This window comes from Felis catus, chromosome F1, assembly GCF_018350175.1.
Source record: "Felis catus isolate Fca126 chromosome F1, F.catus_Fca126_mat1.0, whole genome shotgun sequence".
Lineage (NCBI taxonomy): Eukaryota > Metazoa > Chordata > Mammalia > Carnivora > Felidae > Felis > Felis catus.
Genome location: NC_058384.1, coordinates 13,396,196 through 13,508,293, shown reverse-complemented (window position 1 = coordinate 13,508,293; position 112,098 = coordinate 13,396,196). Strand labels below are relative to the sequence as shown.

Here is a 112,098-nt window from a genome sequence, read left to right as displayed (position 1 = left end):
AACAGGGGAGGGTCAGAGAAAGAGGGAGACACAGAATCTGAAACAGGGTCCAGGCTCTGGGCTGTCAGCACAGAGCCCAACGCAGGGCTCGAACCCACGGACCACAAGATCATGACCTGAGCCAAAGTCGGCCGCTCAACCAACTGAGCCACCCAGGCGCCCCTGAAATAGCATTTTAATTAGTCTCCTTACTTTCATTTGCTCCCCTATAATCTATTCTCCAGAAAGAAATCTATTCTTTTAAAATCATAAATTAGATCATGTCACTCTAATACACAGAAGCGTTTGCTGAATGTGTGGTTAGGGAGGGTTTTCAAAAAACAGGAATATTATACCATATTTATATATTGTGAAGGATGGTCCAGGAGAGCGAGAGAAAGATCAGCAACTTGGGAGAGAAATTGGACAAATTATGGGAGAGGTCTTCTTGGGTAAGTACAAAAGGATGAAATCAAGAACACTAGCCGGAATTGCCCAGCAGAGCATAGGTAGTCACCCTTGGTGACAGGAAAGAGAGTTTATGGGTACAGTGGCACGTGGGTTAGGAAGTTGGTGGCAGGGAGATCTGATGACGTTCCCCTCGAATTGTTACTATTTTCTCGTCTGACAGTGAACCGAGAAGGAAGTGGTAGAGATTGGGGGTGAGAGGTGATGATATAAAATAGTCATCCAAGAGATCAGATTGGGGAGTGAAGGAATTAGGGAAATCTAGCGGGATTTGGGGGCAGTCGTGTAGGCTTGAACGGAAGAGTGATCCATGAGGTACTACTGAGTGTTCTTCCTCCATCTAAGGTCAAGTGCTCAAGCAGAAGTTTGAAGTAGGTAGAGAGTTGGATTTTGACCAGAATTGCAGTTCTGTCACGCAAATATGAATGAATGAGAGGGGGCAACGAGTTGAGAGCACACACAAATGTGACACCAGAGCATCACGAAGTCAAAGCAGGATGATGAAGGAAATGAGAAAATGAGGGGAGATGGAAAGTGAAAGATGGCAGGATGTTTGGATCGGAAGTCCCAGCAGTTTGAAGAGAATATTGTATTAGTAGGGGTTGGCTGGCAGACCGTGACATGATTGGCAGAGAACGGGATGTTTGTAATTCAGACTGTGGACGGCTGCTCTTGCTGAGAGTGACAAAGCCAAGGCCTGCCCTGGCTAGTACAATAGCCATTCGCCATCTATAGCTGTTGAAGCTGAGGCTTAAATGAACATTAAATAAAATGAAAAATGTAATTCCTTATTGGCACTAGCTGCCTTTCAAGTTTTTAACAGCCACGTGAGGCTAGCGGCTACCATATTGGAGAGTGAAGGTGAAACATTTCTGTGATGGTGGAAAGTTCTTCTCTTGGACAGCACTGGTCTAGAGTGTGAACATAGTAGTGAGTGGCTGAGATAGGTGGAGGGTGTGATCGTTAGAGGTAACCGGGTTAAGGAATAGAGAGAACGTGACCGGGAAGGATCGTACACTTGATTTTGAAATCACTGAGAATTGTGAGAGAAGTAAGGGTGAAGAAAGAGACACTGAGTCAGAGATCTGTTCACGCTTCCACGCAGCTCTGAGCCTGAGGATGCTGGCTCCTCCCCCAGCTCCAGGTGTGGGTCGTTTGGTCAAAGGAGAATCCTGTCCCCGATGCGATGCAGGCCGTGAGGACTTGAGACACGAGGAGAGCTCTGCTGGAGACTTCAGGATACATACCTATTAGTAGTAGTGTGAATGGGAAGCTGACCTAACAGGCTCCTACGCACAGTGGAACGAATAAGACAACATTTTATTTCTCTGTCATGTAACAATCAGACCACTCTAGGCTGGTAAGGCAGCTTTGTTGCCTGGGTCGTGCAGGGAACCTTGTTGCTTCTATGTTGTTACTTAGTCATCTCTGAGGAGTATGGTTGAAGCTGGTTTGCTTCGTGCTCCATTTCCATGGCACCCTCTTGCAGAAAGGAGTGAGGAAGTCCTCAGAGTAAGCAGTTCCCTTGCAAGTAAAGCAGGGATAAATGACACACATCGTTTCCATTCACATTCCGTTTGCAAGAACTTGATCACATGGCCACACTAGCTGCGAGGAAGGCAAGGTGGGCATATGACCTGGAAGAGGAGGGAAGCAGACTCTGTGGATACGAGTTGCCGTCTGCCATTTTCTGCTTCTGGAAGAATTCTGGAAGCGCTTCTCTCCTTTTCTACAGGCGGTAGTCTGGAATTGGAGCCACCATCCCCTTATTGTGCTGAGGATGATGCTGGCCTAGGGATAAGAGTGAATCAGGGAACCATGGAGAGATGGCATTGAAACTCCTGGATTCGGTCCACCCCGAAGCCCATCTCACTGCTGGACTCCGGTTACATGAGCCACAGACTTTCCTTGTTTTGTCAGTTTCAGTTGAGTTTCTGTTTCTTACAGTTGGGATGGTCCACAAATTATGTAACCATTCTGCTACTCTCAGTGCAGTGTCTTTTTGCCGTTGTTGTGAACAATGAGATAACCGTCCTCACGTATGTATCTTTGAACGCACGACTGATTCTACAGGATGGATTCTGAGATGTGTAATTGCTGTCCCAAGGGATATGCACATTTAAAACTTTGGTAAATACTGCCAAGGTGCCTCAAAATGCACTTAATAACATTCTCATTCCACAATCACCATCCTCCTCCTCTGATGTCTTGCGACATCTCCCTTTGCCTTCTTCTGTGTCCTGACTCTATAAAGACCATTTACAGAAGAGCGTTTGGGGACATGCGTTCTCTCCCCTGATGACATTTGCACTCAGCTTCCTTCCACAGCCACATGTTGCCCCTGCTGTTTCTGGCCGGAGCTCTAATTCCAGCCACTCTCTTTATAAAGGCTGCTTGCACTTTCATGGAAACAGATGCCGCAAATAACAACATCGCATATTTCAATAGCATAAATTTTACTTTGTAGGGTAATTTGATCAATTGTCTTATCCTACTGAAACAAGTTGATCATCTCATGTTTTCCCTTTTAGCTTAAACTTGTTAGGTTTGCTTTCAAATGTCTAATCGAGTTCTTTTTTTGTAGAGAAAGAACTAAGTGCAGACTTTTTAAACATCAAAATGTTCTGGAGTTAGGCTATTTACTTTATTAAAACATGTTAAAATGTTTCTTTTTTTTTCTTTTTTTTTTTTTTCTTTTTGAGAGAGGGAAAGAGCGAGCGAGCAAGCCAGCAGGGGAGGAACAGAGAGAGAGGGAGACACAGAATCTGAAGCAGGCTCCAGACTCTGAGCTGTCAGTGCAGAGCCTGATGTGGGGCTTGAACCCACAGCAATGAGAGCCACCCAGGTGCCCCTGAAGTTAGACTTAAATAATGTAAATTATTCTTAAATAACGTATCCTATCTTACTAAGGACAGGACAACTAAGGACAGGACAACCCTGAAGGGTGTTGTTTTTTTTGTTGTCTACGGCTTCCGTGGGAATCTTCCTAAATTGGGAGAGTATTCAATGGAGCATTTTTTCGTTATGTTTCTGTTTTAAGGGTTTTGTACCCAATTCCAAAGTGTGTGGGAGGTTTTTTCCCTACATTGCCACGCAATTCTTGGACACCAGTTGGGTATCCTACAACTGAACTCAATTCTGGTCCTTCCTACCTGGAGACAGCATCTGATTGCACAGGTTAGGGGCTCAGTCCTACGAGGTGCCCCTCTACTTGAGTTGCCTGCCCAGGGTGTCACCCATGCTTCTGATGACCAGCTATAGATGGAGGTTCTGTGACCCCTCCTTCGGTTTGATTAATTTGCTACAGTGGCTCACAGGACTCAGAGAAACATTTTGCTTGCTAGATGATCAGGTTATTATAAGAGGATATAACTCAGGAAAAACTCGATGGGAAGAGATGCATAGGACAAGATATGTGGGAAGGAGGGGTGCCTGAGTGGCTCAGTCAGTTGAACATCCAACTCTTTAATTTTTTTTAAGTTTTTAAAAACTTATTTTGAGAGAGAGAGGACATGGGGTAGGGGCAGAGAGAGAGGGAGAGAGACTTCCAAGGAGGCTCTGTGCTGACATAGTGAAGAGCCCAATGTGGGGCTCAAACTCACAAACCATGAGATCATGACCTGAGCTGAAATCAAGAGTCAGACCTTTAACCGACTGAGCCACCCAGGCGCCTCAAGCATGTGACTTTTTTTTAAAAGACATTTTAATTTTATTTAATTAATTAATTTATTTTCAGAGAGAGCAGAGTGTGGATGGAAGAGGGACAGAGAGGGAGACACAATCCGAAGCAGACTCCAGGCTCTGAGCTATCAGCACAGATCCCGAGGCAGGGCTCAAACCCATGAGCTGTGAGATCATGACCTGAGCTGAAGTCAGATACTCAACCGACTGAGCCATCCAGACGCCTCAAGCATCTGGCTCTTGATTTTGGCTTAGGTCAATCATCTCATGGTTTGTGAGTTTGAGCCCGATGCAGAGCCTGCTTGGGGTTCTCTCTCTCTCTCTCTCTCTCTCTCTCTCTCTCTCTCTCTCTCTCTCTGCCCCTACCCCACTTGTGTGCTCTCTCTCTCTCTCTTTCACAATAAATAAATAAAGACATTGGGAAGGGGTGTAGAGCTTCACGTATTCTCTGAGGACATCACTTCCCCCCAACTTCTCTGTGTTCACCAATCTGGAAGCTCTCTGAACCCCATGGTTTTGGTGTTTTATGGAAATTTCATGGAGGCTGGCTCCTTGCACTGGTGGAGGGGGTATTTTTCTGTGGGGTAGATCTGATCTGTATGGTCACTGTGCCAGCTGGAGCACCCCATTTTGTTGTATAGGGCATTTTAGGGGAATAAGCACTTACAAGCAGGAATATCCCTTTACTTTTATTAAGAAATTATCTTTCAACATAGTGATTTGATGATTACATACGTTGCAAAATGCTCACCATAAACGTAGTTACAGTTACGTCTGTCAGCATACAAAGTTGTTATAATATTACTGACTACAGTCCCATCCTGTACTTTTTACCCCCATGACCTACTTATTTTATAACTGGAGGTTTGTGCCTCTTAATCCCCTTCTCCTATTTTGTCCCTTCCTCCAACCCCCTGTCCCTCTGGCAACCACCTGTATTTATGAGTGAGTCTGTTTCTGGATTTTGTTGCTGTTTTGTTTGTTCTTTATTTTGTCTTTTAGATTCTATATATAAGTGAAATCATATGGTATTTGTTTTTCTCTACCTTTTTTACATTCTTTTAGAAACATTCCAGTGAGTTTGCTGAACCCCCAATTCTTTTATGGTCTTTATGAATAGACACCTCATCCCCTTATCTCTTTCCCCCTACCTTTACCCCAACTTATAAAAAAGAGGTTAAAAGACCACTTGAAACAATCAGTTTTGTTGTTTTTTTTCTTTCTTTTTATTTTTAATCATCTGACATCACAGGATTATTTTAGTACAACCAAATCTTTTATGAAGTAGGGAGTTTTAGTTGAGGCCCGTGAAAATAGTTTATATGAGAAAGATAGAGGAAGGCTCAGAGGGCTGTCTTTAATAGCTCTCTCTTGTAAAATGAACCTGGAACCTTCCAGCAGCCTTCAAAGGCACAGAAATCTTGGTTATCTGCCTCTAGCACTGGAAGCAGGTGGAGCCTCGAGAGGCACAGGAAGACCGGCAGGAGGGGACAGGAAGTGGCTTTCACCACTTGCACATGGCTTATGGCTGTGAATGCAATGTTGTGTCAATGGCAGAACAGAGCACTGTAAATCTACAGTGTGCATCTGACGAGCCATTTGGGTAATCTTTTATTTATAGGAAAATTAGGAAAATGGCCATAAGCAAAGCCAGAAGGCTTAAGAGTTTAAGTAAGCTTGCAAAGGGAGATGGGGATTCTTGTACACTTCGAGTTTTGGTGACTTTGAATGTTCGATCCCACTGGGTCAAGATGGCATTTCTGGCTCCTTCCCATTTCCCCGGGCCGGTCAAGCGGAACTGGTACGGTGTGGATGGGCCGAAGAAGATGGTCAAGCCCAGGCGTGGGTCCGTCAGGAGCATAGACAATAGGTTGGGTTTTGCATTGATGTAGGTCAGGAGTTCATCTATGTATGTGATATAATCTTCTTGTAAAGCTTTGCAGTAACACAAGCCAAACCTTTATAAAAGGAAAATGGGGGATAAAGAGAAAGACACAAAGATAAAATAATGATAACCCAGAGCAAGTCAACATGCCAAAAGTAAACAATGATGCTAGAAAATTTGAAATGTTCTCTTTTGCTTTTCTTTTTTATTTGAGAGAGAGAGAGACAGAGACAGAGAGAGAGAGGAGCCGGGGAGAGGGGCAGAGGGGGGGAGAGAGAGAGAATCCCAAGCAGGCTCCATGCTCAGCACAGAGCCTGATGTGGGGCTCGATGCTATGAACCTGGGATCATGACCTGAGCCGAAATCACGAGTCAGATCTCAACTGATTGAGCCACCTAGGCACCCCTGAAATGGTTTTTGTATTATTCTCTCCAAGCCCATAGCTGTCTAATGGTCTCATTGCATTTTTTTTTTTTTAATACAAGATGAGCTCCTTGACAAGATACTCTATGCATATGGTGCTGCAAATGCTTAAAATGCATCTAGTATTTCTCTGCTTCTTTTGTCAAATATTTAGGAATTTCTAGAAAAAAATTTTATTTACATAATTTCACTATTCCTAAATTTTTCTAAAACTCAGTTATTGCTAGATTTATATAATGTAAAGTCCACAAGAATCAATAAGGTGGAATTTCCTGTAATGCTGGTGTTGGTCCTAAAATCACCAGCTGACCTATGTGACAAGAAGCTTTTCCACTGTGCAGCTCTAATTAATTATCTATGTTATAGCACAATTCCATAATGGAGATCAAATCACATTTCAGGTTGAGGGTGAAAAAGAGGCATCTAAAATGTTTTTTGTTATTTTGGGATTTAGCACTTTGACAAGGATAGCTCAACATAAAGTTTGGAAATATATTTAAATTAGAGAAGTGATAAAAATAATAAAAAAATAAAAATTATTTTTTAATGTTTATTTTTGAGAAAGACAGAGTCAGACCATGACTGGGGGAGGAGCAGAAAGAGAGGAAGACACAGATTCCAAAGCAGGTTCTAGGCTCTGAGCCATCAGCACAGAGCCTGAAGCAGGGCTCAAACCCATAGACCATGAGTTGAAGTTGGACGCTCAACCGACTGAGCCACCCATGTGCCCCAGTGATAAAAATGTTTAAATGCAGTGATTTATTTATTATTATTTTTTAATTTTTTTTAATGTTTATTTATTTTTGAGACAGAGAGAGACTGAGCATGAATGGGGGAGGGTCAGAGAGAGAGGGAGACACAGAATCTGAAACAGGCTCCAGGCTCTGAGCCATCAGCACAGAGCCTGACGCGGGGCTTGAATTCACGAATCGCGAGATCATGACCCGAGCTGAAGTCGGACACTTAACCGACTGAGCCACCCAGGCGCCCCTAAATGCAGTGATTTAAAAACTTTCTTTTGGTATCAGAAAGCATTTTTCAAGTGATAATTTATATTAAAGCCCAAAACAGACTAACAGTAAACAAAACCAGAGATGTTTTAGTTGGGTTAGGAGTGAGGATGAGAGTCGGTGGGGTTGGGGGCGGGAGGCCAACACTCCTTTCTTTTCTGCTGCTTCCCTTCTGTAATCCCTGGTCCTTGAGTGTGAGCCAGAGAGCAGAGAATAAGTGGAACCTTCTCTAGGGAACAGAGTCAACAAACTTATTCTCGCAAAAGGTCAGATGGTAAGTACTTTAGGCTTTGAGGGCCATGTTATGGTCTCTATTTCAACAACTCAAAAGCAGCTACATGTAAATATGTACATGAATGAGTGTGGTTAGGTTCTCATGAAATTTTATGTATGGCTACTGTGATTTAAATTTCATATGAGGCACCTAGGTGGCTCAGTTGGTTAAGCGTCTGACTTCGGCTCAGGTCATGATCTCATGGTTCATGAGTTCAAGCCCCATGTGGGGCATTGTGCTGACAGTTCAGAGCCTGGAGCCTGCTTTGGATTCTGTGTCTCCCTCTCTCTCTGCCCCTCCCCTGCTCATGCTCACTCTCTCTCTCTCAAAAAATAAGTAAACAAAAAATTTTAAAACAATAAATTTCATATAATTTTCACATATCACAAAATATTCTTTTATTCCAACTCTTAAAAAACATAAAAGTTCAAGTGGTCGGCAGATTTGACCTGCAGGACATAGTTTGCAGAATCCTGACTAGAGTAGAATCTAAAGAAAACAATAGAGTTGAATATAGATTGGTTGAATGAATGAATAAACAGACCCTTCTAGCATCAGAGGGGATAAACACAACTCTTTGCCTGCTGATTATGAAAAAGGCGTGGAATAATGTATCCGGTAGATGGGAGTTAATTGTATTTGGTTTAGAATCCAGACTCCATGTGGCGCTAGATAATTATGGTCTGAAGTGACGATTTTGGGACCTTTAAACTTTTCAGTTCCCCTTCTCCCCACTCTCCTTAACAGGCTATGCTAGTTCCCCCCCCCCCCCAATCTCAGGCGCTGCCTCATGTCTCTCTGCTATTTTGCCAATTTGAGTCATGATTCAAAAAGATGCATAAGGAGTTAACTAAGTTAACTTACCCACTGGGTTTGTTTTCTTTTCTTGCATTGACTTCCTCAATCATGACACTTTGCGGTGGTAACTTATTTATACCTGTGAAACAAACAAAAAAGGCAATTTAACTTCAGGCCTGCTTGCTTAGTGGGTGAAGATGTTTTATTACTGCTTATCTTTATTCCTGGTACCCAGCAACTCATCTGTTCTCCTCCTAAAAATATTAGCTGCCTACAGGGTTGATGGTAAGTTTTTGGTAATAATGCTACCAGCTGAAAAGTTATAAGCATCTGGTCATCTCACTAGTTATCTGATACAACATAACCTCAGAACTGAATTCTGTCACTTGATTGAAGTTTTATACTTTAATTGAACCAGTTAATTCAGTGAAAACAACAGATAGACACAACTTGTATTTTTTTGACCCCCAATTTATCTTTTGTGCTGGTAATGGCTCAAATTCATTCTGATAGTGTAATTCCATGAAGAATAGAATGAATCCTGCTTTTAAAGATTCTGTTGTTTGAGATAGGAGCTGGGGATGCTCTCAAAATTTCTAGTATCCAAAATAACATAGTAAACAGAAAACATATCCTCCGAAATTTCTCACGCATGTACCTTTTAGGACTCGAACAACCCATCGTGCTTGGGTTTCTCCAGTGGGTATGATGGAGCCCAAAGGTTTGATGAGGCCAATAACAGCCAGGGTTGGCTTTGGCAGATGTGCAGGGAAGATGTACTTGTACAGTGATGCCTGGCCATTTTCGACTTTCACTACGGACTCATCAAGGAAGGGGAAAGCAAAGGTGTATCCAGTGGCAAAGACAATGATATCAATGGGCTCTTCCTTTGGGGTGTTGTTAAATATGACAGAGTTTTCCTTCACCTCTTTTATGCTTGGCTTGATGAGCACTTTCCCAGTGATGATACAGCCTGGGAGTTCATCATTTAGCACAGGCTCTCTCAGCTGTGTCCTAAAGAGAAACACGGGCAGGGAAGAGATGTGCCGGTGACCAGTGTGTCTGGCCCTTCCACCTCCTTCCCTTCCCTTCCTCATTCTGGGGCTCTCCCCTTGGCCAGGCAGGAGGTGCCAGTCTTGGGAGAAGTGGCACTCGGTAGGGAGCTGTGTGCCCTCAGTGGTGGCTTGGGTACACCTGATCCACGTTGGTCCAGAGTGGAACCTGGAGGAAGATCAGACGAGATCTCTGGGCTACGATGCCAACCCCGGGAATGGAGTATCCTTGTACCGACTCAATGAGAAAGTAAAACCGTCTATTCTTAATGGGATAAATTGTAGGCTGTAACTCAGATACAGACTGAGTTAAGTACAGACTGAGGTCAAGGTCATCTTGACAAGGGCAAGAAGGCACTGCTGCTGGAGAGATGGGCAGGGGCCACTACAACATTTGATTCTTCCCACACAGAGAAACAAGCCAAGCGTGTTGCTTCTACCAAAAGAGTCGTAGACAAGTCATTGTCTTTCGAGCGCTGCAGCTGAGGGCCACGTAACTTGCCTAGGTCATAGAGCTCACTTATCACTACATGAGCTTGGGCAAGTGGCTGAACTTCGCCAAGCCTCGGTTCGCCCACAGTAAAAAGAAGATTAAGTAAGACTTTAAAAAAGGGTTGTTGACAAGATGCAATACCTAGTTTCACTTACCAAGAACTCAAAATAGCTAGCTATTAGGAAATACACTGGGATGAAGTTTTCCTTCACGTTCGGTCGATATGATGTGTTGTTGCCTGGTTTGGAGGTGCCAGTGCAGGCACAGAGCCTCCTCCTTCCTCACAGCCCTCAGCAGATACCCTCCGTTTACCTGTCTTCCGGTACCACGCCGTAATTTGCATGATGGAACCAGCTGTTCATCTTTCTTGCCAGCAGCCAGTTCACAATTGGAGTTGGGAGAGAATTTCTCAACATGTTCTGAAACCGAGTCGTGAACACCATGTCCCACGGGTACCCTGAGTCGAAGACTCGACTGATCACCCATGCCCCGCCGGTGGTGCTGAGGAACACCTGGAAGCAGTCAAAGAAGCCACTCAGTTTGACACGGTGAGCCCGGCTGGCTTCGCCAGAGAGTCAAGAGGTCTCATTGTTGGAATAGCGCCTGAAAGTCTCCCTCCCTCAAAATATATCCTCCACAAGATGGTTTTGGCTCCTCCGGCTCCCGCTGTAAAGTTATTCATTTGAGATAACGGTTTGGGCACTTAGAGCATTAAAGTGCCTTCGAATGTATAACTGAGCCCTTATTATCTGCGAGATACATTGCCAGACACCTCAGTGAGTGAGCTACTGTGGCAACCCAGAGCGAGCTCAAAGTCTCGTGTGAAAAAGCAGCGAGTGGGTGGGTACAGTTTTGCATGCTAGTAATTGTAGGGCATAAGAACAAGGTGTGGCAGCAGGTGAATCTTGTCTATAAAGGGTTTCAATAGAAACCGCTGTTTGAACTGACAATAAATTTCAGTAACACAGTTGGTTTTGGTGAATTCCTTAAAAAACACTTTTTTTTTTTTTTTAACAGGTTAGCTGTTTGAGTTCACCAGCTGACTGAGTTTGAAATTTCCACATGATAAGAGAGATAGAAATAATATGAATGGAAATAGAATACGCTACCCACATGTCTCCTGTGGGGGTCGGAGTGGATGGGACTGTTAATTTTTATTTCAGGACCTCCTTTCTCTTCTCTCAGGATGTCTCCACCAAACTGCGAAGTCTCTCCAAATCAATCAACCAGTCAATCCTTTTTTTGAAAGTTCCCGAAGGGAATATCAAAATCACATTCCCAATCCTTTTCCTTCATAGCTATTTTTGCTCTTGCAATTATTATTTTTAAAGATTTTATTTTTAAGTAATCTCTGTATCCAACATGCATCTTGAGCCTACGACCCCCAGATCAAGAGTTGCATGCTCTACTGACTGAGCCGGCCAGGCACTCCTCACTCTTGCATTCATTCATTCATTCATTCATTCATTCATTTATAGAGCAAGAACAAGAGAGAGAGAGAGAGAGAGAGAGTGCACAACCCAAGTGTGAGCACAAGCGGTAGAGGGGCAGAGAAAGAGGGAGGGAAAGAGACAGAATCCTAAGCAGGGTCTGCACTGTCAGTGTTAAGCCCGACATGGGGCTTGAACTCACAAACCATGAGATCGTGACCCGAGTTGAAATCAAGAGTTGGACACTTAACCGATTGAGCCATCCAGGTATCCATGACCTAATTATTTATACTTATTTAGTTGGCATCTGTGTCCGCCTCAACTCTATGCTCCATTATGGCAGAAATCTTGCTTTTTTTTTTTTTTTTGAGAGAGAGGGCTCAAGTGAGTGAGGGGCAGAGAGAGAGGAAAAGAGAGAGGGAGAGAGGGAGGGAGAGAGAGAGAGAGAGAGAGAAGTGGGACTCTTACCCGATGCGGGACTCAAACTCAGGAACCTTGAGATCATGAACTGAGCAAGTCAGATGTTTAATTGACTGAGCCGCCCAGGTGCCCAGAAATCTTGTTTTTATTGTATTTTTCCATGATTCCCCCTGTGCCTGGCACAACGTTTGGCACATCAGAAACCAACAACTAATATGTATTTGTTTTTAACAAGTGCCAGCTGAGGAATGTTAATTACAATTATTACATAAACTTTACTAGGGAGAGATCACTGTGTTGGGGCAACATAGCTGGGGAGGTACAAGTGGATTGTAATAAAGGGGAAAAGAGCACCGAAGGGAGGGGTGTGGTATGAGCAAAGGGGAAAAACACAGGAATTGGAAAAGGCTCAGAGTAGTGGGAGATAAAGTTGAAATGGCACATTTGAACCAGATTAGGGAGAACTCTATAAAGCAGGGCTAATCCATCTGCAATTTATTTATTATTATTATTTTCGCTTTTGTTGCTTTTATTTTATTTTACTTTATTATTTTCGTGAAAAGAGTTTCCCTGTACATTTTGGCAGGATTAAGGAGCCAGAATAGCTTTTCTAGCTTCTGTTGTTTCACAAAGTGATTAAACGTGGCCTGTGCTTTCTCAGATCTGCCTCCTCTGCTAACAGCACAGAGACTCTCTCTCCCTCTCTCTCTGCCCCTCCCCTGCTCTCTCTCTCTCTCTCAAACAAACGAACAAACATTAAAAAAAAAATTAAAAAATCTGTTTTTTTTTGTATGTATGTGTATTTTAGGCATTTTTATTTCTTTCATCTTTTGTCACTGTTTGCCTGAGGCATGCATCTTAAGCTACAGTTTTTCATTAGGTAACATCAGGGTACCTTTTCTGCCAGGTGGCTGGCCTCCACAGCAATGTCTGTGCCCGAATTCCCCATTCCAACCACAAGGACTCTCTTGTCCTTAAATATATTTGGGTATTTATACTGTCGGCTATGAAAGTACTGGCCTTTAAAGGTATTTATACCTATAGAAAAAAAAAAAAGTCAAATGAAGAATTTTATAGGATCAGTAAACGAAACATATGTATTGCTCCATTAATAATATCCCTTTGATTGGGGCGCCTGGGTGGCTCAGTCGGTTGAGCATTTGACTTTGGCTGAGGTCATGATCTCACTGTTCGTGGGTTCGAGCCCCACGTTAGGCTCTGTGCTGACTGCTCAGAGCCTGGAGCCTCCTTCAGATTCTGTGTCTCCCTCTCTTTCTGCCCCTCCCCTACTCATGCTCTGTCTCTGTCTCTCTCTCAAAAATAAATAAACGTAAAAAATTAAAAAAAAATATCCTTTTGATGGATTATTTTGGTTGTTTTTAATAGCATGCTTAATTTTAAGAAAATCCAAAATGTGAATACATGACTTTGTAAGACACAGAAATGAGTGATTATTTAATGGAGGTAATTATTCCATCTCACTAGATAGGTCTCTGGGTTTATTTGCTACTAAGTTGAAATATCATGGCATAAAGATTAATTAAGCCATTATTACCAATTTTATTTATTTATTTATTTTTTAAAAATTTATTTTTTTTTATTAAAAAAATTTTTTTTTTCAACGTTTATTTATTTTTGGAACAGAGAGAGACAGAGCATGAACGGGGGAGGGCCAGAGAGAGAGGGAGACACAGAATCGGAAACAGGCTCCAGGCTCTGAGCCATCAGCCCAGAGCCCGACGCGGGGCTCGAACTCACGGACCGAGAGATCGTGACCTGGCTGAAGTTGGACGCTTAACCGACTGCGCCACCCAGGCGCCCCTAAAAATTTATTTTTAAGACAGAGAGAGACAGAGCATGAGCAGGGGAGGGGCAGAGAGAGAGGAGACACAGAATCCAAAGCAGGCTCCAGGCTCTGAGCCATCAGCACAGAGCCTGACACGGGGCTTGAACTCATGAACTGTGAGATCATGACCTGAGCTGAAGTCAGAGGCTTAACCAACTGAGCCACCCAGGCACCCCCATTTATTTTTTTAATTTAATTTTTTATTTTTTTAAATTTACATCCAAATTAGTGTATAGTGCAACAGTGATTTCAGGAGTACATTCCTTAGTGCCCCTTACCCACTTAGCCCATCCCCCCTCCCACAACCCCTCCAGTAACCCTCTGTTTGTTCTCCATATTTATGAGTCTCTTCTGTCTTGTCCCCCTCCCTGTTTTTGTATTATTTTTGTTTCCCTTCCCTTATGTTCATCTGTTTTGTCTCTTAAAGTCCTCATATGAGAGAAGTCATATGACTTTTGTCTTTCTCTGACTGAGTAATTTCACTTAGCATAATCCCCTCCAGTTCCATCCATGTAGTTGCAAATGGCAAGATTTCATTCTTTTTGATTGTCGAGGAATCCTCCATTGTGTGTGTGTGTGTGTGTGTGTGTGTGTGTGTGTGTGTGTGTATTATACACATATTCTTTATCCATTCATCCACCGATGGACATTTGGGCTCTTTCCATACTTTGGCTATTACTGATAGTGCTGCTATAAACATGGGGGTGCATGTGTCCCTTCGAAACAGCACACCTGTATTCCGTGGATAAATGCCTAGCAGTGCCATTGCTGGGTCGTAGGGTAGTTCTATTTTTAGTTTTTTGAGGAACCTCCATATTGTTTTCCAGAGTGGCTGCACCAGCTTGCATTCCCAAGCCATCATTACCAATTTTAAAGTTGATGGAAATCAGTGATAGAATTAGTTTGTTCTATTTACTAATATTTGACTATCTAGAGCTTCTCCCAAGCAAGGAGCAAGAGCAGAGAAGTTCAAGGGAACTATGAGTCAGCGCGTCCACTCTTTTCAGCAAACTGTTTTTGGCATCTATGTGCTTGGACCTGGGCTAAGTTGATATTAGAGAAATAAGATAAACAAAATGTGGTTCCTATTCGAAAAGATCCATGTTGGCTGGGGAAGTTCACTGATAGCTCACCTTGGTGACCGACTATAATGCAGACTGAGTTTGCTGAGGCAGCAAGAGTTGGCTCTGAGAAAAAGGGATCATGTTCACCACGCTGGGTTTAGCTCTACTGTTCTAACCAGAAAGGATATCTCAGGTGGTTGATGCCAAATGTCTCACTGAAACATTAAATGTGAATGGAGAGTTTTGGAAAATACTCTCAGGGTTGCATAACACAAAAGTTAAGAGGTGCTGTACAAAGAACCTTTCTTTTTTTTTCCAGGAAAAGTGATAAGACACCTAGATTCTCAGGGGATAAATATCGATGCTTGTGGCAAATAGCCTTATCAAGGTTTGGTTCACCCTTAGTTCACCTTGAAACATTAGAAATCTGACATGAATCTCAGTTAAAACCCACCACAATCTCGAGCACTTAGAATTTAATAATCATGCAGCCAAGTTCAAATATTAATTCAGACAGGACTCATCACAGATCAGAGAATGGCTGACAAGGGAGAGCTAGGCAAGTTTAAGGAGAATCATAGAATTATTATCCCTGGATGCTAAATTACCTTAGATTTTTCTCCAGATCAGGGTCTTTTGGATCAGAAATGAACAAAAATGAGACTGTGTCTGAGCCACCTATCACACTAATATTTTCCCCCGTTTTATCACAGGAGGATAGAGCAGGCACTTTTTTTAGGTGAATGTGGTTGTGTTAAGTAAACACACCAGAGTGTATATATCTGAATGATTGATTACAAGTAGTTATTTTGGGAAGTTGTACATTTATTCTGTGAAGTTATGCATTTATTCTGTGATACCTATTATTTTTACTAAGACTTTTTGGAACATCTTTGGAATTGACTCCAGACAATGTGCCTCCAGGGGTGCCTCAGTGGCTCAGTCTGTTGAGCGTCTGACTCTTGATTTTGGCTCAGGTCATGATCTCATGGTTTGCGGGATCAAGTCCCCCGTCAGGTTCTGCGCTGGTGGCGTGGAGCCTGCTTGGGATTCTCTCTCTCTCACTGCCCCTTCCCTGTTTGTGCTCTCACTCTCTCTCAAAACAAACAAAGAAACAAAAAAGAACAATGTACCTCCAGACACATGTTTTCAAATGTCTTCAGTAAATCTGAATTTTTCTAATAGTTAATGATGACCCCAGGAATTACGTACAGACTAAGTAAGTCTGTTGTGAGGCAGAGAGAGAGTTTGTGAGATTTCGAGGACTCTTTTTCAAATCTAAAGTCACAAAACCTTAGAACTCAAAAGCTCCTTAATGGTTACCTATCCAGGGATTTCAAATGGCCAATTGGTAGTAGCCGGTGAGATATTGAAAAGGTCTGCAAGTCCCATAGAGCTCTGTTTGCTTGATTTGTGATGTATGCTGTTGGATAAGGTGGTCAATTTATGGGCAAAACCCCAGAGGCTTAGAAAGGTTAACCGGAAGGCCCAAGGTTGTATAGCTTGTTAGCTGTGCAGCCTAGAATCTGTACCTCCTGGGTCTCAAGCCCATCCTATTCAAATTGAGGACACTGGTTCAGTTGCTTTCTGGGTACACCTTATCCTAATCTGACCTGACTTGAATGACGTCTGGAGGGCAGACCCAGCACCAATGGATGTACGTGAGTTGTTGTAAAATAAGCATTTGTATCATTTGCAGGTCATGTGTAGACTGTGATTCCTCTGCTGGACTCCTATAAAACTCTTTTCATTCCTTCCAGACAGGCTACATGTTGTCATATCCACCCCTGTATTTTTAGCACTTTGTGTAATTTGGCACTGTTGGTGCCAAATAAATTCAGCGTATTCTCTATGTCGTGGAACTTTCTGGATTCTTAGGGTGATCTAGTACCAGGCACTCCTTCCTAGGAGTTTGGAGGGGCTTGCCTACTTAGGGATTTTCTCTGTGGACAAGAGCTGAGAAAGGATTGGGTTGTCTTGTGGGGTGGCTATTGATCCTCTCTCAGGGATGTTGGAGAATAGTTCCTTATATCGTGGACTTGGGGCTTTTTGATTCAAGATTCAATTCCACGGCAGTTTTCAGGATGTGCTTCATCCTAACTTGGCCGGACTTGCATAAGCTCTTGGGGCATGGGAGGTGTGTGAGTTTATTGTAAGACGAGACTTGAGATCACTCCAAGTCATATTTAGATGATGAAGAGAAAAATTTCCTAAAGTTTTAACTTCTTGAAAACTTACTGTGGATAAAATAAACCAAATCATTGTGTTTTTTATTCCCTCTGCATTGTAATCCAATGGAAATTTGACATAGATTAACATGAATCATGTTTGCAAAAACCAGATAAGGAAACTGGGACTCAAAGATGACTTAACTTGCCTTCTAAGATTCTTTTCTCTGTTGACTACTGACCCAGTGCTATAAATGTCTGATCTAGCTAAACCTCTATGGAACAAACGAACAAAAATCGCACTACTTTTTAAAAAATTTATTCACTGATCGACCTTTGTGGCCTCTAAACTCAGCTTTGGCTGTGTGCCACTGCTGAGGCCAACAACTTTGTAAGCATCCAGTGTCTTAGAAGACTTTCTGAGTGTTGCCCATCGCTTAAGGAGGGACATTGAACCCCAGTGAAGCATAAAACTGCTTGCAAGTAATTTTTTCTACTCTTTGGCACTTATAAATTGTTTGGAACAAATGAAAGTCAAAAATTGGCCAGAAATGCTGGTTAGAAAAAATCCCCGTTACCTTACAACTTTAACTATTTAACGGAAGAACCATAGAAATTCATTCTCGGACCAAGCCAGGATCAGGACGGCTCCCACGAGACGAATTAAGGTCAGTTTCAGAAAACCATACCTGGGAAAGAGTCCAGTGGCAAGTATGGGTCAGTAAGAAAACCAGTGCAGACCATGACGGCATCAAAGATGGCAGACTCTTGCTTTCCTTCATGCTGAGTGACCACCTCCCATTGGCCAGTGACAGTAAAATCTGGGCATTTTGTTACACTGCAGACTTTAGTCTGAAAAAAAGAGTCACAGTCACAGTTACTTGTTGTCAAGCTTCTAGTGAGGGCTTGCTGGCCAAGGTACCAGTTGACACTTCAAATGTTCTAGAGCATAGGCTAAACATAATCAATAAGCATAAACTTAGAAATAGAATCAAGTTATCAGATTAACCATAATTTTCTGGATGGATGTATTCTTTTTTAAAAATATTTATTTTTGAGAGAGAGAGATTGAGAGAGGGAGAGAGAGAGGGAGAGAATATGAGTGGGGGAGGGGCAGAGAGAAAGGGGGACAGAGGACCCAAAGCGGGCTCCACCCTGACAGCAGCGAGCTGGATGTGGGGCTTGAATTCACCAACCGTGAGATCACGGCGTGAGCTGAAGTTGGATGCTCAACTGACTGAGCCACTCAGGCACCCCTGGATGGATGTATTCTAAGGGTTGTAGAGGGTTACTTAAGAGAAGTGATGCGATCCAAAAATTTTGAGTGATTTGTTCAAATTCTCATAGTTAGTGATAGAACCAAGTATCGCGGTCTTCTGAAGTCTTTTTCATTTTTTTTTTCTGTTACGTCTATCTTTCATAAAGCTGTGCTTTAATAAAAACATGGATGATATAAATTGGAAATATGAATTTGGTCCCAAGTATCTTACCTTATGAAAGGTCCTGTAGAATATGTTGTTGACGTTTTCCCAGATCTTGATAGCTATTGATAAGTACTAACTTGATGGCCTGAATGATAAGTACTAACTTGATGGCCTGATAAGTACTAACTTGGTGGCCTGAATGTACTAACTTGATGGACCATGGGAGTGGTCCACATGTCAGTCTATTTTTTGTTTCAATAGAGTATGTATATGTTTATGCATGCTAGGTTCTGATTCAGAAAATATATAAAATAAATTTATAAGACAAATTTATTAAATTACTTATTTATTTATAGTTTATTTACTTTGAGAGACTCAGACAGAGGCAGTGTGCGCAGGGGAGGGGCAGAAAGAGAGGGAGAGAGAATCCCAAGCAAGCTCCGTGCTGTCTGTGCAGAGCCTGATGTGGGGCTTGATTTCACAAACCATAAGGTCATGATCTGAGCCGAAATCAAGAGTCAGATGCTTAACCACCTTAGCCACCCAGCGGCCCCCCAAGTCAGGTTTAAAAGCATAAATGCTCCACTGGCCAAGAGACTTTGCTGCTTTTCTTTCCTTTTAAGTTTTCAGAGAAGACAGGTGTCTCAAGTCTTACCTCATGGGTTCACAATTTGGTTTATAATATTTGAAGTGCTTATTGGATTTCAACATTTGTATTAGTAACTCTTCCTTTTTTTAAATATAAATTTTCAGTTAATTAAAAATTAATTTCAAAGTAGAATTTACTTTCAACTTAAAAATAAGAAATGTTTATAATTAAAAACTTGGAATGCACAGAGAGGAAAGAAATCTCTTATAAATAGCTGCTTGTGTGTACTCTCTTAAAACTTTGGTGAACATCTAGCTTTAAAGTTTTTTTTTCAAGGTGGGCCTGGGTGGCTCAGCCAGTTAAGTCAGCATCCAACTTCGGCTCAGGTCATGATCTCGCAATTCGTGAGTTCAAACCCTGCGTCAGGCTCTGGGCTCACAGCTCAGAGCCTGGAGCCTGCTTTGGATTCTGTGTCTCCCTGTCTCTCTGCCCCTCCTCTTCTTGTTCTCTCTCTCTCTCTCTCTCTCTCTCTCTCTCTCTCTCTCTCTCTCTCTCTTTCTCTCTTAAAAATAAATAATAAAACGTTAAAATTTTTTTTTCAACTATTTTAAAGCAGGCTTGGAGCAGCACCTAGTAAAGAAAATGCTTCAGATTCAGGAGCTCTGATGCATTAAAACTACTTCTGTGGATTATGCCCATTCACTATGGTACTGTTTCAATTTTACTGTGTCCCTTGAAAGATATGGGAGTGGGGTAAAATACTCTTTAGAAGTTTTTTAAAAATTTTTATCCAGTTTTTTGAGATATAATTGGCATATAACATTGTATAAGTTTAAGGTATACGACATAATGATCTGATATATGTATATACTGCAAAATAATTATAATAAACAATAAGTTTAGCTCACATCCATCACCTCACATAGTTATAATTTTTTGTCTTGTGATGACAACTTGTAAGATCTACTCTCTTAGCAACTTACAAATATACAACACAATAGAGTTAACTATATTCAGCATGCTGTGCATTATATTCCCAGAATGGATTTACCTTACAACTGGAAGTCTGTACCTTTAGAGCACCTTAACCCATTTCCACAGTCCCTACTCTTCACCCCTGGTAACCACCAATCTGTTCTGTTTATATGAGTTGCTTTTTTTTTTTTTTTTTAAGATTTCACATACAAGTGAGATCCTACAGTCTGTGTCTTTGTCTGACTTATTTCACTTAGTATAATACCCTATAGGTCCACCCATGTTGTTGCAAATGGCAGGATTTCCTTCTTTTTTATGGCTGAATAACATTCCAGTATGTGTGTATGTGTGTGCCACATTTTCCTTATGCGTTCTTTATGCATGTGCCCATCGATGGACACTTAGGTTGTTTCCATGTCTTGACTATTGAAAATAATGCTGCAGTGAACATGGTGGTGTAGATATCTCTTCAAGATAGTGGTCTCATTTTTATCATTGCTTTTAAGGTTGTGAATATGAATCTTATTTGCTACTAGTGTTGGTCATTCATGTTGTTTTCAATTCCCTAGGAATGCCTTACTATCCCCATCTGTAGTAGGGAGAGGGGAAGAGAGGAGAAAGAAAACATGTGGATTTTTCATGTTTCTTGGAGAGGGGAAAAAAAGAAGATATATTTGTCCCCATCCTTCTACCTTCTTCCTGTCTCTGCTCTTGGAAATGGGAAGGGAGGTGGTAGGGCCTCTATAAAGAACAATATTCAAAGATCTTTCTATTCCCAAGGATATCTAGAAAAGATTTCCTTCAGATCGTGGGGTTCTCTTATGTGTGGGCCCCTGCACATGCTTATTCCTGTAGAGGGATAGTCTAGAGGAGAGTGCCTAGGTATGGGTAGAAGTCATCAGAGTCACTATGTGCATTTGTTCCGAGCCGAGAATGTGGCCTGATATTTTTAGGTCCCTTTGGGTACTTGGGTGAAATTATTGCAAACTAAAAATTTATTCATGTGAATCCTTACTGAAAGTATCCATTTCCACCTCCAGATTTACTTAAGGCGGCGGGGGTGGGTGGGTATGAGTACAAGGGGAAAAGGAATCCAGCCAGCTGTCAACAATCTTGCCAGTTCATGATCTCATCTGCAGAGCCAAGGGCTAGGCTATGGAGAGAAATAGGAAATTGGTAGGACATACTTCCTGACTACTAACTCATGTTTTGTGTCTTACCTTGAACTGAATGTGTTTCAGAAGGTTGAACCGGTTTGCATACATTTTGAGATATTCCAGAAATTGAGAATTTGGCACATAGTTTGGACAATCTTCTGGGAAAGGAAAGTCTGAGTAACAAGACATCTCCTTGCAGCTGTTGGAAACCACAGACCTGTAGAGGCTGGCTCTTCCTTCTTCAACATGTTCCTGTACAAACGGTACACGCACATGAGTGTGTCTGCATTTGTGCATGTGTGTGCACACACATGAAACGGATATTGATTTTTAGACATTTCAAACATTGATAAAGATTAAGGTTACCCTTTATCTTTTTATTTCCTTTTCTTTCTTTCTTTCTTTCTTTCTTTCTTTCTTTCTTTCTTTCTTTCTTTCTTTCTTTCTTTCTTTCTTCTTTCTTTCTTTCTTTCTTTCTTTCTTTCTTTCTTTCTTTCTTTCTTTCTTTCTTTCTTTCTTTCTTTCTTTCTTTCTTTCTTTCTTTCTTTCTTTCTTTCTTTCTTTCTTTCTTTCTTTCTTTCTTTCTTCTTTTTTCTTTAATTTAAAGCATGGAGCTTGAACTCATGACCCTGAGATCAGGACCTGAGCTGAGATCAAGAGTAGGATGCTTAACCAACTGAGCCACCCAGGCACTCCAAGATTACCATTTCTTTTTTTGTTTGTTTTTAAGTTTATTTATTTATTTTGAGATGGGAAGAGGGGCAGAGAGAGGAGAGAGGGAGAGACAGAATCTCAAGCAGGTTCTGTGCTGTCAGCACAGAGCCTGAGGTGGGGCTGGAACTCATGAACCATGAGATCAGGACCTGAGCCGAAATTGAGGGTCGGTCGCTTAACCGACTGAGCCCTCCCAGGAGTCCCCCAAGGTAACCCTTCCTAATGGGATTTGTTACCCTGCACTTGAGATAGGGTGAACACTGAATACTTAATTTTATGATCAGAATTACTATTTCATTCACTACATGTTAACAAATAAACCCAGGATGAACTCCCTTGTCCAGATTGATATGGCATCACTTCAAAATGTAGGAAAATATGGAAATAGACCAGAGCCAAGAAGTACTATCTGGATGATGGACAATCGCTAGGTAGTTTGGTTTCCCAGGGTATTGTTGAAAGAATCACGGAGAAGAGAGTTCAGATTATTGAAGGACTCTGCATCTAAAGTTAAGGAATTTGCATTTTATAGGAAGGTTATGGCAGTCTTCTGAGTTTTTATGTGGAAGTGATTCATATTAAATTTTGGAAAGATAATTCCAGTTCCACAAAAGAAATAGGAAGTCTGGAAAAGAAGGAAGGAGGCCAGTGAAGAGCCTAAAACACAAATCCACTTGATTGCTAATGGCAGCCCGAGCAGAGGCAATGGCGGTTGCCACAGAGAGGCGAGATTTGTGAGGTAGCAGTAAGTCAGAATGCGCAGCATAGGGAAGCTGTTTGGATTTAGGACTTGGGAGAAGAAGCACGTCAAAGGTTTTCAGAATGGACAACTGTGCACTTAGTGAAACACTAATTTCCCACTCCTAGTTTTGACATGAATAACTAGCACATGTCAGTGTCTCAGACAACTACAACCAGGTTGAGTAATAAGCACTTTTGGTATATTTAGTCTTTAATATACATTGCCTCTGTGTTTTGAATGTATTATGGAGGATTGTTCTGATTTTAATGGGAATGTGGTCCTTAGTATTTTAATATTATTTACCATTTTGGATATCTACGGTTTTTTTTTTTTTTTTTGTCCTCTGTGAAGCAAAAATTATTTTGTTTGTGTGAGCAAGTGGAAAGACGAATGTAAGCCTCACCTATGGAGAAGGGCTCACTTCGTTCCCTCAAAGGGAAAGGTATAGTGAGCACAGAGAATAAACTTATAAACATGTCTTTGTGGTTTGAATTAATGTTACTGATCTCATCAACTAAGGAGCAAGCTGTATCTTGTTTGTCTGGGGCCTCACCTCTGCCAGTCTCATTTATACAGCATAAATCTAGAAACCTGGAATCTAAAGGCTTCTGAGAAAAATGACTATTTAAATCCTGATCTTTTATTCTGCAGGCAGATCTAAAGCACTGTTACTGGGGCGCCTGGGTGGCACAGTCGGTTAAGCGTCCGACTTCAGCTCAGGTCACGATCTCGCGGTCCGTGAGTTCGAGCCCCGCGTCGGGCTCTGGGCTGATGGCTCAGGGCCTGGGGCCTGTTTCCGATTCTGTGTCTCCCTCTCTCTCTGCCCCTCCCCCGTTCATGCTCTGTCTCTCTCTGTCCCAAAAATAAAAAAAATAAACGTTGAAAAAAAAATTTTTAAAGCACTGTTAGTCAAAGACGTATTGCTCGGCGAGCAATATGGAACTGGATTCTTTTTGATCCTCTATGACAAGTACAGAAATTGAGAGTAAGCATCTGGAAACTTTACTAGCAATACTTCACCATTGCTCAATATCCAAGCACGTGGACTTCTATGTGTTGAATGGGACTTAGATCAGTCTCAGTGTTGCCTTAACTCATGTGATGAGTGGCCTGGGGTTCGAACTGTGTGCGAGTCATGGATCGCTGATGTTTTAAGGTTAGTTTGAAAACTGTTAGCCAGAAATGCATAAAATTTGTCATTATTTTCTTTCATTGAAAGATAACTGGGGGCACCTGGGTGGCTCAGTTGGTTAAGTGCCCGACTCGTGATTTTGGCTCAGGTCATGATCTCATGGCTTGTGAGAGCCTGCTTGGGATTCTCTGTCTCTTCCTCTTCTCCCCCTCTCTCTTTCTCTCTCAAAATAAATAAATAAACATTAAAAAAAAAAAAAAGAATCACCTGGGGAATCTTATTCGCATGTAGATGCTGATTCAGTAGGTCTGGGTGAACTTGAGATTGTTTATTTCTAACAAATTCCCCTGCAGATGCTGTTGGGCACAGACCATACTTTGAGTAACAACACTTTGGAGCAGTCCTACCAAAGTGGAATTTGGTGGAGGCCACTTATACTCTTTAAAATTTTCTGGCAGTCATATTTAAAAAGGTAGAAAGAGCCAGGTGAAATTAATTTTAACAGTATATTTTAACTCAACATATGTCAAATTTTATACTTTCAACACGTAATCACTATAAATATTACTAATGAAGTAGATTACATTCTTATAGCAAGTCTTTCAAATATCAGTGTATATTTTATATTTTATTCATTTGTTTAAAAATTTATTTTTCTCTTTTTAAAGAATTCATTTAAAAGATTTGTTTTATTTTGAGAGAGAGAGAGAGAGAGAGAGAGAGAGCATGAGCAGGGGAGAGAGGCCATGGGAGGGAGAGGGAGAGAGAGAGAGAGAGGGAGGGAGGGAGGGAGAGAGAGGGAGAGAGAGAGAGAGAGAGAGAGAGAGAGAGAGGGGGAGGGAGAGGGAGAGAGGGAGAGGGAGAGAGAACGAACCACAAGCAGGCTCCAAGCTCAGTGTGGAGCTCTCTATGCAGGACTCATTCCCACGACCCTGGGATCACGACCTGAGCTAAAATCAAGAGTCAGATGCTCAACTCACCTGAGCCGCCCAGGTGCCCCTTAGTGTATATTTTATACTTCTCAATTCAAATGCCAAATTTTTATTGGAAAAAGGGGATTCACATACCCAAACTGTTAGCAAATATGCTTAAAAACACTCCAGTAACTGAACTGAGTATTGGTTTTAAAATTAAAATTAATTACAATTAAGTGAAATAAAAAATTCAAGTTTTTAGTCATATGAACCAATTCCATAGTTACATGCAGACAGTGGCTACTTTATTGAATAGTAGAGCTTTAAAGTTGAAGCCAGCTATTAGAACAAAATTTAGTGTTGGTTTTATTTAGTTAAAAGTGATGCTTCCTCTGGGTTACAGGAAAAAAAGAGAATAGGAACAGCTATAAAGAGATGTAATGTGGAGCAGTGAGAGCAAACAGCAGGGGAAGAAGCTATAGTATAATAAGAGAAACATCAGTTATGAATGTTTTGGGGTCAATTAGGCCAAAGCTCCCTCACGTTTCTCTATTGTCTGAAAACATCACATAGTGAATCATACTTGGTTAATACTGGCAATTTCTAGTTAATAATAAAAGGGTAAGTTAGAAATATATACTGTTTTAATAGGGGAAGAGATGTGCATAATACATGTTGTAAAGATTTCCATAAAAATGGCTCAAAATTTTTTTCTGTATGTTGGAATGGCACATTTAAACAGCAGAGAGTAATGGGGCTCAGTGGAGTTGCATAAGCCAGGAACCATGTATTAATGGGACCTTAGAACAGATGAACAAAGAAATATAAATAGAAAAAAATGCTGTTTTGTAAAACTCTGGGAGATAATTGTAAAGGCAGGGAGAAGAGAATCTTCCCGGAAAACCTGAGGCCTATCTTGAAACAATGTATCACAGATGTTAGCCAAGGAGGCGCTATAGTTTAGAAGGAAACTTAGCCCTTAGGGCGGAATCCAAGACCAACTCTTTGCTCTTTTCTTTCTTCCCACTGATTGTTCCTCCTAGAAAGATACAGAGAGTACTTCTGTATGTGGCTCCTGCCGTCTGCCCTCCTGTGTTTGCCCCAGTGATTCCCAGGTCCTATTGGGACCTCCAGCTGTAGACACTCTTGGCATCGTCCCTGCGTGGGTCTGCCAATTGCCCTGGTGCTCCAAGTCACATGCCTCACGAATTGGTGGGGCCGTGTAGGGGAAAGGTTTTTGTTTTGAAGGGAAAAGTGGGAGGGGAGGAGGGATGGATGGGGACAGAGAGCAAAGTCTAAGAGCATGCACTGAGCGGTTCTGGCTTCCCGGTCTACTTTGGTCCTGCAATGTAATGAATGGAAAGGTCACAGTCATCTGCTAAGACACTTGGGTGGGATTCCCTGAACTGTCCAGAATTTACATGCTCTCATTCTTGAGCCAGACGCTGGAAATGCATGAAGTACAGTTCTCGACAGCACAGACCCAGACCCAGACTGCCTAGGTTCATCTTCAAGCTCTACAGTTTTATCTGGGCAATCTTGGGAATTTTCTTTTTTAAAGTTTATTTATTTTTGAGAAAGAGAGAGAGAAAGACAGAAAGAGAGAGAAAGCATGCACAGAAGCAGGGGAAGGGCAGAGAGAGATGGAGAAAGAGAATCCTAAGCAGGCTCCCCACTGTCAGTGCAGAACCGGGAGGAGTGGGGGGGCTCAAACTGAAACTCACAAACCTTGAGATCATGACTTATGCTGAAATCGAGTCAGTTTCCTCAGCTATAAATAGGTATTATAATAATAGTGTATATCCGCTAGGATAAACTGAAACGATAGCTGTAATGTGTTTAGGATAGTGTCTGCTAAGCTCTCAATAAATGTTAACTGTTACTCATACTATTCCTCCATGATTATTATGGAGATTTACTTTCCGAAGCTTTGTGTCCTTCAGAGAGGATAATAGGTGATGGGAAGAAAGCTTTGACAGTTCAGATGTCTCTCCTGTCTCATATTAAAAATAAATGTAAAATGATAATAAAAGTCACTCCTAAATAGAGACATTCTCTCTGTACAGGACATTCATACCTCTTGCTCTCCAAGAACAATTACTGCCTTCTTTTCCTCTCCTTTGAGCAGCCAGAATCCGTTTTTCTTTGTCTCCTCCTCTCCCTAGCGAGAGTTGGAGTCTCACTGGAGGCCAGAACTTCATTCTGGGAGGGTTAGGCCCTGCAATATGTTTCAGGGATGTGAAGGATGAAGCCGAATGTGTTTCTACCAGTATAGTATAATTTCCTCTAGATAATGTCAGTGTGGTTCTATAGGAAGGCTATCCCTTAAGATCCCTTCCTATACTAAAATTCTCTGAGTAAAATTCATTTTGAGTGATGGGACAATTCCTCACATTTTATTTCAATGTTACTTTATAATTGAAGTAATCAACCTATGGTGTTACTGCCCTAAGCCTCCCTTCCCTCTTAGGAGCCTAAGAGAATTGGTTGTAACATAGACTTTCCATACATCTCGCTTGCCCCCACTTGAGTTAGTGGACAGAAGTGGGCTCTTTACCAACGTATCCCAATTATTACCAATTTATTTCTTACTAAAGATCACCACCTCTCTCCCACCCCAAGGAATGATGCCATTTCTTTTCCATTGCAACCTTTGTTTCCTCTTTGCTTGAGGCTATGGTAGTTGGAAGAGGCCAGAAAAATGGGTGTCTGAGTGTCAAATTAAGCACAGTGGTTTCTAATCTCTATAATCTTTGGGGGTGTCTCCCTATTTGGCAATGGAGGCAGTCTCCATATGTGTTGTCTTGGGTTTCTGCAGATGGCTTGTCCATTTTTGCCCGGTGATCCCCGATGCCCAGAAGGGGAACTAAGGATCCCTTACGGGCTTTCTGGTAAGCACAGCCCTTGGTCGAGCACTTTATTTTTTTCATTTTAAAATTTTATTTATTTATTTATTTATTTATTCATTCATTCATTCATTCATTCATTCATTCATTCATATTTTAGAGAGACAGAGCAGGGGAGAGGGGCAGAGGAAGAGAGACAAAGAATCCCAAGCAGGCTCCATGCTAAGCGTGGAGCCTGACACGGGGCTCAGTCCCACGACCCTGGGATCCTGACCTGAGCGGAAATCAAGAGTCCAGCACCCTGGAGCAGACACTTTAATCTGCAAGTTTTGAGTTGGCCACTTGCTTTGAGTGCAGAGACAGAGACACCCTGTAACCAAGCCTGTGTGCGGATGTGCACGTGCGCTGAGGTAGGAGGAGAGTGGGATGCCTCTAGAAAGACTCAGAAGGCTCATAGCATGTTGGAGCTGAAAGGTCCCTTTAAGGGCACCTTAGTTTAGGGATTTTCTCTCAGGCTTTTGAGAAATCTCAAGGTGGTACAGTTATCTCAAGAGGCCACTGTGTCAAGAGAGGGCTGCTGAATGAAGGTGGGGTGGTTTTCCTGGCTCCCAGTGCCTGAGCTTTTATCTATATTTCAAATTGGTTCTGTGTTCTCATTGAAGACAGAAAGCAGTGGGGCTGGAAGGACTTGTTACTTGGGCTACTTCTGCTGTATTATCCTCTTGGCCATCCTTTCGATGCCCTATCATGTGCTTCGAGATAGGTTTTCCCGACCTTCTCTATTTTTCTTACTTCCCCCCTCCCTTCCCCACTCCCACTCCTGTATCCTCCACAGAGGCCGTATTTTCCTGATGGGATCGAGGCCTCTCCACCTTTCCGAGGTAAACCCTTCTGCTGGGCCTACAACGACACCCCTTCCCTTGTCTGTAGGATCTTGCTCTAGTTTGGGCTCAAGTAATCAATAGTCCCCCCCCACCCCCCTACCTCCCCTGTCCAGGTAGCTTCTCTTTGCCTGTAAACATGTCTGGGTCTTCCCATCATGCCAACATAAGCAAATCGATACACTAATAAAAAGTACCTCCTTTATTGCGTTCCTCATTATCGATTGCTTTCTAAATAATACCTTGCCAGAAAATTCAGCCACCCTCATCCCCTCCCATTAGTTCTTACGCACGCCACGTACACCAATGAGCTATGTTTATTTTCCAAGCCTGCTCAGTACCTTTTCTTTACTGGTTTCCTCCCTGTAGTCTCCCACTCAGTCGTCTGCCTGTTGAAATCTTTCCATCGCACACCGTCTCCCCCACGAAGCCTTCCCTGACTTTCCTCCAGTGGATGCAATCCTGACCTCATTTAAATACCCACAGCACTGTGTCTAATTTGTAGGATCCTACTCTCTTCTCATTACCCTGGCAGCAGCCTGGGGGTTTGATGTATTCTCATTTCTGCGTCCCCCACGGTGCTCATGCATAGGTATTTGACCTGCCCAAGTCACACGGCCAGTTGGGCACAGCTGGATCTGTAACTCATTTCTCTTGATTCTTAGATCAGTGATTTTTACATGTGAATAATTAAGTGTCTGTGACCTATATAAGGTGCTTTTTTTTTTTTTTTTTTTTTTTTTTTGTCCAGTATCCTCAGGTCTCTGGGCTTTTTTTTCTTTCTGGACTCACCTTTGCTTTGACTGAAATTCTGCTATTTATCCTTTTAACTGGGAACTTTCATCTTGCAAGCCAACTCCCAGCTGTGATAGATTGATCCTATTTATCTTGAGTATGTGTTAAGAAGGATTCTGAGGCTTATCAGGGGAAGTGTATCATGCTTGACTAGCAAGGTCTTCAGTGGGCACAGGAGGGGAGAGGTACAGCAGGGGTGTTAGGTTTCTGCTGTCCTAATGGAAAGTATGCACTTTGAAACATGGGAACAGATGTGCTCTTTCACTTAGTGCCTTTGGAGGAGGTTTCTATGTATCGATGGTCACATTTCAACACCTGCAGTTCTTTATGTGGGCCAAGCGGACCTATGCTAGGAGAACTGCAACTAACCAGCAGCCTTGGCCTCTCGGAAGCTTTGCTCACAGAGTTAGGAAATCCTTTATTCCAGTTCCAAATTCCATTCTTCTAGGGTAGAGGAGTGCCGCATCTTTCTCTTAGCCCCTTATGGGCTCTGAGGCCCGGATGTCTGACACCTTGCTCCTTTTCACTATTCTTTCTCATCAGCATGTTTAAAGCTCTAGAGAAGGAGGGCCAGGAGGAGGCTTGGGAACTCTAATGCAAATGCTTCCCTGCTCAGACACAGGACTTAAAGGGTTTCAGTGGCCCCAGCAGTGCCCCTGCGATCCCCTTTGGCCCAGGCCAGTCAAGGGTGGGCTGTAGAGTCCCCTCTTCTCCTTCCTCACCCCATTCTCCTCTCCAGTCTGGACGGTAGCCCTGCTGAGACTTGAGGGTATTACTTTCTTTGCCTCAGGGAAAAAAGGCTCCTAACTCACATTCTTTACTTCTGGTTGTTCTTGGCATAGATTGGCATTGCTTGGACAGCAGTACCTTGAGTATAGAACTCATCATCCAGCGAGCCCTGCGCTGTTTCACGTCAGGGGCAGCAGGACTGGGGAAAAAAGAAGGTGAGCAGTTCTGCTCAGCAGGTGGAGGCCAGCATCCCTGCGCTGCTGGGTTCATATGCTTGCCCCAAACACTACAGCCTCTGGCCTCACTTCACACCCCCCCCCTCCCCCCCGGCTCCTGCTCCCCTTGTTCTGGGCTTTCCTGGCTCTCCCAGCCACTCCATTCTCTCCCACCCTTTGTGGGCATCTTCCTTCCTCTTGGCTTTAGATAAAGTTTGTAGGGTTGCTTCCACACTCCCCACCCAAGCTCAGGCTGTGTCCTGCTTCTTTCTTTTAACAATTTCATTAACCCTCCTGGCCCCTGTTCAGCAGATGCTTCTAACTCATCCCCCCGCCCCAGAACAGCCTTGGGAGAAATGCTTTCACACCGTCCAGCCTTATCCATTAGACACATCGCACAGCTGCTGAGACCCCTACTTACGGTGAACCTCCACAGCCCCCCGAGGTCGTCACTCCTCTCAAAGCATGTGGGCTCCAGGCCTTCCTCCAGGCAGCACTTGATGGAGGCCAGGCCACTGACCCCGGCTCCCACAATCGCAACTCGCTTGGCCATGTTCCCTGGTGCAGGGGAAAGCAAAACTGAGCCTTTTATTCACAAGTGAAAGCCCCACCCCAGCTTGGCTGCTCTAGCCAACCAGGAAAAAGAACCGGGGAGGTTAAGAAATTTGCTCCATTTGATCCCTCTGTGGCTGGCCTCTGGTGTTGTGAGTGCAAAAAGAGAAATGTTCAGGTCCCCGGTTTAACCCTGTGCTCGTAAGTCCCTGCGCCTACACTCGGAGCTCGTGCCTGATGTGAGCACATTTGTTGCCAAGACTGTGGCTTCTGGCAGAGCGGCTGAAATTAGACCCTCTCGTGGAGAGTTTTGCATTCAGGATGGGGCTGCTGCCTCCGGCCTCCCTTCATGGGTCCCAGGATGGCATAGAGTAGTAGACCAGAAAAAATCACCTGGTCAAACATGTTTTGTTTTTTAAATTTATGTATTTATTTTGAGAGAGAGAGAGAGAGAGAGAGAGAGCATGCAAGCGTGAGCACACAAGCAGGGAAGGGAGAGAGAGAGAGAGAGAATCCCAAGTGTCAGTGCAGAGCCCGATGTGGGGCTCGATCTCACAAATCGTGAGATCATGACCTGAGCTGAAATCGATAGTTGGAAGCTTAACTGACTGGCCACCCAGGTGCCCCTAACATGTTTTTTAAATAAACATATGAAACTGGAGGTCAGATTAGCGTGGTGGCATGAGACAAGGCCACATGGCGGTGGTGGAGCGGAGTTGGGACTAGAAGCCAAGACCTGTGGCCACTGCAGGTGCCACGGCAGCCCTGGGAGAGTCCCAGCCCCTGGCATACCGCAGGGTCCCGGCTCGGTTGCCCATCCTTCTCCTATCTGCGGCCAGTGGATGGCTGCCAGTGGAAGGGTGAGGGTGCGAGGCTTTTTGTGGACATTCATCCCTCCTCTCCCCTTCAGATACTGATGCAGCTCAGGGAACATGGCCCTGTCCCCACTGGCACAGGCGGAGGGTCATCCGTCCCCAGGCCATGGAAGAATGCTGAGAGGCAATATAGTGTATTGGTTAAGCAACCAGGCTCTAGACCAGATTGCCTGGGTTAAAGCTCAGTTCTGCCAGTCACTGCCGTGTGATCTTGGGCAAGTTATTTAACCCCTCTGTGCATCATAAAAATTGAGGAAATAGTGGTAGTTTCCTTGTAGTGTTTGGTGAGAATCAAGGGAGTCAACACGTCAGATGATTTAGAACTGTTCCTGGCATGTAACAAATGCTTAATAAATATAAGCTATTATAACTATAAAACCATTTCCCAAAATTGGTGTCCTCCTCTGCCTTTCCCATTAGTAAGTTTCTGCTCTTTTAATTCCTATACATTTTGGCCAGTTCATCCACATTTAACAGTAAATCATGTGATTTAGAGTTGTTCCCTAATACATTTTTGTGACAATTGTATCTCCTCACGTTAGTGAGTTTTGAAAGCGCATGGGTCCCAGAGTCAATGTAAGAAGTGCCCCCGAAGGCATTGTTTTCCTGAACATTTGCTATTTTCTCGTTGCACAGATGAGCTTTTTCCACAAAACTGGACATACATCTTTCGTTTTTGAGAGAAATAGCTCAACTATAGAGACTTCATCTGCTTTGCTCTCTGCTGGGGCCTCTGTGGCCAGGGAAGTCCTTGGAACAGAATACAACAGGTGCTCAATAAATAGTTCTAGAATGAAATGGAAAGGCCCATTTATTTTCAGGTGTTATGTAAAAGTTTCTTCCCCGAAGCTACTAGCTCTGATTTCCTGGGAGAGAGCTGGTAGGTCCCCTTTAGGGGAAGTCATGCTCTAGATCCTAATGGATACCATAGAAACACAACCTCATACAATTTTCCCTGCCTTGCGTCCTAGAGAAATAAAATGACCCTACATTTAGAGAGACAGCTGATGTAATGAAATGAATATGGGTGTTGGGACCAGACACATCTATTTCAAATCCCTGCTCTATCAGCTTGGCACATAGGAAAATATCCCCTCTGGGCCTCACTTTCCTCATTTGTAAAATGGGACATCATGCTCTTCATTTTTGTGAGACATAGTAGACATTCAATGAAGAATATCCACTTTTTTTTTTAATTTTTTTTTTCTCAACGTTTTTATTTATTTTTGGGACAGAGAGAGACAGAGCATGAACGGAGGAGGGGCAGAGAGAGAGGGAGGCACAGAATCGGAAACAGGCTCCAGGCTCTGAGCCATCAGCCCAGAGCCTGACGCAGGGCTCGAACTCCCGGACCGCGAGATCGTAACCTGGCTGAAGTCGGACGCTTAACCGACTGCGCCACCCAGGCGCCCCTCCACTTTTTTAAAAAAAGATTTTATTTTACTTTATTTTTTCTTTTTCAAGTTTTTATTTAAATTCATTAGTTAGCATACAGTATATTATTAGTTTCAGGTGGTGAATTTAGTGATCCATCACTTAAACACTCAGTGCTCATCACAAGTGCCCTCCTTAATCCTGAGCACCTATTTAACCCATCCCTCACCAACCTCCTCTCTGATTAAACCCATCCTCCACCCACCAGATTTTATTTTTTTATTTGAGAGAGAGAGAGTGCATGTGCACACAAGCGGGGCGGGGGGTGGATGGGGCAGAGGGAGAGAGAGAGAGTCTGAGGCAGGCTCCATGCTTGGCACGGAGCCTGATATGGGGGACTTGATCCCATGAAATGTGAGATCATGACCTGAGCCAAAATCAAGAGTCGGATGCTCAACCAACTGAGCCACTCAGGGAGCCCCAAGAGTATTATGGGAAAAATGACTCTCGGAATGAAGAGAGGAATTGCATATATCACTATGATATCTGCAGCTGTGTGCAGAAGCATGCTGGCTCTGTAAAGACAGCAGGTCTGATTATAACGGGATACTCATGCCCTCAGCAGGGGACCAGGAAACAAAGCAGTTTCCTTTTGGAAGGGGAGAGGGCAGAGCCATTTGCAGTAGCTGGATTGAGAAGGAAGGTGGGGGAAATCTGCCTAGCATTGCTCCACTGAGACTAGAGGTCAGCAGGTGGAGATCGAACTTCTCCGGAGAGAGGCTAGTCAGTGTATATTCTGCCATGTTTCCAGGGTGGTGTCCCATGGAGGAAAAATGGGCTTCTGGGATGGCAAGAACCAGTGTGTATGTTTCCTTGACTAGGATGTTGTAGTTTCAGGTACATGTTGCTGAATGAAAGCACCAAACTGGTTCTATAAGAAGAAAAGGCACCCGTCACGTTATATGTCAATTATATTTCAATAATAAATTTTGGAAGGAGAAGAAAGAGGAGAAGGAGGGGAAAGAAGGAGAAGGAGAAATGCATCCACTCCAGCTGTTAGCCTGGTCAGAGGGAGGGCCAGCCAGGGACCTGGCTCACTGTGAGGTAACTGTGGAGAACTTGGGCAAGGAAATCAACTGCCTTGGGCTCACTTTGCAAAAAAAGGATAACCATATCAACTCTTAGTCCAAGGGCTGGACCCAGTACTGTAAACATTTGCCCCTAAGCATTTGAAGGATCGTTGCAAACAGAAGGATTAGATTTATGGGAAATGGTGGAACTGAAGACGTTACTTACATGAAGGCAAATTTTAGTTCCATATAAGCACTTTACAGCATTTCAGGCTCTGATATTTGTGCAGAGTCTGTAAGATTATTTTTTGGAAATATTGTAAGTAGGAGAGTAGTAGGTAATGTAGAGGGTGGAATCAAATGCCCTTTAGGATTCTGTTAACTCAGATTCCACGATTCATTCATGGATTAGTCTAGCGGTCAAACACTCAATGAGGGGCTTCTGTGATTCGAAGCCCTGGGCGAGGTATTGGGAGTACGAAAGATGAATAAGGTGTGATGCCTTCTTTAGAGTAGCTATCCCTCTGGCGGGGAAGTCAGGATGATAAATAGATCATTGCAGTATTCTGTGTTATGTGCTAAGACAGAGTCGTGTCTTATGTACGCCTTGCAATAAGAGCATGAAGGAAGAGGCTCATACTGTGACTTTGGGGTGATAGGAAAGCAATACTGAGGAATACTAGTTGCTTCAGGTTTTGAAGTTTGAAAAGAACGCCAGTGGGCAGAAGAGGGAAGGAAATGAGCTCTAGAGACAGGGAGCAGCAAAAGTAGCCGCCAGAGATGGTCGACGGACACCTCTACGACTGCCCAGCTCCCCAGTGAGCTTGAAACTTACAGGAAATAGCATGTTCCCCACAAGAGGAGACTATCACGGTGTTGATTCACTGGATCAGGTCTGTTAATCTTCTCTCTGCTCGAGGTTATATGTTTGCCTAAAGTGGAGCATTTCCTTTGACTCATTTCTTATTTTCCCTTTCTCTCTCTCTCTCTTTTTTAAAAGTTTATTTATTTATTTTGAGAGAGAGAGAATGAGTGTGGGAGGGGAAGAGAGAGAGAGAGGGAGAGAGAGAATCCCAAGCAGGCTCCACACCATCAGTACAGAATGTGACATGGGGCTTGAACTCACAAACCCTGAGATCATGACCTGAGCCGAAGTCGGACGCTTAACTGACTGAGCCACCCAGGCACCCCCCTTTGTCTTATTTTCTATAGTGAGTGGCATACTTGGTCAGTACTAGTGGTTGCATAAACACTTGGCAATGAGTTGACTTCCTGATGGGTAAAATGAATGAATTCACCACAGTATATCCTTTTTAATAAAAAAAAAAATTAACTGAGCAAATATTTACTGGGAGCTAATATCAGAACACAAGGCTGGACCTGCCATTCCCCAAATGGTGTGCAGAGGTGCTGTGAATGATTTTAAAATATCCGGGAAAACACATGTATGTTGAATTCTGAGCAAAGCTGATGGGTAGTTGATAGTTTTAATATCAGTTAGGGCTGTGTTATGTTAAATGATGTCATATTTTTGCAAAGATGGGTTTTCGGCAGTTGCAATGTTAAAAAAGCAAGTACTACACAGAAAGTGTTTGGATACCAGCACTGAGTGCACAATGATACAATATCCTTTTCTTAATGTTTATTTTATTTTTGAGAGAGAGAGAGAGAGAACGCGCGTGCAAGTGCGCTTGCACGCGCGCATGAGCGGGGGAGGGGCAGAAAGAGCCCAGGACAGAGGATCCGAAGCTGGCTCTGTGCTGACAGCAGACAGCCCCATGTAGGGCTCAAACAGCCCGATGTGGGGCTCAAACTCATGAAGCATGAGATCATGATGTAAGCTGAAGTCCAACCCTTAACCGACTGAGCCACCCAGGTGCCCCATGATATAATGTCCTTAAGTGGGCTATGCATTTCAAGACTAAGAGACAGTAGATTTAGCTGGATGGATGGCAGTTGGGGGAGGGGTGAAGGTGCCTACTTGGCCCCTGGGAACAAATGAGCACAAGCTGGTAAGAAACTGAGGTCAGAGCAGAGCCGTGCTTTGTGATTCCTGTCTTCCCGCAGCTGTTCCTCGCCTGCTCAAGCCCATTCCTAACCACATAAGAAAAATTCTGCTAGGATTTAAATTTATCTGGTCAGTTACAAGGCCACAGAGTTTCCCTAGGCTGGAGGAGAAATGAAGAAGTAATGAAGGACTGAGACTCAGTGTCACCATCTGTAAATCAGAAGACATTAAACTGGGTAGCTATAAAAGATTTCCAAAACCTTTGAGAGTTATAGTGAATTCATCTGGGAGTGCGGTTAACAAGAGAGATCTGACCATAGAAACTCAAGAAACTTTGTCACAATGCATAGAATGGAGCACTTTTAACAACGGGAAAAGGATGACTCAGATGCCAAAGGGGGGTTACTTATCTTTCCCAACTTGTTGCCAAATGGAAGGTAATTCTGTCCTGAAGCACAATAACAAAACAGAAAAAATCTGGGTCCCACCTCCCTAATTCAAAGAAATCAGAGATTATATCTGGTTACTTACTTTAATGTACCTGGAATTCCCACGGTCCCCACTATAGTTTGGACTCTGGAGCCAGCAGGAATTGAAATGGATGAGCACAAGCCAATGTTGTCCTAGCAGGCCCTGGCTCCGGATGAACTGGGTCTAAGAGATAAGGAATGTTATGCAGAATTTGGGACCTAAGGTTAGTCTTTGCTTACATTTTAACTTGATTAATGGTACAATCATGCTAAGAGAAAAACATTGCCTGGTGGGTGCTATGCCTTTGGACTCACACTTCACCCTGCAGAATAGAAATTAACTTAGTGAGTCACAGCAGCATCTTAACTGTTCATCAACTTCGCTGTTCAAAGGGAGTAAATAAGACAATCATGTCAATAGCTGCTATACCAAAGGTTCACTTTTAAAGTTTTGATCCATTTAACATTGTTTTTATTTATTTGTTTTTTTTTTAATGTTTATTTATTTTCGAGAGAGAGGGAGCAAGTAGGAGAGGGGCAGAGAGAGAGAGAGAGAGAGAGAGAGAGAGAGAGAACCCCAAGCAGGCTCTGTGCTGTCAGCACAGAGCCCAATGAGGGAATGTTGAACCCACAAACCATGAGATCATGACCTGAGCCGAAACCAAGAGTCAGACGCTTAGCTGACAGCCACTTGGGTGCCCTTCACATTATTATTTTTAAACCATACATCACCCACATTGTTAAATTCATTTTTAAAAGACTTTTTAAGTACAGATGATTGCCCAGACATTTGGGAAATGTAACAAACATCTGGGTAGATCATGACTTTTGGAGTCACAAGTCCTGGGTTTGAGTACTCTCTTCACCAGTTATTACCAGAATAATCTTGGGAAAATTATATAACTTTTTAAAGCTTCAGCTTATTCAATTAAAATAAACATAATAATACCTAACTCAGATGGTTGTGGTGGGGATTAGATGGGATAATCCACGCAGAGATTTTTTTACATAGTAAACACTGAGTGGCTGCAATGAAGGTGATAACGATGTCATTGCCAGGACAGATAAGGTGTCTTGGTTATTGACTTGTGGTATTGAAATGACTCCCACAGGCACAGAGAGTAAATGTCAGGACCGATTGGTAAGATTGAAGCAGGGAGAAGGTTCTGGAAGAATAAATCTTTTTCTTGATTTTCATTATGGTATAACCACACCCTTCAGCTCTGTATCTAGATGGCCTTGTGTATCATCCAGTCTGTTGCTGGCTCATTAGGCTTACCCTTTACCTTGCTTCTGGCGAAAGACTTGGCATGGAGACAGTACTGTCAGCTGTGTGGAGTTCAGCTGCCTTCCTGCAGCTATGAGGACAATATTTGAATCATTTCAAAGCTTAGTTTTTACCCAGAAAGGGAGCCCTCAAAAGTGGTATTAGTTCAAGCATGTTTTTAAAAACCAGAGTATCTTTGACGTCAAGTCAGGGACACCTTGAGAACTAGGGCCACAATTAGTGTCCCAAACCCCAGTACTGAGGCATTTACCTCCCCCACCCCAAAGTTTAGTTAAATTCGAGTTAACTAACATATAGTGTAATGTTGGTTTCAGGAGTAGAATTTAGTGATTCATCACTCATATGTAACACCCATCATAACAAGTGCCCTCCTTAATACCCATCACCCATTTAGCCCATCCCCCTCCCACCTCTCTCCATCAATCCTCGGTTTGTTCTCTATTGTTAAGAGTCTCTTATGGTTTGCTTCCCTCTCTTCCCCCCCCCCCCCACTCATATGTTCTTCTGTTTTGTTTCCTAAATTTCACATTTGAGTGAAATCATATGATATTTGTCTAGCTCCATCCGCATCATTGACAATGGCAAGATTTCATTCTTTTTTAAAAAAATGTTTATTCACTTTTGAGGGAGGAGGGGGAGAAGGGGCAGATAGAGGGGGACAGAGGATCCAAAGAGAGCTCTGTGCCGACAGCAGAAAGAGCAAGGCAGGGCTTGAACTCACGAACTGTAAGATCATGACCTGAGTTGAAGTCAGATGCTTCACCAACTGAGCCATCCAGGTGCCCTAAGATTTCACTCTGTTTGATGGCTGAGTAATATTTCATTGGATATATATACCACATCTTCTTTATCCGTTCATCAGTTGATGGACACTTGGCGTAGGCACTTACCTTGATATGTACATTCATCTTTGGCACATGCCTAGTAGTAAGGTCACTAGGCCTTACCAGGCATGCTGCTGACAGAAGTAGAAACAAAGAACTTAAAACGTTGCTCGAGCCTAAACATGATCATTGATCAGATCATCTCATTTTTCTTAATTAGCAAGAGACTTGTAGTAATTAAAAATGAGAAGATTGGCTTTCAGTGACACATTTACTTTCTGCTATTTTTAGGGCTTATTGTAAATTAGCTGTGCTTGAGGCCATGGAATGGAGAAAGCTATCCAGGCCCTTTTTGAGCCCTAGGAAGCCAGATTGGTAGACAATCATGCTTTTTAGGAAGTATTTTGGACTTTCTGCCTTCTGGGTGCATGGTAGGATAGAACTTCTTGGTCTCTTGGTGTTTGGCTGGGAACATGTGACTAGTTCTGGTCGGTGAAATGTGGGCCAAAGTAACATATGTCCTTTCTGGGCTCAGAGCTGTTAATTGCCAGTGTAAGACCAGAAAGCACTTTCTTTTTCTTCACGGTGGCTATAGCTACTTTCAGACTTTCAACCAGGCTGTTCCATTAGCCTGGATGCCTGAGTGACTCTGATGAGCAGAGCCTAGCCTCCAGTGGATACATAACGTGAAAGAGGAAGGATCTTTGTCTTATTTCAAGGTTTTGAGCTTTGGGGATTGGTTGTTAGTGCACCATACCTGGCTTCTATTGATGGATGCACTAGAATGATGTTTCTGGCTCCTTCACTGTATTTCTAAATTATCTTCTGAAGTCTCCCCACCCTCCCTCCCCACCCTGCTCTGATGCGGAGTGGAGTTGAAAGAGAGTGTAGAATTTACTTAGCTTTAGTAAATTAGACCCACCCAGTGCAATTTTTTCTTTCTCCCTCTAAAAATTAAAGACAGCCACAAGTCCCTACCCCTCAGCTCTCCCACTCCCCCAGAAGAAAGCATCAAGAGGCTCCACAGGTGCCTTTCTTGATGATGATTGGTTGACTGATATTCCTAAGAGTGGGTAACTCCCTAAGTCCCTTTCACATTGAGGTTGTTCTTTTTCTTTTTGTGAGAACACACCTGCAGACTAGTAGTACTGAAAGGGCAGGTGGAGAGGGTACCGTGCCTACCGAAGGTCAAATAGTTTACTTGGAATGGGTCCTTTCTCTGCCAACAATGGTGAATCAGTGACTAGTCTTGTTGCTTTTAGGTTTTTTTTTTTCTCTACTCAGAGTCCCCCTTAAAATTTGTGACTGGTTTAGTGGTCACAAACTCCTTTAGTTTTTTCTTTTTCTTTCTTTCTTTTCTTTTCTTTTCTTTCTTTTTTTTTTTTTTTTGGTCTGGGAAACTCTTTCTCTCTCTCTCTCTATTCTGAATGACAGCTTTGCTGGATAAAGAATTATTGGCTGCACATTTTTCCCATTCACCACATTGAATATTCCTGCCATTCATTTCTTGCCTGCCAAGTTTCTGTGGACAGATCTGCAGTGAACCTGATCTATCTTCCCTTGTAGGTTAAGGACTATTTTCCCTTGCTGCTTTCAGGATTCTTTCCTTGTCTGTGTATTTCGTGAATGTGATTAGGATATGCCTTGGTGATGGTTGGGTTTTGTTGACTTTCATGGGAGTTCTCTCTGCTTCTTGGATTTTGATGTCTGTGTCCTTTCCCAGGTTAGGAAAGTTTTAGTGATAATTTGTTTGAATAAACCTTCTGCCCCTTTTTCTCTCTCTTCATCTTCTGGGACTCCTATGATACAAATGTTATTCCATTTAACAAGTTGCCGAGTTCCCTAAGTCTGCCTTCGTGATCCATTACCTTTATTTTCTTCTTCTTTTCAGCTTCAGTATTTTCCATAATTTTATCTTCTATGTCACTGATTCACTCCTCTGTTTTATCCCTCTTCATTTTTATGGCCTCCTTATGGGTTTGCATTTTCAGTTATAGCATTTTTAATTTCAGCCTGACTAGATTTTAGTTCTTTTATCTCTGAAGAGAGGGATTCTCTAGTGTCTTCTATGCTTTTCTCAAGCCCAGTGAATCCTTATAATCATTATTTTAAATTATAGTTCAGACATCTTATATCTGTATTGGTTAAATCTCTGGACATGAGATCTACTTCCTGTTCTTTCTTTTGGGGTGAATTTTCCATCTCATCATTTTGTCCAGGAAAAAAATAAAGGAAGAAAACAAAAACAAAACAAAACAAACAAACACACACACACAAAAAAACAAAGAAAAAAACAAGGAAAAAAAATTAAAAAAACCCCAAAACTAGATCCTGGCTGTGTTTTGGTCTGCTTTTTAAAACAATCTATATTGCCCCCCCCCACCCCCCGAAAGCAAGGCGGAGTCCCAGGAGTGACAGTATGGACTGAGGATCCCCTGGGTCCCAAGAAGAATGGGTGGCTCCAACATGCTGCACTGTTTATTATAGATAAATAAAATGAAATGAAATGAAAACAAACAAAAAATTTAAAAATATATGTATAAATAAAAACTAAAATAAGGAATAGAAAAGAATAAGAAAATAAGTGAAAAAAAATAAAATAAAGAATATAAGTAAAAAGGAAGTGAGATCCTATTTCCCCTAGAGCTGAAGCTTGCAGCACTCTATGATCAGTAGACTTGGTGTGAGTGAGTTGTTTGTGTTGGTCTTCTGGGGGAGGGGAATCCTGGGCTCATTCTCCTGCTGTCGTGTTCAGTGGAAATACCCCTCCAGGGCACAGGGTGGGTGAGGCTTGGTGTAGGTAGCTTAGGCCTCCACTAGGTGGTGCTGATTTGCTCCTTGAAGACTTTCAGCGCTGATGGGTGGGATGAATATGGTAGTGCCACATTCTTTAGCTCTGGAGCTGAAAGTTTGTGCCCCCCACTCTTTGGGGGAACCCTCACAGAAGAACAATCAGTCACCCCTCTTGTGTCCCTGGTTTCTGTCAGGACCCTGCGTTCACCCTGCCTGTGTCCGAGCTTCTTTTATCGCAGGCGTGTGACTGAGTTTCAAAACTCCAAATTTTAGAAACTTTTGCAGCCTGGACCGGTGCTGTTCCTCTGGGGGAGGGTCTTGCCATACTTGTGCAACAGCACAAGTGTTTGCCAGCCCGTGCTAGGAAAGTGATCACATGATCATGCAGTGGTTCAGAGTTTATAGCAAAGTAGAGCAGAAAGCTGGCACCCTGGCTCACTGCCCTCAGCCAGAGACCCTGCTCCTGTGCCTGGGAACAGTGCAGCATGTGGGAGCCACCCATTCTTCTTGCGACCCAGGGGATCCTCAGTCCATACTGTCACTCCTGGGACTCCGCCTTGCTTTGCCACCAGAGTACCTTTAGGTCAGGCACATCCCATGGTAGTGGACTTCTAAAGACTCAGACTTTGTGACCTGCTGCTTATAATACTTTGTGGTAGTCTCCATGAGCAGGGCTCCCTCCCCGCTGGTGTACCCACAGTTATATCTCCCCTGAGTCAACGCTCAGCACTTCCTGCCTTCCGAAAGGTGGTGGCTTTTCTACTTGTAGACCACCAGTTTTTGTTCTCTCAGACGTCTGATTGATTTCTTGGGTGTTCAGCGTGCTTTGATAACTGTCTAGCTATGTTAGAGGGATGAACCAAGCTTAGGGTCCCTCTATTTCTCTGCCATCTTAATTCCTCCTCCAAGAATCTGCACTTCTAGAAGCTCCCTGAGATAGTCTGTGGGTTATAGTTTGGAACAAACTATCCTAGGTGGTTTGTCTGGGATAGTTTCCTGTTTCAGGGTATATAGAGGCAGAAGAATAAACTTGGATGAGTCTTCCTTAGTGAATCTCAGACTCTGGAAATGAACTATTTATGTTTTTAAAAAGATTTCAGAATATTTGGAAAGATTTCAAGAGATCATCCTCTTTCTCAAATTTTCAAGGTTATACATTTAATAATAATTTTGTCCTAATGGAGCTATTTTCCCCACTGATTCAGTATCAACCTGACACTTGTTTCTCAATTCGTTCCACTGTAAAAGTAGGATAATAACCATAGTTACTTCCCTGGTAGTGGTAACGATGAATGAAGCAAGTTATGAAAAATAATTGGGACGACAAAGAAATTGGCAGACTTTCTCCGTAAAGGGCCAGATAGTCAAATATTTTAGGCTTTGTGAGTCCTACTGTTTCTATCACAGCTGCTCAACTCCACCATTGTAGCTTGCAAGCGGCCACAGACCGTCAATGTATGTTGTGACTGTGTTCCAATAAAACTTTATTTATAGAAATAGGTAGTATACTGGATTTAACCTACAGGAAGTAGTTCACCTTCTCTTGCTATACAAGATTGATAAATTCTATTATTATTATTAATGATATAAAGGCTTGCAAATAATCTTTAATAATTAGCAAAATAATCAGTTTTTAATCAAGAAGTATACATACCATCTGCAATTTTTTCAAAGGAAACTGCTTATAGGAGCAATGAAAACAAATGTGGCATTTAAATGGTGGTGTTATTTCAATGGACTCTAAAGAAATAAAGCTTCCACTGATAGCGATTGTCATTACATTGCTCTAGGCACTTCAGAAACAAATCCAGGCCCAAGTAAAGAACAGTGTCCACAAAGGCTTTGGAAAAGTAAGAGGACACATTTGTCTAAATCTCTAATCTCTGACCTTTTCCCTCTTCAGAAGGCCTTGGTCTGGGTTTAGGGCATAGTTTATCTCCCAAAGCACACTTCATGGAAAGAATGGCTGTAGTGGACAGATAAACTGGATGTTTATTATGTTGCTCAAAGCTTACTGACATTGAATTGCTTGTGTCTTTTTTTAGATTTCAGTTCCAAGAAAATGTGTCTCCTAAAAAACTGGTATGCTTCCTTTCATCAGATGACGGAGATTACATATTGTTTTGCCTTTGCTTTGATTATAAAGTTGGAGCTATATACAAGGCTCAATCATTATAATGCTTTTCATCTACTTGGAACGTATACTTCTTCCTTGGTGCTTATTTTTTCAAAATGTCAGTGGCTATTTGAAATGTTCTTGTATAGGTGTCTCGCACTGTTAATCCCTTCAAATGCTTTTTAGATCTAGCTGGACTATAAACCAAATATTATGAATCAATTAATTGGGGGTGCCTGGATAGTTTGGTTGGTTGAATATCTGACTCTTGATTTCAGCTCAGGTCGTGATCTCACAGTCGTGCGATCAAGCCCCACATTGGACTCCACGCGAAGTGTGGAGCTTGCTTAGGACTCTCTCTCCCCTTGTTCCTCTACTCCTCTTCCCCACTCATGTACTCTCTCTCTCTCACTCAAAAAAAAAATTAATTGATCATAATTGCAAGAAGAGTGCTATTATCTGTGTTAAGGTCCTCCCAAAGCAACATATATATGATTATAAAGAAAATAAACTGTTAATAAGTACTTGATCAATAATAAGGGCTTTTGTCAATAAGTAGATTCTGCAGAAAGGTTATGATCTGCAGTTCTAGAGTCAAGCAAAACTAGGTTCAAATCCCAGCTCCACGACAAGGCCAGCTGTATGGTCTTGGGCATGTTACCCAAATGCTCTGAGTCTCACTTCCATCATCTGACAAGTGGGTATGATAGCCACACCCATCTAACAAAATTATCGCAAGAATTAAATGAAGTGAATACTATACTGTGCACTTAGCACAATGTCTGGTCAATGGTAAATACTAAATATGTATATAGCTATTATGGCATGTTTATTTTTATTTTTACAGTGGTTTTATGTCAAAGTATCAGAAATGTGGCTATTGGCTCAGCTTTCAACATGAGGTGCTAGAAGTCTGTCACATCATTGCCATCGTTTTTTGAGTCTATCCTCTCATTGTTATCTCCAGGATTTTTGAGCAATGCCCCACTAAGCAAATGGAGCATGACGTAACACCCAAGGACTTTGTTACCAAATACAGTCTGGGTAAGGGGACTATTAAGAACATCACGCAGGGGATTAGATATTTACTCACGTTGAAATTTTCCAACGTTTTAAGCCATGGGGCCTGCTTTTCATTCTGTGCATTTCTGTTTTTTTCCACACAACTGTGTTATGTAAGGGCTGGCAGCACTATGTACATGGCCATGTTATTTGTCCTTTTGGAGAATCTGGCGAACTTGAGGAAAGGTTGGAATGGCCAAGAAATTTCATGACGCCATTTTGGTGTTTTACACGGACCTAATTCTGCTAATTCTCTACAACCACCTCTCTGTTCCTATCAGCTCTGAAACATAGAATCTAGATTTAATGTTTTTTCTTTTAGCCTTTTTTGTTTTTAAAGAGGAGCTGACAGACACTAAAGTCAAAAGCCTTACTCTGACAGATTAGAACCACTGAAGCTGGAAAAAAAAGGCCATAGAAATAGCAAGAAGCCCCAGGATTTTCAACAGGAAGGAAACTAGGAAATTAGATGAGGTTGTTAGTGCCTGTGTCTTTAAAGGCTTCAGTATCCTCTTTTTCTGAGTGATAATGGCACTTCTGGCTCCCTTCCACTGCCCAGGCCCAGTGAGCCGGTACTGGTAGGAGTTGCAGGGTCCGAAATAGAGCTTCATGGCCAGTTTGGGATCTTTTAGCAGGAGAGACAGGAGGTCTGGCTTCGCACCTATCTCTGAAGCGAGCTCGTCCAAGTAGTCGATATAATCGGTCTGCAGTGTCTGACTCTGACTCTTTCCAAACCTTAATGAAGAACGTAGAGAGGGCAGATTCACAAAATGTTATAAGTCACATAAGAACAGTAGGTGTTCGAGGGCTGTTGAAAGAAAGAAGGGCTGAGTGAATGAATAAATGAGTTTTGAATAAATCGCCAGTGGAAGGTGTGGGCTTATCTCATTAGAAGGCCCAGATCTCAGATTGAGAGTAGGCCGTGAAAGAAACAGTCATGAATTCATGGCAGTTCTGGGAATGTGACAAGGTTTAAAACCAGGATTATTACTTGGTATTTAGTGAGTAGCTTCAATTCTCCAGGCAAGTACAAATTAATCAAGATTGCTGCAAAGATTCATGAGCGAATGCAGATGAAATCCGAGCTCAGTGTCTTGCACAGAAAAGATACTTAATATTTACCTGCTAAATTATGAAAGTACTTGGCACTGTGGCTGGAATGTAATAGATGCTCAGTAAATGTTAGATTAATTAGAATTTAATCATGAGAAAACCCCTATATATGAGGCCCCCAAGTCAACTGTCCAAGGGTGCTTGATCACTACTGAACCCCATTCTACCGTATCACAAAGTATGCTTCTTTGAACTTTCGCTTCACATCAACTCCTTTTATAATTTAGTTTGATAGGACATCCCCCAGCCATCCTTCCAGAGACAGTCAGGCCATTGTCACCATCACTGCCCCATCCAATTTCCTCTCCAACCACAGAGAGCGGGCAGCCTGAGAAGATATGGAATTGAACACAGGCATCACACAAAGCCGGATAAAATTAAGTCCAGGAAAAATGTCCTGATTTGGCAACACTTGTAGCTTTACGTAGTTGGTTCTTAAACTAATATGTATAAGAATCACCTAGGGAGAACATAAAAGTACAGTTTTCTAGTCTCATCTGGAGGTTCTGATTCAGTTGGTCTGGGTTGTGACCCAGGAAATGTTTAAGAAACAGCTAGGTGGTTCTTGTGGGTAGGCAGATCACTATGCTTTGAGAAACACTGCTCTGTGTAAAGAATTAGAAAAAAAAATTCTTACAGATCTATTCTTTTTTCATTCCTCTTGATAGTGTCCGCCATCATAGTCTTCTCTGAGGGCAAGGTACACAAGCCTAGAAATAAAAGGCTGGTTTGAGTAGTGGGTTTGGTTCAGTATCCTTGCTTTATCTAGTACTTGATTCCCACCATTAACCTCTGACCCCTGTTACGCCAGTCAGGGCTGCTGTGTTGTTGAACTTTGGGGTGTGCTGCTCTTCTTGAGTTCTAGGTGATGCTGCCCATAAGGGGAGCATGGGCTACTGTGTGAACTCTGAGGTGGAGGGAGTAAGAGAAGTGGCTGGAGAAGGAAGGTGAGCCTGAAGAGCTGGAAGCCACGCCAGGTGGCTTGAGCTGTATCCTGAAGGTGATAGGAAGCCATGGGAGGATTTTCTGCAGGTGGTGACAAGATCAGATTTGCCTTTTGGAAAGATTCTTCTAGCTGCTGAATTTTGGAAAATGGGCTCCAGGGAAGTGAGTTTAGTGGCAGCGAGACCAGTTAAGAGGCCGTTGAAGTAAGCCTGGTGGAGGTAAGGTCGAGCAGTGGGGACAGAGAAAGTAGATTGATGTAGGAGTTATCACTACATGCTTGTGATTACATCTCTGTCCACAGGTGTTCTCGGGCACGTTGAAATGGTCAGTCTCCCCTGGATATGGCTGGTCATCAGACATACCAGAGTCAACGAGTCCATAACTAAGCGTGTCATTGAAGCCCTCCTGGTCAGACTTACATCTTCTTCCCTCCCTCTTCCCTTCTTCTTCTTCTGTCTTCTCTATTCATAGCTCTGTTGTCCCCCCAGTTCCCATACTAGAGATCTGAAAGTCATCTGTGATTCCTGTCTCTCTCTCTGATTTTCTACATTCAGCTGATCATTATGTCCTGCGGATTTTATCCCTAATTATTTCTCACATTTCTATCACCTTCACTACTTTCTCTCTGCCTGGCTCAGCTGCATCGTGTTTCAGTAGAGACTTGCAGACCAGCCTTCTCACTGGTCTCCAAGACCTCATTCTTTTCTCCTTTCAAATCTATGTTCCACACTAATGCTGAACTAATCTATTGAAAATGTAAATCTGATAATGTCTCTTCTTTGCTTATAACCTCTCATTGGGTCCTCTGGCTGCAAAGCTTTCTAAAATGGAGATTCGAGGTCCTCAAGCCAGACTTAATCAAGGTCCCTAAGGGTCCACCAGATGATTTTTATGTGTAGCCAGATTTGGAAAGCGCTGACCTAAGTTTTGTATTGTAACCTTCTTAGCATGCCTTACAAAGGCTCCTGTGTCTGGAGATTATTCTCCAGAAAGAATAATCTCTCACCCCTCTCTGCCTCATGTGTCAGGTTCTGGGAACAACAGACAGCTTATAATTCTCCACATCCATCATGCCTCTGTGCTTTGGCTCAAGCGATTCCCTTTTTTGCACCTGAGAAACCTGGTCATCTAGGAAGTTTTCCTTGACCACATGCCCTCCTTTACCCCACTCTGCTGCTGCTAAGCATCCTTTCTCTTCTTCCTATACCCTCCATGCATTCTTCTACCAAAGCATTTTTCTTAGTATGTGGAAATGATCTGTTTAAATTTCTCTCTAGGGTTGCCTGGGTGGCTCACTTGAGCATCTGACTCTTCATTTCGGCTCAGTCATGATCCCAGGATCATGGGATCAATGGCCTTCATGCTGAGCACTGAGCCTGCTTAAGATTCTCTCTCCCACTGCCCCTCTCCCCCACTTGTGTGTGCTCTCTCTCTCTCAAATAAAAAAAAATTTTCTCTCTATTCCACCAGGTTCCAGCACAAGGCTAGGTATTCAATGAGTTTTGGTTGAGCTGAATTTGAACCCTGGGGTCAGGGAGGAATGCAAAAGGCTGTACAGATACTTAGAAAACTTTCAATAGCTTTATGACTTTGTAAGGACCTGTGAGGTTGAGTTTCTTAACATATTAAGGGATGGGGCACCTGGGTGGCTCAGTTGGTTGAGCTTCTGACTTCGGTTCAGGTCATGATCTCACGGTTTGTGGTTCGAGCCCCACGTCAGGCTCTGTGCTGACAGCTCAGAGCCTGGAGCCTGCTTTAGATTCTGTGTCTCCCTCTCTCTCTGCCCCTCCCCTGATCATACTCTGTCTCACTCTCTCTCTCAAAAATAAATAAACATTAAAAAAATTAAAAAAAAAAACATACTAAGGGTTAATTTGGAGTTAATGCAGAAAGGCCCTGGGTCTCTGGATTTGCATGTATTCAGAGGAATTTATAAACATCATCTAGGTAAAACTGGGAGTCATAGATCTTTTTTTTCTCAACTATTCTCTCATGATTCCAGGAAAGGATAGTATGTACTTAGCTTTATGACAATTGAAATTCTATGAACTTTCTAATATTTTAAAAGGATGATTGCAGGTATTTAGTATTATTTTATCTCTGTATTTGCTACTTCGAAAATTCTCCACTAACTTTTTAGGATGTTAATCTCACGAGAGCAGCCCAAGTTTGGCCACATTCTTACTGGCAACCTCTGTGTCTAAACTTACTATTGAGCAAGCTCCATCAGTTGTAAAACCCTTAGCCCCTCATTTGGCCCCTCACGTACCTTTGAAAACTCTGGTTGCCCAACGAGCTTGAAGTTCAACAGTTGGGAAAATGGAGCCTAGGGGCTGGATGAAACCAATGCATGCCAGAGTTGACTTCTCCAGGTGAGGAGGGAACATGTACTTATACAGTGAGACCGTATTATCCTTTACTTTAACAAGTGACTCTTCCAGGAAGGGAAAAGAGAAAGTATATCCCGTTGCAAAGACAATGACATCAATATCCTCCTCCACTGTTCCATCTTCAAAGATGGCGGAAGTTTCTGTGAGCTCTATCACTCTTGATTTCACCTTGATGGCTCCATAGAGTATACGACTTGGAAGATCATCATTTATTACAGGTTCTTTCATGAGATGTCTGAAACACCCAGAAGAAAATACTTAGAAGGAACATTTAATAAGGAGTCCTGGAACTCTCTTGATATTTTATGGGGTTGGGCTCTTTGAATGAGGTTTCTCAAATATCCACAAAACTTTCTTTCTTTTTTTTTTTTTTAAAGAGAGAGAGAGAGGAGGGGGAGGAGCAGAGGGAGAGGAAGTGAAAGAATCTGAAGCAGGCGCCACACCCAGCACAGAACCCTATGTGGGTTTGGATCTCACAACTGTGAGATCACCATCTGAGCCAAAATCAAGAGTGAGACGCTCAACTGACTGGGCCACCCAGGTGCCCCTATCCATAAATCTTTCTAACTTAACTAGTTGGTCTACCCCGAACCTTACTATCTTGATAACTTTATTCTTATATCACAAATCTCTCCCTCAACAAAGAAGGGAAGGCATGTAAGTGATGTGGGTAAAAGACATTTCAAAAGAGGAGGCATTCCCAAGGACTTAACCAAAATACCAGGGTCAGTCCCTGAATATTCCAGTCGTGATTATCCCATTGATATTTTCACTATTGTTTTATGTTATCTGCCTTTAATTATCATGCTGTCCCATTTAATCTCTATCTGATCATAAAGTAAGAAAGGAGAATTTAGTTAAATCCCCATTCGTTCTGAAACTTTATTAAGGGATTAGTATTACAATTAATGTATAAACTGAAGTTTGGGAATATTTGTTCATCCCAAATATCCACGGAGTCTCTGTATGTGATAGCATGGGTGATAAAGTCTGGTTGTATTTCTGGAATTCCTTTTTGTAGATTTGAGAAACATTTTTTTAATATAAGAAAATACATGCTACATGTATTAGATATGAGAGCTGAGCAGTCATATGGTGTTTGTTAAAAGATTCTGAAGCTCTTGTGTTTTGTGTATATATATATATTTTTACGTAAGCTTCACACCCAGCATGGAGCCCAAGGCAGGGCTGGAACTCACAACCCTGAGATTAAAATCAGAGCTGAGATCAAGAGCTGGATGTGGGGCACCTGGGTGACTCAGTCGGTTGTGAGTTTGAGCCCCATGTCAGGCTCTCTGCTGTTAGCACAGAACCTGCTTCATATCCTCTGTCCCCCTCCCTATTTGCCCCTCCCCTTCTTGTACTCTCTCTCTGTCTCTCTCAAATAAATAAACTTAAAAAAAAAGAATTGGATACTTAACCAACAGGCACCCTCTGTTTTTGTATTTTTTTTAAAGGGAAGGAGACCGCTATCACTAAAGAAAAACAAACATTCATAATGTTTGCTTGTGTTTATAAGATCAGCGATATATAACTTCGAGCTCAATAGAGATTTATTTTCTGGCAAAGAGATAGTGAATATGTTCTCAAAAGCCACTCATAGGAAGAACCCTTATGGTGTACAGAGTTAGCAAAGCATTAGTTCACATGGAGAATTTGGGACACATGTCCCACTACACCCTTCTGAAAGGAAGGTCACAATCTCTTAGAGAAGCCTTTTCCAAGGCAACTGATGGGATGGGAGAAGATATTTGCAAATGACATATCGGATAAAGGGTTAGTATCCAAAATCTACAAAGAACTTATCAAATTTAACAGCCAAAAACCCAAATAATCCAGTGAAGAAATGGGAAGAAGGCACAGATACTTTTCAAAGAAGGCATCCAAATGGCTAACAAACACATGAAAAGATGTTCAACATCACTCATCATCAGAGAAATACAAATCAAAACCACAATGAGATACCACCTCACACCTGTCAGAATGGCTAAAATTAACAACTCAGGAAACAACAAATGTTGGCAAGGATGTGGAGAAAGAGGAACCCTTTTGCACTGCTGGTGGGAATGCAAACTGGTGCAGCCACTCTGGAAAACAGTTTGGAGTTTCCTCAAAAGATTAAAAATAGAACTACCCTATGATCCAACTACTGAACTGCTAGGTATTTATCCAAAGGATACAAAAACGTTGATTCAAAGGGGCACATGCCCCACAATGTTTATAGCAGTGCTATCAACAATAGCCAAATTATGGAAGGAGCCCAAATGTCCATTGACTTATGAGTGGATAAGGAAGATGTGGTATATATACAGAATGGAATATTACTCAACAATCAGAAAGAATGAAATCTTGCCATTTGCAACAATGTGGATGGAACTAGAATGTATTACGCTAAGTGAAATAAGTCAGCCAGAGAAAGAAAAATATCATATGATTTCACTTATATGTGGAATTTAAGAAAGAAAACAGATGAACATAGGGGAAGGGAAAGAAAAGATAAAAACAGAGAGGGAGGCAAACCATGAGAGACTCTTGGATACAGAGACCAAAGGGAGGATTGCTGTAGGAGCGGTGGGTGGGTGGGAGGATGGGCTCAATGGGAGATGGGCATTAAGGAGGGCACTTGTTGGAATGAGCACTGGGTGTTACATGGAAGAGGTGAATCACTAAAGTTTACTCCTGAAAACAAAAAAAGAAAAAAAAAAGGTAATTAAGGTAAAATGAGATCATAAGGGTGGGGCCCTGATCCAATAGGATTAGAGACCTCATAAGAAGAGGCATAAAAGAACCAGCTCTCTTTCTCTCCCCCTCACTTGAGCACACAGTGAGGAGGCAGCTGTCTGCCAGACAGGAAGAATGCTCTCACCAGAAACCGAATCTGCTGGCACCTTGATCTTCGACTTCCCAGCCACCAGTACTATGAGAAATCAATGTCTGTGGTTCAGACCAAACCAACCAAACAAAAGCCAACAAACAACAACAACAACAAAAGCAGCCTTTTCCAATGTTGGACAGCTCTGGGTATTAGGAAGTTCTTCCTTTGATCCTAGTTCTGCTTTCTGAAGCAGCTCTTAATATTTCCTTTTCTTTTTTAAATTTATTATCCAAGTATAATTAACATACAGTGTTATATTAGTTTCAGATGTGTAATATAGCGATTCAACGATTGTACACATTTCTCAGTGCTCATCAAGATAAGTGTACTCTTAATCTCTTTGGTCTATTACATCCATCCCACCACTCACCTCCCCTCTGGCAACCACCAGTTTGTTCTCTGCATTCAAGAGTCTATTTTTTTTTTTTTTTTTGGTTTTTCTTTCTTAAATTCCACACCTGGGTGAAATCGTATGGTATTTTTCTTTCTCTGACTAACTTATTTCATTTAGCATTATAGTCTCTAGGTCCATCCATGCTGTTGCAAATGCCAAGATTTCATTCTTTTTTATGGCCGAGTAATCCAATTAAAAATTGGCAGAAGACCCGAAAAGATGTTTTTCCAAAAAAAGACATAGATGGCCAACAGCTGCATGAAAAGATGCTCAACATCACTAATCATAAGACAAATTAGAGCCTCAATGAGATATCATTTTATACCTGTCAGAATGACTAAAATAAAAAACACAAGAAATACTAAGTGTTGGCGAGAATGTAGAGAAAAAGGAACCCTAATACAGTGTTGGTGGGAATGCAAATTGGTGCAGCCATGGTGGAAAACAGTATGGAATTTCCTCAAAAAATTAAAAATAAAATTACCATGTGATCCAGTAATTCCACTACTGGGTATTTACCCAAAGAAAATGAAAACACTAATTTGAAAAAAAATATATGCACCCAATGTTCATTGCAGTATTATTCACAATAGCCAAAATATGGAAGCAACCTAATTGTCCATTGACAGATGAATGGATATAAAAGATGTGGTATACGTACACAACGGAATATTACTCAACCATAAAAAAGTTCATAATATTTTCTATTTCATCTCTTTAAGTATTTACTTTTTAAAAGGTATGCAGCACAAATTTGGAATTCAAATCCTGGAATGTCTGTAATACCCATACTGTTAGGTTGTAGTTTGAAATGCTGTGTTAGCAATTTGGCTCTTTACCAAGAGGCACCTCTAACACCCTTGCTTTATCAATGAGTATAACATGAAAAAGCAAAATGTCTTTACTTGTTTTGAGGCTGAAGGCCATAATTTGCATGGTTGAACCACCGATTCATCTGCTGTTCCATCATCCATTTTCGAATTATTTTGAATCGTGACAGGACATTTCGGAGCATGGAGATAAACCGGGTGTGCAACACCATGTCCCAGGGATAGCCGTCTTCGGAGATACGGCTCATGACCCAGGAACCATGTCTGGTGCTGATAAAAACCTGGTAAGCAAAACGGAATGCTGTTGAAATCAGGGCATTGTCCCTTGTGGGAGGAATCTACTGTGTAGGTGATATATCACATATATGGCTCAGAGAAGAAGACTTACTCTGGGTTACATGGCTGATTAATGGCAGGGCTGGGAGGTAAACCTTGGCTTCCTGACTACCAGGTTTTTTTTTTTTTATGATACCGCACTGTAGGAACCAACTAACCAACCAATTAATGAGTAATGGAGCTTTTTGGTTACGTGGCTGGGGTTTTCCAATATGTCCCTCCTCCCTTCCTCCATGGTACAAGATAAGCAGAGAGCATCCCACCTGAGCAGCCTTCTTACTCAGCTCAACGGCAATATCTGAGGCCGAGTTTCCTAGTCCAATCACCAGGATGCGTTTCCCTTCAAATCCCTCTGGATGCTTGTACTGGCGGCTATGGAAATACTGGCCTTTGAACTTCTCAATACCTTCAGGGGAAGAAGAGAGAAATCCATGAACCACGTACATTTCAGTAAAAGTGCATTTTCAGCTTTTCTTTTCTGGGGTCAGTTATTTATTTTACCTCTTCCCCTCTTAGGGGAGTTGCAATGGCAAGACCGATTGGCAGACTCAAAGAATTAAGTATAGAAGAAATGCTAGCATATGGCACAGGACCAAAAGAGTTGATTTCAGAGGCTGCAGCTTATATATTTATTAGAGAATAAACAAATGGCTTCAATGAATACAGCAGAGTCGGATGCTGGCTTCTCACTACCCATTATCCTATTTTTTTGTTTGTTTATTATTTTTTTTTATTTTTGAGAAGGAGAGAGGGAGAAAGAAAGAGCAGGGTAGGGGCAGAGAGAGGGCGACAGAGAATCCCAAGCAGGCTTCGCACTGTCAGTGCAGTCTGATGCAGGGCTCAAATCCATGAACAGTGAGATCATGACCTGAGTCAGAGTCAGACGCTCAGATCGACTGAGCCATCCCTATTTTGGATTGTATAGTGATACTTTAATATCACTTAACACATGTATTCCTTTAAATGTTATTTGACATATTGTGAAGTGCTATTATTGTAGTTGTGTAATAATTGAATAATATTTATCATTCTTATTTTGCAAAAGCAAACAAAAATGAAAATAAACTAAAAACAGGCACCTAGAAATTGAAGGACGCTTCCTACATTGCGGTAAGTCAGTAACTCACTGGACAAACCTTTTTGAAGACAAGCCTCTCTCTGTCTTTCCCAGGAAAATATGACTTTATTAAAGTATTTGTCTTTGATCGTGGGTTGCTTGAAAGAACCTTTAGATCATTAGTTTTCAAAGTGTGGTCCTTTGGCCAGCATCATTAGCTGGAACCTGGAAACTTGTTGGAAATGCAAATTCTCAGCCTCATGACACCGTATCTACTGAGTTGGAAATACCAGAGGTGGAGCCTAGCAAGTTGTGGTTTTAAAAGCCCACCAGGTGATTCTGTTTGCTTTGGGGTAGAAGATCTTATGCCTGGCTGTATATTAAAATCACTTGAGCAACCCTTAATTGATCTAGACCTATCTTATATCATTTGAACTTTTGGGGGTCATTAGGATGTTAGAAACTCCGCAGGTGGTTTGAGTGTGAGGTCTGGACTGTGAACCACTGTATTAGACATTCCCCTGAGGGCCTTGAGAAGGAAGTATACTCTCTGAGAGAAGGGCCTGTGAGGTACCAGGAGAGATGGATGTGGGGTTCCATTGGCTACATCCCTCTCCTTCACTCTCTCTGTGTCCATCAGTGTCCTGTAGGAGCACTTATTGCCAGGAAATCTCCTCAGTATCCCTGTCTGTAGGCATGGCTCTGAGGAAAAGTCTCCAAGGATATAACAGAGTCACAGGGTTTGGTAGGCTAGATAAAGGCCAAGGTAGGCACATGGATATAAGGGCCTTGCCAATGGAGAACCAGTTTGGGTGAAAGTTCTCTGAAATCCCAGGGAAGATTTAGTGACTTTGGAGGAAGTTGGCCGAAGTCCCTGTGTCATGAAGACCCAAAGAGGTCAATGGGAACAAAGATGGCGTGTGGAGCTTTTCATCTTTCTGGCTCTATCCAGATCTTAATATTATGTCCCGTTGCAGTAGCTAATTTTGCCTGTCAATCCAATCTGCATATAAAATACCTGGACACTGTAGGGCAGCCAAATTCATCACCTCAAAATGAGCCTCCTTGGCATGTGAATTATTTTAAGCTAGTAATTTTTAAGGAGCAGAAGCCTCCTTAAAACAGAAAAACCTTTGACTTCCCCCAACTGCCTAAAAGAATTTAGACAGAGGACCTGCTCCTGGGAGGGAGCTGTCACTGTCGATAACTACAGTATAATATGAACTAGGGGAGGTAGACAGGGAGGAACTTAGCAAAGTCTGTTTGTTAAACTTCCTCTCTGTGTCCCATTGTTTCTGGATGGGCCATCAAACAGAAGGCTTTTTCACCTTCCTATGAACTGACTTCCTTCCCTTTGAAGCCCTTAACCCGTGCCCCCTTTTCTTTAGCTCAGAATGGCACACAAACCTCAATTGCCTGACTGCCTGTGGGCCTCATATTCTTACGGAGTCTCTATATGCATAATTAAATTAAACTTTTCCCTCTTAGTCTGTCTTGTCAATTTAACTCTGAGACTAGCCAAAAGAATGTGGAAGGGTCGAGGAAAATTTTTCCTCCCCAACAAGACCTACTCCAAAAAGCTAGGAGTCCCCGCAGGCCTCACCTGGAAAGGAGTCCAGTGGGATGTGAGGGAGGATGTGATGGCCGCTGCAAACCATAACCGCGTCAAAGACGGCGCTTTGCTTCTTGCCGTTGCTCTCAGTAACAACCTCCCATTGGCCAGAGGATGAGAAATCTGGGTGTTTTCTCACACTGAGGACGGTTGTCTTGAACGAACACAGAGAAGGCATCATTGAGCGTTCCTCTGGCATAACAAGGGCTTCATTCAGTAGTACCCTGGGAGTGGGGATGGGCAGACTCCATCTCGGTTCCATTTGAATCCATTTCAACTCACTGAAGAGAGAGACTGCGAAGCATCCCCTTCTCATTCTTATTTGGCAGGGAGCTACCAAGGATATGGTACTTTGTGCAAGAGGCCTGACTCAGCAGTGAGAACCTGTCTGTTAAGGACTGAATAAGGACTTGAGAGAGACAGACAAGTTCTGGGCAAGATACAAAACACATGTTTATTATTCAAGTGATCGCACAGTCAGTATTGATTAAGAAACTTTTATGTGTCCACCTCTGTGCAGAATCTGTGCTAGAGAAGACATCTCGTGTGAAGCACTTTGCATGGTGCCTGGCACATTGTCAGCATCCCATGAATGGTAGCTGTTCATATTAATTATTTTTAAAACAGAGTACATTGTGTTAGCAATATAGTTCATGATCTCATTTGGATGAAATAATTTATGTTCATTAATTTTTTAATAGGAAATCCTTTTTTTAAGTTTATTTTTGAGAGAGAGGAGAGAGAGAATTCCTAGCAGGTTCTGCACTGTCGGCACAGAGCCTGATGTGGGGTTTGAACTTACAGGCCATGAGATCATGACATGAGCCGAAATCAAGAGTCAGATGCTTAACCCAACTGAGCCACTCGGTCACCCCCATTAATTTTTTTTTTTAATGTAGCTCACTGGAGGTCTATGAATTTGTAAATGCACATAAAGGTTATACATCTTTGGTGTTTAAGAAACAATGTCAAGTGGAAACAAAGTTTTTCTTACTTCTAGAGTCATGGCATGCTTCTCTTGCTTACAAGTATTTGAGTCCCATACGCCTGCTTTTCAAATTTTCAGATATTTAAAAAAACGCTGGGTTGGCAATTTTTGAAGCTGTGCCAATTAAGAAAATATATAGACTATTAGTATAAAGTTTGCTAACGTATTATAAAATGTCTGGGCATTGTTGGCTATGAGAAAAGATTTCAGATTTGCAGTTTAAGGTAGTATATTAGCTAAAGCACTGTGGGTTATTGCTACTAAAAATGTGCTTTGGGAACTAACACCGTCAGTGCAACTCAGGAGGCTATTAGAAATGCAACAGAGCTTTTATAGATCGAGTGGAGCCTGAATATCTTATGACTTGTACCAAGAGACTAATAATGGAAATGAGTGTTCCTAACCCCTCTCTAATCTCCAGGAATCCAACAGCAGTAACGCAATAAACAAAAGAAACAGCTCCCTTGCAACTTTAACGTGACCTTTCAAAGAACACATAACACAAACGATATCATAAGAGGGCAATATATCTGTTAAATAAATTGATAGTCAAATGGGCAAAGACCTATTAAAGCTTCTGGTACAAAAATATCTGTTATTCATAGGATGGTTCTGCCAGGCATTGGGGAAAACTACATCAGATACATTTTCATGGTAGTTACAAATAATAGATTTCCACCACAATCAAGCTACTATAAATTAATAGAATGCAAACCTGGAACAAAAATGAAATTACTGAGAAAATGAGATTTTTTTCTTGTGTTACAAGAAAATAAGCTCACTCACAGTTATTTATCCAGAGGTATAATTTAATTTTATTTCCTAAGCACAGTTACTAGTTTTCAGAGTGTAGGTTATTGATAAAAATCCAGCATGTATAGTGAGAATATTGTTCTTGTTGATTATTTGTTTTTGAGGGAGCACAGGAAAGGTGGTTCTAATTGTATCTAAAAATGATCCAACCAGCCTTATGTTGCCAGAGAATGTGCCATGCCTCCCCCCCCCCCCCCGCAAAAGACCAAAAATAGTTTCTACAGGCTTATGAAATGAATGGAGAGCTGTGAGTTTATTTCATACGTATTTCTCAGCAATTCCATTTCTACAGAGAAGATCCAAAAATGAAATAGCAGTTTGATTTTCTTCTTCTATTCTTTCAAGGGAAATGAGGCTAGGAGTCTGCAGGGGTTATAGATATTAGCTTAAGTGCAGTTTCATGGTCAATATCATCATTATTCAAATCCTTAGTTTTAACAGGTGATTTTCCTCTTCTGCTAATGTGCATGTAATCTATAATATCGGGGTTAGGGACACTACCTTTTGGGCTTTCTATCTTGCTCTTATCTTTCAGCAAAGAATTGGATTGAAATGTTTTGTTTTCTTCACTTTTTCTTAGTTACCAGAGTAACTTCTCTATTTAAATGTGAGCTGAACCCATGTGGTGAAAACCATTCCCCCCAAAATACAATACCTGGAACTGAATATATTTTAGAAGATCAAACTTTCTGGCAAAAATCCTGAAATATTCCAGGAGCTTAGAATTGTGCAGGAAGTTTGGAAAGTCTTCAGGCATTGGAAAGTCACTGAAACAGGACATTTCTTTGCTGGTGTTGCTGATGACAGATTGATAGATACTCGCTCGGCCATCTTCAACATTTTCCTAAAGAAGCAAATAAAAAAAAAAAGTGATAATCATGTTGCGTTTAAAACGATCCCTTGGTGTTTTACTCTTTTTCCGAGTCTAACCCTTGGGTTATGTGATCGTCTTTCACTGCTGTAGAGGCACTACAGTGTCTGGGTGCTGAGGTGCGGCTTATGTGTTCCATCATCCCGTGTGAGAGGGCCTCGTTGGGGTCCTCCAGTGTTGTTCACTGGAGGGGCTATTGCCCCTGGTGGATAGGAAGTGGGGACAACCCTCGTTTTGGCACATTGCAGGATACTGGGCACCTCTCTACCTGCTTAATGCCAGCCATTGTGACAATTAGCCCCATTCCGGAACTCCCTCTGGAGAGCCTATCTCCACCTTCCACCTCTTTAGGAACCAACAAACTCTGGGATACTGGTGAGGAAGTATTCTGGAGAATTGTACCTAAGATGAATACTTCTGGGAGCAGGTAGTTTTCACATCTTAGTTTGAATGCCCCACCTTCATTTTATGCTTTATGGAAACCAACCTTCCTCAAGTGCTAAAAGTGAACAGCATTAGCATCCATCACATCTTCGACTGGAATCTAAATCTTAGCCACTATACTTTGGTAAAACCTCAGACAGCACATGCTATGGTTGAGTTTATAGTTTCCTCTAAGCGCTGTGCATACTGATAATGTTCTTTATGTTAAATTATGTAAGAGCTAAGTGTGGTGATTCAGTGTCCCTGAAATCGGCATGTTATCAAAGAGGGTTGCTCAAGAAAATTTAAATGGTGCCACCCAGGAACTCCTCAATTAATGCTTCTGCAGACTAAGGCATAATTCAGGCAAACAGTAGTTGTTATTACGATGCAACGTTAGGGTGCAATGTAATGAAATGGAAAAGTTGCAGGAACTCGTGAATTAATTGGAATAGATTACTCAGTGATACAGAAACAGCACTCTGTCGTTTCCACAGAATAGTAAATAAAGGAAAGTAAATATTGAACTCTAATCCTGCCACCATAATAACTCAGTTGTGCATGTTTCTCTCTCATCATTATTCATGAAGAATTGTTACTTTCCTGCCAAACCTTTAGATCCAGCCTCCTTAAATCTTTGGCAGCACTGAAAGAGGCAGCCTGGACTAGCTGAAGGAATCTGGTTGTTGGAGTTAGACACGGCTTTGAATCCGTCTCTCTTTAGAGTGTGTGGCCCGGACCAGTCAGTGCAGTGAGGTTCAGTCTTCTCATCTATAAAATGGGCAGCTACTGGATGCTCAACAGTGTTGTTATTGTCTGTGTTATTAAGGAAGCTACAAGCTTCAGCAAAGCTGTTGGTTAAAACTCCCCATTCACCGCAGTACATGAAAGGCACTGAGGGTAGCTTTTCTAGCAGCAAGATAACCGACACAGGCACACTCACCATCACACCTGAGTTTTCTGCACAAGAGTTTGGATTTGATTTCAAAGACTTAAAGAAGAGTAAACTGTGGGACCTTTCCTCTTTTATCAGCAAAGCTCTTTATATGCATTGGGCCTCACTGTGTCCTAATTTCAGGATTATCAGTACGAATATGAGTTACCAAAGCTAAAACAATGTTTGTGCTCAGATCATGTCATTTAGGAGTGGTATGTAGAATATTTGCTAACTAAGTCTACGTTTTGAGGATCCATCTCCCTCATGCATTCCTTCTATCTCTCCCCATCCATCCATCCATCCATCCATTCATGCCTACTGTAGGTCAGGAGCCAAATGCCTTTTTGAATGTGAACAATGTGTTTACCTTTACTAGTCTGGAATCAAGGCTCAGATTGTACCATTATTTCAGTTTCAAATGGCTGGATAAAAGCTAGTCAGTTTAGGGTCAGCCAGCTTTCTAGGTGATTACAGTTTGGTGTGATGTTAACTGTAAGTGCTTGAATGTCAAGGGAGTTTGCGTTAGAATATGAAGTGGTTTCTGCCTCATACACAAGGATATAACGACCCTGAACTCTGGTTCAATAAATCATTTTAATTTTCAAACCCTAGCTTCAAATTGTATATGACTAGGGTCAAACTGATATTTCTGGATGTTTCAGCATGGTCAAGTACAATGTCCTTGGTAAGACTAAATGTCTGACTTTCTTATCCAGCCAAATTCTCAAACTTGGAAATGTAGTTGACCCTTGAACAACATAGGTTTGAACTGCATGGCTCCATTTATACGTAGGTGTTTTATAGTACAGTACTTACGATTTTCTTAATATTTTCTTTTCTTTAGCTTGCTTTAGTGTAAGGATATAGTATATAATACATATAACATACAAGATATGTGTTAATCGACTGTTTATGTTATCAGTAAGGCTTCTGGTCAATAGTAGGCTATTAGTAGTTATGTTCTAGGGCAGCCAAAAAATTTGTTTTAAAGTTTATTTATTTATTTTAAGGGAGACTGTGTATACTGGAGGGGCAGAGAGAGGAGACAAGGAGAATCCCGAGTAGGCTCTGCACTGTCAGTGCAAGGAGCCTGATGTGGGGCTTGAACTCAGGAACCCGTGAGATCATAAGCTGAGCCAAAATCAAGAGTGGGATGCTTAACTGACTGAGCCACCTAGGTGCCTCAAAGGAGGAGCCAAAATTTATACACCGATTTTTGACTGTGTGGGAGTCAGTGCCCCAACCCCCATGATGTTCAAGGGTCAACTGTATTTCATGAAGCAAAGAGATACCAATTATTTTTTCCTCAAGATCAGATAATTTCATAAGTGGCACAGAGGAAATGTGAGAGCTCTGAAGTCAAACTGGATTGATGGCCTGATTCTACCACCTTTAATGGCTTTTTAGCCATGGGCAAGTTACGTAAGTCAGTTTCCTCATTTTCTCCTGTAAAATGGGGTTCATTAATAATCCCGACACTGATCAATTGTTATCAGGCTGAGATTAGGTAAAGTGCTTAGCACAATGCCTGTCTCTAAATAAGTGCCCAACACATGTCTGCCTCGATTGTTATTATTATTAGGTCATGAGGATTAGTCTTACTAAACTAGTCATAGTTTGACTAGTTTGACTCTTGAAAAAGCTAAACTAAGATAGTGTAGCCAACATGCTGGTTTTTTCATGTGCCAATACAGTGGCTTTCAAATGTGGTTGGCTCCTCCGTCAGGTCAATTTTAAGGGGCTCTGGAGTCACGAGAAGGACTGCTTGTGATGTCTGAACCGCTACAGAAGTTTCAGAGCCAGGGCAAGACTCTCCTCTGGGAGTTCTACTGGTGTCAGCAATTGTCAGCAATCGATGATGACATCACAAGTTTTTCCCTGAAGATCAAGTAATAATCTTTATTATGGTTGATTGGTATACAGCTGTTAAAAAAAAGCTTTGTTTCTATGTTGGCTTCCTCCTGTGTTGGCTGAAGCAGATGTCTATGTGTTTAGATGAATCTGGGTAAAACCCTTTGCTGATGGTTGAGAAGGGAGAATGATTCTTATTAATAAACAAATACATATCAAGTATCTCTCCTGTCCAGGCCCTGAGCTTTGAGTTAGGGACTAAATGCAAACAGGACACAGAGTTTCTGTCTCCAGGGAGCTTGTTATTACATTGAATAAAAAGGCATTTGGTGGCACAAAAACAGACAATCAGATCAATGGAACAGAATAGAGAACCCAGAAATGGACCCACAAACATATGGCCAACTAATAATCTTGGACAAAGCAGGAAAGAATATCCAATGGAATAAAGACAGTCTCTTCAGCAAGTGGTGCTGGGAAAACTGGACAGCAACATGCAGAAAAATGAACCTGGACCACTTTCTTAAACCATACACAAAAATAAACTCAAAATGGATGAGAGACCTAAACATAAGACAGGAAGCCATCAAAATCCTGGAGGAGAAAGTGGCAAAAACCTCTTTGACCTCTGCCGCAGCAACTTCTTACTCAACACATCTCTGGAGGCAAGGGAAACAAAAGCAAAAATGAACTACGGGGACCTCATCAAAATAAAAAACTTCTGCACAGTGAAGGAAACAATCAGCAAAACTAAAAGGCAACTGACAGAATGGGAGAAGATATTTGCAAATGACGTATTAGATAAAGGGATAGTATCCAAAATCTATAAAGAACTTACCAAACTCAACACCCAAAAAACAAATAATCCAGTGAAGAAATGGGCAAAAGACATGAATAGACACTTCTCCAAAGAAGACATTCAGATGGCCAGCCGACACATGAAAATATGCTCAACTTCACTCATCATCAGGGAAATAGAAATTAAAACCACAATGAGATACCACCTCACACCTGTCAGAGTGGGTAACACGAACAACTCAGGCAATAACAGATGTTGGCGAGGATGCAGAGAAAGAGGATCTCTTTGGCACTGCTGGTGGGAATGCAAACTGGTACAGCCACTATGGAAAACAGTATGGAGGTTCCTCAAAAAACTAAAAATAGAACTACCCTATCACCCAGCAATTGCACTATTAGGTATTTATCCAAAGGACACAGGTGTGCTGTTTTGACGGGGCACATGCACCACAACGTTTATAGCAGTGCTATTGACAATAGCCAAAGTATGGCAAGAGCCCAAGTGTCCATCAACAGATGAATGGATCAGAGCCTGGAGCCTGCTTCCCATTCTGTGTCCCCCTCTCTCTCTGCCCCTCCCCTGTTCATGCTCTGTCTCTCTCTGTCTCAAAAATAAATAAATGTAAAAAAAAATTAAAAAAAAAGAAATCTCCTCAAATCATTGTTGCACTATATGCCAACTAACCTGGATATAAATTAAAAAAAAAGTATATATATATATATATATATATATATATATATATATATATATATGGCTAGCTAGCTAGCTATTTGGGCTCTGAGGATGGAAGAATGGAGACAGAATAAGATGAGAAGCTTTCCTCTCAGCCAAGACAAAGACAGGGAGACACAGCTTTCAAAACATATAAATGTAACTCATATTTATTTAAAATAGAAATAGTACCTAAAAATGATATTTAAGCACAAATACTGATAGTCTGAATTTCCTAGCAGATAGAATTTGCTACGATTTACCTAAGAGAAATGGTCATATGATGAAGTATTTTCCTAATGTAGAATTTTCTGAATGTCAGAAGACTATATAGCAAAATAAAATTAGTTCAGAGAGCACTGATTTAGAACTTATGATATTTTGATCATAGATTAGACTGAAGTTTATCTTCCACTGTGTAAGAATAAAAAGGTTGCAAAAACTAAGTTTGAGGAAGATTATAATGGTAATATTTAACCTACTAAAGGGAGCAAACTTATACAGTGAAAATAGATTCAACTTATTATAAATGTGAGTTACAAACACTTATAAATTAGTCATTTTCATTGTGATACATTAGCATATTGACCTCGACCAGTAAATATTTGTTCTCTTAGCTAGTTGCTCTAAGCAGTTGGAAATAATAAAATTGTATTTCTTAAAAAATTTCTACCACTCTCCAAATTTTCACCCTTTCCGATGGAACTTATAGCTATCTGTTCCGTTGCTTGAAATAAGTACAACTGAAACTATTTTTATGTTCTTGTCCTACAGTTAGGGGAAAAATTGTGGTTCCCAAATGCCATTCATGGATTATTGCATGATAAGATTTCAGGAGAGCTTTGAAAAACATAAACTCTGAGCAGGTCTGGTTTGGGTCCATTCATGTGTATTTAAGACATGCTTCCCCAGCTGGGGTGCCTGGGTGGCTCAGTCCCTTAAGTGTTGGACTCTTGGTTTCTGCTAGGGTCATGACCTCATGGTTTGTGAGTTGGAGCCCCAAATTGGGCTCTGTGCTGACAGCAAGGAGTCTGCTTGGGATTCTCTCCCTCTCTCTCTTCTCCCCTGCTCATGCTCTCTCTCTCCCTCTGTCTCAAAATAAATAAACTTATATAAAAAAAGTGCTCCCCAGCTGATTCTGATGCACATGAATGTTGGGAGCCACCATCTTTATTAGACCGCTACTGCATTCTGCTATCCCTCTATTAGGTTGGTACCTCCCTAGATCTCTGGCTTTGCTCACTGATAGTGACCCCCATTTAAACTCCCTGACTCCAATATTGCCTACTTTCTTTACTGCCTTCACGGTAAAAAGTATACTTGTTGGAATGGGACACACGTTCTTCATGATGAGACCCTGACTATTCTCTCCAGCTTCATCAATTTCTATTCACCCACCTGCCTCCTTTGTTCTAGCTGCATCACGTGACTTTATCTTCTCTAAGCGTGTTAGGTTTCTCAAGCTCCTTTGCACATGCCATTTACTCTGCCTAGAACACTGCCTAGAACACAGGCCTGATCTCTGCTTATTGTCAAGACAAATGAAAGCATCTCGTCGTGTAGGAAGCTTGCCCTATTCTCTACTGCATGAGGTTCTGTGCTTTCCATAACACTTAGAGTAACGGCCCTTATAAAATTGCACTCTGATATGGATTTGCTTTAGTATTTCCTCTTCTGAACTATGAGCCCTTAGCCTGCAGGGACTGTGCATTTGTGCCTGTTTAGTACTGTGAAAATTAGTAACAGTAAACGTCACTAAAATGGAGTTGGGAAGTTTTGGCCCTACCACTCATAGTCAATTGCAGACCCAACAGGAAGAGATGGATTTGACCTTGCATATGGACACTACTTTATTCTTCCATTTGGAGGAAGAGACTCTTTCCTCACCTCCCCCCCCACCCCCCACCCCGTCCTGGACAACAGCTCAGCCAATGAGAAGCCACCATACCTCAAACCCCAAGTTTATTCCAATGGGCTTTTAGTTTATAACAGCCTTCCCAACTTACCGTTTTCTCCTTTAAAAAGCATTCCTTTACTTTGTTCCCTGGATTGCACACAGTTTTGCTACAGCTTGTTTGTCCCAGACTGTGATTCTCTTCTATTCCTCAATAAATCTGTCTTTTGCTGGTAGAATGACTGTCAGTTTTTAAGGTTAACGGTACCTAGTATATGCTGGGGACATGCATGGTGCAAGATGAGCTAATAGGTTTGGTGAAAGAATGAAAGAATATGTAATGTTAACTAGAAGCATTTTACCATCACTGCAAATAGGGCTTAATGATAGTAAAATGGACAGTCAGTGGTATAGTGGGAATGAGTACTTGGTTTTGCTAGTCGTACGCTGTAAACTTTTTTCCTTTCTTCACACGTAAACATTACTTTAAAAATATTGTGGCAAGTTAACCAATATATATCTTGAACTACTGGTGAACAGACTTAATTGAGACCCATCCATAGTATTTTATATTTCACTGCCTGGAGAGTTACAAATATCTAACATGTTAAATTTGGTTATTAAGAAATTTGCATTAATTGGGCAGCAAGGTACAAAAACCTAAGTTATATTGAATTACGCTGCGATAGATTCTTGGGATAAGCTTACCTAAGAGAATGCCTGGAAGTAAAACAAAGGGAAGGCAGTTATCTCTTCTGGAGAGGAAATGGCTGTTCGTTCTAAACCAGCAAAGAGGAGCAGAATTTGCCACCCTCGACTATGTCTGTTTGGCAGGGGGATTATTTTAAACTGGTTATTTTTTAAGAAACAGCAGACATAGGTAGGTCTTGAAAACTGAGTAGAAGTTACCTTTCTGTGAGAGGTATTTACTTGCATAAGGGAAATCTCTTGCTTGCATAAGGGTGTCTCTCTCGCTGTGCCAAGATGAAGGGGATGAGTCAGTCTCTAGAAACTCCTATCAAAGAAGAAGGCAATGGCTTAAATCTACACAACAACCTCACTCTTACTGCTTTTCCTGGGTTACCTCCTGGAACTGACTCCCTACCCTCAACATCGTCTCATGTCTTTAGCTAAAGGTGGTCTTTAAGGTGATGGCCATTTCGGGGAGTTACTCAGTTTTCCTGAGTCTCTCCCAGGTATACAAGATATATACATGTTATTAAATATTTGTTTCTTTTCCCCCTGTTACTCTGTCATATAGCAATTAAATTATTAGACCTGTTACCCTGTCATAGATCAATTAAATTATTAGACCAGCCAAAGAACCTAGAAGGGAAGAAGGGAAAACTTTTCTGCCCCTACATTAGTCTTGTATAATGTTAAACTTCAAGTGCACAGAATGTGCTGTTAAAAAGAATAAGCCAATCGACACAAAAGAGAGTTTGTGGTGCACAGGAAAGATAGGAGTGCAGTATAGAGATAGATGGTGCCACCTGGGAAGTTCCATTTGGTGATGTCCCAAGTGTCTGTTTCATATTTTTAATCTTCCTATTTTTAACATTTAAGTCAAAAACATTGACGGAGACAAATACAGGTCATCAAATTTGCGTATACCCAAAGTAGAGAACCGAAAGAGCTGAGTAAGAATAGACAGAATTGAAATTTCAAATGAATATTTCTTGACCAAAGATAAAACCAACTAAATGCAGTTGGACATGCCCAAATGTGAACTCCTGTAAGTAGAATTAACAATTCAGTTTCAGGGGCACCTGGGTGGCTCAGTTGGTTGTGTGTCTGACTTCGGCTTAGGTCATGACCTCGCGGTTCGTGAGTTCAAGCCCTACGTCGGGCTCTGTGCTGACGGCTCAGAGCCTGGAGTCTGCTTTGGATTCTGTGTCTTCTCCTCTCTCTGCCCCTTTCCACTCATGATCTTTCTCTCTCTCTCTCTCTCAAAAATAAATAAACATAAAAAAAAAGACAATTCAGTTTCATAAGGGTAGAATAATAGTGACCTGGATCATCAGTGCTTCAAATAGAAAAGATCCAGAACTTTGATTGATCCTAAGCTCAGTATAAATGATTGGAGTTATGTGAGACAAAGCATGATGGAGAGCCTATATGTATTTAATCTCAATATTGTGGCTAGTTCTAAGATCTAACACCTACTATTTATTTAGTCACTATGGGAAAGCCACTTACCCTTGGTTTTCTTATATTTAAGTTGAAATTAATAACAAATAATGTAGGAGAGTATTGTGAGTATAAAATGAGATAATCCCTCTCAAAATAATTATATGAGTGATAGCTTTAATTTTGCAAATGCAGAAAAAGCTAATGCAGCATTAAATTGTTTTAGCAAAGGTAGACCGTCCAGGCCTACTGAAACATAAGTCATGCTGGGCAATTGTTAGACCAATTGATTATAAATTCTTCAAGGGGATTTATCCCCATTGTCTAAAGCAGTGCCAAGCACCCCTTTGGTTCTGAAAATATATATATGTTGGAAAAATAAATTGGTTTGGAATATTGGATCTTGTGTGAATCACATTTTAAGAGAGAAACTGGTATTTCAGATTGAATCTAGAGGAAGGATGGAGAGACATTTAGAGAGTATTATATGAAGATTAAAACAATTGAGTATTTGTAGCTGGGAAAAGATCTATTTATAACCAAATGTAAAACAAACAAACAAACAAACAAACAAACAAAAATGCGATATATGTTGGTAACTTTCCTGTGAACGCTGGTATTAGGAACAATGAAGGAGGCAGAGAAGGTTAGTGGCTAAAGGCAGATCATGCTTTCCTCTCTTGACACCTCAGTAAGATTATTAAGTGTGCAGGCTCAGAAATCTTATAGACCTTCATTTTTGTGCCTTTCCCACTACCTATGTTCCCCTGGAGAAATTGTTCATTCCAAAACTCAGCTTCCTCTTGATATGTCCATGAGGATAATCATAATACCTACTGAAGGATCTCAGGACAGACCCTCTTCCCCCCAAAACGTGCCACTTGGGCATGTGGATTATTTTGAACTGAAGGCACTTGAGACCTTATGGGCTCAAGAGAAACTTTTGTCCTCCCTTTACCGTACACAAGAATCTAAACTGAGAGTCTTTCCCAGAATAAGGGTTATTAACAGAGATAAATTTTATGTGAGTGACCCATCTGAATGACAGAGCAGGCATCCATTCTTATTGCCATGTGAAGGACATTCCTTTCCTTTAAAGTCCCAGAACCTACCCACTTCTCCTTATTTTAGAATGACGTATATACCTCATTTTCCCTGTCTTTGGAATTTCTATGTCTATGTGGATTCCTCAGGAACATCTATTAACTTTGATTTTCTCCTGTTAGTTTGTCTTATGTCAATTTGATGCTTAGTCCAGTTAGAAGGACTTTTGAGGGGACAGGAATTCTTGCTCCCTGACACTGCTTTTTAGGAGTATTATGAAGAAAAAAAATAAGATGATGCATGGAAAGTACTTTTCCATTGCTGGAAAAGTGCTAAAAATAGGTTCATGACGCACCCCGCCCATGTTGCAAAGCTGCCACTAAGGGGTGCTGGAGAACCTTCTGGAAAAATCCAGCACCTTCTGAGCAGGGCATGGGGCAATGATTCTTAAATTTTGTTTTAACTTGTCAGCACTAAATATGTTAGGTGATCTTAGAAGGACTATGTGTAAATATAGAAATTAATGAATAAACTATTTTCAAAATTGATTCTTGATGGTAGAGTAGCGAAGAGGTGAAGCTTCCTCGGGAGTGGGTGCGGTAGCTCCCAGCATCTTTTTCGGTGCCTCCTCCCTTTGGCAATCAGTCTGTTGGTAATCAAGACCCTCACGCGGCCTCATTGGCCACTTGGGATATTTTGCATACTGTATATTTAACACTGCAGGGAGATTACTTGTCTTCTTTGGGTTGAGAAAATTGTTTGTTTCTCTATTGGACATAGTTTTGAGAGGTTTGAAATGTGATATTGTGAAAGGTTTCAGGAACTTATATACTTCACCATTTTATATCTAATGAGGTTTAATTAACTCAAATTTTAATCTAATTTTTCTTTTCTAACCCATCGGAAGGTATCTCTAATTCTGAAATGTTAAACACTGGCAACTGGGATTAGGACAGCAGGAAAAGTATTTGGGGGCAGGAAGAAACCTTCCTGGAATTCATCAAGTCATATTTTTGACAGACCACGTAAAAATAACTCTTACGGCTTCTATCACCAAATTGATGATAATCAAATAAGGGACATTTGGCTTTTTAATTTTTTTTTAAGTTTATTTTTTGTTTATTTTGAGAGAAAGAGAGAGAGAGAGAGAGAGAGCAAGCAGGGGAAGGGCAGAAAGAGTGGGAGACAGAATCCAAAGCAGGCTCTGCACCATCGACACAGAACAAGATGCAGGGCTTGAACTCGCGAACCCATGAGATCATTACCTGAGCCAAAGTCAAGAGGCGATCACTTAACCGACTGAGCTGCCCAGGCACCCCTGGACATTTGGCTTTTAGATATTAAGTCCCAAATCAGGTAATAAGACACTGACAAATTTATATTTAATAATAAATTTGTTATAACTTCACATTTATTCTTTAGATTAAAAATCTCCCGGGGCGGGGCACCCAAATGGAACCTAGAGTGAACCTAGAGTCAACAAAAATAATACATCTTTGGTTAAGACAGGAATGACCTCCTTATTATATCACCCTCTCAGGAAAAGCTATAATGTTTCTTTTTTTTTTTTTTCTTTAATCATCTTAGAGATGGGGGGGGGGAAAGCAGCAGAAGGATGGAGAGACAGAATATTAAGCAGGCTCCACGTTCAGCATAGATCTCGACATGGGCCTCAACATGGGGCTCGATCCCATTACCCTGGATCATGACCCTGGGATCATGACCTGAGAAAAATCAAGAGTCCGGCACTCAACCAACTGAGCCAGCTGGGTGCCCCAGGAAAAGCTGTTTCTAATGACCAGTTGTTAGTAAGAAATGAATGTGATTCAAACTGTTTTTCCAGTTTCCTCTCTGCAAGTTACCTGTCCTATATAAGGATCAATATCTCCATCATTAGCTCTGATTATGTTTGCATAGTTGAATGAATAGATTTTTATTTGGTATTTGTGCAATTTGCTGGCCATCATAAGATTCATTGGAGACTCCTGTTAAAAACAGATTCCCCTCCTCAGAAGATTTTGGTTTAATAAGTCTGGGTTGGTGTTAAGTATCTTTAAAAAACCCTCTAGGTATGTCTTATAGTCATACACATTTGAGAAGCCCCAGGTTAAAAAATCCACTTTGGCATAAAATTCAGTTCGAACTTGCAAAGCACATGTGCTAGATGTCTGTGCCTTCCCCCTAATTGGTCAGCTTGTAGGCAGAGCCCTTTTGATGGTCTCTGCTAATGTCAGAGTCTGTTTTTATTAAAAAAAAAATTTAACATTTATTTATTATTGAGAGACAGGGAGAGATGGAGCATGAGCATGGGAGGGGCAGATAGAGGAGGAGACACAGAATCGGAAGCAGGCTCCAGGCTCTGAGCTGTCAGCACAGAGCCCAACGTGGGGCTCGAACTCACAAACCGTGAGATCATGACCTGAGCTGAAGTCGGACACTAAACCTGCTGAGACACCCAGGTGCCCCTATTTTTATTTATTTTTATTTGAGAGAGAGAGAGCAAGCCGGAAAGAGGGGCGGAGAGACAGAGAGAGAGAGAGAGAGAGAGAGAGAGAGAGAGAGAAAGAGAGAGAGAGAGAGAGAGAGAGAGAGAGAGAGAATTTTAAGCAGGCTCCATGCTCAGCATGGAGCCAGATGTGGAGCTTGATCCCATGACCCTGGGATCATGACCTGAGCCAAAATCAAGAGTTGGTCGCTCAACTGACTGAGCCACCCAACTGCACCTTGGAGTCTGCTTTGAGTGTATTCAAACCTTTTGCTTCTGTTTAGAGTGTTCGCAACTGTTCACTCCCTCACTTAGATGCACCTGATACACAATCCTAAAGTTGTTGCACAGGAGTTCTGAGCTAGCACTTCTGTTTAAACTTTCTGAGAAAAAAATGCAAGTTAGGGCATGGTTATAAGTAGGGGGCTAGCCTGTTCAGAAGTCATAGAGACCTGGGTTTGAATGCCAATTCCAGCTATGTGACCATGATCAAGTTACTTAATCTCCCTCAGTTTCTGTTTGGTTGTCTGTAAAATATGTAGCTATTGGAGCTGACATTTATTGTGCTCTAATTTCTTTACATAAATTATCTCCCTTAATCTTCAAAACAGCACTGTGGAGTGATTACACTTTTATATTATTATCCCCATTATACAGCTGAGAAGGGTAAGACACAGGGATGCCAAGAGCTTGCTCAAGATCTCACACTGAGGAGGTGGCAAGCTAGTATTTAAAATCAAAACACTGTGGGAAGGGATAATTATGAATCTCTGCAGTTGTCTATCTATGTATCTGTTTAAATTTTATATAAATTCTGATGAGTGGAGAGCATTATCAATATTTAGGTTTGGCTAATAGAATGAACTCAATGAATGTGTTTAATAATACCTTTAAAGCGTTTCCCAGAAGTTACCCTAGAGTGTCATCAGTAATGCTAAGCAAACAGACACGATTTGTCAGAGAAAAGGAAAGTCAGCACACTCTGAAAAAGCACTTGCTCAGTGTTTGGAATAGACGTGGCCTCTTGAAAAGAATTCCTGTCACTTCTGTTTTGTAAAATGTCCTCCAACATTAGTATGTTGCTTTGAGAATCACTAGAACGTGGGCTGCCAGACAGTTGCAGGATCCATAAGAAAAGGTCCTTTATGTGCCTGGGTTGGCCATCTGGGTTAGGAGAGTCATGACCTGGGAGAGATGACAGCCTATTTCTATAGCTCCTGTGTAGCTGCATGAAATAGGTCTGATCAAAGTCGCTTAGGAGATCCCTCAACAAGGCCCCTCTGCAGCTGTGATTTACTCTGCGAAAGCAGTAGAGTCTGCTCAAGAGAAAGAAAAAAAAAAGATGTCACTTACTTTGAACCTCCACAGCCCTCCAATATCTTCAGTCCGCTCAAAGCAAGTGGGTTCCAGTCCCTCATCCACACAGCACTTCAGTGAGACCAGGCCGCTGACTCCAGCTCCAATCACTGCCACCTTCTTTGCCATGGTCTCCTGTCGAGGAATTGATCAATCAAGGCTGCTTCACTGGTAAGAGAGTCCTTGCAGTGTGGTCAGTAATCAGCTTTCAAGAACGCAGTAGCACTGGCAATATACTAAGCAGCACTAATGGAATAAAATTCCTCATTAGTCAAATCCCAGACTCCTCGTCCCCTTCCTGGTAAGAAACCAAGTTGTTTTCCCAGAATTGGCTACAGAGTTTGTCTAGTATTTAAAAGCAACCCATTTAACAATGCCAAACAATTTAATAATACAGCACTAGGTGTAGGAGCCAAGTTTCATGACATAATTTAGCGTGCTGAACTTTTCCTTTTCAGCTACTATCCCCAGCTGTGATTACCCTTACCTTCGTTTTGCCTTTTGGTGCTGTCTCCTTGACACAATGGTTTTTTTTTTATGTTGGTTGCGGGCTGGGAAGCAGTCAGAAGTGTTCTAGTTGGAGGAGGCTGTGAGGAGTGGGAGGAGCTTCTCACTCCTTCAGCGTTTTGCAACCTGAAACTCTCAGGACTTTGTTAGGAGTTCTGAAATTAAGCAAGAGGCTTATATTTTGAGGTCCAGGGCAATGATCTTCACCGTAACACCATTATATACTTACACATATCATACACATAGTATAAAATTCCTTTTTATAATGGATGTGACCAATGGTCATTAGCAAAGTAGCAAACCTGGATAAATTAAAAGCAGTTAAAATTATCCCTAAGCCCTCTGTATAGAGATAATTATAACCAACGTGGACACTTTGGTGTATCTTTCCAGATATTTGTACGTATACACATATACACACATTCCACAAAAGTGGAATGGCACTCTAAGTATAATTTCCAATTTGATTTTTCACTTTTCAGTATGGCAATACCTTTATACGTATAGCAACATTTTAAAAATATTTATTTATTTATTTATTTATTTATTTATTTATTTACATTCAAGGTAGTTAGCAAATAGTGCAACATTGATTTCAGGAGTAGATTCTAGTGATTCATCCCTTATGTATAACACCCAGTGCTCATCCCAGCAAGTGTCTTCCTTAATGCCCCTTATCCATTTAGCCCTTCCCCCCTCCCACAACCCCTCCAGCAACCTTCTGTTTATTCTCTATATTTATGAGTCTCTTATGTTTTGTCCCCCTCCCTGATTTTATATTATTTTTGCTTCCCTTCCCTTAGAGATCTTCTTAAAAGTGAAGATATGGATTTAATAGCTATGGGATAGGCCTGAAATTATTTTTAACAAGCTTCCAGGTAAGGCCAATGTTGCAAGTCCTTGGATTACATTTGAGTTGCAAGTATCTACTATGTTTTGCCAAGTTGCCTTTCAAGAAGCAGATACACTTGAATAGTCTTTCACCTTTACAAAATGTTTTAATGTGTAAACAACTTTCACACAGATTAATTCATTTTGATTAGTTTAGAACTATAGGCATTAGCATCCATCCTTGTTTTATGGACATGGGAACAGGCTTAGCTTGGCTACTGGGAAGTTTAGGAATAACCAGGATGATAATGAGCATAAAAACTTGTCACATACGGAGCCACTGAAGAAACTTTTGATATTTAACCTAGAGGGTATATGTACATGATAATTGACTGCAAAAGGCTGTTATATGGAAATGTTTATATAAGTCTATTTTGGATGGACATAAAAGTCTATCTAGGACTAAGTATGTGAATGTTACAGAAAAAGTGAATTTGCCCCAGAATAAGGAAGACCTTCTGGCTAACAATGGTGTATAAATATGGACCATACTGTTTTGTAAAATAGCCAATTCCCTATCATGGCAAGTATTCAAACAGAAGTTAGGTAGCCGCTTGTTAGAAGACACTAGGAGGATTCATGAAGGCAGGGCATTAGGGTGAAGTAAGGTCACTAACTGTAATATTCGTGGGTCTGAGATCTGAGATTTTATCTTTATCAATTAGAATTTTATTATAGGTACAAAGTTGTTGAGAAGACTTTATTTTTTTTTTAATTCAAAAAATGTTTTATTTATTTTTGAGAGAGAGAGAGAGAATGCTAGCAGAAGAGGGGCAGAGAGGGGGACAGAGGATCCAAAGCAGACTGTGTGCTGAGAGCAAACAGCCTGATGCAGGGCTTGGATTCACAAACCGTGAGATCATGACCTGAGCTGAAGTTGGAGGTCTAACTGGCTAAACCACCCAGGTGCCCTGAGAAGACTTTAGATTGGATTTGCAAGTATGACTGAGGCTGTTGGCACTATATCATCCATCCACATGGTTTGGGCCTTGCAGTCACTCCCCTCAGACATTGCTAGAAGAGTTCAAGCTCCCTTCATTATGGTTACTCCCATGAAAACAAGGTGTATATCATCTGTGGTATCTCTTCCTCCTTCAATTTTAACTTTCTGTTTTATGTTTTGACTGAAAATTTCTTCTTAAAACCATGCTTCTTAGGCAACACAATAAGCCACCTGGACCTAACAGACATATACGGAACACTCTACCCAACAAAAACAGCATATGTATTCTTTACAAGTGTACATGGGACATTTTCCAGAACAGAGTATGTGTTAGGCACCCATTAAGTCTCAATAGATTTAAGAAGGTAGATACGATACAAAGTATCTTCTCTAACCACAACAGAATGAATTTAGAAATCAATAACAAACAAAAGTGGAAAACTCACAAAAGTGGAAATCAACACAGTTTAAACAATGGCTCAAAGAAGAAATAGCAAGGGAAACTGAATATACTTACAGACAAATGAAAATAAAAACACAATATAACAAAACTTATGGGACAGAGCAGAAGCAGTGCTAAGGGGAAATTTATAGCTATAGATACTAACGTTACCAAACAAGAAAGATTTCGAATCAATAACCTAACTTTACAAATTAAGGAAGTAGAAAAAAGAAGAACAAACTAAAAAAGAACAAACTAAAAAGGAACAAACTAACAAAGTTAGTGGAAGGAAGGAAATAATAAAGATTAAGCAGAGATAAATGAACTATAAATGAAAAATGAGAATATAAAACAACGAGAAAAACCAATGAACACAAAATTTGGTTCTTTGAAAAGATCAACAAAATTAATGGCTAGATAGACTCATAAAGAAAAAGAAAGACACAGAGAGAAAACTCAAATTACTAAAATCAAAAATGAAACTGGGGACATTACTATCTATTCCACAGAAATAGAAAATTGTAAGGTACTACTATGAACAATTGTATGCAAAAAAAAGAGGTAACCTAGATGAAATGGACACATTCCTAGAAATAAAAAAGCTACCAAGACTATATCACAAAGAATAGACAATCCAAATCTAATTCAAGGAGATTAAATAAAAAACTGAAAATGTCTCAACAAAGAAAAGCCTGGAACTTGATGGCTTCATTGGTGAATTCTACCAAACACTTAAAGAACTAATCCAATCCTTCTCAAACTTTCCCAAAAAATTGAAGAGGAGGGAGCACTTCATAATTCATTCTATGAGGCCAGAATTACCCTGATACCAAAGTCAAAGACACTACAAAAAAGAGGAAACTATAGATAAATATCCTTTATGAACATTGATGCAAAGATTCTCAATAAAATACTAGCAAACAGAATTTAGCAGCATATTAAAAGGATTATACTCCATGATTAAGTGGGATTTATTCCTGAAATGCAGGGATGGTTCAACATATGAAAATTGATCAGTGTAATAAACCACATCAAAAAAAGTGAAGGAAAAAACCCTCACATGATCATTTCAGTTGATGCAGAAAGATTATTTGACAAAATTCAACACTGTTTTATGATAAAAACACTCAATGAGATAGGAATAAAATGGAAACTACCCCCACATAAGAAAAGCCATATATGAAAAACCTACAACAAACATAATACTCAACTGTGAAAGACTGAAAGCTTTTCCTCTAAGATCAGGAACAAAGAAAGGATGCCTGTTTTCACCACTACTATTTAATCTAGTACTGGAAGTCCTAGTGAGGGCAATTAGTCAAGAAAAAGAAATAAAAGGTATCTGATAGGAAAAAAGTAAAGTTATTTCTCTTTGCAAATTATATGATCTTACATATAAAAAATCCTAAAGACTCCATAGAGAAGCTGTTAGACCTAATAAATGAATTCAGCAAGTAGCAGGATACAAAGTCAACACACAAGAATAGATTGTATTTCTATATACAGTGAGCCATCTGAAAAGGAAATTACAAAAATAATTTACTTTATAATAGCATCAAAAAGAATAAAATAATGAATTAACCAAGGAGATGAAAAACTTGTACAATGAAAACTATAACACATTGCTGAAAGAAATTAAAGAAGACACAAATAAGTGGAAACACATCCAATGTTCATGGATTGGGAAGATTTATATTGGTAAATTCCAATATTATCCCAAACAATCTGAAGATTTACTTCAATTACTATAAAAATTCCAATAATGTGTTTTTTTCAGAAATAGAAAAATTCATCCTAAAATTTATATGGAATCTCAAGGGATCCTGAATAGCTGAAACAATCTTGAAAAAGAACAAAACTGGAAGACTTACATGTCCTGATTTAAAAACTACTACAAGTCTACAATAATCAAAGCAGCATGGTATTGGCATAAAGACAGACATACAGACCAATGGAATAGAAGAGAGAGTCCAGAAATAAACCGTTGAATATATGATCACATGAATTTTGACAAGGATGTGAAGTCCATTCAATGGGGGAAAGGAAAGTCTTTTCAACAAATGGTGTTGGGAAAACTGGATATCCATATGCAAAAGAATCAGGTTAGATCCTTATCTAACACCATATATAAAAATTAACTCAAAATGGATCGAGGAATTATACATAAGATCTAAAACAATGAAACTCTTAGATGAAAACATAGGACAAAATCTTCACAACATTGGTGTTGGCAATGATTTCTTGGATATGACACCAAAGGCACAGGCAATAAAAGAAAACATAGACAAATTGGACTTCATAAAAATTAAAAATTTTTGCATATCAGGAGATACTGTCTATAGAGTAAAAAGGCAACCCACAGAATGAGAGAAAATATTTGCGAATCTTGTATCTGATAAAGGATTAGTATCCAGAATATATAGAGACTCCTAAAACTCAACAACAAAACACACAAAACCTAATTAAAAAATGGGAAGGACTTCATCAGACACTCCCCCAAAGAAAATCTATGGATGGCCGATAAGCACATTAAAAAAAAGCCCATCATCAGTAATTATTAGGGAAATGCAAGTCAAAACTATGATGAGATACCCCCTCACAACCAGTAGGATGGCTACTATCAAAAAAACCCAGAAAACAGCCAGCGTTGGTGAGGATGTGGAGAAATTGGAACTCTTGTGAACTGTTGGTGGAAATGTAAAATGGTATAGTCATTGTGGAAAACAGTATGGAGCCTCCTCAAAAAATTTAAAATAGAATTACCATACAACCTAGTAACTCTACTTCTAGGTATATAACCTAAAGATTTGAAAGTAGGGTCTCGAAGAGATATTTGTTCACCCATGTTCACAGCAGCATTGTTTACAATAGCTAAAACATGGAAGCAACTCATGTGTCCGTTGGATGATGAATGGATAAGCAAAATGTGATATATATATGTGTGTATATATATATGTATGTACATATATATATATATGGATATAAAGTGTGTATATATATATATAGTGATATAAGGTATATATATAATGCATATATAAAATGGAATATATATTATATTAAACTGGAATATAATATATGTAATATATAATGGAATATTAAAATGGAATATAATATATATATATATAATGGAATATTATCTAGTCTTAATAGGAAAGGAATTCTGCAATTTGCTACAATGTGAAAGAACCTTGAGGACATTATGCTAGGTGAAATAAACCAGTCACAAAAAGACATATATGAGTCCACCTATATGAAGTATTTAGAGCAGTCAAATCATAAAGACAGAAGATAAATGGGGGTTGCTGGGGGCTGGAGGGGAGAGAGAATGAAGAGTTATAGAATTTCAGATTTACAAAGTGAAAAGTGTTATGGATGGTGGTGATGGCCACACGATGTGAGTGTACTTGATAGCACTGAACTGTACGCTTAAAAATAGCTAAGATGGTAAATTTTATGTTATGTTTATTTTAACTCATGAAGCAAAAACAAAGACAAAAACTAAACCATGTCTCACTCTTTGAGGACAGCAATTACTGAGCCAGGAGGACAAGTTCTCTCATTAAGTGACTCTAGACCTTAGGCAAATGACAAGCAAAACTAGTTTTATTGTCCCTTGACTATGACTCAGTTTTTTCTGTCTGAGTGAACACATCTGTGTCTCCTGTGTGATGTATATAGTCCCATCACTTCTATGTGTTCTGTATTTTCTGAGGCAGGTCCAATAAGGAAATGTTCCATGGATCAGATTTTTGTTGTTGTTGTTGTTGTTTTTAAGTTTATTTATTTTTGGGAGAGAGAAAGTGATAATGCATACGCACAATGGGGGAGGGGCAGAGAGACAGGGAGACACAGATTCCGAAGCAGGTTCCAGGCTCCGAGCTGTCAGCACAGAACCCGACATGGGACTCGAACTCACAAACTGTAAGATCACGACCTGGGCCAAAGTCAGATGCTCAACTGACTGAGCTACCCAGGCGCTCCTGGGATCAGATTTTTTAAAAATAGTTTCATATGATATATAACTTAGCCATTTAAAATATGCAAATTAATAGTTTTTAGTATATTCACAGAGTTGTGTAACCATTACCTCGAGCAAATTTAGAACGTTTTTATCAGTCCCCAAAGAACTGTACCCATTAGCAATCACTCAAACACCCTTGGTCACAGGCAACCACTAATTTGTTTTTACTTTCTCTTGCTATAGATTTTCCAACTCTGAACATTCCATAAAAATGGAATCATGTATGTTTTGTGTGTGTGTGTGTGTGTGTGTGTGTGTGTGTGTGTGTGTGTGTGTGTGACTGGCTTCTTTCACTTTAGCATAACATTTTCAAGGTTCATCCATTTTTAGCATGTATCAGTACTTCTTTTTATTGATGAATAATATTTCATTGTATAGTTACCACAGCTTATTTATTTATCCATTCATCTGTTGATGGACATTTAGGTTGCTTTTACTTTTTAGCTATCATGAATATTGCTGCTATATGCATTCATGTGCAAGACTTTGCTTATCTCTGGGCCAGATTTTGATGAAGTTTCTGGAAGGTGGAATTAGGATGGGATCATCTTGATAAGCCAGAGTAGAAGCCATGGCCTAGAACACACAGGAAAAGGATGGAGCAGGGATGGGAGGTATCCTTAACAATGAAGGCTATGAAACCACTATCCTACCTATTATTTATTAATAACCAAGCCTTGTTAAGCAATGCTTCATTGTTACAACAATCTTATGAGTGAATAAATCCTGTTACCTGCATTTTATGAGAGAGAAAGCAGATACACAGAATTAACTAAAATGCTGGAAATCATGCAACAAGGAGGCCTTTGAATCCAGGCCATCTAAGTCCTCTTTCGATCACTGAACCAAACTACAAGCCCTAAACTCTGCTGTTGTCAGTGTGGGGAGTGGAGTAGACTGTGGGACATTGATCAAGGAAATTAATTCAATGAAAGCCTATGTAACAGCTGAGCTGGTTCTTCTTCATGTTTCTACCGATCACCTTCCAGCATTGAGCCTGGGACCAGCGGTATTTGCTTCAGGGTTAATTCTAATTGATGGAGCAAAAATCAAAAGCCTGTTTATTCTCACAGTCTATTGTATCCCAGCACTCTTCCTAGATTTCATTCCCACATAACTTTTTGCCATTTCCTCAAACAGCCTTTTGCAGAGTCCCACAGATATTTCTTCTGAAAAACATACTCTGACATTTTAATTGGAATGCTCTATCTATTTCATTTGATCTATAAGTCTTCCATTTTACCATTTGTATTCTATTTGCCTCACCTATTCTATTTTTCTTTTTGTCCTCTTGTGCTTACTCTCCAATTAATGAAATGTATTTATCCTTCTTCCCCCATTAACTCATTTGTTGTCTTTTGCTATTCTGTTAATAGTTTCCTTAGGGATCACAGTATACATCCTGGGCTTCATAAAGTTCAAAATATATTTGAATTCTTACCGCATCTGAGACAATGAAAGGTCTACATAATACCTAAATTTATTTACTACCCTCATACCTTTTGTAGTACTATTGTCATATATATTTAATTCTTCATATATGTAATACCTCATTAGACATTTTGGTTGTGGCTTCCTGCCATCAATATTCATTTAAACTTACACACATATTTACCTATTCATTCCTTAGTATTTCCATGCTTCAATCTGGGATCATTTTTATTTGCCCAAAGAACTTTGATTTTCCGTTAGTGTGGGTCTGCTGGTAACTGTCTCAGATTCTTTCTCTATTTTTTAATGAATTATTTTACTTTCATTTTTTAAAATTTTATTTAAAATTTTTTTTAAATTTATATCCAAATTAGCATATAGTGCAACAGTGATTTTAGGAGTAGATTCCTTAGTGCCCCTCACCCATTTAGCCCATCCCTCCTCCCACAACCCCTCCAGTAACCCTCTGTTGGTTCTCCATATTTAAGAGTTTCTTACATTTTGTCCCCCTCCCTGTTTTTATATTTATATGCTTTTATATTTTTGTAATATGGAATGTAATATGCAATATATGTTTATGTATTTTTGTTTCCCTTCCCTTATGTTCATCTGTTTTGTCTCTTAAAGTCCTCATATGAGTGAAGTCATATGATTTTTGTCTTTCTCTGACTGACTAATTTCACTTAGCATTATACCCTCCAGTTCCATCCACATAGTTGCAAATGGCAAGATTTCATTCTTTTTGATTGCAGAGTAATACTCCATTGTATATACATACCACATCTTCTTTATCCATTGATCCATCGATGGACATTTGGGCTCTTTCCATACTTTGGCTATTGTTGATAGGCTGCTATAAACATGGGGGTGCATGTGTCCCTTCAAAACAGCACACCTGTATTCCATGGATAAATACCTAATAGTGCAATTTCTGGGTCGTCAGGTAGTTCTATTTTTAGTTTTTTGAGGAACCTCTGTACTGTTTTTCAGAGTGGCTGCACCAGCTTGCATTCCCATATTTTACTTTCGTTTTTGACGGACATTTTCATAAGGTATAGAATTCTGGATTGGCAGTATCAGCATCCTCCCAGCACTTAAAAAATATTATTTTATTGCTTTCTGAATTCCATCATTTTGATTGGGAAGTCTCCTTTTGATTCGCCTGTTGATGATCTTAAAATATTCTATTTGTATTTGGTTTTCATCAGTTTTATTTCCAGGTCCATAGATTATCTCTCTGCGTGCTCTGGAAGGCAGTTAGGCTGGGTTTGGCTCACTAAAATCTTTTGATTAGTCTCAAAGACTCTGGATATTTTCAGTCTCCCTTCCTCTTGGAACTTTAATTTTTACCTCCTTAGCTCCTTGGGGTTTTAAAAAATCCAGCCTCTCATTTCTTTTTATTTTTTTAAAGTTTATTTGTTTATTTATTTTGGGGGGGGGCATAGAGAGGGAGAGAGAATCCTAAGCAGGCTCTGCACTGTCATTGTGGAGACTGATACAGAGTTTGAACTCGTGAACCATGAGATCATCACCTGAGTCAAAACCCAGAGTTGGACGCTCAACCTACTGAGCCACCCGGGTGCCCCCAGCATCTTGGTTTCTACTTTCTAAATGGTACATGCCTCAAACACACAGTGAAGCTGACTGTCTGGCTCACCCTCAGTGAGCTCTCCTTTTTTCCAGGTCTTGGTTTTTGCTGTCTTGGTAGCTCCCTGATACTTTTTAAACAAATATTTAAAAAAAGTTTTATACTGTATTTCTAGTTGTTAGTGGGAAGACTGGCCTAGAATAAGCTAATCAGTCATAGCTGGAAGACTTCAGTGAATTTCAGCTATTTCTGATAGTTTCCCAAGATTTCATATAGGTCCAGAAAAAAAAAATCATTTAGTTTCTTCTGCTCTTTACATCTTGCCAACATTCTGTTGCTGAAGGCCTTGTGAGAGAATGCCTTCTTGGCATAGCTCTTCCTCTTTGCCCAACTTTGTATGTGCCCTCTCTCTGAGACCACTTTGCCCTAAATCCTAAATTGTACTGCAAAGATGGAGATGTAATTTTTTAATGCTGATAAATACATTACAAAATATTTAAGACATATAAAAAGTATAATATGAGTACACTCGTGTACTTACCTCCCAGTTGAAGCCTTCTTTGTGCCCTGCTTGATTTTATCCCTTTCCATGCCTGTCAAAGGTACCCAGGCTCTTGAATTTATTATCTTTTTTTGTGTATTTCTTTATACTTTTGCTATAGATGCATAACTCAAACATTATACTATCAGAAAAATGTATCATGCCATGTAAATGCTTGAGCAACTTGTGTTTCTGCTCAACACTATCTTTGTGAGATCTATGTTTTCTAAATCTAAAAACCTTTATTTAATTCCTTGATATAAATATATTGCAATTCATTTAATTCTTCTCCACTGGTGAATATTTATATTTTTTTCAATTTTTTTCTATGACAAACAATCTCAGAGTCCTTCACCACACTGACTCTTTGCTTAGCTTCTACCAGAGGCTAATCTCAATGTCCAGAACTGGCCACCTCCAAAACCCAGAGAGAAAATCACCACTGCCCAACTCATTTGCTTCCTGAGAATTATCCCTTTCTCAGTACAACTGACAATAAGAACTTAATACTATTCTTGGAAAATTCATGCCCATAAAGAAGGGTATCTTCTATCTTCACGATCTGAACAAACCATAATACTAGAATGACCATATAGTAAATAACAGTAGACTGTTAGAATGGCGGTAGAGCTATCCCAAAGCTGGAGTTATGGAGTTCGACACCATGTGGGCAACCCTGACAGTTGGGGCATATTGTGCCACTGAGACCAGTATCTTTCTATTTTACTCTTTCCTCTCAGGGAAGGACTGCCTGAATGTTCCTTTTTGCTGTATTCTCATTTCTACATTTGTATGCTGGAAACCGAATCATAAATAAACAGAAGGTCACATAATCGCCCAACAACTGGTTGTAAGCCTAGGTTGGTCTAGCTCCAGATTTATGAAAAAATCAAAACAAAGCAAAGCAAACCCCAATGCCAAACATTTCACTAGTTCCAAAGGGTCATAGCTTTGCTAAAACACCCAATTTTTATTTCTAAACAAAACATTTAATCCTACAAATACAGTTGAATAGTAGGTGAAATGATTTGTGTACAAAATTATTCATTGAAGAAGCACGGAAGAACATTGAAAACAATCAAAATGCCCATAGGAGACTGATTCAAGAAATCACATTGAATAGTATGCAGTTTTTAAAAGGTTCTCTGTATACATAGTGCCAAGGTATATTATTAAGTACAAAAACAAGGTATAGAACAGTGTATATATTTTGCTGTACTTTGTCTAAAACAAGGGCAAATAAGAAAGTACATTTTAATTTTCCCATACTTTCATAAATAAACTATGCAAAATTATTCAGGACATTAATAAAAGTGACTACCTGAGGGGACCAGGGAGAGGGTGGGAACTAAAAAGAAGGGAATCGGGACCTGGGAAAATAGAAGTCATGGGTGAAAATAAGATTTTTCACTTTTTATTTTAAAGTTTTTGAACCATGAAAATATATAATTATTATAACAAAATAAGCACACACAAGCACAACACTTGTTATTAGTCCATGATCAACACAACATCTTCATTTGGGTGACTTCCTCCAGGCTTGCCTTAGTAAGGTGTGAACACTTGTCTTGCATGGTCATTGCTGAAACAATAGGGTGATGAAGTAAAAGTCAAAGGGAAGAGAGAGGGAGTGTTTGCCTCAAAAGGCAAATGATAGTCCCCATTCAGGAAGACAGAGGATGATTGTATCTATCAAAATAGTTTTTTCAGTTTCAAAATAGTCCGAGTTGTAGTCTTTGCAGAACACTTGTTACAAATAAATGGTAATGATTGATCACCTCGTTTGGAATGCCCAGCTTCCATTTCCATCTATCAAACTCCTACCCGTCTTTGGGGTCTTCGCTGATCATCCCAGCCAGAGGCTGGAATTTACTGTTGCTACGGTTGAAGTGTAACCTGCACAACCTGATATACAGTACCTGTTACGCTGCTCCTTTACAAAATCACCAACCCCAGCTGTTTCTATCAATTTAGTTTGTCTCAAGCTTGTCCTCTTATCTCCGTTATTCCTGCTACTATCATAAGTTGGATTGTCATCACTTCAAACTGAAAGTCTCGATTGTCTCCCTACTCTCCGTCTTAGCCCATCCCACCAACCACCTTAGCCACCTCCCACCCTTACAGATTCATTCTTCACACTACAGGTGTACTTGAGAAAACTCCAGGCTAAATATGGTGGATTGAAACATATATTTTTTTCTCTCTGCTACCTTTTGAAACCTCACACAAATGAGAATAAAAAATAAAAAAGTCATAAACTTAAAGGATATAGAAAATCAGAGAGGAGATTAAACTAGAGAAGAAATATCAGCACATTTTCTGAAGACAGGAAGTGAGCTGATGAGTCATCAGAAATGAGAGTTAACACTGAGCTTGCAAGGGGGATGCTAACATGTAAAGGTGAATTTACACCAGATGAAGTCAGGGGGTGGTGGTTTAGGGACTGGAGACATCAGGAACTGCAAAGGTATCAGTAAAAAGACACAACATGAGTGGCTGAAAGTTTGTTTATGGAACAGATATTTCTTACTTCCATGTTGCACAACCACCAGACTGACCTTCCTTCATCTTGGATGGATAACTGGAGGTTTGATCTTTGTAGAAATTGAATTGATGAAGTTCCAGACCTGGAAATTTGAAAAGACCCCAAACCAGGCATTTCACCATGAAATTTCAAAACTGCAGGGATTAAAAAGAAAGCCCCATCACCTTCTAGAAAAAGAAATACAAGTCACGCTTAAAGGGCAAAGAATGGAAATGACAATGGGCTTTTATAATACAATAGTAGAAGGCAATGAGGCAATGACTTCAAAAGTCTAAGATAATTTGATTTTAGGCTTGTGATTTTATATCTAGCTGAACTACTTACTAATCAAGTGTGAGGATGACACATGAGAGATATGACATACACTGTTTAATGGCTATCCAAGAGCTTCCAAGTTCATTTTTCCCATTCTGCCTTGGCTGGGAAAGATGATTATTTCAGATGCCCTTGCACTTAGGAGTTACCATGCATTTTCAATTCTGGCCAAGGAGACATAAATAGAACTTTTCCAGTGGATCTCTGGGAAAGGATTTTGTTGTCCGTCCTTCCTTCCTTCCTTCCTTCCTTCCTTCCTTCCTTCCTTCCTTCCTTTCTTCCTTCCTTCTTTCCTTTCTTTTTCCTCTCCTTCCCTCCTTCCTCTCTGTTCCTTCCTTCCTCCCTTCCTTCCTCTTTTTCCCTTCCTTCCCTCCCTCCCTCCCTCCCTCCCTCAATCCCTCCCTCACACCTATCTAGCTATCTACCTATCTGTCCATCTATCTAGACATAGCATAACCTTCATCTTCTTTATTTTTATGATATTGAGATGTCTTATTAGATTCCTCATTTAATGGTGTCCTCTTCTGAAGGAATAGAAAAGTTCAGGTATTTAACAGTTTGCTTGTTTGTTTAATTATGGTAGAGGGGTTAGGAGTCCTCCAAAATTTGTGGTCTTACAGGACTCTCCATTTTACCTTTTATTTTTTTCTTCTTTTTATTTTACAACGGACTTTCCAAAGTGCCTATCTTCTTTTCTTTTCTCCCCTAGAACTATGCATTTCAAGGACTGTCTCATTGACTGCCTTCAGTACGTTTATGCCACGCACCCCCCCCCCCCCCTCATATTGTGCCAATCCTTTTAAATGGTGTCTGGTTCTTCAAACTCCTAGATTTGAAATTCCTTCCCAGTAGTCTGTGCTCTGACCTGCCTTGATGCCTTTTTTTTTTTTAAGTATTTTCTAGTATATGTAGCCCCTTTCGCTAGCTTCCCTGTCTTTTCTTCCATGAGGTTTTTCTTGGCCAACCTCTACCCGATCTTGCAATAGAATGAGGTGGGTGGCCAAGTGAGAGACGATACACTGTAATTTGGTGAGTTTTCTCTTTAATTCCAGTTATTTTGCAGCTTTGGCACTCTGTCTTCAAGTTATACTGAGGAGCATGTTTCAAATCATTTGATGAGGAGATCCAGCAGGATGGGTCACTGTACAGCCATCACTGTCCCCAAGTAGTCTAGAGTTTTTGCTGATATATGTACTTGTGTATATGTATTCATTTAGATAATAAATTCTTGGGAGACAGGATCTAGTTATTTTTTTCCTTCCTAGCACAATGCTCTGCAAGTACTAGTTGCTAAATGGTTCTCTTATTCAAAGTCAATGAAATGGTCTCTTAACTACTAGGATGCCTTAAGAGTTGTTGATATATTCCTACTAGTTTTGAATTTAAGGCAAAGAGGCTGACTAGTAGTTGCCTTTCATTAGTCTCAGTGAAAACTAATGAAAAGTTAGAATAATGATTAATTTCCAAATAAATGCAGTATTATTCCTTCCATAGGTGGCAAGAACCTTGGAGCAGGGATACTTCTTTGCAAAGAGATCATTATTTATAATTGCCATAGTTCTTATTTTTGAGGATTTTGTGTTGCAATAGCACATGATTAGTCTGTTTTCTTAATTAGGGTAAGTGTTCCTCACTGAAAGAGTGTTCACTTTATTCATTTGCTTTTCAAACTTAAAAACGAAAGTCATCATTGGCACAAATCAATGTTAGCTCACACTCTGTGACATTGTGCATTCTACATGGAGATTGAGTGAGATTTATGGAGGACTATTACCTTTATAAAACCTCTCAGAAAAGCAGGTGCTGAATTTCTTTTTGGTGCTCATTCTTTTGGCTGTCCTCACTATCAGGAAGTTCTTTAGTATGTTGAACTGAATCCTTCACGTTAACAACAATACCTCCAATAAGAAAACAAACATACTTGAATTTTTGCTGGTTATCTTTTCTGCAGACACATCCATAACTCTTAATCCCACTATATTTGTGTCACTTAAAGTTATCTAGTTTAACTTTAAAAGTCAAAGATAATTTCTGGCCTGTTCTTAAATATTCTGAGATTATAGCTGGGATTATAGCTTGTACTTTATTCTATGAGAATATTTCATGGGTAGAATACTTAAGAATATTTCATGGGTAGAAATTAAGGTGGGGCATAAAGCTGGTCCACTGGTATAACATCTGAATGAGGAGCTATTTTTAAAAAAATGATTTAAAAAAAATGATATGTCTATTTACTTAGTAAATATTTATTGAGTACAGAGTGTGGACCATGTATTGCACACACTTGTACCATTGGACAAATTGTTGCACAAAGTCTTTCAAGAATGTACTTAAACAAACAAGAAATTGTTTATAATAGCACATTGTCATGGGAATGTGATTGCTTCCAAATATTAAAGCATTTTGTACTTTATAATAGTTAAAGCTGTCTGTTATGATTTTGTTGATAGTATTAAAGTTCATGAAACTCCACTTTTATAGATAAAATAAAGGGACACCTTAGCCATAACTTTTTTGGAATTATCACAACTTCAGAACTGTTGAAAATAGGCCTAGATTTTCACAATGCTTTTTAACTCATCTTTGTATTTCTACTCTTGCCCACTTAGAATAAATTCTCCACCCTGATGCCAGATTATTTTCTCATATTGTTAATTTAATTTATACCACTTCCCTGGTTAAAAGCCCCCACTGGTCTGGCATTAAATTTTTTGAGTCTTCTAATATTTGTTAAACATATTTTAGATCTGGGTCACCTGGGTGGCTTAGTCAGTTGAGCATTCGACTCTTGATTTTGGCTCAGGTCATGATCTCAGGGTCGTGGGATGGAGCCCCACATTGGGCTCTGTGCTGAGCATAGAGCCTGCTTGAGATTCTGTCTGTCTGTCTGTCTGTCTCTCCCTCTGTCCCTTTCTCCCACTTGCATGCACTCTGTCTTAAAAAAAATATTTTAGATCCATTGCATTTTGTCAAGTGTAACATATTTATAGAACAAAGGAATATTATATACATGTAAATGAAACAGTGAATCTAACCAAAAATAAGCCCTGTCACAACCAGATATTTATTTTTTTAATGTTTATATATTTATTTTGAGAGAGAGAGAGAGAGAGCAGGGGAGGGGCAGAAGGAGAGGGAGAGAATCCCAAGCAGGCTCCACACTGTCAGCACAGAGCCCAATGCCAGGGGTGGACGTGGGGGTGGGGAGCTCAAACTCAGGAACCATGAGATCATTAACCTGAGCTGAAATCAAAAGTCAGATGCTTAACTGCCTGAGCCACCCAGGCACCCCCTGTCACAACCAGATATTTAAAAGGAATGCAAACACCTCCATAAGTTATGAGCTTTAAGGTAAACCGAGACCCAGGATTATAACATATCCAGAAAAGAAATGTGGAGAAAACCCCTAAATTTTAGAACAAAATCCAAGCTTAACCATGGTCTTCTTGGCAGTAAGCTTTAGAAAGAAGGAAAAGCGACTACAATTTTCCTCTTTGTTGTGCCATTTCTCTTAGTGGAAAGATGCTTCTTTGGGGGCTCTTTTCACCTTTTGAGACTGCCTTTGATTTCCCCAGACAGGACACAGTTATGAGACGTGTGGAAATGTGCAAAGGTAGTTGCTATGGAGTGATTCACAAACATAGACATTAAGGATCTGGTTATGCTTCTTTTTACACAAGGTAAGGAAGGGTAGTCAGTCTAAGCAGAAGACCGTTGAATGAGTTTGGGCCACTGTAGTTCAATGTAAGAGGTAAACTTTAAATTGCACAAGGATTTCAGTTATCACTTCCTTGTGGCTTTAAAAAACGCTCCCCTTCGTATTTATTGTGCCATCAACTATTTTCTTTTTACTAAAAGCCACATTAGGACATTGCATTCAGTTACGTCTTTGTTGATTTGCAAGGTATCCTATTACCAGGTTGTGGTCTTATCTCTTTAAAGAAATCGGTAGACACATCCCAGCATGTCATGTACATAGGGCTGCTCTTGGTCTCTGTAGCAGCATGCTGGTAACTCGATCTCTTCGTTCCAGATCTTCTACTCAAAGCTCAGATACTTGCTAGATTTCAGAAGGAGAATCTCTCTTCCACTAGAGGGTCCTGTTTTCTTCTCCAGACTCTCCCTTGCCTTTCCCCTCCAACTCCCCCTGAAGTCATGAAGGATTTCTGCCGCTTCTTCAAATGTGCCCTGCTTGTTCATAGCTCCAGAACTTTGCAGACAGGGCTCTCTCAGTAGGGATGATTCCCTTTATTCCCTCCTGTGGCCCTTTTTTTGTTCACTTCCTTTACTGATTTTCTTCTGAGGACTGTATGTTTTCCTGGACCATTTCTTCCGACCCATTAATCTGTGTGTTCATTCATACTCGTAGCACATTCACAATATTGTATCTTTATACTATGTTTAGACACCTGACAAAGCATTTCCCCCCCTACTTTTGTCTTCCTCGAAATTTTCTAGACTCCTTTTTCTCACGAATTCTTACAGATAGATTTTGAAACTGTCATGTTAATGAGCAATTTTTGGGTTTACTAACTCCTTGACACTCCTTTTCCTTGTATTCCAGCATATTATCGTCTCCCGGTTTTCTCTTCCACAGTTCCAGTTATTTCTTTTTTTGGTCTCCTTTTACTTTTCCGGCTGGGGTTCTCTCCTTATTTTCTTTTCATTCTCCTACATCTCCTTCCTAGCTGATTTAATCCATATCTATGGCTCTGTTGACCTTAAAACAGTCAATTTACTAGAAGAATGGGTTTATTCAGAGATAGCAGAGGATCTGCAGTTTGGAACATGCCAAGTATAGCAAAAGCCATAAGGCAAGTCTGCAGAAGGAAGCTGGAGAACATTCCCTTTTAGAGTGAGGGGGGGTGTTGGGAGGAGTTGTTGTAAACAAGAAATCCATTGGAGCAAACTGAGAGTTCCAAGGGTAGTGGCTTTTCATTGGCTGAGTTGTGCGAGTATCTCATTGGCTGGGTTGTTACTGGGGGAGGAGGAAAGCCTTTCTTCCTCCTCCCCTAGTAGCAAAGTAGACTTTTTTTTTTTCTTTTTAAATGTTTTTATTTATTTTTTGAAGGAGAGAGAGAGAGAGACAGAGCATGAGCGGGGGAGGAGCAGAGAGAGAGGGAGACATAGAACCCCAAGTAGGCTCCAGGCTCTGAGCTGTCAGCACAGGGTCCAACGCCGGGCTGGAACTCAGGGGCTGTAAGATCATGACCTGAGCCCAACCAAGTCGGTCGCTTAACCAACTGAGCCACCCAGGCACCCTGCAAAGTAGACTTTTTCCTGTTGGGTCTGTGAAGGACTAGGTCTGTGAAGGGCTGCAATGAGTGGTAGGATGTGAGAGCTCCCTGTTTCAGACTCCACGACTCCATTTTATTTTATTTTATTTTATTTATTTTTTATTTTTTTTTTAAATTTTTTTTTCAACGTTTATTTATTTTTGGGACAGAGAGAGACAGAGCATGAACGGGGGAGGGGCAGAGAGAGAGGGAGACACAGAATCGGAAACAGGCTCCAGGCTCTGAGCCATCAGCCCAGAGCCTGACGCGGGGCTCGAACTCACGGACCGCGAGATCGTGACCTGGCTGAAGCCGGACGCCCAACCGACTGCGCCACCCAGGCGCCCCAATTTTATTTATTTTTTTAATGTTTATTTATTTTTGAGAGAGAGGATGCAAGTGGGGGAGGGGCTGAGAGAGAAGGGGACAGAGGATCTGAAGCAGCTTGTACGTTGACAGCAGAGAGCCCCACGTGTGGCTCAAGGGCAGGAACTGTGAGATCATGACCTGACCTGAAATCGGGACCTGGACACTTAACAGACTGAGCCACCCACTCACCCCGTAGTTTGTCTTTTCATTCTCTTAATGCTGTCTTTTCAAGAATAGAAGTTCTTAATTTTGATAAAGCCTAATTTATACATTTTTTTGGATTTTGCATTTGATATTGTCTAAGACCTCTTTGCCTAACTGAAAGATCTTCTCTTATGTTTTCTTCCAGAAGTTTCATAAGGTTTAGGTTTTTAAAATTTAATTTAGTTTTTACTTTTTACTTTTGGGGGTGGGGAGGGACAGAGGGAGAGGGAAAGAGAGTCTTAAGCAGGCTTTGCACTGAGTGTGGAGGCTCCATCCACACCCCTACATGGGGTTCGATCTCACAACTGTGAGATCATGACCTGAGCCAAAATCAAGAGTCAGATGCTTAACCAACTGAGCCACTTAGGTGCCCGAATAGTTTTAGGTTTTACATTTAGTTCTAGGATCCATTTTGAGTTAATTTTTGTATAAGATGCAAAGTATTGATTGAATTTTTTTCGTATATGTATATATCCAGTTGTTCTAGTACCATCAGTTGAAAATACCATTGTATCTTTATTGAATTCCCTTAGATAAAGTGAACTAATTACTTAGAAGACACATGCTACCAAAGCTCTCTCAAGAAGAAACACATGACCTGAGTAGCCCTATATCTATTAAAGAACTTGAATTTGTAGTTTAAAAACTTTTACACAAAGAACTTTTGGTCAAGATGGCTTCACTGGTGAATTTTACCAAATATTTAAGAAAGCAATAATGCAAATGATAGACAAACTCTTCCAGAAAATGTAAGAGGAAGAATACTCTCCTATTCATTCTATGGGACTGTCATTACATTGATACAAACCAAGACAAAATATTATAAAAAAAAATACAGATAAATATCCATCATGCAAAAATCCTTAACAAATATAATCCCATAGTGTATAAAATGGATAATATATCATGACCAAGTGGGGTTTATTTCAGCAATGCAAGGTTGGTTTAATAGTCAATGTAATTTACCATATTTTAACCCAAACCATCTCAAAAGAAGCAGAAAAAGCATCTAACAAAAGTGAGCATCCATTCCTGATAAAGACTGTCGGCTAATTAGGAATAGAAGGAAGCTTCCTCAACTTAATAAAGGGTATTTATGAAATATCTATAGCTAACATCATACTTAGTGGTAAAAGACTCAATGCTTTATTCCTAAGATCAGGAACAAGGCAAGGATGTCTCATCTCACCACTTCTATTCAATATTATACTGGAGTTTCAGTGCAATAAGTCAAGAAAAAGATAAAAGACATCCAAGTTGAAATTGGAGAAGTAAAGCTATCTTTATTTTTAGACAATGTGATTATTTACGTAGGAAGCATTATGGAATCTACAAAAAAGTTACAGATGATTCAACAAAAGAACAAATGATCGCATTTCTATATGTTAGCAATAAACAACAGGAAATTAAAAAATGTTAAACTACCATTTATCATAACATCCAAAAATATGGAATACCTAGGATAAATCTGACCTAAGATGGGTAAGATCTATATACAAAAAACTACAAAACACTGCTGAGTGCAATTAAAGATCTAAGTAAATGGAAAGATATACCATGTCATGGCTTGAAAGATTCAACATTGTTGTGATTTCATCTCTGCCTATGATGAAACACCCTGAAGAAATTTATTAAACTTTGTTCATCCTGCAAACCTGTGCTCACTCTCCTTCATCCCCCTTCTTCCTCATCTCAAGCATCTCCAAATTTGCCCATTCAGCATGTGAAAAGCCTTTTTAGAGTATAGATTCTCATCAGAAAGGGAAAGCCCGAGTATTTTCCTTTTTTTTTTTTTTTTTTTTTAGCCTTTGAGTCAAATGGGCCAGAATTAATTTTTACATCTGCAGGAAAGCAAAGAACAGCTCTGAGATTTTATGTATGCATATGTGTATATACCTATAATTAAGCTACATACATATCTGAATAATTAAACTTCTAGGCTAAACTCTGAGATGTAAAGGACTTTCTCATTAATAAAATGTAAGCCAAACGGCTAGCAAAAGCACTGGGAATGAAAGAATTCTGACCAAATTATAAAAGTGCTGGGGTCTCTGAGCTTTCCCTACAGCTCTCATCCTGGTTGGCTTTACTGTCCTGTCCCATTGGGTCAGGATGGCATTTCTGGCTCCATCCCACTTCCCTGGTCCCATCAGTCGAAACTGGTATGGGCTGCAGGGACCAAAGTACACCTCCAAGGCCAGCTGGGGGTCAGTCAGGAAGAGCCATGGTATGTTAGGCTTGGCTCCTATGAAGGAGCCCAGCTCGTCCATGTACGTGATGTAATCTGTCTGCAAAGTCTGGCTCTGGCCAAACCTGAGGAAAGAAAAGAACATATGGGAATGAGGGGCACAGTAAATAAAGCACGAATTTCTTATTTTCTAGCTCAGAAAATAGCATTTTAGTCGGCAGCTCCAGGATTATCCCATTCCTCCCTTTTTCCACAACGAGTTTATCATTTGTTCTGTGGCTATAAATGTGTCGATTCATTTTTTTTCCTCCTTCCTAACCTCTATCTAAATTTGATGTCATTTGGTCTTCTGTGGCCTGGAGTGAAAGGACCCCAGGATGCCAAGGTGACGGATCAACTTAGTTTATTCTTTAACACATGACTATTCTTTACATGACCTTGCTTGGGATCTGCCCCAGTGTTAGATTTCTGGGGCATGGCCTCATTTACTTTTGGGAACCCTGAAGAGCAGGCTACCATTTAAGAAATGCGGTTGACTTCGGGGCTTCTCCTTTCTTTGTTTCTTATTCCTATTGGCCTGTAATATAAAGGCTGGTAAGGAGAGTGAGTTGCGTGAATGGTGAATAGGCGCGTCCACTTCGCAGAGCCGCCCTGTGAACTGGATGAAATGCGGGAGAGATTTTGTTGAGTCTGAAGCTTCCACCTCTACTCTCCTCTAGGTCCTTTGCCAGCAACTGTGTGGCAGAACTCAGTGAATGATGTGTTAGAGCTTGAAAGAAGAAAGAATCTTCTTACACAGTCACCTCTTCATCCGAATGGGATTCATTATCTAATTATTCTTCCAACAGATTTTAATATAAAATTGGAAAAGAATTGATTTATATGGAAGTAGCTAACATAAAAAATACATTTAAATACGTGATGACTAGCCATTTGAATGACTTTCTACAAATCCCATTTATGGTGTACTTGAGAACACATGTTTGGATGAATCAGAAAGGAATGTTCTTTTATTTTTTATTTTCTTTTTATTTTTTGAGAGAGAGAGAGCACAAATGGGGGAGGGACACAGAGAGAGAGAGAGATAGACAGACAGACAGAATTCAAAGCAGGATCCAGGCTCCGATGTGTCAGTGCAGAGCCCAATGCGGGGCTTGAACCCATGAACTGTGAGATCATGACCTAAGCCAAAGTCAGATGTCCAACCGACTGAACCACCCAGGTGCTCCAAAATAAATATCTTTTTAGAAGAAAATACTAGGGCAGGTGAACTCATTTTGATTCTTCATTTGGTTTTCTGATTACAGTGCTGCCACTGCTCAGTTCCCAGCTAGTTAACTTGCTGGCAGACATGTGGCTGATGGGAAAGGACTTCTTGGAGACATTTCAGCTGGATAATATTTTTTTTTTAATTTTTTTTTCAACGTTTATTTATTTTTGGGACAGAGAGAGACAGAGCATGAACGGGGGAGGGGCAGAGAGAGAGGGAGACACAGAAATCAGAAACAGGCTCCAGGCTCTGAGCCATCAGCCCAGAGCCCGACGCGGGGCTCGAACTCACGGAGCGCAAGATCGTGACCTGGCTGAAGTCGGACGCTTAACCGACTGCGCCACCCAGGCGCCCCCTGAGCTGGATAATATTTTGTTCAGGAGGCCTGTCCTCTGCATTGTGGGATGCTTTGCGGCATCCTTAGTTTCTACACATTAGATGCCAATAGCATGCCCTCCCCACTTGTGACAACCAAAAATGTCTCTGGACTTTGCCAGATGTTCCCTGGGGATCAAAATCACTCCCATGGGAGAAACTACTCTAGAGTGTAGTTTGTACTATCCTACAGGTGACGTGTAATGACTATTATTTTCCTATCTCATACTGCTTGATCATAGCAAGTGTTCCGAAAATGTGAATTTTGACTAGTAAAAATATTGTAAAATATATCAACATTTTCCTACATATAAAGGAAAATCTTATGGTTTGTTTCATTAGCAAGTACAATCTCTTACCACTTGAGTTTTTTCCCCATTTTCTCATCAATGTCATCCATCATTTCATTTGTAGTTGGCAAGGTGCATGAGTCTAGAAGAGAAATGGGGAAAGAAGTATTAAAAAATATTTAAAAAAATCAGAAATATATAATGACACGTGATGATTTTTTCATAATGTTTTTTAAAATTTCTTTATTTTATTTTTTTAACGTTTTTATTTATTTTTGAGGGAGAGAGAGAGAGTGAGTGGGGGTGGCCAGCAGAGAGAGGGAGACACAGAATCCGAAGCAGGCTCCAGTCTCTGACTGTCAGCACAGAGCCCAATGTGGGGCTTGAACTCACAAGCAGTGAGATCATGACCTGAGCTGAAGTCAGACACCCAACTGACTGAGCCATCCAGGCACCCCTGATTTTTTTGTAGTATTTATGAACTGTATCCCTAAAAGATTTTATATCAAGAGGAGCTGCCTTTGGTATCTTTAGTAGAATAACAATTTATAGAAATAAAGACTTGAGAAGTCAGTGAACCCCCCTCTATGAATAGCAGGGCTGGCCTGCAGTGAGACAGTGGCAACAAAGAAGTTTGTAGCTTCAGATCACCTAATCTCATATTTCTGTGACATCCTGGAGGACCTAATCCCCAACATGCCTTAGATACACTTTATGTATATTAACATCATAACAGCTTCTTCATACTTCTTATTTGCATCCTCTTATTAAGAATTCTCTCCAGAAGTAACCTTCACTCTAAGGTACATGCCTATTAACATGGAACAGTGGAAGGACACATGGGTTTTCCAGCATTAGCCTGCAGCCAGGAAGCATCAGAAAATTTTAGAGCTTTGCAATACGTTATCAGTGGAGGGGTCATCTGATTGCTGACTGTAGCTCTTTTGCCTTTGTCACCATGGCAGAAAGCTATTATGACATTCACAGTGCATGAATACTTCCTAGTCATTGTTAGCACCTTACCTCTCCTGGTACGGTTGTGGTCAGATGTTTGCTAGAATTTTTGTCTGCTTTGATGTTGTGTCCCAAGTGCCAAGATGGAGCCTGGCACATAGTAGTTGCTCAATAAATATTTGCTGAATGAATAAATACCATCTTTTGTTTCCTATACATTTCTTGGGCTTATGAACTGTAGCCATTTTTTTTTTTTTTTTTTGTAAAACCCCAGGTACTTGGCACTGTTGTTCCTTTAAGAGGAAAACACAATGGAAGTATTTTACAGAGGAACAACCTTGTAAAGGATTTCATAACAGGGATTATTTCAATCATCCTTTGTGTACATTTGAAATAGAAGCTTACTTACCCACAACATTTTTAGAAAACATCCATTCTAGGATTGTAACGTTTTCTTCATTACCTGTAAATTTATTACCTAAGTTTTTACGGACAGTATGTTAGGTAAGGTATACCTATGTTGGCCAAGGTTTTCGGACCCTTGAATAAAAAGACACTTTAATAATAATCAATATGACTGAAGTAAATTAAATCTATATATTTGAGACATTGCCTTTCTCCATGTAATCCTCATGTTCTTGATTTCCTTACATAAGCATACTTGTAGACCCTAGGGTCTGGATTGGAGGGGGAGGAGAAGATGATGCATAGAGTAGGAGTGGCCTGCCATTGTTATTCTGACACAGTTTGATGCCAGTCGGGTGCCCGCAACATCCACCAGGGCCCTTCTGACCTTCACAATGTATCTTGACATTGCAGTTATCCACTGCTGTCTTTCTCTTGCTTAAAGCCTTGCAAACTCCCTCCAAGAGTCCCTCCAATTTCCCTATGAGCTCTTTAACACAGCTCTTAAGGCCGTCCGTGTTCTAGTCCATCTCTCTGTTTCTTGCCACTCCCTGCCTCTGATTTATATTCCTGTACAGAACATCCTAAAACTTCCCCTATTTTAGCATCCCCCTGGCTCTATTTTAGGCTATCTAAGGTCACGGAGTGTGTCTTGTTCCCTTTAGATCCTTAGCACCTAGGACAGTACGTGGCATATAGAAGGTGCTCAGTAAACGTTCACTGACTAAATGGGTAAAAGACAGAATGGTCGACCTACTTGCAAACACTTTAGCAGCCCAGCGAGCCTGGAGGTCAGCTGTGGGGATGGCAGCCCCAAGGGACTGGACAAGGCCAATCACAGCCAAGGTTGGCTTCTCCATTAGTGGGGGGAAGATGCCTTTAAACAAGGTGACCTCATTGTTTCTGCTTTTGATGATGGAGTCATCAAGGAAGGGGTAGGCATAATCATAGCCTGTTGCAAAGATGATGGAGTCGATGGCCTCAAACACAGTCCCATCCTCAAACACAGCCGAGGTCTCTGTGAACTCCTTCACATTGGGCTTGATGGACACAGTGCCACACAGGATGCGGGATGGGAGCTCATCGTTGAACACAGGCTCTTTTCGCAGGGAACTGTTCAGAAACAAGAGACAGACTTTCGCTGTAATGCACCAATTCCAAGAAATATCTGCAACAGTCCACAGCACTGGAACCAGATTTGAGGAGCTAAACATTAGCATGAGGACCTCTGAACTCTTCTCTTGTGGCAACTTTGTTTTTACTATTGCCTGCAACAATCCTTAAGAATTCTGTCTGAGCTGCCTCTTTGGGTCCTTTGAAACTTGAAGATTCCCTTATGGGTACTTATACTATTTGGAAATTGGCCAAATAGATGACAATCAAACTAATTCCTAGACATAATCAGTGGTTAAGAATGCAGACTCTGGGAGCCACCTGGGTGGTTCAGTCAGTTAAGTGTCTGACTTCGGCTCAGGTCATGATCTCATGGTTCATGAGTTTGAGCCCTGTGTCGGGCTGCGTGCTGACAGCTTGCTTGGAGCCTGGAGCCTGCTTTGGATTCTGTGTCTCCCTCTCTCTCTTTGTTCTTCCTCCGCTTGCACTCTCTCTCTTTCAAAAATGAATAAAGATAAAAAAATAATAATAGAAAGGTTTGTAATCAATCTCCATCTCTCACTAGTGACTACTCTGTCTTTGTTTCCTTAGGTGGAAAACGGGGATAGCGATAGAATCTACCTCATTCGGTTAGAACTAAACGAACAATTACCCATAAAGCACTTAAAACAGTGCCTCTGCCTCATGCAAGCGTCATTATTATACGTGAACTATTATTATAAGTAAGGTCTTTGATTTGAGCAAATCAAACTGGCTGTGGCGAGCTGTTACACTGTCACGTGTGGCTTCCTTTCCACAGCTGTGGTCCTAAAAGAAAGTGTAACAACTTTAACACTGCACTTGGGTTGCCAAAATTCTGGGAGTGATGTGCTTTGCGACGACATTCTTCATTTTGACTCACGTTTCCTTTCGGGGTGTTTTGGAATGTACTCCAAGTATCTCAAACACTCAGAAAGTTTATAAATCTTAGAATGTGCCTGTATACTTCCATATCTTTCTCTGCCTCTATCATTCTGGAACTTTGTCTCTTACCTTACCAGGTGACAAAAAGTAGGTCTCCGTAAAACCTGTTTTTATTCCCCCCACTCAAGGAAGGAGTGAGAAGGTGTTATCAAAACCTTAGGGTACTTAGAACCCTTTCTGAGAGGGAGCTTCATTCTTAGAATGAATGGATTTCCAAACCTATGTTTCGCTGTCTAAAGGGCAGAGTCAGACTGTGATTTGCAGTTACTCTTACAAGACCAAAAGTCTTCAGCAGCTCAGGCTTTGGAGTGTCTGTTACATTAAACATAAGTTTAAATGCATGAAATCAACGTTTTTTGTTTGTTTGTTGGTTGGTTGGTTGGTTTTATCTTTAAGGATATAGTAGTCTGCCAGACTAAGTAGGATAAATGCTGTGGAGTGAGGGTCTGACTCTTAAACCTGGCATTTCCTGTTTCAATTTACGGTTTCCTCTTACTTTGCCTTACCTGATTCTCTAACACAATGAAACCTTTCTTTGAAACGTTTTTAAGGATTTTATTTTCAAGTAATCTCTATACCCAACACGGGGCTCCCACTCACAACCCCGAGATCAAGAGTAACATGCTCGCTGACTGCACCAGCCAGGCGCCCCCCTACAATGAAACATTTTTGCTAGCATGGGCCAAGATGAAATTTCTTAGTGAGTCCTTTCTTGTCTTAGCCACTCTAATATTTTTCTATGGACGTACTGATTCTTCTACTTAGAGTGCCTTTCTAATTAGCAGATGTCAGGCTCTGTCTCCACAGAAAAATAAATAAACCAAAACTTGTTAATTTTACCGGCTACATCAGTTTTGTGACTCTCCACTGCTTTACATGTTCTGTGCCTCCTGACTGTCCTGCTAACATTCCAGTCTTTCCACGGTGGAAGAGGTGTGTACTTTCATTCTGAGATTTTCTACTTTCTGAGACATGTCGATTAATACCACTTGGTTAATTGCTCCTTACAAGCATATTAGAATATCCGAGACTAGTAAGAACCAATATCTGTAAAGCTTTATAGTTTACAAAATGCCTTATATATTTTTATCTTGCTGCATACCACAGTAATCTTGAGGAATAGGTATTAAAATTGCGATCCCCATTCACTTACAAGCATGGATGAGGTATTTCTCAAAAGAACAATTCATGAGACGGTTCTGCCCTCAAAATTCTATGCTTTAGCTTGGAGCTACCATAAATGAATCTGTCATGTCAGGGGGATCTAGTGCCCCGCTCCTTGGCCTTTTGTATTCTCCCATATTTCTTTCCCCGCCAGAGACATTTCAATAAGATTTTCAACCCATACGTGCTCTCTGGGTATACTGTGCCACTCATGCAGTCCTCAGTTTCATCTCAACAACCTCAGTGAGACAGCTAAAGTAAGATCTAGAGAGAAAGAATTCAACTGAAGCTAGTGCCCCCCCTTTTTAAGTGATAAAATACATGTTACTTGTAGTACCCATTTAAAGGCATCAGGCCGAAGTTCTCATGCTTGAACCACGTGTTCATCTTCTTCACGTATAACCAGTCAGAGACAAAGGAAGGCAGGGCATTCCGGAGAAAGGATGCAAAGCGGGTAACATACACCATGTCCCAAGGGTAGCCATTGTCCCAAACCCGGCTCATGACCCAGGAGCCACTTCTGGTACTGATAACGACCTGGTGGGGAAGGCAGCATAGACTTCAATGTCACACTGTAGGAAACAAGCAGATGTGACACAATGGATATGTTTTATGGACATCTCCGTGCGTTGCCCTCGGTATCCAGGCGGAAGCATTTTTATTTTTTTTTAATATTTTTGGGAGCACCTGGGTGGCTCAATCGGTCAAGTGTCCAACTTTGGCTCAGGTCATGATCTCGTGGTTCGTGAGTTCGAGCCCCGCCTCGGGTTCTGTGCTGACAGCTCAGAGCCTGGAGCCTGCTTCGGATTTTGTGTCTCCCTCTCTCTCTGCCCCTCTCCCACTTGTGCTTTCTCTCTTTCTCAAAAATAAATAAACATTTATTTATTTTTTTTATAAATAAACATTTAAAAAAAGAAATATTTTTAAAGTATATATATATGTGTGTGTGTGTGATATATGTATATTCACACACATACACATACACAAAGAGAGAGACAGAGAGAGAGAAGGCACATAGGGTAGGGACAGAGAGAGAGAGAGAGGGAGAATCCCAAGCAGTCTCCTCACTGTCAGCACAGAGCCCAGCCCCATGAACCTTGAGGTCATGATCTGAGCTGAAACCAAGAGTCAGCTGCTTAACTGACTGAGACTCCTAGCCACCCCTGGAAGAAGCAATTTCAGAGAGTTGGGTCAGGATGAATCGCCTATGACTGAAACTAGGTAGAGATGGAACTACTCTGTCTCTCCACCCAAGAGGGCGAGTGCATAGTTGTTGAAATAATGAGAACCTGACAGCCTGGAACAAAAGAGCTGTGTATTCAGTTGTGACAGGTTTAATCTTCACAGACTCAGAGACATAAATGGTAGGCCTGGTGGGGACCAGCCAATCCAGGGCCTCAGTGGGGGCGGGTGGTTGAGGGTAGTTGCTGGGTTGGGTGGGAGAAATATAGCTAAATCTCTTCCTGAAATTAGGCTGAGGAGATGTCAAGAAGTTAATTCTGTTCTTTGTCTGAAGTTGTCTCTTCCAGTCCTTCTGTGCCCACTTCATGACCTCGTCTGGGCACTCAGACCATGGCAGCTGCCTCAGCCCTGAGAGCTACTTGTCTCTTATGTCACTTTTGTGATAACCCGAGGGAGTTTGACACCAAAAATGTCATTAGGTTTTATTCCGTTTAAGAATTTGTTTACTGAGGACCTATTTCCTTAAAAATAGGTTAGGCTCTTTAAGGTCTGTTGGTCATGGATGATTCAGCATAGAGGCCTCTGGGAAGCCTCCCTTGACTTCATCCAGGCTAAGTTAGGTTCTCTTTTCGTGGTGCGGCCACACCTAATGTCACGGAAGGCTTATTACCTCCGTTCGTGAAGGTCTGTGTACCTGTCCTCCCACCTCCACCCACTGACAGCTGCTGGAAGTCAGAAATAGTCTGACTTATTTCCGTGTTTATTGCTAGTCTGACATAGTTCTGGCATATAACATGTGCCCAGTATTTGTTGAGCACTGGCTATTAAACGGATAGAAGACGGTGGGAACAAAATCTTCCATATCTCAGACCTCCAGAATGATAAGCAAAACACCTTTTGCATGGTAAGAACTATGATAAGAACTACTGCTAAACAAATAAAGGCAGATCCTGACTAGCAACCAGTTTGCTTGGAGGTGAGCAGAACATAAAATTAAAACAAAACAATGCACTCATGTATGTCTACACACGTACCTCTGGTTCCGGTAGAACGCGCTTCCTTGCTAGCATGGGCCACGTTACCTTGCTTCACAGGGACCATGTCTCTAGTCCTCCTCGATTCAATGGGCATATGCCACAGGTGGGTCCCTTGTAGTATGACATGTGAGCACGAGCCTCAGCGCCCAAGCTGTTGATTTAATAGCACACCCGTACCCTAAGTTTGTTTCCCGAAGTGTACCTGTGTAGCCAGACGGCTGAGCTCGACAGCAATGTCAGATCCTGAGTTCCCCAGGCCGATGACAAGGACCCTCTTCCCCTTGAAGGCGTCCGGGTCTTTATAGTCCCTGCTGTGGAGATAGTGGCCTTGAAACTGGTGTAGGCCTAAGTGGAACATGAGGAGGGATTTGAGCTGATTTTCAGAAGACATGGCAAAAACTGACTTTTTCAATTTTTTTTAACTCCTGTTATCAGTCTTAATTTTGAAAAACGGTTTCCTAGTTGAAACGCATTTATCCTTTTTGACACTAACCCCCCAAATAAGTACTTACAGTGCCTTAAAAACCTATGATATGGGAACTTCTATTTTGATAATAATGATAACTAATATTTATTGAGTGCTTACTGTGGGCTAGGATCTATTTGTTTAAACAAACACTTAATCTTGATAACATCTCTGTATGGCAGATATCATTATCTTTTAAAAGATAAGGAAGTCGAGACAAAGAAGTTAAGTGACTTGTCCAAGATCATATGCTAAGGAACTAGTGGAATAAGAGGTTGAGCCCAAGTGTTCTAAGCCTAAATATATTGCCTCTTAACCTTCATGCTTTCCATCTTCTATTCTCCCTGAATCTCTACTTATTCATGTATTTATTTATAAATATTTTCTAGATTTTATTTTAAAGTAATCTCTACACCCAATGTGGGGCTTGAACCCACAACCCCGAGATCAAGAGTCACACATTCCACTGACTGGGCCAGCCAGGTGCCTCTGGGTGCCTCTTTTAATTATCTCAGCCTGTGAACATCATGCCTTGAGATCAGAACTCTAATATTTTAGAGTAGACCTGTGTTCCTATTGTAATGAAGGAGGAAGGAAGGAGAAAGTGAGGTTACCTGTGTATTATATTTATTTGATGTTTGGTGCTTTTGCATACTGATGGAGTATGCCACTATACACACACACACACACACACACACACGCGCGCGCGCGTGCGTGCGCGCGAACACACACACACACACACACACACACACACACACACTCACTGAAATTTCTAAAGTGAATTTGCAAAATGTGGATATAGATGACATTTAAAAACCCTTCCTCCCTAAGGACCTGCATCGTCAACTGATCTCTGACTTGCAGCTTCTTGATTCTTTTAGCATAAGGGTTCAGGAGAACAATGATTTCTGTATTTATCATCAGACTTAAAAATTTGGTTTTGAAATCTTTGGAACCTTAAGAATAATCATTATGGACAATCTATGGAAAGATCTAGCTCAACCCTTGGTGCTTGTGTATAAATGCCCAGACTATTATACGTTTTCCAAACTTACCAGGAAAGGAATCAGTTGGTAGATTGGGGTATACATGATGTCCCGAACAAATCATTATAGCGTCAAAAATAGTAGATTCCTGTTTCCCATCCTTTTCTGAAACAACTTCCCATTGTCCAGTGACTAAGAAGCTGGGACATTTCTTTATGCTAGAAACCAGGGTCTTAAAGAAAACCAGAAAGAAATTCCTTCTATTTACAATTCTGTAGGTTTTAGTTTTCTTGCAGTGTTTCTGCAGAGGAAGTAATTGTTATGAGCTTGCCTGATTATTGAGAAATATAGGGAGGACATTAAAACAAGGAGTCACAGTGAATCTTCAAATCTTCCAAGGAAAATCACTCACTGGGGCCTATTTACTTTTGTGACATCTAGTTAATAGATTTGGGGTAAATTACACTGAATCTTGTGAAAGAGGCCATGTCATTTGCTTCCTGCCATCCTCTACTGAAATTCATGGCCTCTTTCTCTCTGACTTCATTTCCTATCAATTCCATAAATGTGGGAATGTCTCAGGGTTCAATCCGTATTTCTCCGTGGTGACATACCCTCTCCCTTGGAAATATTAGCCACTTCCATAGTATGACTATTTATGTAAATAAGTGTGAAATCATATTAAATTAAACATAATAAAATAATCATAGATAAGTGAAATTGTACTAAATGTAATCACAATTCACAATATGGTTGATTATTTTTCTCACTACATATATGTGCTTTGGATTTCACAGTCATGAACCGAGGTTAAGACCTGTGAGCAAATATGAAGTATTATTGTTACTTCCAGAGAGCGCATCTCTGCCTTAACTGCTGTGTCTCCTCATCTAAGAAACTAAGTGGGTGAAGGATAAGGACAATGGCTGTATTATTCATTCATATTTTACTCTCCTTATAATGGCAGAACTTCTGAAGAATGGCATGTTTTCTTGAACCTCAATTCATCGGCCTTGAACCCACAGAAATCTAAATATGGACTAGACAGTCTGGGATTGTTTCTAACACGTGACAGTGTATGGGGTGGAACATATGCTATGATAGTATAGGCTTCTTCAGTATTTGCGATGATATTCTAAAAGTTCTCGGACACTAGTGGAGGACATTTTTAGGGGGGAGAAAGCATAATGCATGAATACTTTATAATCCGAACCAACATTTGATTGGTGAGCTGTCCAAACATGGAGCTCTGATTTCTGTAACGGAAGTCTGTATCCTTGCTTCCCACCCCTTTCCAACCGATAAACATACTGGTATCAACAGCACAAGGTGTAAGACCCTTACCTCAAACTGTATGTATCTTAAAAGATTCTTCTTTTGAGCAAATGTCTTTATGTATTCCTGGAGTTTGCTGTGGTGCATGTAGTTGGGGTAATCATCAGGATAAGGGAAGTCTGGAAAGCACATCATCTCTTTGGAAGAGTTGGTGAATACCGACTGGTAAATGCTGGCTCTGCCCTCTTCGGCATGGTCCTAGGAAGAGGGAGAAAGCTTAAAAAGGAGGCCAAGGATGATGTTTCCCTCAGTGAAAATTCAAGTTTTGGTCGACTGAAACCGTTTTCATGTGTATAAAAAAAAAGACATGAAAACAATTCACACTTCTCTGTGAGATGCAACAAAGAAAGCCTTTAGCATAGCACCTGGCGCAGAGCTGGGACCCTACACCTTAGTTCTCTTCCTCGAATTACCCCCATGTTACATCTGTGTTTATAGTCCCGTAGCGTTTTCTTCTTTTTTCCAGTCACAGCGCTGGTTCTGATCTCATGGTCATGTTAAAAGAACACAATTAAATGGTCCAAAGGAGGGTGCAGTGTTTAGTCTATTTGATCGGCTGTTTGATTCGAACACTTCACTTGAAGTGGAGGGTTTATTCATTTGGCATAATCAGGCCCCCTTAGATTCCTGCGTGCCACCTCGTTCACCTCCTCCCCGCCCCCCAGGATTTCTGGTTCAGTGTGTCTAGCGGGGAGCCTGAGAATCGGCATTTCCGATAGTTGCAGGCGATGCTGATGCCGCTGGTCCGGGAACTGCACTTTGAGAACTGCTGCTCTCTTGTAGATGAACTCCGTGCTGGCGGACCTCCCTAACCACCAGTTAGTGGCACTTGCTCCTCACCGAAGAGACACAGGAAACCAGGAGCCTCAGAACTTGTATCAAATCTTGCCACTTCATTATGGAGCCGCTATGTGATTGAAAACTGGCTTCTTTTTGAGAAGTAGTTGAAGGCTAAATGGAAAACAAACATTTCCTCTCTGCTGTAAGGGCAGGATAAAAAGTCACACAATGTGCTGCCTTGAAAGTACATTAAAAAGCTGGCAGCCTCCGCTTCCCCCAAACCCAAAGGAACCTTCATGAAATGTGGGAACGGGATGGAATGACATGTTCCTGCTGGATTCAGGACATCTGTCATCCTCCAGCCCCAAACTGACCTCTGGAAGATACAGACCAAAAGTGCTGGAATGGTTGAGAGGCTTGGGTCTGGGGCTGGGGTGGGGGTGGGGGTGGGGACGGGGGCTGCCTGAGGCCCCTGTTTGGCTTTAGGTTGGGACGAAAACTTCCTCTATTCACGGTTGCTGTGTTTTTCATAAATAGCCAGGCTCGGAGATGTTCACGTTCTTAAGCCTCACTTTGAAATTTCTGCGACGATCAGAAAAAGGGTGACAGCTTGTGCCTGGTGGATTTTCAGGTTTGAGTCTTTCCCGTTCACCCACAGCAGTACCTTTGGTTGGTTGTTGTGAGAAGGAGAAGTGAGCAGAAGGAGTGAGGGGAGGGAAGGCAGGCTTCAGGCAGGGGTCTGGTTAAAAAAATGTAAGACTCCGCTCTGGGAAACAGAGTGGATAAGACCTTGGATTATTTCTATCATTAATGAATTTCTGCTCTTTCGCCTCCTGACCCCAGCCGATCATAACAGAGAGAAGAGTATGTACCCGACAGCTCCTTGGAATTTCCCCTGACAGGCTGTTCTACAAACAAAGGAAAACGCTTGTGTTATATAACAACAGACAATTGCTCCAGAGAGCTCGTATTTCCAGTTTCTGCTTGTGGCGTAGTTTAAGTGGCTAGTGAGCAAGTTAAGCTCAGACTCTGCCTCTGGCTGAGAGGGCTTGCCCTAGACCCAGAGATCCGAGCAGCTGCGGTCACGTTGTCACAGCCCGTGTTGGGTTATAACTGCATCTGTGTCTCATCTTTCCCGCTAGAACATAACCAACCGGGGGGCGAGGTCAGAGGCTAACTCGAGAATGTGGTGCACGCATGTCAAGCAGTCTGGCTTGATCTTCTTTCAGACTCTGCCTGTCAATCCCACTTCTGCTTGTCTAAAGATACCCTCAAGGTCCAGCTCCAAAGTTGCCCCCTTCGTCATGCCTTTCCTTGCCTCTCTCTCACCAACCTGAAGTCATCCCTACCTCTACCAAGCTCTGATTGGCTTTACTGCCCTAATCGCATATTCGCATATATTACAGTCATTCTGAGACTTGTTTTCTCTGATTTTAAAAAGCTGGCTGCCTGCTGTACCTCTTATCTGCAGCTGTACCTAACACTGTACCCTATCCATAGTGTACTCTGAATGTATTTGTTGAATAAATGAGTGGATGAGTGGAACAAAAGTCCAGGGAGTTCTGGTTCCATTGTTTTCCCCTTTTGCAATCAAAATAATACCCACCTATTGTACACGGCTTGTTGAACAACTTGTTAATTAATCTTTTGAGGACACAAGGCCTTAATATTGGAGGATATGAAACTAAAACATGCTCACATTCAGCCTGCGAGTGTTTAAGTCTCATTTGGTTTCCGTTTTGCAGAAAAAGCACGTGGTGAAAAGTTCAGAATTATCAGGTGTCTTTCTTCCAAAATACCTTCTGCCTAACAGGACTTGCAAGATAAAAGCTTATGTAACACATTCTTCAAAAATCCCTTTCTAAACATGTATCGAACCCAGTAGGTTTTCTTGGAAAAGAAGAGAAGGGTTCACCTTTTGGCTATAAGGCGAATGGTGCAGATATAATGTCTTCATGCCAAGTATGTATCATCTACATCCAATCACAATGGCCGAGAAATTCAGGACAGAAAGATAGAAGTTTCCCCGACCTGTCTTTCACAATTAGAGTATTTTTATGTATTTACATCCCCACGGGGTCTTTGAGTATAATTCTTATAACTAGTGACCTATGGAAGAAAGATACCCACCTTGTGGATAACCTGGAGACTGATTTTGCATTTTACTCGTCTGTCATATATTGCTTCCTTAAATAAATGTTGTGATCTGGCTGCACTGGTTAACTTACAAATTCCCAGATATACCATGTTCACTGCCTCCCCATGCCTTTCATGCTGGTCCCTTCTACCGAGAAACCTCTCCCACCGGGTACTGGCACGCTGTTGGTGACCGCATGTCCATGGGGTGCCATTCACAGACTACAGTGGAAATGGCACTCTGGAGTTATGTCACATAGTGGTCCTCTACGTTCCTTGTCTGAGAACACCCTTCAAGCCTCAGCCAAGTACTCTCCCTGCAGGAAGTGTCCCTTGACCTGAGAACATTTCAGTAGCCGCCCCCCACCCCATCTCCTAAATCTCAAAGCACTTGTTCATTAAGTTGACCATCACCAAGGGCTGTCTCATTGTTGTAAAGTATTATAATCTCTTATTTGAAATTCATAGGGCCAGATATATTTTGGAATCTGTAGATTTTTGGATTTTTCTCCATAACACTTCTAGTGAGAAGTGGGACAGCACCCTATCATCAGACACAAGAAAATTTCTGCAGTGAAACACAAAGTGGGACAAATAAAGATTATAACTAGCCCAATGTCAATTCAGCTCATGTTTTCTGATCGTATAACTTCAGGAAAGGTTTTGCCATCAAATGAATTTTTGCCAGTCTTTCTATCAAAGGATTGTGGACCTGTGTTATGGCTTGTTTCACCAAATGGATTGGAAACCATTTATGTAAAGTAATTATGCATTTGTCATCCCAGTACCTAGCACAAAACTCTGCCAAAATAGATATTCAAGCAGCATTTAATTGTTGCTAATGAGATCATGGAGAACCATTTCATGATTTAGGCTAAGCTGGTCACATCTCCCTGAGCAAATGTAAATAAAGATAATTGAATCCTTAAAAAAATAACTTTTGGGGTGCCTGGGTGGCTCAGTCTGTTAAGCACCTGACTCGATTTTCGCTCAGGTCATGATTTCACAGTTCTTGTGATCGAGCCCCATATTGGGCTCTGCCCTGATGGTGTGGAAGCTGCTTGGGATTCTCTGTCCCCCTCTCTCTCTGCACCCACCCTCTCAAAAATAAATAAATAAACATCTTTTTTAAAAAATAATTCTTGATCATTTCCTAATGGAGATGATCTTATATCTCATATAATACTTTCAGGATTATAGGACCTCACAAATTAAAAAAAAAAAAAAAGACTCTTGAGATGAATACAAAGATGTCCTAAGTTAGCACTGGTATATTCTACTAGAGCAACCTGTTGTTGTAGGTTGGGCAAGCACTGAGACCAAGACGGAATTTGGCTATAAGGTGAATGGTATGGATATAACGTCTTCATGCCAAATATATATCATCTATATCCAATCACAATGGCTGAGACATTCAGGACAGAAAGGATAGAAGTTTCCCCAATGTGATTTTCAAAATTTAAACATGTTTTGTATAGTGAATATTTACTAATTATATCATTTGTCCAACCATGAGCCTGAATGGCAAAGACAAATCAGTTTTTTCTTTGGTTTTGGAGTTGGTTGGAGTATTCAATAACCACACACATAACACACACAGTCATTGTTTATCATAACTTACAGTGTCTTCCTGATAGACATGCGGTAATTATAGAATCACATCCCGTTACAGTTGGAAGGCATATTAAAGGAAACTTAATTTCCAGCCTCAACATCTGACAAATGAGCATTTGAGGTCCAGAAAGAAAAAAGCGACTTGCCGAAAATTAATCTTTCCGGAAAACCTAAGAGTTGAAACTAACTGAGAACTTCTGATCTTGGTCTACCTTTCTCCTTTTCTTTTTCTTTTCTTTTTTAATCCCCTTTATGTTCCTAGGATTTCTGAGCAATAGGGAACAGGGATAGATTCCATTCATTTACATGGGGGAGGCAGTGGTACATTTTTGTTTTTTTTGTTAGAAATTACCGACATTAGCACCCTTTACAGCCTGGAGATCTGGACTCTGTGACACAGGTAACATTGTTTTATGAGCTGGTATGAAGTAGTTTTGAGTGATTGGACATTAGCATGATGGGAGAGAGAAGATTTTACTTTCCAGATCTGGAGCTTTTGTGACCTTCCTCCCAAGTCTGAATAGAACCGATCAGATTTGGTTTGCAGAGCCACCCATCTCCCTTCTGTTGATATTCCAGGGCTTTCCCACTCACCAAGAATTTCCACAGGCCTCCAATATCATTGCTCCTCTCAAAGCAGGTGGGTTCCAGCCCCTCTTCCAGGCAGCACCGGATGGAGGCCAAGCCACTGACACCAGCTCCGACGATGGCCACTCTCTTCCCCATGATCACCAGGAGGAGGGTCTGGAGATAGCTTCTTCAGAAGAGTGTCCCTGAATACTTAGGATTTTTCGGTAGGAAGAACCAGCCAAGGTTTATGGGTCAGGATCCTCACCTTACGACAAGAAGACATAATGCACATTAACAATTTATACTCACTAATTTTTTTCCACTCTTGCTATTGTATGATACCAAATCTGGTTTCTTCTCCAGCTTATTCGAGATGCCCCAAATAGCAGAATCAGGGAATGCTGGAGCAGGAAGGACCTTAAAGTTCATCAGTCTAATGCTCTCAAGTACAAATGCAGCAATAGTCACTCCTAGAAGATTAGAAATTGTTTCTTTGACATCTTGCAGCTAACAAGCAAAGGAGTTGGAGTCAGAACTCAAGCCTTCTGCATGAAATCCACTGTTCCAAATCACCCCTACTCACTTTGAATGCTTGGCTCTACGGGGTTTAGTCTTAATGCACTGCCTTCCTTTCCTCAGCGAGCGGGCAGAGCTTTAAATGTAGAAAAAAATGGCTTTTAACATTGCCTTTTCATGGAAAAATTGAGGAAGGGGGAGGAGTTATTAGTCTTAAAGTAGAAATTCCTTTTTTTTAAAAATTTTTCATGACGTAGAACCCTGCGGTTCAGGAGGACTGAGTGTGGTGGAGATAGCAGAAGGGGGGAGAGGGGGTAGAGGAAGAAAGGGATTGCGGAAGGGCAAGAATGAGGTCCCTGGCCCAGGTTCCAAAAAATAAAATAGTAACTGATACTGTCACGGAGGCTGTAAAGTGAAGCCTCTGGAAGATTAACAGAACAATGGTGCTTTTATTTATTTTTGCTTTGGTACTTCAGAATGTATAAACAAATACTATGCACCTGGACTATTTGTTATGCCAATGGTGAAAAAAAAACCCTCATTTTTTTTTAAACTTAGGAGGGTATGATTTGAGGAGCTGAGCTAACCCTTGGAGATGATGGGTTTGTAAAAACTAGTGAACTCAAGGACAGAATTGTGAAGTCACTTGAGTCTTGTCTCCGGCTCTTTCCCACTTCCTCCTGCCTTTCCTGCTTCTATACACCTCCTTCTTCCCCTTCTTCCTTCCCACCCTTCCTTCCTTTTGTCTGAGTGCCTACTTTATGTCTCGGGGATTCAAAGGTGAAAAGATCCCGTGCTTTCCATCCAGAAGTGTATAGTCTAATGGAGAGAGAGATGATCCATCAATGTCACCGAGGAAATTTGATTCGGTGAGTGCTGGCCCTCAGGTGGGAACATCTGAGTCTGTCTGAGAGAAGAGTAAAAGAGGATTCAAGAGGAAGGGAGCCAAAAACTGAGTGTTGAAGGAAGAATAGATGCCTGCCAGGTAGTCAATGAGCAAGGAACACATGATGAGCATGGAGGAAAAAATGGGCAAATGCACAGAAAAGAGGCCTTGAGTGATCAAGTTACAATTAGTTCAGTGTTTCTGAGCAGAGGTGATGGGGATAGCAGAGGGTAGACTCAACATGCAGGACCCTGATTTTGAAGGACTTTGAAATGCCACACTCAAGGGTTTGGATACCATCCTCTAAGTTATGGTGATCCATTCAAGAATTCTGAACGAGGAAGTGACAAGGTAAGAAAAGATCAGATTCATATGGAAGCTAGCCACACAACTGGATTCATATGG

General features: G+C 41.0%; 3 protein-coding genes across 9 annotated transcripts; all 3 read right to left on the bottom strand.

The window, feature by feature from the left end:
- Window positions 1-4,804: 4,804 nt before the first annotated feature.
- Window positions 4,805-36,665, bottom strand: FMO1 (flavin containing dimethylaniline monoxygenase 1). Of its 3 annotated transcripts, XM_003999187.5 has the most exons (9): window positions 36,515-36,664; window positions 30,526-30,662; window positions 21,200-21,388; window positions 17,681-17,843; window positions 12,809-12,951; window positions 10,376-10,575; window positions 9,177-9,532; window positions 8,585-8,657; window positions 4,805-6,086 (listed from the first exon to the last, which is right to left on the bottom strand). In XM_003999187.5, the coding sequence occupies exons 2-9, from the start codon at window positions 30,655-30,657 to the stop codon at window positions 5,744-5,746; spliced, it is 1,599 nt and encodes a 532-aa protein (XP_003999236.1). In that variant the 5' UTR covers window positions 30,658-30,662; window positions 36,515-36,664; the 3' UTR covers window positions 4,805-5,743. The 3 variants fall into 3 exon arrangements, 2 of the variants coding, with proteins under 2 accessions (XP_003999236.1, XP_044904777.1); XM_045048842.1 differs by lacking the exon at window positions 21,200-21,388 and having other exon boundaries at window positions 36,515-36,665; XR_006591718.1 differs by lacking the exon at window positions 9,177-9,532 and having other exon boundaries at window positions 6,019-6,086.
- Window positions 36,666-42,825: 6,160 nt separating this feature from the next.
- On the bottom strand, window positions 42,826-73,017 carry FMO2 (flavin containing dimethylaniline monoxygenase 2). 5 transcript variants are annotated; one of them, XM_019821608.3, is made up of 9 exons: window positions 72,878-73,017; window positions 72,388-72,525; window positions 58,545-58,733; window positions 56,080-56,242; window positions 53,683-53,825; window positions 53,159-53,364; window positions 48,864-49,219; window positions 46,287-46,359; window positions 42,826-45,271 (listed from the first exon to the last, which is right to left on the bottom strand). In XM_019821608.3, exons 2-9 carry the CDS (start codon window positions 72,517-72,519, stop codon window positions 44,920-44,922), a joined length of 1,614 nt encoding a protein of 537 aa, XP_019677167.1. In that variant the 5' UTR covers window positions 72,520-72,525; window positions 72,878-73,017; the 3' UTR covers window positions 42,826-44,919. The 5 variants fall into 5 exon arrangements, with proteins under 5 accessions (XP_019677167.1, XP_003999235.2, XP_019677168.1 ...); XM_003999186.6 differs by having other exon boundaries at window positions 72,388-72,636; window positions 72,878-72,978; XM_019821609.3 differs by lacking the exon at window positions 72,878-73,017 and adding an exon at window positions 66,285-66,390.
- Window positions 73,018-92,720: 19,703 nt separating this feature from the next.
- On the bottom strand, window positions 92,721-111,029 carry LOC101086441 (putative dimethylaniline monooxygenase [N-oxide-forming] 6). Its single transcript, XM_003999184.5, has 9 exons — window positions 110,875-111,029; window positions 110,316-110,556; window positions 105,201-105,389; window positions 103,926-104,088; window positions 102,607-102,749; window positions 100,523-100,722; window positions 97,703-98,058; window positions 95,656-95,728; window positions 92,721-93,776 (listed from the first exon to the last, which is right to left on the bottom strand). The coding sequence occupies exons 2-9, from the start codon at window positions 110,445-110,447 to the stop codon at window positions 93,434-93,436; spliced, it is 1,599 nt and encodes a 532-aa protein (XP_003999233.1). The 5' UTR covers window positions 110,448-110,556; window positions 110,875-111,029; the 3' UTR covers window positions 92,721-93,433.
- Window positions 111,030-112,098: the final 1,069 nt, after the last annotated feature.

Excerpts from the sequence above, each read along its gene's own strand:
- FMO1 (XM_003999187.5), bottom strand. The coding sequence starts at position 30,657 with ATGGCCAAGCGAGTTGCGATTGTGGGAGCCGGGGTCAGTGGCCTGGCC. Across the intron at positions 10,576-12,808 it reads CCAGCCACCTGGCAGAAAAG|GTGTTCCTCAGCACCACCGG; the intron begins GTACCCTGATGT and ends GACTGCTTCCAG. Across the intron at positions 8,658-9,176 it reads GGTTGTTCGAGTCCTAAAAG|GTATAAATAAGTTACCACCG; the intron begins GTACATGCGTGA and ends TTTGTTTCACAG.
- FMO2 (XM_019821608.3), bottom strand. The coding sequence starts at position 72,519 with ATGGCAAAGAAGGTGGCAGTGATTGGAGCTGGAGTCAGCGGCCTGGTC. Across the intron at positions 58,734-72,387 it reads GAGGGCTGTGGAGGTTCAAA|GAAAATGTTGAAGATGGCCG; the intron begins GTAAGTGACATC and ends TTGCTTCTTTAG. Across the intron at positions 53,826-56,079 it reads CCCACTGGACTCCTTTCCAG|GTATTGAGAAGTTCAAAGGC; the intron begins GTGAGGCCTGCG and ends CTTCCCCTGAAG.
- LOC101086441 (XM_003999184.5), bottom strand. The coding sequence starts at position 110,447 with ATGGGGAAGAGAGTGGCCATCGTCGGAGCTGGTGTCAGTGGCTTGGCC. Across the intron at positions 104,089-105,200 it reads TAAGATACATACAGTTTGAG|ACCCTGGTTTCTAGCATAAA; the intron begins GTAAGGGTCTTA and ends GTTTTCTTTAAG. Across the intron at positions 95,729-97,702 it reads GGCTGCTAAAGTGTTTGCAA|ACTCATGCACCTTGCCAACT; the intron begins GTAGGTCGACCA and ends TTTCTCTTCTAG.